The sequence below is a fragment of the Ascidiella aspersa genome, chromosome 3, assembly GCF_963924565.1.
Source record: "Ascidiella aspersa chromosome 3, kaAscAspe10.2, whole genome shotgun sequence".
Lineage (NCBI taxonomy): Eukaryota > Metazoa > Chordata > Ascidiacea > Phlebobranchia > Ascidiidae > Ascidiella > Ascidiella aspersa.
In genome coordinates this window covers 34,069,121-34,170,587 of record NC_139449.1, presented here as the reverse complement: position 1 = coordinate 34,170,587, position 101,467 = coordinate 34,069,121, and the positions used below count along the sequence as shown (strand labels likewise).

Below are 101,467 nucleotides of genomic sequence, written 5' to 3'. Positions count from 1 at the left end.
GAATGTTAAGCAATATATTTCGGTAACGTTGTATGACGTAATTAGCAAAAGAAGGCCGCATGAAAACAAAAGGTTATCTTTTGAAGTTATTTTACCCTTTCGTTTCTAAAAAATATTTAAAAATAAAAAGGTTGTCATAGTAATTATTGTATGTCAGGCCTACATAACAAACAATGCGCATATTTCAATTTAAAAGGCAGAGTTGTAAATAAGATTAGTAAGTTGAAATATATGTAGAATTTAACAACAAGTATTTATTCAGCTTTTCTAAATTAAAGTTGTAATAGTATAAGAAGTCTTCAGTTTTCCCCAAATTAGGTTAGAACTATCGACTTTGCGAAAACTAGAAATGAAAATAAAACGTTTCCGAGTTGTAACGTTATAGATTTAAGCAAACGGCAAAACATGGCATTATCATGTATTTTGGCAAAAAATGCATTTCTAGACTAAAGAGTTTAGGTCTACATAGCGCTAGCTATGGACACATATCGAACGTTAAAACATAACGCAGCGTCTTAAATATTTAGTATTGTAACCTTTTTGTTTTCTTGTTTACTGTTCGTTATTAGGCATTTATAAAATACTTCTCAGACAGAAAAGGGTAAAATACCTTCAAAAGATTACCTTTTGTTTTCCTGCGCGGCCTCGTTTTGCTAATTACGTCACACAACGTTACCGAAATACACTGTTTAGCACAGGGGTTCTCAACCTTTTTGTACCAGTGGCCCCTTTTTGACGCTTTCAACTAGTCGCGGACCCCTTACATTTTTCTGGTGTAATATTTGCGTTTAGTTCTTTATAATTATTCAGTATATCTGTGTAGTGCACCTTATGTTGAGCAAAGTAACAGACAACACCAAATTACTTTATGACAAGAAGCGAGTCTTGAAAATACGTGGTTGTGTTTTCGATAATGTTAGAGCACGTCATCTTTGCGAATGATAGCATCAACCAATTCCAGTACATGAACTGTGGTAATGCTGACTTTCATTTTACAATATATTTGTGTTACATCACAATGGAAATGTTACGTCACACTCAATGCGATTTACAACACGGTACAATGTGATTTTATCACTTACCAAGATTGTGTTTAAGCATGTATCCCAGCGTTAGTTAATTTAATGTAGGTATATTTAGAAGTTATTGTTGATCCCCTGAAAAAGTTTTGCGGACCCCCGGTTAAGAACCACTGGTTTAGCGTTTCGAGCTGAATTGTTGCTCAATTGATTCTGCATTGTATAATCGAGCGTTGCATAAAATCGTTGAGCAAGCCAGTATTTTTTCGCTTGCATATCACAGACTGTGGTGAAACACATGAAGCCGCCTCAGGTCAAATTTGCGCCACTGGACCTCAATAATTCAGCCAATAAAGCGATGGTGCAAACTACTACCTGACATGGCACGCATTCGGACGCTCTTTAACCTTATACGGGCGAAATGTTTCACGAACGAGTTTAGATAAAATCGCAGTCTTTGATATCCAACAGAATCAGGTGGCCACTATACATTTGTTTCAACTTGCAAAGGAAAAATGAAAGAAAAAATTAATCTAAAATCTTTAAACGTCCTAATAAAAACGTTAAAATACCATGTTTGGATCGTTAATCACAGCTGACATTCAGTTTATGATGTTGGTATCTTTCTAAATAAAAAAAATCTGTAATTTAAAAATAATAAAATAAGGAAACCTTAAACTAATTAAAGAACAAAAAAACATGCTTGTATAGCAACATACCAAAAGTTACAGATTGTTTCTTAGCAATGACAGATTTATTGTTGTCACGTAGTGGCCCATAACAGATATTATTCATGACCCACCTGGTTTCCTATACGCAAAATAACTCAATAAATGTTTCAACACAACTAGTTTAGAACGTCATACGTGATGCACAATGAATGCTTTTCGATCAAGTCTTTGGAACACTGACGTCATCCCAGCCCGTCGGTATATATGTTGACGTCATCCGTCATATCAGCGAGTCCAATCCTTTGTTGAGCAACTGTTTTTATAAAACCTCGCCATATCATGTTTTCTAACTTCTTTTAACCACTTTGGACGTCATTTTGAACGTTTTACAATGGTGTTCCTCAAAGTTTCGTCCGACCACAATGCAACCTGATTAAAACGCCAAATGTGACGTACAAAAACTGACTTCGAAGCTGACTTGTTCTAGGCCGTTTTGTTCGTCATTTCGAACGTTTTGTTAACGTTATTTTTTAATTGCTACCAATTTACAACGTCATGCGTGACGTACAAACAACGTGGAATTCTGACGTCAAAACTAAGTTCTTATATAGACTTAAAGCAATTTGGACGTAACTTCAGGCGTTTTAATGTTCGCTTATTACACAAAAGTAATGTTTCAAATAACCTAATTTAACTATAATGCAATTAGTTAAGGCACCTTAAAGCAGTCAATCGTATTTTTGACAGAAAGAGTTAAGTTAAGGTAACTCAAGTGCAAGTCATTTAAAACATTGATTTAAGAGCACTTAACATAAGTTAGTGACCTAAGTCATTGCATCACAGATGTTCTGTACTTTAAATATACAATTACCTTTCGAATTAAACACCAAATTGCTCATTTTCTCTGTCGCCCACTAACTGTCCTTTACAATGTCGAGTTAAATGGACAACCTGTAAGTACTGTATGGTTTTTCTCTCTCAGTGTTTGCTTTTTTGTTTTGTTTTTATATTCCAAAACCACGTCGTTCCGGTCCTTCCAAAGATGGTCATCCACTTAAAGTTACATCTCTTCCAGCATTACATTATCCACCACCATTATGTGTAGAACAATAGCTACACCTCTTGCGCCAAAAATACTGGATCCTTTAAGTTAAGGGTTCTTAAACTGGGGTCCGTTGACCCCTTGGAGTTACGTGAACTAGTTTAAGTGGGTCCATGAAGTCTTCATTGAAATGTTAGTGTATAATTAAAGAAAATAGTTTGATCAAAATTAAAACGTTGTTGCACTTCATTTCACTTTCACATTTTTGAACCGGAAACAGCAGAATTTTGAAGTCTATTCGTATTATGACGTAAATTTATGACGTCATCGCTTAAAATTCCTTGCCTACACTGGTCCATGCAAAGCACTTTCTTAAAGGGGTTCACGGTAAAAAAGTTTAAGAACTCCTGCTCTACGTATAACGGCTTGTCGGACACTACCTAAACACTACATGAGGCGTCGTATAATTGTATTAGATCAGGGGTCGGCAACCTTTTTCAAGTCGCGGGCCAAAACCAAACCCAGAAAGGTCTTTGCGGGCCACACAAAATGATAACTAAGAATTGTGTTATTGAAATGTTAGAACAACTGTGAATCAGACGGGGATCGGATGTTTTTTGCACTTAAAAACGTGTTTAATAACATTTACAGCCAGGTAAAATGTTGACGCAAAGCGCGAAAAAAGTTTGTTTGTTTTAAAATTCGAGTTCACACGTTCGCCATCCATACTACTAGGGAAAAGTGTAACAAAACTACTTTAAGGGAACGCGATAACATTTAAAGTTAATCTAGCTCAGTGTTTGTTAATCGATTTAAGGCGCACCTGGCGAGCGAAGCGAGCGCGAGTTTTTTGGGGTATACTGGTATTTCTTTTAATTTCTTGCAAGTTTTTATTACATTGCCGAAATAAAAAATAAAAAAATATTAAAAAATTTATGTCCAACATTTTTTTATATGTTTTACGTTTTTGCGCGACGCACTTGACAGCCTTCCACGGCGCAACGGTAAAGAATCGCTAATCTAGTTGAAAAGGCAGCATCAAAACGTGAACAAACCGGGCGTAGAATAAACATTCGCGCGTAATATTTCGCAATTACGTAGTTAAAATGGACAAAAAGTTTGTGCAACGGACTCGTGTCTAATTTGTCAAAGAGGCGGCGGGCCGGATGAATTACATCGGCGGGCCGGATCCGGCCCGCGGGCCGTAGGTTGCCGACCCCTGTATTAGATAAAGTCAGTATGCATACGTCAAAAATAAAGGCGTATAATGATATGCGGGTAGCGACACAAAGGTGGCTCGAACGTTTAGTTGTAAGTTAGAATGTTTTTCCCAGCCTTACCAAACCTCGCTGTCTTAGGTCTAAGCGATGAGAAAAAGGTGCGAGTGCAGAAGGGAACTAGTGATAAAAAGGTGTCAATGCAAAACGTGGAATAAATCAGTTGAAATATAAGTTGCCGCAAGAGTAAAGACAGATGAGAAAGTAAATGGAAACACAATGGTGGAAACAACACATGTAAAACGAATAAAATAAATAATCTGTGCACCACAACTAGAGATTTTGTTATTTTATGATTTTGGATCCCTAGCGGTTTAACTTGTATGTTGAACCGTAAGGGTTATAATCATTAACCGCTGGATAACATAGAGACATTACTAAACGTTTTACTAAATTCATAGAGAGATAACGAAGAGGAAAATTCATATCGTAGACAACACATAAAAACAACAGTAAAACATCATTTGAAGTTAATCGAGATGACAAGCCATGATAACCAATACGCTGGTGTCTAAGTATATCTTCACATCAGAATCGGGTTGCTCGTCAGCGATGTTCCAGCTTTTCCTCAGCTCCGATCTAAATTGCTTCACTAGATCAACGGACTCTATGAGCTCTTCAGTTACACTGACGTTGTTTTTCTTGAATTCCTTCAGTTTCGCTTCCAGGTGATTCTGGACGCTGTCAAAGGACGACAACATTCCAACGGTTTGCTCCAGATTTAAATCTTTGTGGATTTTGATCGAGTCATTACGTTCTTTATCTTGAGTGGGAATCGTTTGAAAAATTTACCGATAGCCTTCGAACACATGGCCGTATGCTTTCTCGTCATATAGACAGCGTGGATGTAGTTTGCCAGCAAATCAGGATCGTGATAATTTGGAACGCCTGCATTCGGTTCCTTGAGGTTGCCGGGCGATATACGAATACTATGGTAACAAAACATAGCCAGGCAGCCGTTCGCCTTAAGGACCCGTTTAACTTCTTTAAAAAAAGGCAGGCAGGTCAAACCAATGCGCAGCTTCTGCGCTGATAACTAGGTCAACACTTTTGACAGCAACCTGCAATTTTTCAGCCTTCCCAACGCAGTAAGTCACATTCTCCAACTGGTTTGCCTTGTTTGCCTCAAGTATCTGATTGGCACTGACGTCAAGACCCAGGACCTTGTTAAAATACAGTGCCAGTAACTTGGTGGCTTGTCCGCTTCCGCAGCCAACGTCGACCATGAAGTCAAACTTTTCTTGAGCCGTGTTATTTTTCTTCTGGAGGTAGCTTATAACGGTTTCAACAACTTCGTCGCTGTAGCTTATTCGATATTTCGCGTACAAATTGGCAATCTTTTTCGACTCAAAGAAACGTAACATGACGGCGCTGTATACTCTTACAGTAATCGTGGGACTGTTGTAAACTGCAAACTACACAATAATAAGAACAATATTGTTAAATTCTACAGGCGGGCTACTATATTCCAATTCTGAAATGGTTACAATTTCATCAAGTCATCGCATTATCTAAGTAAGACATAGAATATGAAAATGTGGGGGTAAAATTTTAAGGGATGATATCACAAAGTTACGTCATTAAAATATGTCATATTACAACTAATCTTAACAACATCTGTTTTTTATGTGGCTAATCGACAAAATGAGTTTATTTCATATAAATTGACAACACTGTCAATTTAAAATAATAGGTGACTATATAGTTTGGCACATAAAAGAGCCTCGTATATTGGGAGAAATATAGGCATTTTTAGTCTATTTTAACTGACATTGCACTTTTTGAACTTAAGAATTTAGTTTCATGCCCAACGCTAAAATTTCGAAATTATATAGTAAAAATCCTATAGGCTGGTTATAGCCTCGTATGGCACTCAAACAAAATTGGTATTTTACTATGCCTACAGCACGCTAACTATTCAAACTTAAACCATGAACTATCAACTAAAACGACAGTTCAATCATCCGGGGAATTTCATCGCAGTCTTGATTTAAAGAAACCACAATTCATTGCCTAGAATCACGTTCACTATAAGGGAAATGGAGCGTTCGCTCTAGGAAGTACCGAGGTGTTTACAAAACAGGTTTTGTGCTGTGAAGTTTAAACGCTTCTGTATGAAAAATCGTTGTTGCAGCTACAAAATAGTTAATGCAACACTTGATACAACAAGACAAAATCTGAGGCAGCCTATTCAAAGGCGCCAGTTATTATTTACTGTGATTTAAAACTAACCAACCATTGCAGGTGTGAAAAAACTGGGGAAAGCTCTGCGATAAGTATTAGTTGCTTCTCGCTTAAATCACGAGCGCAAAACAATAAAACTGCAGTAGTTGGTATGATGGCGACCCCATAAAAGGTTTAAGCGACCCCACTTAGGGTAGGTTGGAGCCCACTGACATAGACAACTACACTTGGGCCGTCCCAGTTTGTCGTCTTGAATCATCAAACGAACATCACTAATTTAATCAAAGCCCAGCTCGACCAACAAATTTCAAAATAAAACCGCTTTAGTGGGTGTATTAGTTATGTTTCGTCACATATATGGTAATATCCCATATTCGTTTAATAAGTAACGAAACTTAAAGTCGCTGGTGAGTCCTATTCGGGTAATTATAAATCTTATTCTGTCCTTGAGAGAACTAAACACCACAATTGCACCTCTTTAGTGTATATTGTGTTATGTGTAAAAGATGAGCGCTAATAACTACGACAAAAAAAGGGTTAGTATTAATATCTGCATTATACAAATCTACTTACAATATTATTATCAAATCATTAAATGTTACTGCAATAACCACGAATCAAAACTGACATATATAGCAGAAAAATGCACTCAATTTATAGAATAAAAGCAGCATGATTTCGCAAAAGTCCTAGCATTGCAAAATTCTATTTCAAACTCTGTTTTAACAGCACCGCCATTTGCTGACCAGTATTTCAGGCAAACTCTGTTTTAACAGCATCGCCATTTGCTGACCAGTATTTCAGGCAAACTCTGTTTTAACAGCACCGCGATTTGCTGACCAGTATTTCAGGCATACTCTGTTTTAACAGCATCGCCATTTGCTGACCAGTATTTCAGGCATACTCTGTTTTAACAGCACCGCCATTTGCTGACCAGTATTTCAGGCATACTCTGTTTTAACAGCATCGCCATTTGCTGACCAGTATTTCAGGCAAACTCTGTTTTAACAGCACCGCCATTTGCTGACCAGTATTTCAGGCAAACTCTGTTTTAACAGCACCGCCATTTGCTGACCAGTATTTCAGGCATACTCTGTTTTAACAGCACCGCCATTTGCTGACCAGTATTTCAGGCATACTCTGTTTTAACAGCATCGCCATTTGCTGACCAGTATTTCAGGCAAACTCTGTTTTAACAGCACCGCCATTTGCTGACCAGTATTTCAGGCAAACTCTGTTTTAACAGCATCGCCATTTGCTGACCAGTATTTCAGGCATACTCTGTTTTAACAGCATCGCCATTTGCTGACCAGTATTTCAGGCAAACTCTGTTTTAACAGCACCGCCATTTGCTGACCAGTATTTCAGGCAAACTCTGTTTTAACAGCACCGCCATTTGCTGACCAGTATTTCAGGCAAACTCTGTTTTAACAGCATCGCCATTTGCTGACCAGTATTTCAGGCATACTCTGTTTTAACAGCATCGCCATTTGCTGACCAGTATTTCAGGCAAACTCTGTTTTAACAGCATCGCCATTTGCTGACCAGTATTTCAGGCAAACTCTGTTTTAACAGCATCGCCATTTGCTGACCAGTATTTCAGGCATACTCTGTTTTAACAGCACCGCCATTTGCTGACCAGTATTTCAGGCAAACTCTGTTTTAACAGCATCGCCATTTGCTGACCAGTATTTCAGGCAAACTCTGTTTTAACAGCATCGCCATTTGCTGACCAGTATTTCAGGCATACTCTGTTTTAACAGCACCGCCATTTGCTGACCAGTATTTCAGGCAAACTCTGTTTTAACAGCACCGCCATTTGCTGACCAGTATTTCAGGCAAACTCTGTTTTAACAGCATCGCCATTTGCTGACCAGTATTTCAGGCATACTCTGTTTTAACAGCACCGCCATTTGCTGACCAGTATTTCAGGCAAACTCTGTTTTAACAGCACCGCCATTTGCTGACCAGTATTTCAGGCATACTCTGTTTTAACAGCACCGCCATTTGCTGACCAGTATTTCAGGCAAACTCTGTTTTAACAGCATCGCCATTTGCTGACCAGTATTTCAGGCATACTCTGTTTTAACAGCATCGCCATTTGCTGACCAGCAGGCGCTATGCAAACGAAACAGGAGAATAAAATTACTTCTAAATTGACACGCCCGACTTATCGGCGCTCACTAAAATGGCGCACAACTGGTCGGCACTAAAACAACAATTTTCTCTCGCACGCTATATGGGGCGCCGTTTGGAAAAAAACAAATACGCTTCTACGGACAACTTTTTTGTCCGATTTAAATTAAATCAGACAAAATTTAAATCGGACAAATTTTCTGTCCGATTTTAATTTAGAAAATTTAAATCGGAAAGGAATTTTGTCCGATTTAGCTTAAATCGGAATATAATTTGTCCCAAAATTTGTCCGATTTAAATTTTGTCTGATTTAAATTAAATCGGACAAAATTTCATTGCGATATAACTTTTACGCGAGTTGTTTATAGGGCGTATCAAAATTAATAAAGTTTCTGTTCTGCCTTAAGTTAGAATCAGCTGTTTTTTCTTTCGAAGCGTGTTCGTTGTTGTTGCTTAGTAGCCCTTCCCCTCAGAATCTTTTAGTATAGGCTTGTTAAATCTATTTAAAATACACTTTTTTTTTTAAATGTTTTTTTTATTTGTAGTCCCTAACATTCCTATATGCAGGCTGCAGGGAGTCAAAATGTTTAACTTTATGTTTACCACTGTTAAATGTACACAAAAACTGATGGTCCATACCGGTAATAACATATATCAAATTATAGAACGCCATGTTAAATATAACGCGTAAAAAATAAATATTGAAGGGGGCAAAAATAAAACAATTATGAAAGTGTCCCATGAAAAATAAACAAGAACAAGAATTGGCAATGTTTTAATCTTTCGCCCTTTTGCTGTTGCCTTTTACACATTTTTTGTCTAATCCAAGTTTTTATAACATAGGTAGAAAGCATATTTATCGCATCATACACTTTAAATGAAAAGCATAATAAAAATAGGTAATATTTTATAGCTTATGTTATCGACAGTCCACACCATTTTACATTAATATACTTCTGGGGGCAAAAGAAAACTTAAAATAATTATGTGTTTTGACATCATGTTGGAGTAAACCGTTTTTCAAACCCGTTCGGGTTCTGGAAAGGTTTGAGTGATCCCAAAACACTCGTTTCAGGTTTGGTTACGCCTGAATTCAGTTCATAAAACTCCGATGTGGGTCCGTTAGACTCCCTGCATTCCTACCTGACCATCAACATTAACATAATTTGTTGTTATTTTTATCGTAAAACTTAGATTAAATACGATTTAAATTTATCAAGTAGTTAACCATTTTGTGAATGAATCTAATTATCTGGAGGAGCAGTTGTTGCTTGATCCAACAAACAGCATAGATCTTTTTTGTCTTCGCATAGTATAAACAATTATCTATGGTCCACTGAACGTACCACACACCACTGGAACTGTATTGCATGAAGGTACCAGCTACTACAACTGCAGAGCCTGGGCCCTTCATTTAATATTGATAACAATGACACCATTTTGCCAACTCAAGGAATATTGATGATTTAACTCTTTGAATGTCCAATATTTGATCGCACAATTCAAGCCTTAATGAAATCCTTGCGGAAAACATATTATATAAGTTAAGTCTTCAATTCGTAGCAACAAATAATATTTTATACTTAACGAAAAATTTATTTTGGCATTCAATAATGCTATAGATGTGTAACTTGAGTAAAAGTAGCATTTTTTTGGCTTGCCCTTCTCTAGAGTAGACTATAAAATAAAAAAATCTGTATAAATCTATGATTGGTGTTTATTTAATGAAAAACAACGCAGATTTATGTAACACCAAATCCAGGGGAGTTTAAAATCTCTATTTCCCAAAGCAATTGTCAACACATTGCAGCATGTGTTGACCAAAGGGTATTTTGTATCATTAGGAAATGAGGGTCAAACCCCAGTGGCAGTACCTGGACAGCACCAGTAGCAAATATTAGAATTGCCTCCAAACAAACTTCCGATTCTCCATCTATAAAAAACATTTATATATTGTTAGAAATGAACTACACAGAAGCCCAGAATGCTAAGTTAACGCTAGTGTCACCCTTCTATGCGGGCTGCATGCGTTTTGCAATGTAATAACATTTACGGTTTATTTTTAGTAAATCAATGTGGACTTGCTTGCATAATTGCTTTAATGTTTGGCAAAAACAGCAAGCACATGATTTTGGTATGAATATAATAGTTTGGGTAAACCAATTCAGTTGGCAAACTTTTTAGCTTGCAAGCCGCATTTTAAAATCAGTAGTTTAATAAAGAGCTGCATATAATAGTGAATTGACATGGTCACAAATAGTGGCGGGTTCTTATCTATTATCCTGTAACTATATTTTTTTGTTTTTACTAGGCTTTATCCTTCTAATACGGGCCACCTTGTTGCACATGAAGTTGCATGAACAACAATTTTTTAGAGTTAGTGTTTTATCCGGTCCTCCAACTTTAGGATGCAGCCCTTACAAGGATTTAAACAGCACATTCAAGTATACAATGTCTTGTTACATTGATCAGGTTTACTTCATCTTGATTAATTACCTTTTTCAACTCTTCAATAGACTCTAAACAAATCACCTACAGATTTAAAGTCATCATCCCCATCCCAGTTTAACCAAGCTGGAGTTTTTCGGACAATGGTCTGTAGATCAAATACATTGTATATTTTGATAGTTCAATATTTTTCAAATAGCATTAACACTAATATCTATAAAACATTTATTTTACATATGAACAAACTAATTTGGGGGTTTTAAAGTTCGAGTTTTGCCAGAAAAGTGATTTTGCTTTGTCTGTTGCGCAGCAAGTGTTGATTCAAGCTCTTAAAGGTTTTGTCGCAGACGAAGACAAGGTGTTTTTAAGGCCAAACTGGCCGTACAGTTAATTATATTTGACCAGGGTCAGCATGACAAACACAATATGTTGTGCGGGGCCAGACCATTATGTGAACATGCATTGTTTTGACAAGCTGATGTGATGGTAGGTTAGGTCGGGTTGCCTTACAAGTGTAATTTATTCATTAAAATCAAGGTGTAAAGCGTAAATGGGTAATTTTGACTGACCTTAAACGGTAGAGCTACGGTCCAGGTATAACCGGAGGTTATGAGTTCGAACCTCACTACAGGCTAGTTGTTTATCTTAAGTGGGTCTAGATATCAAAAAAGTTACCCCACGGCAATTATTTGAAACTCGGCTAATTAGGTGGTGTTATCAGGCATTTCCCTACACTTTGATGAGAACTATGACATACGGGTTTATAACAACTTCGATTTAAATACAAAAATCTGATAGGCATTATACAATATACGACGGCGCTAAAACGAATCGACAACAACGGTAACAAAGGTTAAAATCGTAATTGAACACTTTTTGCTTGTTTTGTAATGCGTTAAATGCAATATAGGCTCGTATTTTCGGTTGAAATCAATGCTAAAAGTAACCGTGCGATGTTGCCGTAAATTAGGTCACCAAGCGATATTACTTCACCATTTCTTTTATTTGTAAGATAATCGGATTTCAACAATTGTTCAAAATTCTGCTCAATTGACATTTACCTTACTTATGTAATCCAAAATTTCGCAAAATCAGGAGAAAAAAGCAGGTTTTCGGTCATAAAACTTCCAGCGACAGTTTCGGTTTTGTTTTGTTTGGTTGAGCAGAGTGTGCGCAGCTTAAGATATGACTAAGCTAGAAATTCCTGTAGGCCATTTTCAATTAGTTCAAACGCGACTGCATGATGAGTAATAGGCCACGTAATGTTATGTTCCATTGTAAATTGCTGCTGCGTAATTTTGCTCTTTTGTGGTCTTAACACAAGTTGTTCTTAACCTATTTTTTGTATAACGATTCCATTTTCCTGTACCTTATGCCCTTTTACATCAACAGGAAACATATCAAACGCGTTTCCGCGACCCTAAGCGTTGTTGTAGCGTAAATGTTACTTAAATCCAGATGCGAAATGTTCTTTTCAATACCAGCTTGTTTTTAAGCATGTATATAGCTCAGTTGGTAAAGCGACGGCCTCCGGTGTGACAGAAGTCATGAGTTCGAACCTTACCGAAGGTTGGTTGTTTGTCTGGCCTTGCTTTGATTTCATTAAAATCCTGATTAGGCCAACATATTTGGTAAGAGTCTTTTCCGCAAGCATCCTGTACATATTATACCTTTAACTGGTGTCTCGTGGATTTTACACTGTTCACGATGGACAATGTTATTGTCCAGTATGACGGAAGTTTTTATCGTCAGAAAGAGGGTATTATAACAGGCGACAATCATTCCGTCTCAATAGCCCACATTGCCATGCACTTCATCGTTGAATCGATCGCAGACACGTTAGGCACGGCTCAAATCTTCAAGCGTTTTATTGATGACATCATTTTCATATCCATCGGGGTCAATACCACGCAAAGAATTAGATCTGCGCTTTTGTCGGCATTCTCCAACGAGGGACTGCAATTAACATTTCGGGTTTTTTGTTCGGATTACCCTAAATACGACGTTGAATTTCTCGATGTGCTTCACGCTCACTCTAAGACGGCTTCACTAGGATTCACAACTCGGGACAAACGTTAAGATCACAGCAAAAAATAGATGTTTTTTGCATGGCTCCTCTTACCATCCATTGCATATTTACAAATCTATTGTGTTGGGTGAAGCAAGCCGCCTTAGGAGGCTTAATGAATCCGATGAGGACTACCACCGAAGTCTGGAGCAACTGAAGATAAAATGCAGGAAGTCCTGTTTTCCTGCTGGCCTCACGGATTACAACCTTAATGAGGCTAAATCGTGGACCGAGAGACTCCGACACACTAAAGAAAAGACGAAAGACCGTGTTGTCGCATGGGCTACTCCATTCGCTCATCTACTCAGGCTCTCAAACAAAGAAATGCGCTTCAACCACGAGTTAAAACAGTATACAAAAGGCCTCATACACTCGGTATAACCTTCTTACTCACTACCGACAACTTGCGCACACCTTTGGCAATGCAGTCGGTTTATCAACGCCGTGCGGCAAATGCGCACTCTGCGGACACCAAGGGGGACACAAAGGGATGGTTGGTGAATCGAGTAAACTTAAGGCTGCAGGTAAGACCATAGCGCTCCGGCAAAGCCTTAATTGTAGAAACCACGGAATTTACGTGGCAACGTGCAACATCTGCTCTGACCAGTACGTCGGTCAAACCAAGAACAGGTTTTCTGTTAGGTGGAACGCACACCGAGCGACCTGGAATACATTTAACTCAGCAACAACAAACGACAACGCAGCGCTGCTTCACCACTACGCAACCTACCATGGCGAGAAGTTAAAGAAGCACCCGCATATTGCCGAATGTTTTACGGTCATTTTCGTTGAAGAGCCAGAACAGACACCAGCAAGCTCGATGAATGTGAGGCCAAATGGCTCAAACTCACCAGAGCCTCAATTAACATTCAAAAAATGATATTACCCCAAATTCGGTAGCCTTTTTTATATATAATTTTTATATATATCTTTGCGGATTTGTGTTATCGTTTTGCGTTGTGCCGTTCCATTTTCGGAATGTGAGCCATATCCGTTTTCTTGACTAACTGTGGTTTTAGGTTTACTTTTGCCTCTCCACCTTTTCTTATCTACCGTGTTTTGCAACGTCACTGATTCTCATACCGCTTCCCTCTGGGCCGTGTTTTTATCAGTGGCTTTCTGCGGCCGCTTCACGTATCGCATGCTCCTTTTGCTTTTGGTTTTACAGTAGTGGTTGGGGTTTATACGCAGACTGTCTTTGTCTTTGTTCATCTTGGATGTATTTTATAAATTTATTTTACATTGACATTTTAATTTTTTAATTTTTTACTATTTATTTGTACAGACAAACTGATGATGCCATTTATATGGCGAAATGCATATTTGTATTAAAGTTTTAGACCTTGCTGACTGATTTTTGTTCGGAGCGGTGCGCTTCTCAAGCTTTTACCTTTAACTGGCTGTTTTATTTTTGTTTTTTGCCGGTTAAACATGATTAGGCGCAGAAATGTTAAAACGCTTGCTACCGGTACATAAAGTGACGAAATATTTTATTTAAGCGAAAAAAACGAAGCGGTTCTGTCGATTTATTAGTTGGACTCAACAAAGCTAACGTATTACAATATTCTATTTTAAGCGAGTGACTACCTATTTTTCCAACGCTGGTTGCAAAAACTGAAATTGCTTCAGGTAAAACAGAAACAACAAAACCTGAAAAATGCGAAAACGTGAAATCTTTTGACGGGAAAACGTGAATCATATGTTTTGACTTGACACAAACTTAAACGAGTCATTCCGAAATACGTCAAAATATATCAGAAAACAAGTCGTTCTGAATGCTATAAAAGCACGGAAAAACACAGAACCGTCACACAACCTTCAACAAGAAAGATGAGAAACTACAACAACAGAAGAATGCTTCAACTTGGAGTTTTAATTCTTATTTTGCTGCAAGCTTGCAATTCGCTCGCATACGGACAAGTTCAGTCCAACAACTTCGTGTGCAAACCAATTGGCAGCTTGTTGGAGATGCAACAATCCAACACCGGAGGGAACTCAACACCACTGAAAGGAGCTCAAGGACTTCCAGGCCGGAGAGGCCCGAGGGGTTTATCAGGCCCTAAGGGTATAGCTGGGCCAAAGGGTATAGCTGGCCCTAAGGGTTTAGCTGGACCGAGGGGCTTAGCTGGCCCTAAGGGTTTAGCTGGACCGAGGGGCTTAGCTGGCCCTAGGGGTTTAGCTGGCCCCAGGGGCTTAGCTGGCCCCAGGGGTTTAGCTGGCCCGAAGGGCTTTGCTGGCCCTAAGGGTATAGCTGGCCCCAGAGGTTTAGCTGGGCCGAAGGGTATAGCTGGCCCGAAGGGTTTACCTGGACCGAGGGGCTTAGCTGGCCCTAAGGGCTTAGTTGGACCGAGGGGCTTAGCTGGCCCTAGGGGTTTAGCTGGCCCCAGGGGCTTAGCTGGCCCCAGGGGTTTAGCTGGACCGAGGGGCTTAGCTGGTCCTAAGGGTTTAGCTGGACCGATTGGCGCCACAGGACCACAACCAACTGTTGATTGGAACAGAATTGAACAAAAAATCGACCAGAAAATTAAAGGTAGATTCCTGCGTCAAATTTGTTTGAGTAATCGTTAAGATCAAGTTTAAGTAAGCATGTAGTTCTTTTCGCGTGTTAGTAGTATCTTATGTTTTTAGTGAATTACTAGCTTTACTAGAATATTCTGCTGTTACTGATCAGGTCGAAATTTATCTTGCAAGGTTCAATGTGATTTTTAATATCGCATATTCAGTGCAACATGTTTTTTAATGTTTAGAATTGTCGCAATGCCCTGGTGTTGTATTCAATGGATCTTGCTTCTGGCTTCCACAAACTGTTGCATCTTATAAGGACGGAAAAGGCAAAGCTGCAGCAGAAAGTCTTTGTCAGTTTTATAGCGGAACTCTGGTTGATATTGAAAGTGAGAAAATGTACGAGGCACTGTATTCGTACATTCAGCGTGCCTGGAATATGTACGTGGACGTGCCAACTGCCAACTACGTGATAGTTTGGTTGGCGTCATTATATGAGGTGGGTGGCTTTTACTTTGTCATCGGCAATACATAAATTATCCGTAATACATGTTTGCATTTCATTTTATTTTAAAGCTAACAGCAGTTTTACCCTAAACTACACTGAATGTGCAAGACATTAGCTATCAAAATCGGGATTCTACATTTTATCTGCACAGAATGGAGAGCTGCGAAGTTCAACTGGTGGAAGTGTTTACGCGCGTTGGCTTCCACGACATCCATCGCCATCGAATAAAGCAATGCTTTGGAGAATTACAACAAAGCCATGGATAGGATCGATCTTTGGCATGTATAATCAATATTTCGACAACAAATGGGCGGTCCCACTTTGTCGTACCAAAACATCAAACTAACTACGACGATCAAAGAATATTTTGCTTTGTAATATATGACATCACAAATATGTGGCGGTTATTAGCAACTTGCTTTGAACGTTTATAGTGTTTCCGTTGTTATGTAAATTATACAATGTGAATAAACGATTAATTACTTCCGATTATAGTAATACCACCCGATTCGATATGTTTTCAACGATTGTAGCGTTCGTATTAGAATAATTCCGGCTTTGAAGCGTCTGTGTTAGAACATGTGTTAAAAATTTTACGCTTCAAGCGGACTTTATTAGAACAGAATACAGACAAACAGCGAATGTGCAGACTAATCATGCATAACGAAACGTTGCCAAGTGATGCAGACTACGAATTTTTTATCTTGTACAGTTTTAGATATTATATATGCGAAAATGTTTATACCTAGAAAAATTTAATGCGATGTTTGTAATTTCAACCAGTTAATAGCAGATTAAAGACTTTTATTGTTGCTGAAACCTACCACAGCGAACATTATTTGGGTTAGGGTGCGGGTTAGCGTTTCGGTTTTGGTACAGGTTAAGCAATATTATTAAATAGTAATACTTGGTCTTGAACCACCCTAACGCCAGTCTGAAAAGTATATCAGATCACGCGGGTGCACGGGCGAAAAAATTCGGGTGACCGGGTGCAACAAAGGTAAAAAAAGTGCAGCCCTCTCGTCTGCTTTCAAATTTCCGGACTTCCACGTTATGATTTTCTCATGCACCCTGTATTGCATACATTGCACTGTAAACGTATAAATAGGGGTGCAGTGGTGCACGAACGTTTTACACGTGTAGGGTGCAGTTCAGATTTTTTTTTTCAGTGTGCACTTTTGAAAGGTTGAAAAAAACCTGCAGGTGCACTTGCCATATTTTCCACAGTGGCTCTCACCCAAACAGTAACCAACACCCTAATCGAAAAATATTGTGGGTTGCTTTAATAATTGTTTCAACACTGTGGTAGGATTATAGACCAGCGCCAAGACTTTAATTTATTGTTGCTAAAGCAGTGGTTCTTAACCTTTATTCAGCCGCGCCCCATTTTGGTAATTTTCTCATGCCTTGCGCCCCACTATGAAAATATTTCGGCACTTTCAAATTAAATATTACTGAGAAAACAGGAAAATAGTGAAGGGTGTTGTTGGTCGCGCGAAGCGCGAAACATTTTGAGTTTTATTTGGTCGAATTGGCTAAACTGCAACCGAAGAGGCGTTTCGCATTGGACACACAAGAAATTGCGCGAGCTCGACACATTGATTTTATCGAGCTTATTTTGACAAACGTGTTGCGAGGGCATTTACTCCACAGTTGTAAGAGTTGAATGATGTCGAGCGCAAAAAATGTCAAGCCCAAATATTAAACATTGCGTTATCGTGTTTCAAAAGATGTAACGACACACAATACAACGGCAATATTTCAAAAACAATATAGGTTTGCGCAAAAAAAGTTCGACTCTCCCTGTTGCTATATAGCCTATTATCATATATAAAATATGGATGAAAAATAGTCCGAAAGGGCGATAGCTTTTATCGTTTATCTATAAGTTAATTTAATAGGGCGGTGATACCGTGGATTTTCTAAAAGGGAAATTTTTTTTTTCAGTTTTAACGTTAAAGTTGGCAAAAAACAGAGTTTGTATGTAGGAATTATGCCTAACCCAAACGAAACCATTAAAATCACTGCAAAAAAGTAAAATATTGAAGTCGAGCTCGCGCCCCCCTTAGAATTCCTTGGCGCCCCCCCGGTTGAGAACCGCTGTGCTAAAGGTAATATTGCTGTTTATGGCAATTGACTTTCATTCCAAAGCTTTGTTAGGTAAAAGACAATATTATTTATATTTGCAATGCCGTTGAAGGAGCGTTTTGATGCTCGGCACAGGTGTTACATTTCCTGCACAGGTCGACTATATCGCTATATCCATGCTGGGTCAATAGACGGATGTTCGGGCTAACTGCTTCATACGCTGCATGCCGAAATGACCTTTTTGTAGTTGGGCCAGGACGTTTGTGCGTAGACTTGTTGGCACCACTATTCGTGAGCCATACAGTAGGCATCCGTGTGAGGTGGTTAGGGAGGCTTCAACTTTCTGAAACTTTTCGACTGGATCATCGATGTCGACTCTATTTTTAGCTGGCCAGCCACTTTGGCTAGAACTGGATCATGCTCCGTTTCTTTTTGCATTGTTGCCGATGCATACGGCTGTATTTGTAAACTGAGTGTCTCAATTGCAAATACGGTATCTATGTCCCATCAAAAATTGGATCGTAACGAACTGGTAACCGGCTCAAAGCATCTGCATTCTGATGTTTAGCAGGCTTGCGGTATTGTATCTCGTACCTGAATTGACTTACAAATAGCGCCCATCGCGCCAGGCGATTTGCCGCGGGCGCCGGTGTAGGTTTGTCCGGTCCAAACAATGACAGCAATGGATTGTGGTCGGTCACCAGAATGAACTTTCTGCCAAAAAGAAACTTCTTTAGCGCATAGATAAGAAGCAATGCCTCTTTCTGGATCTGGCTGTAGTTGCGTTGACTATTTGTTAACGTCTTTGATGCGTTGGCGATCGGACGCTCGCTACCATCGGGATAGCGGGTGAAACAAGACAGCTCCGATGCCAACACTAGACGCATCACATGCGATGCCAATTGGAAGGTTTGAGTTAAAATGGGTGAGAACGTTGTTGGACGACAAAATAAGCTTCAGTTCATCGAAAGCATCCTGCTCTTTCTTACCCCATTCTCAAGCAATACCTTTCCTAGTGAGCCGATGCAGAGGCTCGGATGTAGTCGCGAAAGTAGACGGTAAAAACTTTCCGTAAAACTGTACGGAGCCAAGAAACGAACATAGCGAGGACACGTCTTGCGGAGAAGGCATCTCAATAACGTCGTTGACTTTACGCCCTTTTTGAATTCCTTCTTTGGAGAGGACGTGGCCTTAATATTCCACTTTTGTTTGGACAAATTGACACTTCTCAAAACGACAACGAAGTCCTTTTTCGTTCAATCGCTGCAGCAAGCGTTCAAGATTTTGCAAATGATCTTCCTTTGAACTTCCGCTCACAAGGATATTATCGAGATACACGGCAACCCCTGGAAGGTCGCTAGTAACGCTTTCCATGATTTCTTGGAAATAACCTGGCGCAGAAGAGATTTCGAGAGGGAGAACATTCTGCAGCAATACACCACGCGGTGTGTACTAAGTGCCAGTCTCCTGCGACTTTCGGGGCACAGCTTGATCTGGTTGTACGCGTCGGCCAGATCAATTTTTGTAAATCCATAACCTCCTCCTAGTTTGCGCATCAAATCTTCTGGGACACTTGGATACGTGCAATAGCTTGTTCAGGAAGTGGCGATTTACGGACTGGTACTACGGGGGTTCCTCAGTTGTTGAACTGAGTTGGCGTCCAGATGCCTTTTGCAATTCCCGTGTCGTACGCTCCGTTAAGACTGTCCTGCAATGCAAAAGGGACAGCTTTTGGTTTGCAGTACACCGGTCTTGTATACTTTAATGCCAGTTCAAAACCTTTAAGACAACCAAGTTCGGCTTTAAATATATCCGGATACTTCCCGCAAATTTTCCTTGCAGCTTCCTGGAGATGAAGATCCGGTTTTAACCATACGTCGGTAGAAACTGGGTTGACGAGAGTATCTACTTTTTCCTTGTAGAGAACCTCGTCTAGAGATATTTGATAGCGTCTCAACCAAGGAGATTCAAGTTCGGAACTTTAGTAATCAGAAATGTTACATAAGATTCCTTTCCGCTGCTCCGATATTTCGCTGTTACAATGAAGGAACCAAGGATTGGCAAAGGGTGCTTTGTCGCGGATTGGTAAAGGGAATCAGGCTTCTGTAGCTGTTGTTTTCCCAAACTTTTCCAAACTTTGGCAGACAGGAAGCTCCATAAATTGTAGACGGTTGTATACGATAAAAACGCCAAAAAATTGCTGATTTAGGTTAGCAAAACCAAACTAAGTTCGCATGACATTATTTTGAAAGCCAAAGTATAAATTCTTGCCTGCTTCGGATGAAACCAAAAATGGCTCCAGGTGAAATGAAAACCACAAAACCTGGAAATTTCGCTCACATTGAGACAGATGCGAAAATGTGAATCATGTGTTTTGAGGCGCACTTAATGGATATAAAAGCTCGACTTTAAACAGCACCGACATAGAGTTCATGTTTGTAAGATAAGAGACAACAATTGAAGAATGTTTAAACTTTGTGTTTTATTACTGTTTTTGCTGCAAGCTTGCAATTTGCTCGCCTTTGAAAAGTTTATTCGAAGGACTCATTGGTGTGCAAACCAATTGGTAGCTTGTTAGAGATGCAACAATCCAACATAGATACAAATGGATCGACCTATCCAACGTCTTGTAACAACTGTTACAAACTTGAGAAAAAAACTTAAGGGTAAGTTTAATGTTAAAAACCGCCCGATGTACAGCAATATTCATGTTATTTTGTTTTGTGTAATATTGTTTAGAATTGATCTTGCTTCTGGCTCCCACAAACTGTTGCATCTAAAAAGGATGGAAAAGGCAAAATTGCAGCAGAAAGACTTTGCAGGTTTTACAACGGAACTCTGGTTGATATTGAAAGTGAGCAAATGTACGCGGCGCTGTATTCGTACATTCAGCGTGCATGGAATATGTACGTGGTTTGGTTGGCGTCAACTACGAAGTGGGTGGCTTTTACATCATAAGTTACAAATTATTACGATTTATGCTAATGGTGTAATACAATTTATTTAGAGTTTTAAAGCGGTACTTTATTTTGTAACTTCATTTGCTTGAAAATATCATACTAGTTATAAGAACTAACATAAACTATGTTGGCTTTACCTTTCAGTTTAATTAAAACACCTTTCAGTTTATCTAAAACAAATGCAGTTAACAAGCAAAATGTTTTTAAATTTCGCTCTCGCCCAATATAAAACACTTAATATTTTCACAGAACGGAGAGCTACCAAGTTCAACTGGTGGAAGTGTTTACGTGCGTTGGCATCAGGGATATCCGGGAATTGGTCGTGAAATGGCTTGGGCCATTTCTACAAATCCCACAAGAGATTCGGGCATTGGCATGTTTAATGAGGCGAATCACAACTACGTTTGGGCAGTTCCATTATGTCGCAATGGTACATCAATACATCATTAAATCAATCAAAATCAAGCGCCGAGAAATTTTAAGTTTAAAATCGCTGTCGGAATTATACAAAATCATGAAAAAAAGTCAAAATTTTAGTTGGATTCAATGTTTTGTTTTAAACACAACTGTAATAATGTTTTAATGGTCATTATCAATGAATTTGTTTTTCAAGTATATACAATACATGTTACTTTGGGATGTTAGTGAACTATAGTTTTTAACGACGCCTTATAAAGTTTATTTATTGAATTGGAAAATTTAAGTATAAATAGAATGTGTTTACTGTTATTTGATAAGGTTTGTCCCTAAATATATCATTTAATTATGTGTAAATATTCACTGTTTCAGAATCAAATTGTGATATTTTCCCGTTTTAATGTAATGTCATTGAAAGGTACGATTTTATTTAAGCAAACCACCCAAGTGAAAAGATTAATTATGGCTGCAATTTGACTGTAAAATTGTGGTTTTAAATTTCTTGTATATGGTTAATCAATTAGAGTTGTGATAAAAATGTTTTAAATTTGGCTTATTTAGTTATTGGATGAACATATCGCTTATGAAATTGATTTGCTTATTTCTATATCAACCATAAACGATGTATAAATAAACAGTGATGACTTACAATTGACAGTATTGCAATAGAACTACCTAAGTTAGGTTAGTACATAATAAACAACATGAAAGTTACAAAGTAAGAGGCGTGACGCCATACTAAATTAACCTAGAATACCAATGGAACAGTGTTAGCTTACGCAATCTTAGAGCAGTTTTCATATCACTCTAAACACGGCCATCAGCTGCGAGCCACACAAGTTTCACTATAAGAGTATTTATTATACAATGTAGAATCACAACAAAATAAATAAAACTCACATTCATGCAATTGACACCACAAAATACCTGGAAGGGATTATACTCCTATAGATGGTCCCCTATACAAACTATTCCATTTTATTTTTCTCCAATTGTTTAGTGTAACCATTTACCCAGCTGATCCCAGTCGCAAAAGTGTGAACTATAATCAGGGTTACCATCTGCTCAAACCAAAAAATAAGCACGCTACTCAAAAAAAAGCGCACTAGGCTACTGAAGACCAGGATTGCGGGGGTGAAATCCAAGCTTTTAGGAATAATGTCATGATAAAAACTTAAAAACACTTATTTTTTTATGCGCAAAACATAGCTTAATCGCGCGAAGCACGAAAAATGCGTTTATTTGCTCGAAATTGGCAAGTTTACCACCCTTATTTAATGCAAGTTTTGTTAACTTTTTTGTGTTAGATGGCAACCCTGACCTTAATATATTTATATAAGAGATGAAAAAATATATACCCGCTGTAAAACGAACATAAATTCCAATTTAAGGTACAAATAGAGGACCTGACTAGATTAATATCCACACTGTTTATAGATGGTTTGCTTTTCATTTTCATTTCGCAGCGATGGTCGATATTTGTTCACTGTTTACATAAATGCTGAACACCATACTACAGATTTAAAAGGTTGCCTCTTACATGACCAGGGCTGCGGAATCGGTAAAGCTCAGTGTTTCTTGATCAGGTGAATGGTTCACCCGGGTGAATAAAATTTTCGCAGGGGTGAACTAACCAAAATGGGTGAATAAGGGTTAACCGTCAGAAATGCATGATGACTTGCGAAATAACTCAAGTTATTTTGTGCTGTTATATATAAACGAGATAGTTTTATCAAATCGCGAGACAAGGGTGAATGAAATCTGGAGATAGATGCTAGGGGTGAAAAACAAAAAAGATAAAGAAGCACTGGTTTAGCTCAAGCAAGCAGTACAAGACACAGGTAAGGTTGCACACACAGCGGCTAAAGTAGGCTCTCTACTTACCCGTAGCAGCTACACATCTCCTAATCGCAAAAGCCTTTTTCAAACTAGAAAGGTTTTTGTATCAAGCATACAAAAATGATCTAACAAAACCTCAAAAAACACATTTCATTGAGCACAGACAATAAAATTCACTAGTTACAGTTTCAAATACCGTTCAGTTGATAATACGCGCATTTTGAAGTAATAGGTAAATAGACACATAATTTTGCGTCTAGGATAAAAAGTGAAAATTATACAATCGCTTTATATAAAAATAAAAATAATTTAAAAAAAGAAAATCACGCAGAAATTAATAAGACGCGATTGTACAATAACCATACCCAGCTTGACTTTTAAAATGTACTTGATTAAAGAGAAATGAGAGAAAATATATTGTTTTTTTAAATTCAAATATTGAAAGTGCTGCGAAGGCATGTTGGTATTGAGGGAAATTTGTTCTACAGAAGAACGTTGTTGTATACGTTATGAGCATGACGACGAAAAACATAAGCGACGAAAACATAAAAACATCAATGTTATTTACAATCTTTGAAATTTAACTTGCCCCAAAATAATATTCGGCAATTCAAATCGCAGCACGCCACCTCCTCTCCTATCCTCCCGATCCCTCTTGCAGAGGTGGGCGATCAGAGGATGCAAGGAGATCGTGCTCTTCCTGGAGGAAGACGAGGATGTACCAGGGAGGAGCCAATCAACAAAGGAAGAGGTTTGGAGGACAAGAGTGCTTCCGCTATAGCTGTGTCCTAGCAACTCCGTTCTTTCTGCCTGGTTCGTTGATCAAAAATTTATGTGGTAATTGCTGCTCTCTTTAAATCGCTCTTTTTACTACAGTCTCTGATAGTAATATATTTTTTTTGTTAACTGCTGAAATAATTTTTTCGCACTGCTGGAATGAAATTCTGCGAAACGTTTGTACAGTTTTGCTGCGAAACGTTTGTACAGTTTTGCAGAAATTAAGGTAAGATTTTTTACTTAAAGTAATTTGGATAAAACTAAAATACATATTAATACAAATTTGCCTTATTAAGTATTCTTTTTATGTTTCAGAATTGTCGCAGTGTCCTGGCGTTCTTTTTAACGGATCTTGCTTCTGGCTTCCACAAACTGCTGCATTCGCCAGGGACGGCAAAGGCAAGGCTGCGGCAGAAAATCTTTGCCAGTTTCACAACGGAACTCTGGTTGATATTGAAAGTGAGGAAATGTACGAGGCGCTGTATTCGTACATACAGCGTGCATGGAACTTGTATGTGGACTACCCAAATAGTAACTCGGTGCAAGTTTGGTTGGCGTCAAGATACGAGGTAGGTGGCTTTTACTTTGTTCGGCAATACATAAATTTACATTTTAACTAGCACAAAAATACATATCCGTAATGTATTTGCTTTTCATTTCATTTTAAAGCAAACAGCAGTTTTAAATACCCTACAGCAGGGATCTCCAACCTTTTTTAATAAATGAATTTGTATTTAACACATGAAAAATTTGTATCCACAATATATCACATCCAGTGTGATGGTAGCGCCTGCACAGTATCCACTATTGTTTTCAAACGCGGCTTTACTTTGTATAAGCATAACCGCATGTCATGCTCTACTTCCAAGCGATTACGATGTTTCGTTTTTTAACATGCTTATTGCATTGAATCCCACTTCGCAAACCATGTGGTTAAAAACAGACGGATCAGTATCATTTAATCATTTTAATTAGACAGAGTCTGAAGTCGGGAATTTGATTGCGTCGAAGTCTAAAAGTAAATATTCGCTGAAACCGTTGAATATTTTACCTTAAACGAGTTATACGAAATGCGTTTTGCTGCATACATTTTCATAATTAGGAATAAAAAGCCTAATTCTTATATATGTAAAATTCCTTATACACGTTGCCTGATGTTAATAACAAGATTTGACGTTTTGAAAATCCAGTCCTTTTAAAACTCAATAAAAGAATTTCGCAATAAAACAATTTGCGAAAGTGCGACACTCGCTGCGCTAAATCTTAGAAACTAAGCTGATTGAGCAGCTCTTGAGAGCCTAAAATCTTTTTTATGTAGAAGATGCACTCAGTCACGTTTATCAGTGTGACGTCATTGTAAAGAAATACGTAAATAGTAAAACAGCAGGAATATGGTGAGTTATGGCGACCCCACAAAAAATTTAGGCGACCCCAACAGGTTGGAGACCACTGCCCTACAATACACTGAATGTAAAAGACACAAGCTATCAAAATCGGAATTCTACATTTTATCTGCACAGAATGGAGAGCTACGAAGTTCAACTGGTGGAAGTGTTTACGCGCGTTGGTTTCCGGGAGAGCCATCTGGTTCGGGTCAAGCGGTCTATTGGGTCATTGCAACAAATCCATCATATGCATCTTATATTGGCATGTTAAATAGGAAAGACCACCAATTGCCCGTCCCACTTTGTCGTATTAAAACATCAAACTAACACCGACGATCAAAGAACATTATGCTTTGTAACACCACCAAAAATGTGTCATTTACTACCCACTCGCTCATCGCATGTTGAGCATTGAAGTGTGTTGATCATTTTAAGCGTTTGCGTTATTACATGGATTATCAAATGCAAATAAAAAATTAAAGACATTTGTTTGGGTTGTAGTATTACTAAAGTTCCATCCGCCTAAACATGCTCAGAGCAGTTTGATCTTACCCCAAGCACAGCCATTGGTTGCGTGGAGCCGCATCTCCTCTTAAAATGCTGATTCAAGCTCTTGAAGGTTTGTATACTCTCCGTTCCCTTGCGGAACTTTATCCTATACGAATTTTAATAAGAGAAAATTTGTACAATCAAACTTGACGAAATCGTTATGACCTTTACACAATATATGGCGAATCACTTTAGGTACTTCGGTAAATGTTACAACATATTAAAAAATATTAGTAATTGTGCAGGAAAAATACTAGCACATTAATAACAATGAGTTATACTTCAACAATAAAACTCAAAGTTCAAAAACCAGAGTAAAACCAGGATCAGACTTTTGTTAAAGGAATGTATATTTTAACTCTTTCTGGCATCGTCAGTTCCTATAAGTAAAATACATGGGCTATACAAAAAAATTAGTAGTATGATTATTAAAAAAATCTTTAAAACAAAGTTAATCTAAACAGAGTTATATAAAAAGTCTTATAATAAAGTTATACTTGTCACATGTTTGAGTATAATTCAGTTACTGATACGGGCATTTAAAAAAACAACAATAAATAAGATTAGAATTGAGACAAATATGAAATATTTTGCTGTCGTGAAATTAGCAGCCGTTTTCAGGGGGAATGTCAAAATCGTACCTAGACAAGTTACAACTGAAGTGAAATTTATTTACAAATCTAAAGAAAATTTTTGCGAATAGTAACCTCATAGAAATGTTTTTTAAGAAATCACATAATCGGCTGTAAAATAACCTTAAATAAATACTAACTATACATGTATAAATGTTTATAAAATTATAATATTAAAAAAAATCAAACTTTAACATGGAATATGTTACTTATAGTTAAAAATGACTTTAAAAAAATTCAGTTTGCAATTTTAATATTTTATTTTCAGTAAATAATACTAGTGTAGAAAGAATATTATTAAATGCAAATGTTTGAACGAAAGTTGATTTGTTATTGCCAGTGGTAAATATGGTTATTTTTGCTGCTTTTGGAAATAACATTACCCAGCATTTTGATTTTCCTTACAAAGTCGTATTTGTTAAAAGGGTGAATGAAGTTCAACTGAGGAAAGTAATTTGATAAAATTGTGATCTTCAACATCCATCAGAATCAGGTAATGAAAATTTGTATAAACTGCAAAACAGAAAACATCTTAAAACAACAAAAAAATAACTAAAATCTATAGTTTTACCAAAAAATAAAGTTTTTTAAATAAAAAAAGCATCTATGAAATGTGTTTTTTAACCCAACTAAACCAACTTCTAAATTTTATTTGGGTGTAAACCAGGGCTTTGGAGCAGGCGTAAATGTTAAATGGCTTCGGCTCCAGCTCCAGAGCTTATTGCTACCACTGCTCCGGCTCCATTAGGTCAACAACTGAGGTTTAAGGATGAACGCTTAATTTGCAATATCTAGCATTTCAAAATATTCACAAACAAAACACCTAAATAAATAAAAAAACTCCACTAAACTAGTTAGAAAAAAGAAGCAACAATTCTCAAATTTTTAAAGGATTGCTGTTAAATAATGTAAATTCAGGCATTAGTAGTAGCATAACATCTTAAAAAATAGATTAAAGCCGGAGCAACTTTTTAAACTAACTGCTTCAACTCTGGTCAAAATGCACAGCTCCGGGGTTCAGGCTCCAAAGCCCTTGTGCAAACCATAGATTGGTGTTGGTCTAGAATCCTACCACTCTTTCGCTCGGGGATTTATATTGCTAACAATATTTGTATTGGTTAGGGTGCAAGTTAGCGTTTGGGCGGGTCAAGTGTTATGATAAAATTTATTCTTCCGTATTTATTTATTCCTTGGAATTTTAATTTTGACAACTCATTTTATTACTGTAAAAAAGTGATAGCATTCCAGACCAGCACTAATAGATTAAAGCAAACTATTTAACTTGGTATAGAAAGTATTGAATATATTTGTTTGTACTTAATACGATAAAATTTAGACAATGTGTAAATCATTTGCGTACTTATTAATTCATTAAAAATATTTTAAACAAACATAGCTAAAATTCTTAATCTGTTTAAAACTGAAACGTACATATACACAATGTGTATTATGTGAAGTCCATCTGAAGAAGTATCTGTCAAGAAAACAGCACCCATATATGTAGTACACAAGTTGCCTTTGGAAATGCTCAATGAAATCAGTTATCCTGATCGGGATTGGCAATCTTTCTAAATGAAAAATATGTTTACCTTTAATTTGTAAAATAATAAAAATATTAAAAGTACAATAATAACCTGATTTGTATTTATAGTTAGTTAATTGTTATAGTAGAGGCATGGCAACATTTCTGTTTCTTATCAATCTATTATTTATCTAATTTTATTGAAAAAACAAAATGATCATATTTAAGTGTAAAACAACCTTATTATTATTTTTTAAAATATTATTTATGAAGCTGATCCTAAAACAGTGTTTCTAAATTTGTATAATACTTACCGTTTGGATGTATTTTATTACACAAATGACATATGGCGCTGGTGTAGAACAGTATTTTTCAATATGGTACATTGTACACCTCAGGGTGCCAATCTATATTCTGTGGAAGGTGCACACCCGGTATTTTTCTAAAGGAATTTGTGTGCACGTTTGTTGGGTACGGAGGTCAAGTGTTGTATTTATTCTCCCAGTTTACAATTTAGTAGTTTGTCATGCGATCACTATTACTTTGCCGAGTGTGTTTTTGTTTATCTTTTACTTAGGTTTTCCTTTCCACAATTTATAAAAGATTCACCAAAACATTTTGAAAACAGAAATTCCACAAAGTTATAGATCGGTGACTCAGCATTCTTTTCTGAAGCAATTGTCAATTTTATGGGGATTTCCCATAAACTTTGCTGTGTAATTTATTTGTCGCTATCTTTGCAAGATCTAGTTACGGGAGTTATAATTAAAAGACAAATCACAAACGAAAGAGATTCTCTTTGGACAAATGCAGCAATTTTATTAATGTTACACCCAATAGGCTACACTGAACGACAAGTTTAAGTAGGCTTAAGCTTTGATACTGAACAAACAACAGTAGGTAAACAAATTCGTTCGAAATTTGAGCTTTTAAAAATAGAGCGACCTCGAAACGCAACAAATTGAAGTCAGGTCAGCTCTTCGTGACCTTTCTGTGAAATGCTAGAGCAAGTCAAGGTCATCTTTATTCGAAATCGCTGTTTTCTATTTATGTCCATGTATACTCCAGGGACGCTGTGCTGCTTGAAGGAGGAACTCCAATTTCTGACACTTGACAGTTGCCACTGCCGACTGCCAGGTACCAACTAATCAGAGGCCCGCCACTGTCACCCTGTGCACAACCAAGGAGTTTACGAAGAACACAAATTTAAGTCTGAACATACCCAAAGCAAGTGATGTACGATGTTATCGGATCGAAGTTGATACCTGATGTAAAATGATATGTTCACTATTCTTTTCATTCTAAGGCGGTAGTAATGCCAAATTAACTTGTGTATGTTACCCACGGTTTGCGATGAAATGCAGCCCTCGCAGCGATCTACTTACCCACACCATCTACACATCTCCTAATCGCTAAAGAATTTTTCAATCTAGGAAGGTTTTTGTATCAATTATAGCTAAATGATCGAACAAAACTTCAAAAAACACATGTCATTGAGCAAGTTTGGTTGGCGTCAAGATACGAGGTGGGTGAGTTTTATGTTCGTTTCGATAGTAGATCAAGTTGCGCTTCGATCAGAAGAAGAATACATATCCGTAGTGCATTTGCTTTTCATTTTATTTTAAAGCAAACAGCAGTTGAAAACCCTAAAACACAGTGAATTAACAAGACACTATAGCTATTAAAATCGGAATTTTACTTTTTATCTGCATAGAATGGAGAGCTACGAAGTTCAACTGGTGGAAGTGTTTACGAGCGTTGGTATCCGGGACATCCATCAGGTTCGGGTCAAGCAGTGGTTTGGTTGATTGCAACAAAAATATCAGTAGGAACTAGCATTGGGATTTTTATTTATGGAAATGTCAACTACAAATGGCCCGTCCCACTTTGTCGCATTGATAAAGCTAACTAACACGGACGATCAAAGAACAGTTTGCACAATATGGTAGCCCCATTTCAAAGTTGCTGTGCTAAGTCGGCACGTTTTACCGATTCTTAGGTTTTTAAAAAAACCAAAGCGTATTTTTACCTGGTATCATTGCCTTGTAGGCTACAGTAAATCGTAATGGCGATTATTTTACTAATGTGAAATCAGATGTTATGCATTTATGATTTCAGACCTGCGTTGTGTGTTTATAACAATCTTAAGTAACTCTACTTGATAAGAAGGCCCTATGAACGAGCACAGTAAATGTCGTTGTGTGCTAAATGCCGCGCTATTATGACTTTGGTGATTTTTAGACTCTGTCGTGCTGTCGTTGCACGGAATAATTTATTCTTTGTGTGTGCGTTATTGTTTCTATATTTTATCGTTTGTACGTCTGTTACTTTTCAACTCTCTTTTTCTTACTCACGTGTTATATCTCTCTGCTACGTTTGCACATCAAGAAATTCAACTGGTGGAAGTGTTTACGCGCGTTGGTATCCGGGATGGCCATCAGGCTCGGGTCAATTGGTCTATTGCAACAATTCCATCAAGAGGATCTAAAATTGGCATGTATAATTATAATGATCCAAACTACAAATGGCCCGTCCCACTTTGTCGTATTGAAACATCATAACACCGACGATCAAAGGACATTTTGCTTTGTAATATATAACATCACAAAAAATATGGCATTTACCACTTGCTTATCGCATGTTGAGCAGTAAAGTGCTTTGATCGTTTTAAGTGCTTGCGCTGTTGTGTTGATTATATATAAACAAACAATTAACGACGTTCGTTTGGGTTTTAGTAATACCAAAGTTCCATCAGCCTAAACATGCTCGGAGCAGTCTCACGCTTTGCATCAGTTGTGTGGAGTAGGGTGGGGTGTTATAGTTCTGTGGGTCGGGCCGCATCTCCTCTTAAAGTGCTGATTTAAGTTCTTGAAGGTTTGCTGGATGAGTGAGAGGCGGCACCTCTCCACGTGCAGCTGAAGGTCGACGGTCTGCGACGTGCGTATACGCTCCGTACCCTTGCGGAACTTCGCCTCAGTAACGCACTCTGTGGCGAATTTCGATTGTATATGTTATAATTATTAATAAAAAATATTTAGCAATACTGCTGGTCAAACATAGAATAAGTACTATGCAGAGTAGTGAAGAGTTTTATATTTCACTTGTGCACGTTATGGTGCACAAATGTTATTCAAGGATAAAATTATACAGTCAAACTGTTTTCCCAATGACTGTTACAATACAATAAAAATATTATGCAATTAAGAAGAAAAAAAATTCGTGTACATTAATAATAATGAGTTATACTTGCTACATGTCTGAGTATTACTCAGTTACGAGCATTTAAAAATCAACAATAAATCGATCAGAACTGAGATAAATATGGAATATTTTTCTGTCGTGAAAAGGGCAATGTGAAAATCGTACCTAGACAGGTTTACAACTGAAGTGAAAATGATTTACTAAACGAAAGAAAAAAAGTTGAGTAATAACCTCATACAGATTTTTTTAAGAAATCACATATTCAACTGTAAAATAACCTTGGTTAAATACTAAGTATGCAAGTATAAACATTCATAAAATACAAATAATGAAAAAATCGATCTTTAGCATGAAATATGTTACTTATAGTTAAAAATGACTTGAATAATATAGTTTGCAATTTTAATATTTTATTTTGTTTTCAATTATACCAGTGTAGAAAGAAAATTATTAAATGCAAATATTTGATAGAAATTTAATATGTTATTGACAGGGGTAAATATGGTTATTATTGTTGCTTTTGTAACTAACCTAACAAAGCATTTTGATTTCCCGTACAAAGTAGCATTTGTTAGAAGGGGGTGAAGCCCAACTGAAGAAAGTAGTTAAACAAGATTGTGATCTTCAATGTCCATCAGAATCAGGTAGTGAAAATTTGTATAAACTGCAAAACAGAAAACATCTTGAAATAATTAAAAAAACTATAGTGTACCAGAAAATAAAGCTTTTTAATTAAAACAAGCATCTATGAAATGTTTAAATCTAAATAAAAGATTTGCCAAATTTCACTTGTGGTGTAAAACATAGATTGGTGCTGGTCTAGAATCCTAACACTCTTTCGTCCAGGGGTTTGAATTGCTAACAATATTTGTATTGTACACGTCTGGACAAGTCTGGATATACACAAAGCAAGTGATGTATGATATTATTGGATTGAAGTTGATATCTGATGTAAAATTATATGTTCACTATTCTTTTCATACTAGGGCTGTAGCCTGTAGTAATGCCAAATTAACTTGTGTATGTTACCCACGGTTTGCGATCCACTACTTACTCACACCAACTAGACATCTCTTAGTCGCTAAAGCCTTTTTCAATCTAGGAAGGTTTTTGTATCAAGCATAGAAAAATGATCGAACAAAACTACAAAAAACACATTTCGTTGAGCCCAAAAATAAAATTCACTAGTTACAATTTTAAATATTGTTCAGTTGATACGCGCATTTTGAAGTAACAGATAAATAGACACATATTTTGAGTCCGGAAATTGGGATGAAAAAGTAAAAATTATACAATCGCTTTAAATAAAATTAAAAATAATTTTAAGACAGAAAATCACCCAGAAATTAATAAGACGCAATTGTACAATAACCATACGCTGCTTTACTTAAAAATGTACTTAATTAAATAGAAATGGGAGAAAACATATTGTTTTATTAAATGCAAATAATGAAAGTGCTGAGAAAGGCATGTTGGTTCGGGGGAAATTTGATCTCCAAAAAAATTTGTTGTATCAGTTATGGCAAAGAAAAACATAAAAATCAATTTGGTTTGCAATCTTCGAAATGCAACATGCCCCAAAATACACTAACATTCCGCAATTCAAATTGCACCACCCCACCTCCTCTACTTGTCTGCTCCTTGAACAGTTAAGTGCTTTGAGTCTAGTGTTAGCGTTTTTATGCGGTTCATACAATGTAAATATACAATTAACGACGTTTGTTTGATTTGTAGTAAAACTAAAGTTCCATCCGCCTAGACATGCTCAGAGCACTTTGATCTCACCCTGAGCACAGCCATTGGTTGCGTGGAGCCGCATCTCCTCTTAAAATGCTGATTCAAGCTCTTGAAGGTTTGCATACGCTCCGTTCCCTCGCGGAACTTCACCCCATGGACATTCGCGCACGTTATCCTACACGAATTTTAATAAGAGAAAATTTGTACAATCAAACTTGACGGAATCGTGATGACCTTTACACAATATATTGCGAATTACTTTAGGCATTTAAGTAAATGTTACAACACATTAAAAAATATTAGCAATTGTGCAGAAAAAATACTTTTAATAACAATGAGTTATACTTCAACAATAAAACTCAAAGTTTAAAAACCTGAGTAAAACCAGGATCAGACTTTTGTAAAAGAAATGTATATTTCATCCTTTTCTGGCATTGTCAGTTGCTATAAGTAAAATACATGGGCTATACAAAAAAATTAGTAGTATAATTATTAAAAAAATCTTAAAAACAAAGTTAATCTAAACAGAGTTATATAAAAAGTCTTAAAATAAAGTTATACTTGTCACATGTTCGAGTATAATCCAGTTACTGATACGGGCATTTAAAAAAACAACAATAAATAAGATTAGAACTGAGACAAATATGAAATATTTTGCTGTTGTGAAATTAGCAGCTGTTTTCAGGGGGAATGTCAAAATCGTACCTAGACAAGTTACAACTTAAGTGAAATTTATTTACAAATCTAAAGAAAACTTTTGCAAGTAATAACCTCATACAAATGATTTTTAAGAAATCACATAATCGGCTGTAAAATAACCTTAAATAAATACTAATTATTCATGTATAAATGTTTATAAAATTCTAATATTAAAAAAAATCGAACTTTAACATGGAATATGTTACTTATAGTTAAAAATGACTTTTAAAAAATTCAGTTTGCAATTTTAATATTTTATTTTCAGTAAATAATACTAGTGTAGAAAGAATATTATTAAATGCAAATGTTTGAACGAAAGTTGATTTGTTATTGCCAGTGGTAAATATGGTTACTTTTGGAAATAACATTACCAAGAATTTTGATTTCCCTTACAAAGTCGCGTTCGTTAAAAGGGATGAATGAAGTTCAACTGAGGAAAGTAATTAGATAAAATTGTGATCTTCAACATCCACCAGAATCAGGTAATGAAAATTTGTATAAACTGCACAACAGAAAACATCTTAAAACAACAAAAAAATAACTAAAATCTATAGTTTTACCAAAAAATAAAGTTTTTTAAATAAAAAAAGCATCTATGAAATGTTTTTTTTAACCCAACTAAACCAACTTTTAAATTTTATTTGGGTGTAAACCAGGGCTTTGGAGAAGACGTAAATGTTAAATGGCTTCGGCTCCAGCTCCAGAGCTTATTGCTACCACTGCTCCAGCTCCATTAGGTCAACAACTGAGGTTTAAGGATGAACACTTAATTTGCAATATCTAGCATTTCAAAATATTCCCAAACAAAACACCTAAATAAAAAAAACTCCACTAAACTAGTTAGAAAAAAGAAGCAACAATTCTCAAATTTGTAAAGGATTGCTGTTAAATAATGTAAATTCAGGCATTAGTAGTAGCATAACATCTTAAAAAATAGATCAAAGCCGGAGAAATTTTTTAAACTAACTGCTTCAACTCTGGTAAAAATGCACAGCTCCGGGGCTCAGGCTCCAAAGCCCTTGTGTAAACCATAGATTGGAGCTGGTCTAGAATCCTACCACTCTTTTGCTCGGGGATTTATATTGCTAACAATATTTGTATTGGTTAGGGTGCAAGTTAGCGTTTGGGTGGGTCAAGTGTTATGATAAAATTTATTCTTCCGTATTCATTTATTTCTTGGAATTTTAATTTTGACAACTCATTTTATTACTGTAAAAAAGTGATAGCATTCCAGACCAGCACTAATAGATTAAAGTAAACTATTTAACTTGGTATAGAAAGTATTGAAAATATTTGTTTGTACTTAATACGATAAAATTCAGACAATGTGTAAATCATTTGCGTACCAATTAATACGTTAAAAATATGTTAAACAAACACAGCTGAAATATTTAATCCATTTAAAACTGAAACGTACATATACACAATGTGTATTATGTGAAGTCCATTTGAAGAAGTATTGGCCAACGATAACAGCACCCATTTATGTAGTTCACAAGTTGCCTTTGGAAAAGCTCAATAAATTCAGTTATCCTGATCAGGATTGGCAATCTTTCTAAATGAAAAATATGCTTACCTTTAATTTAGAAAATAATAAAATAGTAAAATATTAAAAGTACAATAATACCCTGATATGTAATATAGTTAATTATATATATGTGTTATAGTAGAGGTATGGCAACATTTTTTCTGTTTCTTACCCATTTATTGTTTTTCTTATTCGATTGAAAAAAACAGCACGATCATATTTAAGTGTAAAACAACCTTATCTTTTAAATGTTATTTATGAAGCTGATCCTAAAACAGTGTTTCTAAATTTGTGTAATACTTACCGCTTGGATGTATTTTTAATACACAAATGACATACGACGCTGGTGGAGAACAGTGCTTTTCAATATGGTGCATTGTACACCTCAGGGTGCCAATCTACATTCTGTGGAAGGTGCACACCGGATATTTTTCCAAAGGAATTTGTGTGAACGTCTGTTGGGTACGGGAAGCACTGAAGCAGGTCTAGGGTTCAATACGGATGCCAAGTAGTACTGTAGGCTATTCATTTTCTCAGTTTACAATTTTAATTTTCACAAAGTAGTTTGTCATGCAATCGCTATCACTTCACTTCACTGAGTTGTGTTTTTGTTCATATTTTACTTAGGTTTTTCCTTTTCACAATTTTTAAAAGATTCACGAAAACATTTTCAAAACAGAAACTCCAATAAGCTATACATCGGTGACTCAGCATTTTGTTTCAGCAGCAATTGTTAACTTTGTGGGGATTTCCCATAAACTTTGCTGTGTTATTTATTTGTCAAGAATTTTGCAAGATCTAGTTACGTTAGTTATAATGTAAGACAAATCACAAATCAAATAGATTTTTTCAGGACAAATGCAGCAATAATAATAATATTATACCCAATAGTCAACACTGAATGACAAATTAAAGTAGGCTTAAGCTTTTGATACTGAACAAAGAACAGTAAGCTATTTGTCCGGATCGCTGTTTTAACTACAACCTCAAGCCATTATCTTTTTTATTCGAAACGTTTACAAAATGCTTTCTACTTCTGTATGGGCTTTTCTATTCATTCTACATATAACTACAACCTCAAGCAATTATCTCAAGATTTATAACAAATACAAATTCGTTCGGATATTTGAGCTTCTAAAAATTGAGCGACAATAAACCTTCAAAAATTGAACTCCGCGCAGCTCTTTGTGACCTTTTTGTGAAATGCGAGAGCAAGTCATTTTTGTTCGAAATCCCTGTTTTCCTTATTATGTCCGTGAATACGCCAGGGGCGCTGTGAGGTTTACCAGAAGAATCCCAACTTGTGACACCTGCCAGTTGCCTCTGTCGCCTGCCACGCTGCAAGCACATCAGAGGCCCACCACTGTCGCCCTGTGCACAACAAGGAGTTTACTGATTGCTATTCGGACAAATTCAAGTCTAGTTATAGACAAAGCCAGTGACAGGGACGCCGGAGCGATTTCAGGGCATTGGGGGCGACTTTTTTGGTAAAGGCAACATAGACCGCAGGATAAACAAACCCATAATTTTGAGGTAGAAAATGATCTGCAAAATACAGCGGTAAAATATTACTTTGAAATTTATAATACTCTGTCCATATATATTCAAAATGGTCGTCGGTCAAATCTGGACATAACATTAAAAGTTTAACGGAGCTATTTTTTCAAATTACACCACAAACTAGATTAAGGATTTCGTTTATTGCGTTTCCCGAAACTATTGTTTTTTTTTACACCTTTTTATTGTGTTTTTGACGACGCTATGTGGACTTAAACTTTACACCAAACAAACGCAACTTTGCGCGAACGCTTTTTTCAATATAATTAAAAATAATGTTTCTTACTTAGGTTTGTTTTTGCTTAAATAGTTTTTTAGCTCAATGTTACCTTTTTGTTTTTGCTAATCAAAATATCTCTAAGGATCAGACAAGTTTATCGATTTCAATAATTTAAAGTTATATATTTTTCGCAAATGGCTAGATGTGAATTTAATTTTTTTCCTAATGACTTGTTTATAACACCGTAAAATTGTGAAAAGTTTGCTGCTAGTCCAAGTATTTCAGTTGTAGATTGTTTATTGGCTTTTCAGGATCGCGATCGCCGAACCGAACACCTTTTGTGTTATTATGTGTGACGTTACGAGGTGTTAGACCTCCTTGTCAAGGCAGGGTGCAGGTTGTTGCATATCTATACCTTTGTATATATGATAGTGCAAGTAATTGACTTAAAGCCATTATTACAGCACTGATATAAAAGGCTGCTACCAGGCGTGATATTTTTCCAATAGCCCCTCTGGTAATTTTTAAGGTTCTTTAAAATTTGGTTATTTGTTTTCAATTTTTGTACTATATTGAGAAAAAAAAAATAATGTTTTTTTGATTAAATTTTTCTGTTTTAAACAGTCGCCACTTGCGCCGCTCCGGCGAGGCTGAACCCTGACCGTGATTGAATTCGAGTTAATGAAGCAAAATACATTACAGAAAAAGGCTCACCGTTTTGAGATAAAACAGTCTCAGTTTCAACAGCTTTGCCAGAGGTATTAATGCTCCTGGAAAAAACATACAAAAACAATTTAGATTCATTGCAAATATGAGCAACATACTTACTGACTGTTACTGATGGTTAATGACGATTGAAACACTTTTACAACTTTTCTTACTAATTCCAATCGGTATTCAACTTTTAACCTTATATTTATGACAGGTCTGCAATTTAAAATCCCTTTCAAACAAAGCTATTCTTCAAATATCAGATCTCTTTTGACCCACAAACAAATGCTCACCGGGTGATCCGAGTCGAGTTCTGACCCGTAGGATAAAATCTGGTTTGCAAATCGATCCAAATCTTCGATTCTTTGTGGAAACCAAGGAGCAATGTGGTATTGTGACGTCAGCTGCCAAGAACCATGAACAAACGTATGGTTGAAAGGGGGTTCAAACAACCTTTTTTTAAATAACCAATCAAAAACACGCCTTGTGCGGCCAAACTTTATTTTTATTCATCCGCTACATGGCAGCAAAGGTACAAGTCACAAGTTGTTCCAACATCGGATGTCTACAGCAAAACCCTGCTGCCGCAAACTTCAGTCAACCGCGGAAAAGTTTCACCCAGAACCACAGTAATTTATGAAGGATCGGGTGGTAGTTTAGTAACTGCAAAATTTGGTGAATTTTTTGTGATTGGCAAGATTTGGAGCTACTAATTTTGATAAGTTCATGGTGTCTCATATTCGCATTTTTACGGCGAGCCGGAATATAATACAATTATTACTTATAATATTGAACACAACTTTTCACATTTAAGTTTAACAATTTACGTAAAACATAACGACATTTAGCGTTTACAGCCGAAAAGCCTTCAACAGGTGATAAATAATAAGGTGGCGTTTGCCAAAACTATAAACCAACATTTTTCCAACAAAGAGCTTCCCGACGCGCTAACGACGCTCGACGAAGTAGTATTGAATCCTATTTGATCGGGCCGTCGTAGCAAGCACTTAACGCGTCGGGAGAGCCGCAAAAATTCGCTTCTCTTCGTATGCTCTGACGCGGTGTGCAATGTGCATTGGCATACGTGAGCGCTCGTCGGCGTCGCGTCGGAAGGCGCTGACGACATGATAACGACGGTGGTGTGCATTGGGCTTAATTGACTTAAAATGTTAAGTTATGCCATAGGCGTTGTCGGGATGTCTGTCTGAGGAGCCTGGCAAAAAACGAAAATACCCATAAACAGTAACATTTTAATTCTTTCTGAAAGTTTGGATTAGGGATCTAGGCCCCCAATTGGCTACGCGCATTTTTTTTCATAAGAAACCCTCTATAAGAAACTGAGTACTCGGATTTCATAGATTCTTTTTTCTATTGTTCTCTAAAATAATAGAAAACAATTGAAAATTTTAGAAACTTTAAGTACTCGTCTTAAGCCAAGTTTCTTATAAAAAATGCGTGTACAACGCTGCTTTATGATTTCCGTCGCATAATATGTAACGTTGTGAAATTTTCATGAAAGGGGCACTTTTGCCCTTTTGCGCGCTTTGAAAAAAATGCAAAATTGCCTCAGGTTATATTAAAGCCACAACCTTTGGAATTCGTCAAATACGGCATTATCAATGCAAGAATACGTTTCGACTTACGCAAGTGAACATTCCGAAACCTTATAAGAGAAAGCCGGGTCACACCAGGCGCAATGACCGAGTAGATGGAAGAACCATACAAGGAGAGTTCGTCAAATATGGCTACACTTACCAACGGAACGAGTCGTTTCAAATGCTATATAAGAACGACAATTCACAGCATCTACACACAAATTCAAAGGTATCTCAAGGAAGATGATAAACTACAACTACAGAAGAATGCTTCAACTCGGCGTTTCAATTCTAGTTTTGCTGCAAGTTTGCAATTCCCTCGCCTACGGACAAGTTCATTCCAACGACTTATTGGTGTGCAAACCAATTGGAAGCTTGTTCGAGATGCAACAATTCAACACCGGAGGGAGCTCAACACCACTGAGGGGAAGTCCAGGACCTCCAGGGCGGAGAGGCCCGAGGGGCTTAGCTGGCCGATTGGCCCCACAGGACCACAACCAACTGTTGATTGGAACAGAATTGAACAAAAAATTGACGAGAAAATTAAAGGTTAGATTCTTGCGTAAAAATTGTTTGAACAGTAACATCTAAACGTAACCCCTCTTGTAAAGATTGGAAGTAAATATATTACAAAATACTGTGTATGATATAGCAACTTAAACGATAAATGTATTTCCATTTGTTAATCGCTTTAATAATTTTTATGATGGTTTAGAACTGACACAATGCCCTGGGGTTGTTTTTAACGGATCTTGCTTCTGGCTTCCACAAACTGTTGCATCTAAGGAGGACGGACAAGGCAAAACTGCGGCAGAAAGACTTTGTCGGTTTTACAACGGAACTCTGGTTGATATTGAGAGCCAGAAAATGTACGAGGCGCTGTATTCTTACATTCAGCATGCCTGGAATATATACTTGGACCAACGAACCTACAATGCCGCGAATGTTTGGTTGGCGTCAACTTACGAGGTGGGTGATTCTAACTTAAAACTTAATAAATGTTGCGGTTCATCCTAATACATAAGTTCGTTGTATAGTTACCAATGCGACTTCAAACGGTTACGCAACTGTATTTGTGTAAAATTCCACCGAAGCTTCCACTGAATTTTAAAGGACAGTCAGGAATACTTCGGTTTAAACCACGCATTGTTGTATAAAGAACTGTATTTGTGTTTTGGCGTCGTTATTCACCCGTTCTAGGCGTTTCTGTGCTCTGTGGTTGTAGGCTACATTTTTATCTGTACTCAAATGCGTCACGCAATCCTATATCTGTGCTCAATGCGTCACAACCATTTTAGTTGTTTCAATTAGTTCATAAAAATACCAAAGAGCTATCATTTCATCAAAATAACCAACGCGATAATTGCAAATAACCACCAAATACACGCATCAAATACTGGTTAATAAATGATTAATAACACATTTGTCCAAATCAGAAATTTACAGCTGAAAACTAAAGCAAAATCGAAGTTAGACCAATCTAAGACGTTAAACATGTTTCATAAAGATTATTGCAGTATTTATTATTACAATTTTTCGGCATTTTTGCATTTTGTAAACGAATTTGATTTTAAATAAGTTTGACAAATTTTGACCCTTTAAATTTTAACAAAATTTTGACTTAGTTTTAACAAAAGTTTTGACTTCGCTTAAGTTAATCGCCCTAATTATTACACTGTGGTGGGCAAAATAAATTCCCGCTTATTTGCACAGAATGGAGAAATACGAAGTTCAACTGGTGGGAGTGTTTACGTGCGTTGGTATCCGACATATCCAAAAAGTTCGGGCCAAGCAATGATTTGGACTATTGCTTCAAATCCATCAAGAGGAACTAAAATAGGCATTTTTAACTATGCAAATCACAACCACCAATGGCCTGTTGCGTTTTGTCGTATTTAAACATCAAACTAGTATTTTTGGTCAACGACCAAACGAAACGCAAAGTAGATTTCAAATTCAACGAAATGCAAGCAGATTTATAATAAATTGGCCTTCAACAAATAAATTTCTACTTCGATTTCGAATTATATTAAACCCCAACGTATACCGTCTTTTCAAATAGATTCAATATTTCTTTTAAAGGAACAAATCAGCTCCTATATTGAATGAATAAACCAACTTTATTCGATTTTCGTACTCTATTAGTTAGGTTTTAATTGCTTTCTGCATAATTGAACTTTACAGATGATTGACAGGAGGCATGATGTCGCGCGACAATAATATGGCGTTTATTAACCACTTGCTTATCGCATGTTGAGCAGTAAAATACTTTCTTCATTTTAAGTGTTTGCGTTGTTATGGTTATTATACAATGAAAATAAACGATTAATTACTTCTGATTGACGTTATAGCAACACCAAAGTTCTATCCGCTCAAGCATGCTCAGAATAGTTTGATCTCACCCTGAGCACAGCCATTGGTTGCGTGGAGCCGCATCTCCTCTTCAAGTGCTGATTCAAGCTCTTGAATGTCTGCTGGATGAGCGAGAGGCGTCAACTCTCCACGTGCAGCTGAAGGTCGACGGTCTGCGACGTGCGTATACACGCTCCGTGCCCTTGCGGAACTTCGCCTCAGTAACGTATTCTGTGGCGAATTTCGATTGTAAATGTTATGATTCTTAATAACAAACATTTAGCTATAATTCTGGTCGAACACAGAGTAATTACTATACATAGTAATGACGACGAGTTTTATATTTGTTCGAGAATGTATTATATAATTACTTATTCGCACATTTCATAAACCCTATACCTAGTCGGTCTTGCAACTGAATTTAATACATCTACGAGAAAGGAAAACCTTTTTAGTAACAACCTAGCTATTTAGTGTCCCCACATATGGCAAGCTTTAAATACCCTAACAGCTAAGACTGATGGAAGCAAAATCAATAAAAAGATTTCACTTTGAGTCGGATCTGAACACGACCCAAAATTTAGCGCTAATTTTAACGGAAGACAAATAATGCAGCATAGACCCCGGGCTAACAAAAATTATGTATTCAAACAGTGAAGAACCTACCTTCGAGGTTAGTTTGCTAGATCGATACGTTTAGCGATTATTCCGATTTTTGAAAACCAAATCGCATTTTTACCTGGTATCATTGGCCTGCATAATACAAACCCTGACGTGGCTTTTTTACGAAGGCGAAATCAGATCTCATACATTTTTGATTGTTAGGCCTGCGTTATATGTTGATAACAATTTACAGTTCTTGATAAGAAGAGCCTATTAACAAACAGAATCAATATCGCTCTTTACCTGGATGCCGCGCCATTACGACTTAAGTGTGAGTAGGCCAGGGCTGCGGAGTCGAACTAGACGGAGTCAGTTTGTTTTGCTGTAGTCGAATTCGGGACTCGAGTAAGACAACGTAAAACTACCCGAGTCCAAAGTCCGAAGGCGGCAAAATGTAAGTTGTAAAAGTGTAATCGAAAATCGTGAAATATGCTTAAACGTTGTATTGTCTGTGGATCAATTATGACACCCATATGAGTTGATTGCAGAATACCCACCCTAATTTAGTTGCGTAAATGGGTAAAATACAAGCAGTAGAGTCGGACTCGGGTTATTTTTAAGACTCCGCAGCCCTGGTGTATAGGCCTATAGGAGGTTTGTGCCAACAGACCGGAAATATTTTACGTCAACAAGCCGTTTTTAATAACGACGCTGAGAAAAACGTACCAAAAAACGTTTACGACTGAATTGGCTTACAAAATTTTATACAATATAGTTCTTCCTCGGTAGTAGTGTAGCGCACGGCTATTTACCGACTAAGAGATTTTGTGTTTATTGTGCAATTTACGCTGTAACGGCTTATGCCCCAGATTTTTTGTCTACTCGCACCAAAGTGTAAATGCTAAATGTGCTGTTCCGCGATTATCTCGGCGGTCAGCAGTTCGATTGTGTGTGGCTACTTAAGGCCGCTATCCGCTTGTAAACGGGACCTCTTCTCAGTTAACGTGTTGTGCGGTTGACAGCGCTGTGCGGTTCTGTGTTGTTAGCAGTGCTGTGTTGTTAACAGTGTTGATTGTTCGCCTTCTATAGTTTCAACTGGGTGTTTCGCTTATCAGATAATACAATTAATAATCACCAGAGGTATTGTGGTTGGCTAACGAGTTACACGCACGCAACCTTCAAGCAACCTTGAAACGAGAGTCGGAGGCTTCAACTAAACCAATCTCGTGCCCCACAGCAGCCTATGTGTGGTTTGCAGAACCGGGCCATGCTCATCCAGGCGAAACTTTGTTTAGGATTCTGCGATCAACTACAACATATAACCACGTTAAGTGAATAGAATCACAAATAACAATATGTAGTAGTGAGTTAAGCCACAGCTTGCAAAGTAGGCTATCGATATTATATTTAGGCCTACTCAGCAATCGTTACAAAGCTTGGTTGCAAACTATAAAAGTATAAATACCGTTGTTATGATTTTTTTTGTCTACAAAATGTTATTCACGATATTACCGGAATAACATCGTGGATGGATAATGACATTGATTATGTTGGTTTGACAAATACATTGTGACAAGAGACAACAATTAATCGATTGGATTTATATGGCGGAAGAGGTATGGCGTTATTTATCGCAAAATGTATATCCATGCCATTTTATTAACAGTGGCGACCAAAGTAGGCCTACGTGACGCGATTGCATAAATGGAGTTTCTGTAGAAGAACTACCGATGCACTGACACTATAAAGTTCGGTAATTTTAATGGCACCTGTACAAAACGCTCAACTGTACATTACTTGCGAAATGCCAATGTGTGTGCTCATATGTTTTCATGAAACTGTAGAAACCCGCCTCAGGTGAAATTGACCCAACAGAACCTTGGGAATTCGACAAATAAGGCTCCATGTGTCAAACGACGTTCTGACGTAAGCAAATGAACATTGCGTAACCTTATAAGAGTGCAGACTGTTTCACAACGCGAGCAAAACAACTTTCAAATGCGAGCAAAACAACTTCAGCTGGCATGAACCATAAATAGAGTGTTCGCCATATAAGGTTGAGTATACGAACGAAACCTGTCTTTCCAAAGTCTATAAAAGTACGGCGAATCACAGCACCGACACACAACCTCGAAGGCAATCTCAAGGAGAAACTACAACAACAAAAGAATGCTTCAATTTTGCGCTGCATTTCTAGTTTTGCTGCAAGCCTGCAGTTCAGTCGCCTACGGCCAAGTTCAGTCCAACGACTACTTGGTGTGCAAACCAATTGGCAGCTTGTTCGAGATGCAACAATTCAGCACCGGAGGGAACTCAACGCCCCTGAGGGGAAGTCCAGGACCTCCAGGCCGAAGAGGCCCGAGAGGCCTAGCTGGCCCGATTGGCCCAACAGGACCACAACCAACTGTTGATTGGAAAAGAATTGAACGAAAAATCGACGAGAAAATTAAAGGTTAGAATGTTAGTCAAAGTTATTTGAATAAACTAAAATACATATTCACATAATTTTTCTGTATTAAGTATACATTTTATGTTTCAGAATGGTCGCAGTGTCCTGGCGTTGTATTCAACGGATCTTGTTTCTGGCTTCCACAAACCGTTGCATCTTATAAGGACGGAAAGGGCAAAGTTGCAGCAGAAAGTCTTTGTCGATTTCACAACGGAACTCTGGTAGACATTGAAAGTGAGGAAATGTACGAGGCGCTGTATTCGTACATACAGCGTGCGTGGAACTTGTATGTGGACTACCCAAATAATAACTTCGTGGAAGTTTGGTTGGCGTCAAGATACGAGGTGGGTGGATTTTTGCTTTGTTCGGCAATACATAAATTTACATTTAACTAGCACAAAAATACATATCCTTAATGCATTTACTTTTCATTTTGTTCTAAAGCAAACAGCAGTTTAAAATACCCTACAGCAGGGGTCTCCAACCTTTTTAATTAGCGATCCAAGTTTAACAAAAATGAAATCGGAATTTACATTGCGACCCCATATTGTTTTCAGATATCAATGTAAAAATATTTTAAATAGTTCCAACAAAGTAACACGAGCGAATATGCGTGAATTATTCAATTCCAGAGAACTGTGGGTACACATTTGCAAAAAAAAGATTACTTTGGGGAAGTTATATTTAACAAATGAATTTGTATTTAACACAAGAAAAAATTGGTTCAACAATATATCCACTGATGTTTTGCAAACGCGGCTTCGCTTTGTATAAGCTTAACCGCATGTCATGCTCTACTTCCAAGCGATTACGATGTTTCTTTTTTTAATACGCTTATTGCGTTGAATCCCACTTCACAAACCATGTGGTTAAAAACAGACGGATCGGTATCATTTAATAATCTAATTCAAGGGATGTCCAACGGAAACATGCCGACGTGCCAATTTTTAACTTATTACTTTTTCCAGTGCCAAAGTTTAGCAACTAATTTTTTTCTAATACCAAAAGCGCTTTTATACAAAAAAACAAAACAGTATAATGTTACAATATCAGAAGTAATTGTTTGTATCGTAATTGCTGGAATTGTTTTATATTTGTGAATAAACAATGACAATTGGCTGTTTAACAAATTTAGCTTTTTTGACAATTTGCCATTTTTTATTAGGTCGCGTGCCTTATGATGGACACCCTTGATCTAATTAGACAGAGTCTGAAGTCGGGACGTTGATTGTATCGAAGTCCAAAAGTAAATATTCGCTGAAACCGTTGAATATTTTACTTTAAACGAGTTATACGAAATGCGTTTTGCTGCATCCACTTTCATAATTAGGAATCTAAAGGCTAATTCTTATATATGCAAACCACCATGCCTAATGTTAATAACAAGATTTGACGTTTTGAAAATCCAGTCCTTTTAAAACTCAATAAAAGAATTTCGCAATAAAACAATTTGCGAAAGTGCGACACTCGCTGCGCTTAATCTTAGAAACTAATTTTTCTTAAATGTCAAGTTAGCTGATTGAGCAGCTCTTAAGAGCCTAAAATCATTTTTATGTAGAAGATGCACTCAGTCACGTTTATTAGTGTGACGTCATTGTAAAGAAATGCGTAAATAGTAAAAGAGCACGAATATGGTGAGTTATGGCGATCCCACGAAAATTTTAGGCGACCCCAACAGGTTGCAGACCACTGCCCTACAATACACTGAATGTAAAAGACACAAGTTATCAAAATCGGAATTCTACATTTTATCTGCACAGAATGGAGAGCTACGAAGTTCAACTGGTGGAAGTGTTTACGTGCGTTGGTTTCCGGGTCGTCCATCAGGTTCGGGTCAAGCGGTCTATTGGAATATTGCAACAAATCCATCAAGAGGATCTAGTATTGGCATGTCTAATATCAGAGACCTCAACTACCAATTGCCCGTCCCACTTTGTCGCATTAAAACATCAAACTAACATCGACGATTAAAGAACATTTTGCTTTGTAATACTATTAAAAATGTGTCATTTATTAGCCACTTGCTCATCGCATGTTGAGCATTGAAGTGTATTGATCATTTTAAGCGTTTGCGTTATTATATGAATTATACAATGTAAATAAACAATTAACGACGCTCGTTTGAGTTGTAGTAATACTAAAGTTCCATCCGCCTAAACATGCTCAGAGCAGTTTAGAATATTACCCTAAGCACAGCTATTGGTTGCGTGGAACCGCATCTTCTCTTAAAATGCTGATTCAAGCTCTTGAAGGTTTGTATACGTTCCTTTCCCTTACGGAACTTCACCCCATGGACATTCGCGCACGTTATTCTATACGAATATTAATAAGAGAAAATTTAAACTTGACGAAATCGTTATGACCTTTACACAATATATGGCGAATCACTTTAGGTACTTCGGTAAATGTTAAAACACATTAAAAAATATTAGCAATTGTGCAGAAAAAATACTTGCACATTAATAACAATGAGTTATACTTCAACAATAAAACTCTAAGTTCAAAAACCAGAGTAAAACCAGGATCAGACTTTTGTGAAAGAAATGTATATTTCATCCTTTTCTGGCATTGTCAGTTCCTATAAGTAAAATACATAGGCTATACAAAAAAATTAGTAGTACAATTATTAAAAAAATCTTAAAAACAAAGTTAATCTAAACAGAGTTATATAAAAAGTCTTAAAATAAAGTTATACTTGTCACATGTTCGAGTATAATCCATTTACTACACAATTGACAACTTAAGTAGACAAGTTACAACTTAAGTAGACAAGTTACAACTTAAGTGAAATTTATTTACAAATCTAAAGAAAATTTTTGCAAGTAATAACCTCATACAAATGATTTTTTAGAAATCACATAATCGGCTGTAAAATAACCTTGAATAAATACTAATTATGCATGTATAAATGTTTATAAAATCGTAATATTAAAAAAAATCGAACTTTAACATGGAATATGTTACTTATAGTTAGAAATGACTTGTAAATAATTCAGTTTGCAATTTTAATATTTTATTTTTTGTAAATTATACTACTGTAGAAAGAATAATATTAAATGCAAATATTTGATAGAAAGTTGATTTGTTATTGCCAGTGGTAAATATGGTTACTTTTGGAAATAACATTAACAAGCATTTTGATGTCCCTTACAAAGTCGCATTTGTTAAAAGGGATGAATGAAGTTCAACTGAGGAAAGTAATTAGATAAAATTGTGATCTTCAACATCCATCAGAATCAGGTAATGAAAAGTTGTATAAACTGCAAAACAGAAAACATCTTAAAACAACAAAAAAATAACTAAAATCTATAGTTTTACCAAAAAATAAAGTTTTTAAAATAAAAAAAGCATCTATGAAATGTTTTTTTTAACCCAACTAAACCAACTTCTAAATTTTATTTGGGTGTAAACCAGAGCTTTGGAGCAGGCGTAAATGTTAAATGGCTTCGGCTCTAGCTCCAGAGCTTATTGCTACCACTGCTCCGGCTCCATTAGGTCAACAACTGAGGTTTAAGGATGAACACTTAATTTGCAATATCTATCATTTCAAAATATTCCCAAACAAAACACCTAAATAAAAAAAACTCCACTAAACTAGTTAGAAAAAAGAAGCAACAATTCTCAAATTTGTAAAGGATTGCTGTTAAATAATGTAAATTCAGGCATTAGTAGTAGCATAACATCTTAAAAAATAGATCAAAGCCGGAGAAATTTTTTAAACTAACTGCTTCAACTCTGGTAAAAATGCACAGCTCCGGGGCTCAGGCTCCAAAGCCCTTGTGTAAACCATAGATCGGAGCTGGTCTAGAATCCTACCACTCTTTTGCTCGGGGATTTATATTGCTAACAATATTTGTATTGGTTAGGGTGCAAGTTAGCGTTTGGGTGGGTCAAGTGTTATGATAAAATTTATTCTTCCGTATTCATTTATTTCTTGGAATTTTAATTTTGACAACTGATTTTATTACTGTAAAAAAGTGATAGCATTCCAGACCAGCACTAATAGATTAAAGTAAACTATTTAACTTGGTATAGAAAGTATTGAAAATATTTGTTTGTACTTAATACGATAAAATTCAGACAATGTGTAAATCATTTGCGTACCAATTAATACGTTAAAAATATGTTAAACAAACACAGCTGAAATATTTAATCCATTTAAAACTGAAACGTACATATACACAATGTGTATTATGTGAAGTCCATTTGAAGAAGTATTGGCCAACGATAACAGCACCCATTTATGTAGTTCACAAGTTGCCTTTGGAAAAGCTCAATAAATTCAGTTATCCTGATCAGGATTGGCAATCTTTCTAAATGAAAAATATGCTTACCTTTAATTTAGAAAATAATAAAATAGTAAAATATTAAAAGTACAATAATACCCTGATATGTAATATAGTTAATTATATATATGTGTTATAGTAGAGGTATGGCAACATTTTTTCTGTTTCTTACCCATTTATTGTTTTTCTTATTCGATTGAAAAAAACAGCACGATCATATTTAAGTGTAAAACAACCTTATTTTTTAAATGTTATTTATGAAGCTGATCCTAAAACAGTGTTTCTAAATTTGTGTAATACTTACCGCTTGGATGTATTTTTAATACACAAATGACATACGACGCTGGTGGAGAACAGTGCTTTTCAATATGGTGCATTGTACACCTCAGGGTGCCAATCTACATTCTGTGGAAGGTGCACACCGGATATTTTTCCAAAGGAATTTGTGTGAACGTCTGTTGGGTACGGGAAGCACTGAAGCAGGTCTAGGGTTGCCAGATTGGAAACTTTGGATATTGCGCGGGGGAGATGTTTTGCAGCTGAAAAAATGCGCGGCTGAAAATAAAATTTCGACTTGAACTTGCGCGGCTGAAAATAAACCATCAGGCTACCGAAAGTTGTAAATTGCGAATTTATATTAAACTTACAGCGTTCATAGAATACTTGAATCACTGCGCAATTTTTGGTTGGTGTGCGGGCGCAGTGCGCAGGTAAATATTTAAAAAGTTGGATAGTATAGCATTTAATATGCAATATTACTCGAAATTGCCTAATTGACGTCACTAAACACGTGACCGTTGTCCACTGATGCGTGACCAAATCGCCGAACTGTGCGTTTTCAGCGTTTCGCAAGCGGTACATCTAAAGTATACAGGATCGCAAGGATCGCTAGGATCGCTCGCAAGGATCGCAAGGATCGCTAGGATCGCTCGCAAGGATCGCAAGGATTGCAAGGATCGCAAGGATCGCTAGGATCGCTCGCAAGGATCGCTAGGATCGCTCGCAAGGATCGCAAGGATCGCTAGGATCGCACGCAAGGATCGCAAGGATCGCTAGGATCGCTCGCAAGGATCGCTCGCTAGGATCGCAAGGATCGCTGGGATCGCTCGCTAGGATCGCTAGGATCGCTAGGATCGCTCGCAAGGATCGCAAGGATCGCAAGGATCGCTAGGATCGCTCGCAAGGATCGCAAGGATCGCTAGGATCGCTAGGATCGCTCGCAAGAATCGCAAGGATCGCTAGGATCGCTCGCAAGGATCGCAAGGATCGCAAGGATCGCAAGGATCGCAAGGATCGCAAGGATCGCTAGGATCGCTCGCAAGGATCGCTAGGATCGCTCGCAAGGATCGCAAGGATCGCTAGGATCGCTCGCAAGGATCGCTAGAATCACAAGGATCGCAAGGATCGCAAGGATCGCTAGGATCGCTCGCAAGGATCTACAGAAAACATTGGCAATAATCCAGATGTAAATTTATGAACTTTCCTTCATAGTTAAAACTTTTTTAAAACCTATGTTACGTCCAATCGCCGGAGAGCGAACTTCAAAACATTTTTTTAACTAACATCCCGACGGGTTTAGGACTTATTCTGATTTAGACGTTATTACGATAGGTATTATAGTTCCGAAATTTGTTTTATTCTGACGTTGGTGTTGTTCTAATTTCAGTTCTATGGCTGGTGTTCCTTTGGCCGTATTAGGACATTTTAGAATGAGCGTAAAACCACAAAACTTGCAAATAATAGGACGTAAAAAGCCAAATTATAGGCGCCTTCGGTGCGTTTATTCAGAAATCGCTTATTTTTTTCGGGTAGCCCAGCATATTTGGTTTTGTTGTCTATTGTCGTTTGTCATATATTTCGTAGGTGTGACCAATGATACTATAATACCATTTATAAAACAGGTGATAAAGAATAAGGTGGCGTTTGCCAAAACTATAAACCAACAATTTTCCAACAAAGAGCTTCCCGACGCGCTAACGACGCCCGACGAAGTAGTATTGAATCCTATTTGATCGGGCCGTCGTAGCAAGCACTTAACGCGTCGGGAGAGCCGCAAAAATTCGCTTCTCTCCGTATGCTCTGACGCGTTGTGCAATGTGCATTGGCATACGTGAGCGCTCGTCGGCGTCGCGTCGGAAGGCGCTGACGACACGATAACGACGGCGGTGTGCATTGGGCTTAATTGACTTAAAAATGTTAATTTATGCCATAGGCGTTGTCAGGTAGTTTGTCTGAAGAGCCTGGCAAAAAACGAAAATACCCATAAACAGTAACATTTTAATTCTTTCTGAAAGTTTGGATTAGGGATCTAGGCCCCCAATTGACTACGCGCATTTTTTTCATAAGAAACCCTCTATAAGAAACTGAGTACTCGGATTTCATAGATTCTTTTGTTCTATTGTTCTCTAAAATAATAGAAAACAATTGAAAATTTTAGAAACTTTAAGTACTCGTCTTAAGCCAAGTTTCTTATAAAAAATGCGTGTACAACGCTGCTTTATGATTTCCGTCGCATAATATGTAACGTTGTGAAATTTTCATGAAAAGGGCACTTTTGCCCTTTTGCGCGCTTTAAAAAAAATGTAAAATTGCCTCAGGTTATATTAAAGCCACAACCTTTGGAATTCGTCAAATACGGCATTATCAATGCAAGAATACGTTTCGACTTACGCAACTGAACATTCCGAAACCTTATAAGAGAAAGCCGGGTCACACCAGGCGCAATGACCGAGTAGATGGAAGAACCATACAAGGAGAGTTCGTCAAATATGGCTACACTTACCAACGGAACGAGTCGTTTCAAATGCTATATAAGAACGACAATTCACAGCAACGTCACTCAAATTCAAAGGTATCTCAAGAAAGATGATAAACTACAACTACAGAAGAATGCTTCAACTTGGCGTTTCAATTCTAGTTTTGCTGCAAGCCTGCAATTCGCTCGCCTACGGACAAGTTCATTCCAACGACTTCTTGGTGTGCAAACCAATTGGAAGCTTGTTCGAGATGCAACAATTCAACACCGGAGGAAGCTCAACAACCAGTAGGGGAAGTCGAGCACCTCCAGGGCGGAGAGGCCCGAGGGGCTTAGCTGGCCGATTGGCCCCACAGGACCACAACCAACTGTTGATTGGAACAGAATTGAACAAAAAATTGACGAGAAAATTAAAGGTTAGATTCTTGCGTAAAAATTGTTTGAACAGTAACATCTAAACGTAACCCCTCTTGTAAAGCTTGGAAGTAAACATAATACAAAATACTGTGTATGATATAGCAATTTGAACGATAAATGTATTTCCATTTGTTAATCGCTTTAACAATTTTTATGATGGTTTAGAACTGACGCAATGCCCTGGGGTTCTTTTTAACGGATCTTGCTTCTGGCTTCCACAAACTGTTGCATCTAAGGAGGACGGACAAGGCAAAGCTGCGGCAGAAAGACTTTGTCGGTTTTACAACGGAACTCTGGTTGATATTGAGAGCCAGAAAATGTACGAGGCGCTGTATTCTTACATTCAGCGTGCCTGGAATACATACTTGGACCAACGAACCTACAATGCCGCGAATGTTTGGTTGGCGTCAACTTACGAGGTGGGTGATTCTAACTTAAAACTTAATAAATGTTGCGGTTCATCCTAATACATAAGTTCGTTGTATAGTTACCAATGCGACTTCAGACGGTTACGCAACTGTATTTGTGTAAAATTCCACCGAAGCTTCCACTGAATTTTAAAGGACAGTCAGGAATACTTCGGTTTAAACCACGCATTGTTGTATGAAGAACTGTATTTGTGTTTTGGCGTCGTTATTCACCCGTTCTAGGCGTTTCTGTGCTCTGTGGTTGTAGGCTACATTTTTATCTGTGCTCAAATGCGTCACGCAATCCTATATCTGTGCTCAATGCGTCACAACTCACAACCATTTTAGTTGTTTAAATTAGTTCATAAAAATACCAAAGAGCTATCATTTCGTCAAAATAACCAACGCGATAATTGCAAATAACCACCAAATACACGCATCAAATACTGATTAATAAATGATTAATAACACATTTGTCCAAATCAGAGATTTACAGCTGAAAACTAAAATCGAAGTTAGACCAACCTAAGACGTTAAACATGTTTAATAAAGATTATTGCAGTATTTATTATTTTGTTACAATTTTTCGGCATTTTTGCATTCTGTAAACGAATTTGACTTTAAATAAGTTTGACAAATTTTAACCGTGTAAATTTTATCTTAATTTTAACAAAAGTTTGGACTTCGGTCAAGTTAAATAATCGCCATAATTATTACATTGTGGTGGGCAAAATAAATTCCCGCTTATTTGCACAGAACGGAGAAATACGAAGTTCAACTGGTGGGAGTGTTTACGTGCGTTGGTATCCGACATATCCAAAAAGTTCGGGCCAAGCAATGATTTGGACTATTGCTACAAATCCATCAAGAGGAACTAAAATAGGCATTTTTAACTATGCAAATCACAACTACCAATGGCCTGTTGCGTTTTGTCGTATTTAAACATCAAACTAGTATTTTTGGTCAACGACCAAACGAAACGCAAAGTAGATTTCAAATTCAACGAAATGCAAGCAGATTTATAATAAATTGGCCGGCACCAAAGCAATTTCTACTTCGATTTCGAATTATATTAAACCCCAACGTATACCGTCTTTTCGAATAGATTCAATATTTCTTTTAAAGGAACAAATCAGCTCCTATATTGAATGAATAAACCAACTTTATTCGATTTTCGTACTCTATTAGTTAGGTTTTAATTGCTTTCTGCATAATTGAACTTTACAGATGATTGACAGGAGTCATGATGTCGCGCGATAACAATATGGCGTTTGTTAACCACTTGCTTATCGCATGTTGAGCAGTAAAATACTTTCTTCATTTTAAGTGTTTGCGTTGTTATGGTTATTATACAATGAAAATAAACGATTAATTACTTCTGATTGACGTTATAGCAACACCAAAGTTCCATCCGCTCAAGCATGCTCAGAGTAGTTTGATCTCACCCTGAGCACAGCCATTGGTTGCGTGGAGCCGCATCTTTTATTGAAGGGCTGATGTAAGCTCTTTAAGGTTTGCTGGACGAGCGAGAGGCGGCAACTCTCCACGTGCAGCTGAAGGTCGACGGTCTGCGACGTGCGTATATACGCTCCGTCGCTCCGTACCCTTGCGGAACTTCGCCTTAGAAACGTATTCTGTGGCAAATTTCGATTGTAAATGTTATAATTCTTAATAACAAACAGTTGGAAATAATGCGGGACAAACACAGAGTAATTACTATGCAGAGTAATGACGACGAGTTATACTTGTTACTTTTCCGAGTAGGCCCTATATATTATATAATTACTTCAATTATAACGAGTAAATCCAGCAGAACCGAAATAGTAGATGGGGAATGACTTTGAAATGAATTTAGCAACAGTTTTCAATAATGAAATAAAACCGTACCTAGTCAGTCTTGTGAATATTCAAATAATTTACAAATAAGTGACAGTTTTTTCAGCAGCAACCTAATTCTTTAATATCCTCACTTTTACGATATTCGGGGACCAATTTTACGATCTCGGTTACACCAATTTTATGACCTTATATATCGTAAATAATAATTTAGCGTGAGTTCTGATTATTTGTATCTTAGCGCTAATGTTCTGCCGCAGTAAGACTATCTGCCTGATTCTCAAAAATACCAAGAAACGTAAATACCATTATTAATTATTGACAACAAAAACGAGCTTAAGCATTACAGTAACTTACATACATTATCGACCAAACAATAAACAACTATAATCAAAGACTTTTACATAACATTTTCCCTTATCATAGAATATATCTTCAAAACGGCAACAATACATAGCGACAAATACACTATACCAATTCCTATATCTGATTACTATCCTAATTATCATCCTAAATGATCCAACATTATCTACACAATAAAAAGTGATATCACATGCTAGTCATACACAGATTCGCGAGGTAAATTGCGTGGTAACCGGCGCCTATGAAATGCACGAATGTTTAAAACCCACTGGGTTACTGAGTGTGTTAATTTAGTATTCCTTAAGTAATTACTAACGGCTAAAGATGTTGCAAGACCGCAACACTCACATACCTTTTAAATGCCCTAACAGTTAAGACTGATGGAAGCAAAATATAAAAAAAAAGAAGATTCACTTTGAGTCGGATCTGAACACGACCCAAAATTTAGCGCTAATTTTAACGGAAGACAATTAATGCAGCATAGACCCCGGGCTAACAAAAATTATGTATTCAAACAGTGAAGAATTTACTTTTAGAGCAGGGGTGGGCAATTATTTTTGACCGCGGGCCGCATGAGAAACTTGAAATGTTGTGGCGGGCCGGGTCAAAAATAGGATCTGAAATACACGCAATATGACGTCAGAAACTCTGATGGTATAAAACGAATAAGGTAACGATTTGTTATTAGTTATTACGTTTGAAGTAATGTGAAACTGTGCAATCTAAAGAAGGTCACAAAACGTCGCGCAATGCGTGAAAAAATTTTGACTATGTTTGTTTTGAACTGCAAAGTTTAATTTAGATTTAGAGGAGGACGTGAAGCATTGAGAACAGACAAAAACGGTACATTGCTTGATATATTGGCGTTTATAAAGTTGTGGAGCGCGTTGACCCAAAAGTTAAGATTAAAATACGAAAAAATTTAATACAAAAAAACTTACAATGTTTTTTTGGCTTTTTAAAGCTTTAAGTTACAGATGTGTTACTTGCGGTACAATATAAATCGGATATGGCATTAACTAAAACACAACATGGCATTAACCTAAATTAGGTTAATAAAATGAGAATCGGTATATTTCAGAGTTTAGAAAACGGTCGATTTTTCGCTCATACTTTAAAGACGGAATACTTTTGATGGGCTTAAAACATATAATAGTATTTATGCTAAGGTTGTTTAACATTTTGGAGAGAGTGTCACAGTGCAGAGGACGCTATTTTGTCTGTAAAGTTGCCGAAAATATACGAGAAAGAGATTCGTGTTTCGTGCAAAAGCGCGAAAACAATTTCCGTTTTAGTATTTCAAACAGGCTAAAAATCAAATTTGGCGGGGTCATGAGTCATGACTACATCCGTCCTTGGAAAGAGTGTTTACGACACAACCCAACATGTAGAAACCCGTCCTTATTTTCGCCTAGCCTATGTATTTTAAGGAAAATAGGCCGCGGGCCGGATTAAACTGCTTGGCGGGCCGGATCCGGCCCGCGGGCCGTATGTTTCCCAGGTCTGCTTTAGAGGTTACTTTGCTAGATCAATACGTATTTTTGAAAACTAAATCGCATTTTTACCTGGTATCATTGCCCTGCATAATACAAACCCTGATGTGGCTTTTTTACGAATGCGAAATCAGATCTTATGCATTTTTGATTGTTAGGCCTGCGTTATGTGTTGTTAACAATTGACAGCTCTTGATAAGAAAGAGTCTATTAACAAGCAGAGAAAATGTCGCTTTTTAGCTAGATGCCGCGCCATTGCGACTTTGGTAATTTTTAGATTCTGTCATACTATAACGATACCAAAATTCGAGGGGCGCGCTTACAACGTTATAGGTGTGAGTAGGCGACGGCTGCGAAAAATGTAAGTTGTAAAAGTGTAATAGAAAATCGTGAAACATGTTTAAACCTTGTATTGTTTGTGGATCAATTATGAGACCCATAAGAGTGGATTGCAGAATATCTACCCTAATTTAGTTGGGTAAATGGGTCAAATACAAGCAGTAGAGTCGAACTTTGGGTTAATTGTGAGTCAGATGTTCGTTATTTAAAAGACTCCGGAGCCCTGGTGTAGGCCTATAGGAGGTTTGTGCCAACCGACCGGAAATATTTTACGTCAACAATCCGTATTTGATAACGACGCTGAGAAAAACGTACCAAGAAAAGTTTACGACTGAATTGGCTCACAAAATTTAATACTGTATTGTTCATCCTCGGTACTAGCCTAAGTGTGGTTTGCAGAACCGCGCCATGCTCATCCAAGCGCAACTTTGGTTAAGAGACTGCGATCAACTACAGATGTGAATCAACCTTAACCGCCAAAGTACAAAACCTTAAACTTTTGACGTAACAGCACCAAACATTTTAAAAATTAGCCAACTTTTAAGTGAATAGAATCACAAATAAAAATATGTAGTAGTGAGTTAAGCCACAGCTTGCAAAGTAGGCTATCGATATTATATTTAGGCCTACTCAGCAATCGTTACAAAGCTTGATTGCAAACTATAAAAGTATAAATACCGTTGTTATGATTTTTTTGTCTACAAAATGTTATTCACGATATTACCGGAATACTATCGTGGATTGACAATGACATTGATTTTGTTGGTTTGACAAATACATTGTGACAATGAAGAGACAACAATTGATCTATTGGATTTATATAGCGGAAGGGGTATGGCGTTATTTACGCAAAATGTATATCCATGCCATTTTATAAACAATGGCGACCAAAGTAGGCCTTCGTGACGCGATTGAATTAATGGAGTTTCAGTAGAAGAACTACCGATGCACTGACACTATAAAGTTCGGTAATTTTAATGGCACCTGTACAAAACGCTCAACTATACATTATTTGCGGAACCGATTGGTTGCTAATTTTCTACGTTTTTTTCAACGTCTTTGCTGTGAATGCGAATGTATGTGCTCATATGTTTTCATGAAACTGCAGAAACTTGCTAGGTGAAATTGACCCAACAGAACCTTGGGAATTCGACAAATAAGGCCCAATGTGTAACACGACGTTCTGACGTATGCAAATGCACATTCCGTAACCTTATAAGAGTGCAAACTGTTTCACAACGCGAGCAAAACAACTTTCAAATGCGAGCAAAACAACTTCAGCTGGCATGAACCATACATAGAGTGTTCGCCATATAAGGCTGCGTATATCAACGAAACCTGTCTTTCCAAAGTCTATAAAAGTACGGCGAATCACAGCACCGACACACAACCTCGAAGGCAATCTCAAGGAGAAACTACAACAACAGAAGAATGCTTCAATTTTGCGCTGCATTTCTAGTTTTGCTGCAAGCCTGCAGTTCAGTCGCCTACGGACAAGTTCAGTCCAACGACTTCTTGGTGTGCAAACCAATTGGCAGCTTGTTCGAGATGCAACAATTCAGCACCGGAGGGAACTCAACGCCCCTGAGAGGAATCCAGGACCTCCAGGCCGAAGAGGCCCGAGGGGTTTAGCTGGCCCGATTGGCCCCACAGGACCACAACCAACTGTTCATTGGAACAGAATCGAACAAAAAATTGCCAAAAAAATTAAAGGTTAGATTTTTAGTCAAAGTTATTTGGATAATCTGAAATGTATATTAATATAATTTTGCCTTATTAAGTATACCTTTCATGGTTTAGAAATATCGCTGTGTCCTGGCGTCGTATTCAACGGATCTTGCTTCTGGCTTCCACTGACTGTTGCATCCGGAAAGGACGGAAGAGGCAAAGTTGCAGCAGAAAATCTTTGTCAGTTTCACAACGGAACTCTGGTTGATATTGAAAGCGAGCAAATGTACGAGGCGCTGTATTCGTACATCCAGCGTGCATGGAACTTGTATGTGGACTACCCAAATCAAAACGTAGTGGTAGTTTGGTTGGCGTCAACATACGAGGTGGGTGGCTTTTACTTTGTTCGGCAATACATAAATTTACATTTAACTAACTAGCACAAAAATACATATCCTTAATGCATTTGCTTTTCATTTTGTTCTAAAGCAAACAGCAGTTTAAGATACCCTACAGCAGGGGTCTCCAACCTTTTTAATTAGCGATCCAAGTTTAACAAAAATGAAATCGGAATTTACATTGCGACCCCATATTGTTTTCAGATATCAATGTAAAAATATTTTAAATAGTTCCAACAAAGTAACACGAGCGAATATGGTTGAATTATTCAATTCCAGAGAACTGTGGGTACACATGTGCAAAAAAAAGATTACTTTGGGGAAGTTATATTTAACAAATGAATTTGTATTTAACACAAGAAAAAATTGTTTCAACAATATATCCACTGATGTTTTGCAAACGCGGCTTCACTTTGTATAAGCTTAACCGCATGTCATGCTCTACTTCCAAGCGATTACGATGTTTCTTTTTTTAATACGCTTATTGCGTTGAATCCCACCTCACAAACCATGTGGTTAAAAACAGACGGATCGGTATCATTTAATAATCTAATTCAAGGGATGTCCAACGGAAACATGCCGACGTGCCAATTTTTAACTTATTACTTTTTCCAGTGCCAAAGTTTAGCAACTAATTTTTTTCTAATACCAAAAGCGCTTTTATACAAAAAAACAAAACAGTATAATGTTACAATATCAGAAGTAATTGTTTGTTATCGTAATTGCTGGAATTGTTTTATATTTGTGAATAAACAATGACAATTGGCTGTTTAACAAATTTAGCTTTTTTGACAATTTGCCATTTTTTATTAGGTCGCGTGCCTTATGATGGACACCCTTGATCTAATTAGACAGAGTCTGAAGTCGGGACGTTGATTGTATCGAAGTCCAAAAGTAAATATTCGCTGAAACCGTTGAATATTTTACTTTAAACGAGTTATACGAAATGCGTTTTGCTGCATCCACTTTCATAATTAGGAATCTAAAGGCTAATTCTTATATATGCAAACCACCATGCCTAATGTTAATAACAAGATTTGACGTTTTGAAAATCCAGTCCTTTTAAAACTCAATAAAAGAATTTCGCAATAAAACAATTTGCGAAAGTGCGACACTCGCTGCGCTTAATCTTAGAAACTAATTTTTCTTAAATGTCAAGTTAGCTGATTGAGCAGCTCTTAAGAGCCTAAAATCATTTTTATGTAGAAGATGCACTCAGTCACGTTTATTAGTGTGACGTCATTGTAAAGAAATGCGTAAATAGTGAAAGAGCACGAATATGGTGAGTTATGGCGACCCCACAAAAATTTTAGGCGACCCCAACAGGTTGGAGACCACTGCCCTACAATACACTGAATGTAAAAGACACAAGCTATCAAAATCGGAATTCTACATTTTATCTGCACAGAATGGAGAGCTACGAAGTTCAACTGGTGGAAGTGTTTACGTGCGTTGGTATCCGAGTCGTCCATCAGGTTCGGGTCAAGCGGTCTATTGGAATATTGCAACAAATCCATCAAGGGGATCTGATATTGGCATGTCTAATATCAGAGAGCTCAACTACCAATTGCCCGTCCCACTTTGTCGCATTAAAACATCAAACTAACATCGACGATTAAAGAACATTTTGCTTTGTAATACTATTAAAAATGTGTCATTTATTAGCCACTTGCTCATCGCATGTTGAGCATTGAAGTGTATTGATCATTTTAAGCGTTTGCGTTATTATATGAATTATACAATGTAAATAAACAATTAACGACGCTCGTTTGAGTTGTAGTAATACTAAAGTTCCATCCGCCTAAACATGCTCAGAGCAGTTTAGAATATCACCCTAAGCACAGCTATTGGTTGCGTGGAACCGCATCTTCGCTTAAAATGCTGATTCAAGCTCTTGAAGGTTTGCATACGTTCCTTTCCCTTACGGAACTTCACCCCATGGACATTCGCGCACGTTATTCTATACGAATATTAATAAGAGAAAATTTAAACTTGACGAAATCGTTATGACCTTTACACAATATATGGCGAATCACTTTAGGTACTTCGGTAAATGTTAAAACACATTAAAAAATATTAGCAATTGTGCAGAAAAAATACTTGCACATTAATAACAATGAGTTATACTTCAACAATAAAACTCTAAGTTCAAAAACCAGAGTAAAACCAGGATCAGACTTTTGTGAAAGAAATGTATATTTCATCCTTTTCTGGCATTGTCAGTTCCTATAAGTAAAATACATAGGCTATACAAAAAAATTAGTAGTACAATTATTAAAAAAATCTTAAAAACAAAGTTAATCTAAACAGAGTTATATAAAAAGTCTTAAAATAAAGTTATACTTGTCACATGTTCGAGTATAATCCATTTACTACACAATTTACAACTTAAGTAGACAAGTTACAACTTAAGTAGACAAGTTACAACTTAAGTGAAATTTATTTACAAATCTAAAGAAAATTTTTGCAAGTAATAACCTCATACAAATGATTTTTTAGAAATCACATAATCGGCTGTAAAATAACCTTGAATAAATGGTAATTATTCATGTATAAATGTTTATAAAATCGTAATATTAAAAAAAATCGAACTTTAACATGGAATATGTTACTTATAGTTAGAAATGACTTTTAAATAATTCAGTTTGCAATTTTAATATTTTATTTTTTGTAAATTATACTACTGTAGAAAGAATAATATTAAATGCAAATATTTGATAGAAAGTTGATTTGTTATTGCCAGTGGTAAATATGGTTACTTTTGGAAATAACATTAACAAGCATTTTGATGTCCCTTACAAAGTCGCATTTGTTAAAAGGGATGAATGAAGTTCAACTGAGGAAAGTAATTAGATAAAATTGTGATCTTCAACATCCATCAGAATCAGGTAATGAAAAGTTGTATAAACTGCAAAACAGAAAACATCTTAAAACAACAAAAAAATAACTAAAATCTATAGTTTTACCAAAAAATAAAGTTTTTAAAATAAAAAAAGCATCTATGAAATGTTTTTTTTAACCCAACTAAACCAACTTCTAAATTTTATTTGGGTGTAAACCAGGGCTTTGGAGCAGGCGTAAATGTTAAATGGCTTCGGCTCTAGCTCCAGAGCTTATTGCTACCACTGCTCCGGCTCCATTAGGTCAACAACTGAGGTTTAAGGATGAACACTTAATTTGCAATATCTAGCATTTCAAAATATTCCCAAACAAAACACCTAAATAAAAAAAACTCCACTAAACTAGTTAGAAAAAAGAAGCAACAATTCTCAAATTTGTAAAGGATTGCTGTTAAATAATGTAAATTCAGGCATTAGTAGTAGCATAACATCTTAAAAAATAGATCAAAGCCGGAGCAATTTTTTAAACTAACTGACTTCAACTGTGGTTAAAATGCACAGCTCCGGGGCTCAGGCTCCAAAGCCCTTGTGTAAACCATAGATTGGAGCTGGTCTAGAATCCTACCACTCTTTTGCTCGGGGATTTATATTGCTAACAATATTTGTATTGGTTAGGGTGCAAGTTAGCGTTTGGGTGGGTCAAGTGTTATGATAAAATTTATTCTTCCGTATTCATTTATTTCTTGGAATTTTAATTTTGACAACTCATTTTATTACTGTAAAAAAGTGATAGCATTCCAGACCAGCACTAATAGATTAAAGTAAACTATTTAACTTGGTATAGAAAGTATTGAAAATATTTGTTTGTACTTAATACGATAAAATTCAGACAATGTGTAAATCATTTGCGTACCAATTAATACGTTAAAAATATGTTAAACAAACACAGCTGAAATATTTAATCCATTTAAAACTGAAACGTACATATACACAATGTGTACTATGTGAAGTCCATCTGAAGAAGTATCTGCCAAGAAAACAGCACCCATTTATGTAGTTCACAAGTTGCCTTTGGAAAAGCTCAATAAATTCAGTTATCCTGATCAGGATTGGCAATCTTTCTAAATGAAAAATATGCTTACCTTTAATTTAGAAAATAATAAAATAGTAAAATATTAAAAGTACAATAATACCCTGATATGTAATATAGTTAATTATATATATGTGTTATGTGTTATAGTAGAGGTATGGCAACATTTTTTCTGTTTCTTACCCATTTATTGTTTTTCTTATTCGATTGAAAAAAACAGCACGATCATATTTAAGTGTAAAACAACCTTATTTTTTAAATGTTATTTATGAAGCTGATCCTAAAACAGTGTTTCTAAATTTGTGTAATACTTACCGCTTGGATGTATTTTTAATACACAAATGACATACGACGCTGGTAGAGAACAGTGCTTTTCAATATGGTGCATTGTACACCTCAGGGTGCCAATCTACATTCTGTGGAAGGTGCACACCGGATATTTTTCCAAAGGAATTTGTGTGAACGTCTGTTGGGTACGGGAAGCACTGAAGCAGGTCTAGGGTTGCCAGATTGGAAACTTTGGATATTGCGCGGGGGAGATGTTTTGCAGCTGAAAAAATGCGCGGCTGAAAATAAAATTTCGACTTGAACTTGCGCGGCTGAAAATAAACCATCAGGCTACCGAAAGTTGTAAATTGCGAATTTATATTAAACTTACAGCGTTCATAGAATACTTGAATCACTGCGCAATTTTTGGTTGGTGTGCGGGCGCAGTGCGCAGGTAAATATTTAAAAAGTTGGATAGTATAGCATTTAATATGCAATATTACTCGAAATTGCCTAATTGACGTCACTAAACACGTGACCGTTGTCCACTGATGCGTGACCAAATCGCCGAACTGTGCGTTTTCAGCGTTTCGCAAGTGATTCTATTTGATGCATTATATTATATACGTCTTATCAACTAGCGTTAAAAAATGTTATGCAACTTCAGTACGCGGCCCGCCAATTTTTTTTGTGCTTGTTTCATACAGAAGTTTGCGCGGCTGAAGTTTTGCGCGTTTGCTCGAGTCAGATTTGCGCGGCTGAACACATTTTCTATAAAATGCGCGGCTGTGACCGCGGCTGAAAGTGTTACTGCGCGGGGGATAAATCCCCTGCGCAGGCCAAACTTTCCAACCTGGCGTATACGGATGCCAAGTAGTACTGTAGGCTATTCATTTTCTCAGTTTACAATTTTAATTTTCACAAAGTAGTTTGTCATGCAATCGCTATCACTTCACTTCACTGAGTTGTGTTTTTGTTCATATTTTATTTAGGTTTTTCCTTTTCACAATTTTTAAAAGATTCACGAAAACATTTTCAAAACAGAAACTCCAATAAGCTATACATCGGTGACTCAGCATTTTGTGTCAGCAGCAATTGTTAACTTTGTGGGGATTTCCCATAAACTTTGCTGTGTTATTTATTTGTCAAGAATTTTGCAAGATCTAGTTACGTTAGTTATAATGTAAGACAAATCACAAATCAAATAGATTTTTTCAGGACAAATGCAGCAATAATAATAATATTATACCCAATAGTCAACACTGAATGACAAATTAAAGTAGGCTTAAGCTTTTGATACTGAACAAAGAACAGTAAGCTATTTGTCCGGATCGCTGTTTTAACTACAACCTCAAGCCATTATCTTTTTTATTCGAAACGTTTACAAAATGCTTTCTACTTCTGTATGGGCTTTTCTATTCATTCTACATATAACTACAACCTCAAGCCATTATCTTAAGATTTATAACAAATACAAATTCGTTCGTATATTTGAGCTTCTAAAAATTGAGCGACAATAAACCTTCAAAAATTGAACTCCGCGCAGCTCTTTGTGACCTTTTTGTGAAATGCGAGAGCAAGTCATTTTTGTTCGAAATCCCTGTTTTCCTTATTATGTCCGTGAATACGCCAGGGGCGCTGTGAGGTTCACCAGAAGAATCCCAACTTGTGACACCTGCCAGTTGCCTCTGTCGCCTGCCACGCTGCAAGCACATCAGAGGCCCACCACTGTCGCCCTGTGCACAACAAGGAGTTTACTGATTGCTATTCGGACAAATTCAAGTCTAGTTATAGACAAAGCCAGTGACAGGGACGCCGGAGCGATTTCAGGGCAATGGGGGCGACTTTTTTGGTAAAGGCAACATAGACCGCAGGCGAGCGTAGCGAGCCGGAATATAATACAATTATTACTTATAATATTGAACACAACTTTTCACATTTAAGTTTAACAATTTACGTAAAACATAACGACATTTAGCGTTTACAGCCGAAAAGCCTTCAACGGGTGATAAATAGTAAGGTGGCGTTTGCCAAAACTATAAACCAACATTTTTCCAACAAAGAGCTTCCCGACGCCCGACGAAGTAGTATTGAATCCTGTTTGATCGGGCCGTCGTAGCAAGCACTTAACGCGTCGGGAGAGCCGCAAAAATTCGCTTCTCTCCGTATGCTCTGACGCGGTGTGCAATGTGCATTGGCATACGTGAGCGCTCGTCGGCGTCGCGTCGGAAGGCGCTGACGACATGATAACGACGGTGGTGTGCATTGGGCTTAATTGACTTAAAAATGTTAAGTTATGCCATAGGCGTTGTCAGGATGTCTGTCTGAAGAGCCTGGCAAAAAACGAAAATACCCATAAACAGTAACATTTTAATTCTTTCTGAAAGTTTGGATTAGGGATCTAGGCCCCCAATTGGCTACGCGCATTTTCAAATGCTACATAAGAACGGCAATTCACAGCATCTACACACAAGGGGTTCTTTTTAACGGATCTTGTTTCTGGCTTCCACAAACTGTTGCATCTTATAAGGACGGAAAGGGCAAAGTTGCGGCAGAAAGACTTTGTCGGTTTTACAACAGAACTCTGGTTGATATTGAGAGCCAGAAAATGTACGAGGCGCTGTATTCTTACATTCAGCGTGCCTGGAATACATACTTGGACCAACGAACTTACAATGCTGCGAATGTTTGGTTGGCGTCAACTTACGAGGTGGGTGATTCTAACTTAAAACTTAATAAATGTTGCGGTTCATCCTAATACATAAATTCGTTGTATAGTTATACCAATGCGACTTCCAACGGTTACGCAACTGTATTTGTGTAAAATTCCACCGAAGCTTCCATTGAATTTTAAAGGACAGTCAGGAATACTTCGGTTTAAACCACGCATTGTTGTATGAAGAACTGTATTTGTGTTTTGGCGTCGTTATTCACCCGTTCTAGGCGTTTCTGTGCTCTGTGGTTGTAGGCTACATTTTTATCTGTGCTCAAATGCGTCACACCCTCCTATATCTGTGCTCAATGCGTCACAACCATTTTAGTTGTTTAAATTAGTTCATAAAAATACCAAAGAACTATCATTTCATCAAAATAACCAACGCGATAATTGCAAATAACCACCAAATACACGCATCAAATACTGGTTAATAAATGATTAATAACACATTTGTCCAAATCAGAAATTTACAGCTGAAAACTAAAGCAAAATCGAAGTTAGACCAACCTAAGACGTTAAACATGTTTAATAAAGATTATTGCAGTATTTATTATTACAATTTTTCGGCATTTTTGCATTTTGTAAACGAATTTGATTTTAAATAATTTTGACAAATTTTGACCGTTTAAATTTTAACTAAATTTTGACTTAGTTTTAACAAAAGTTTTGACTTCGCTCAAGTTAATCGCCATAATTATTACACTGTGGTGGGCAAAATAAATTCCCGCTTATTTGCACAGAATGGAGAAATACGAAGTTCAACTGGTGGGAGTGTTTACGTGCGTTGGTATCCGACATATCCAAAAAGTTCGGGCCAAGCAATGATTTGGACTATTGCTACGAATCCATCAAGAGGAACTAAAATAGGCATTTTTAACTATGCAAATCACAACTACCAATGGCCTGTTGCGTTTTGTCGTATTTAAACATCAAACTAGTATTTTTGGTCAACGACCAAACGAAACGCAAAGTAGATTTCAAATTCAACGAAATGCAAGCAGATTTATAATAAATTGGCCGGCACCAAAGCAATTTCTACTTCGATTTCGAATTATATTAAACCCCAACGTATACCGTCTTTTCAAATAGATTCAATATTTCTTTTAAAGGAACAAATCAGCTCCTATATTGAATGAATAAACCAACTTTATTCGATTTTCGTACTCTATTAGTTAGGTTTAAATTGCTGTAACATAGTTGAACTTTACAGATGATTGACAGGAGGCATGATGTCGCGCGACAATAATATGGCGTTTATTAACCACTTGCTTATAGCATGTTGAGCAGTAAAGTGCTTTCTTCGTTTTAAGTGTTTGCGTTGTTATGGTTATTATACAATGAAAATAAACGATTAATTAATTCTGATTGGCGTTATAGCAACACCAAAGTTCCATCCGCTCAAGCATGCTCAGAGTAGTTTGATCTCACCCTGAGCACAGCCATTGGTTGCGTGGAGCCGCATCTCCTCTTAAAGTGCTGATGTAAGCTCTTTAAGGTTTGCTGGATGAGCGAGAAGCGTCAACTCTCCACGTGCAGCTGAAGTCGACGGTGTGCGACGTGCGTATACGCTCCGTACCCTTGCGGAACTTTGCCTTAGTAACGTATTCTGTGGCGAATTTCGATTGTAAATGTTATAATTTTTAATAACAAACATTTGGAAATAATGCGGGACAAACACAGAGTAATTACTATGCAGAGTAATGACGACGAGTTAGACTTGTTACTTTCCGAGTATATGTTATATAATTACTTAAAATATAGCGAGTAAATCCAGCAGAACCGAAATAGTAGATGGGGAATGACTTTGAAATGAATTTAGCAACAGTTTTCAATAATGAAATAAAACCGTACCTAGTCAGTCTTGTAAATATTCAAATAATTTACAAATAAGTGACAGTTTTTTCAGTAGCAACCTAATTCTTTAATATCCTCACATACCTTTTAAATGCCCTAACAGTTAAGACTGATGGAAGCAAAATATAAAAAAAAAGAAGATTCACTTTGAGTAGGATCTGAACACGACCCAAAATTTAGCGCTAATTTTAACGGAAGACAATTAATGCAACATAGACCCCGGGCTAACAAAAATTATGTATTCAAACAGTGAAGAATCTACTTTTAGAGCAGGGGTGGGCAATTATTTTTGACCGCGGGCCGCATGAGAAACTTAAAATGTTGTGGCGGGCCGGGTCAAAAATAGGATCTGAAATACACGCAATATGACGTCAGAAACTCTGATGGTATAAAACGAATAAGGTAACGATTTGTTATTAGTTATTACGTTTGAAGTAATGTGAAATTGTGCAATCTAAAGAAGGTCACAAAACGTCGCGCGATGCGTGAAAAATTGTTGACTATGTTTGTTTTGAACTGCAAAGTTTAATTTAGATTTAGAGGAGGACGTGAAGCATTGAGAACAGACAAAAACGGTACATTGCTTGATATATTGGCGTTTATAAAGTTGTGGAGCGCGTTGACCCAAAAGTTAAGATTAAAATACGAAAAAATTTAATACAAAAAAACTTACAATGCTTTTTTGGCTTTTCAAAGCTTTAAGTTACAGATGTGTTACTTGCGGTACAATATAAATCGGATATGGCATTAACTAAAACACAACATGGCATTAACCTAAATTAGGTTAATAAAATGAGAATCGGTATATTTCAGAGTTTAGAAAACGGTCGATTTTTCGCTCATACTTTAAAGACGGAATACTTTTGATGGGCTTAAAACATATAATAGTATTTATGCTAAGGTTGTTTAACGTTTTGGAGAGAGTGTCACAGTGCAGAGGACGCTATTTTGTCTGTAAAGTTGCCGAAAATATACGAGAAAGAGATTCGTGTTTCGTGCAAAAGCGCGAAAACAATTTCCGTTTTAGTATTTCAAACAGGCTAAAAATCAAATTTGGCGGGGTCATGAGTCATGACTACATCCGTCCTTGGAAAGAGTGTTTACGACACAACCCAACATGTAGAAACCCGTCCTTATTTTCGCTTAGCCTATGTATTTTAAGGAAAATAGGCCGCGGGCCGGATTAAACTGCTTGGCGGGCCGTATGTTTCCCAGGTCTGCTTTAGAGGTTACTTTGCTAGATCAATACGTATTTTTGAAAACCAAATCGCATTTTTACCTGGTATCATTGCCCTGCATAATACAAACCCTGATGTGGCTTTTTTACGAATGCGAAATCAGATCTTATGCATTTTAGATTGTTAGGCCTGCGTTATGTGTTGATAACAATTTACAGTTCTTGATAAGAAGGGCCTATTAACAAGCAGAATCAATGTCGCTTTTTAGCTGGATGCCGCGCCATTATGACTTTGTTGAGTTTTAGACTCTGTCATTCTATATGACGATAACAAAATTCGAGGGGCGCGCTTACAACGTTATAAGTGCGAGTTAACCAGGGCTGCGGTTTAAACTAGACGGAGTCAGTTTGTTTTGCTGTAGTCGAATTCGGGACTCGAGTAAGACAACTTAAAACTACCCGAGTCCAAAGTCCGAAAGCGACCCAATGTAAGTTGTAAAAGTGTAATTCAAAATGGTGAAATATTTGGAAACCTTGTATTGTCTGTGGATCAATTATGACACCCATATGAGTGAGTTGCAGAATATCCTCCCTAATTTAGTTGCGTAAATGGGTAAAATACAAGCTGTAGAGTCGGACTCGGGTTAATTTTGCGGACCGGAGTCGGACTCGGGTTATTTTTAAGACTCCGCAGCCCTGTTGTAGGCCTATAGGAGGTTTGTGCCAACCGACCGGAAATATTTTACGTCAACAAGCCGTATTTAATAACGACGCTGAGAAAAACGTATGAAAAGTTTACGACTGAACAGAGGCGCAGCTAGGGGGCTGCGGGGTACATATGTCCCCGGGCGCCAAGGTAGAGGGGCGCCAAAATGAGGCTTACAAATTTTGCACAACAGGGCAAAAAAAACGACCACAAGCAAGATAGCACCAGCGGCTGTGACAGACGTCATATGATACGCCACCCACGCCCAGACTGTTGCTGCCAAGATACTGATTCTGCGTGCAGCTGGATTCATGTAGCTTAGTGCTTCCAGCAATTCGGTATTTTAGATTTACATATTAGTTGGACAACATAAAAAAGAGTAAATGTGTATCGTTGGTCGCACGTAGCGAGAAAAGTTCTGTTAAAACATGCAATGGTATTCACAGAGACTTTGTGCTAAATACAACTGTCAACAAAACACGAACAAAAAAAAATTAGCGAGAACTTTTTGAAGTTTTAATCGTTAAGTTGGGCAAAAAAACAGAGTTTATACAGGCGTAATAGTGGTGCCCAACCCAATTGCAATGCCGTATAATTGTTCCGACTAAACATAGCCCTAATCGGTCGTAAAAGTAGCAATTATAATCCAGCAACTGAAAAAGTATTAAAAATTAGTAGCAAAGATCGCAAATCCATGAACTATGCCTTCAGTCACCTATACACGTGTAGTTTTATGTAAAGTATAGGACAGGGTTTCTCAACCGTGGCCCTCGGCCCCCCTGGGGGGCCACGGAGCGGTCATTGGGGGGCCACGGAGCGGTCATTGGGGGGCCACGGGCATAACTCTCTAGCTAGATATTGCGAAAACCAAAGCGTCACTATTTTCAAAATTTATCAGTTTAACTTTTTTTTTTTTTTTTTTTTTATTCGTATAAAGTTACGCCCCGAATGCTGCTCAGTAACTGAACTGAAGCGCTACCAAAAACTCCTTTGGAGTTTCTTGGTTTTATTGTGTTTTATAGAGATGACGTATTTTCGAATCTGCGAATTTCGCTACAAATTTTGTTAACAATAGCAGTTTCAATTGCAAGCTGTGAGCGGTCGTTCAGCAAATTGAAACTTATTTTGTCTTATCTGCGTGTATCAAAGGGATGGATCAGTAATCTTGCTATTCTTAGCGTTGAACGAGAAACATTGGAAACAACAGATTTCGATGACGTAATTAATCAGTTTGAGACAGTGAAATGAAGAAAAATAATCTATAGTTGTAAATCATTCATGTTTGACAGCGACTTAGTGAGTCATACGTGTAGTTTGTATAACCAAAACGCTTATTCTTTAAATACATTGTTCTACTAAAATTTGAACTATTTTCCGTATAATTAAGTAAGGTATATTATGTTAATTCAATTCAAATGGTGATTAAACACGTCATGCTCATCCAAGCGTAACTTGGGTTAAGAGACTGCGATCAACTACAAAAGTGAAAAAACGTGAACCGCCAAACTACAAAAACCTTAAACTTTTGACGTAACAGCACTAAACCTCTTAAAAACTAGCCAACTTTAAAGTAAATACACGACAAATGTAGATATGTAATAGTGATTTAGGCCACTGCTTGCAAAGTATTGATATTATATTTACTCAATAAGTACAAAGCTCTGCCAGGCAGCTTAATTGTAAACTAAATAACGTTACAATAATTTAAGCTTTACTTGTCTACGAAATGTGATTTCACCGAATTATCTAAATACTATCGTGGATTAAGATTGATTATGCTGGTTTGACGAATACATCGCGACGAGCAAGAGACAACAATTAATCTATTGGATTTATATGGCGGAAGAGGTATGGCGTTATTTATCGCAAAATGTATATCCATGCCATTTTATTAACAGTGGCGACCAAAGAACGAGACGTGATTGAATAAATGGAATTCTTTAGAATTGCGAATGCTTTGACACTATAAAGTTTAGTAATTTTAATGGAATTTGTACAACAAGGCCTGATGTGAATGCCAATGCATGTGCTCATATGTTTGTCAGCATTTCATGCAACTGCAGCAACTTGCCTCAGGCGAAATTGACTCAACAGAACCTTGTGAAATCAACAATGAGGCTCCATGTGTCTAACGACGTTCTGACGTACGCAAATGCATATTCCGTAACCTTATAAGAGCAAACCGCTTCACAACAAAATGCGAGCAAAACAACTTCAGCTGACATGAACCATAAATAGAGTGTTCGCCTAATAAGGCTGCGTATACCAACGAAACCTTTCTTTCCAAAGTCTATAAAAGTTCGGCGAATCACAGCACCGACACACAACCTCGAAGGCAATCTCAAGGAAGATGACAAACTACAACAACGGAAGAATGATTCAATTTCGCGCTGCATTTCTAGTTTTGCTGCAAGCTTGCAGTTCGCTCGCCTACGGACAAGTTCAGTCCAACGATTTCTTGGTGTGCAAACCAATTGGAAGCTTGTTCGAGATGCAACAATCCAGCACGGGAGGAAACTCAACAACCCTGAGGGGAAGTCCAGGACCTCCAGGCCGAAGAGGCCCGAGGGGCTTAGCTGGCCCGATTGGCCCCACAGGGCCACAACCAACTGTTCATTGGAACAGAATCGAACAAAAAATTGCCAAAAAAATTAAAGGTTAGATTTTTAGTCAAAGTTATTTGGATAAACTGAAATACATATTCACATAATTTTTCCTTATTAAGTATACCTTTCATGGTTTAGAAATATCGCTGTGTCCTGGCGTTGTTTTCAACGGATCTTGCTTCTGGCTTCCACAAACTGTTGCATCTCAAAAGGACGGAAGAGGCAAAGCTGCAGCAGAAAGTCTTTGTCAGTTTCACAACGGAACTCTGGCTGATATTGAAAGCGAGCAAATGTACGAGGCGCTGTATTCGTACATCCAGCGTGCATGGAACTTGTATGTGGACCACCCAAATCACAACTCCGTGGAAGTTTGGTTGGCTTCAAGATACGAGGTGGGTGGCTTTTACTTTGTTCGGCAATACATAAATTTACATTTAACTAGCACAAAAATACATATCCTTAATGCATTTGCTTTTCATTTTGTTCTAAAGCAAACAGCAGTTTAAAATACCCTACAGCAGGGGTCTCCAACCTTTTTAATTAGCGATCCAAGTTTAACAAAAATAAAATCGGAATTTACATTGCGACCCCATATTGTTTTCAGATATCAATGTAAAAATATTTTAAATAGTTCCAACAAAGTAACACGAGCGAATATGGGTGAATTATTCAATTCCAGAGAACTGTGGGTACACATGTGCAAAAAAAAGATTACTTTGGGGAAGTTATATTTAACAAATGAATTTGTATTTAACACAAGAAAAAATTGTTTCAACAATATATCCACTGATGTTTTGCAAACGCGGCTTCACTTTGTATAAGCTTAACCGCATGTCATGCTCTAATTCCAAGCGATTACGATGTTTCGTTTTTTAACATGCTTATTGCGTTGAATCCCACTTCACAAACCATGTGGTTAAAAACAGACGGATCGGTATCATTTAATAATCTAATTCAAGGGATGTCCAACGGAAAGATGCCGACGTGCCAATTTTTAACTTATTACTTCTTCCCGTGCCAAAGTTTAGCAACTATTTTTTTTCTAATATCAAAAGCGCTTTTATACAAAAAAACAAAACAGTATAATGTTACAATATCAGAAGTAATTGTTTGTTGTCGTAATTGCTGGAATTGTTTTATATTTGTGAATAAACAATGACAATTGGCTGTTTAACAAATTTAGCTTTTTTGACAATTGGCTGTATTTTGGGGGGCTTGCGTCTGCGTGCCATTTTTTATTAGGTCGCGTGCCTTATGATGGACACTCTTGATCTAATCAGACAGAGTCTGAAGTCGGGACGTTGATTGTATCGAAGTCCAAAAGTAAATATTCGCTGAAACCGTTGAATATTTTGCTTTAAACGAGTTAACCGAAATGCGTTTTGCTGCATCCACTTTCATAATTGGGAATATCAGCCTAATTATTATATATGCAAACCACCATGCCTAATGTTAATAACAAGATTTGACTTTTTGAAAATCCAGTCCTTTTAAAACTCAATACAAGAATGTCGCAATAAAACAATTTGCGAAAGTGCGACACTCGCTGCGCTAAATCTTAGAAACTAATTTTTCTTAAATGTCAAGTTAGCCGATTGAGCAGCTCTTGAGAGCCTAAAATCATTTTTATGTAGAAGATGCACTCAGTCACGTTTATTAGTGTGGCGTCATTGTAAAAAAAAATAGTAAAAGAGCAGGAATATGGTGAGTTATGGCGACCCCAACAGGTTTGGGACCACTGCCCTACAATACACTGAATGTAAAAGACACAAGCTATCAAAATCGGAATTCTACATTTTATCTGCACAGAATGGCGAGCTACGAAGTTCAACTGGTGGAAGTGTTTACGTGCGTTGGTATCCGGGATGGCCATCAGGTTCGGGTCAAGCAATGATTTGGTACGTTGCAACAAATCCATCAAGAGGATCTGATATTGGCATGTATAATTCTGATCTGAACGAAAAATGGCCCGTCCCACTTTGTCGTATTAAAACATCAAACTAACATCGATATTCAAAGAACATTTTGCTTTGTAATATATGACATTACCAAAAATGTTGGATTTATTAGCCACTAGTTCATCGCATGTTGAACAGTGAAGTGCTTTGAACGTGTTAGCGTTGTCATGTTGATTATACAATGTAAATAAATGATCAATGGCTTCCGAATGAGGTTATATTAATACCAAAATTTCATCCGCCTAAACATGCTCAGAGTAGTTAGAATCGTGGAGCCGCACCGCCTCTTTGCGACGAGCGTATACTCTCCGTACCCTTGCAGAACTTCACCCCTTGGACATTCGAGCACGTTATCCTATACGAATTTTAATAAGAGAAAATTTGTACAATCAAACTTGACAAAATCGTAATGACCTTTAGAAATATATGGCGAATTATTTTACGTACTTTGGTAAATGTTACAACACATTAAAAAATATTAGGCAATTGTGCAGAAAAAATACTTGCACATTAATGACAATAAAATACAATAAAAGTACAAAAACCAAAGTAAAACCAGGACAAAATATTTGTTAAAGGAATGTATATTTAACCCTTTTCTGGCATTGTCAGTTGCTATAAGTAAAATACATATATAAAAAAAATTAGTAATAGCCAATAATTATTGAAAAAGTCTTGAAAACATATGAAATCAGTAGAGATTAAAAAAAAAAAGCTTAAAAACAGAGTTATACTTGTTACATGTTTGAGTATTACCCAGTTGTGAAGTGATACAGGCATTTCAAAATCAACAATAAATCGATCAGAATTGAGACAAATAAGGAATATTTTTCTGTCGTGAAGTTAGCAGCCGTTTTCTGGGGCAATGTGAAAAGCGTACCTAGACAGGTTTACAACTGAAGTGAAATTTATTCACAAATAAAAAAAAACTTTTTTTAAGTAATAACCTCACACAGAATGTTTTTAATAAATCACAGAATCTGCTGTAAAAAAACCTTATTAATGTTTATAAAATACAATATTCAAAAGTTCGAACTTCAAAATGGAATGAGTTACTAATAGCTAAAAATGACTTTTAAATAATTCAGTTTGCAATTTTAATATTTTATTTTTTGTAAATTATACTACTGTAGAAAGAATAATATTAAATGCAATTATTTGATGGAAAGTTGATTTGTTATTGCCAGTGGTAAATATGGTTATTTTTGGAAATAACATTACCAAGCATTTTGATTTCCCTTACAAAGTCGCATTTGTTAAAAGGGATGAATGAAGTTCAACTGAGGAAAGTAATTAGATAAAATTGTGATCTTCAACATCCACCAGAATCAGGTAGTGAAAATTTGTATAAACTGCAAAACAGAAAACATCTTAAAACAACCAAAAAAAATAACAAAAAGCTATAGTTTTACCAAAAAAAAAGTGTTTTAATTAAAAAAAAGCATCTATGAAATGTTTTTTTTAACCCAAATAAAACTTCATTTGTGGTGTAAACCATAGATTGGTGCTGGTCTAGAATCCTACAACCCTTTTGTCCAGGGGTTTATATTGCTAAAATATTTGAATTGGTTGTGGTGTGAGTTAGGGTTGGTTGGGTGGGTCAGGTATTATTATTATTTTTATTCTTCCGTATTTATTTCTTTCATGAAATTTTAATATTGACAACTGATTTTTTTTATTTTTTTTTATAACTATTTAAATTGCTATAGAAAATATTAAGAATAATTGTTTGTACTTAATATGATAAAATTTAGACAATGTGTAAATTATTTGCATACTTATTACTACATTAAAAATATATTAAACAAACACAGCTGAAATATTTAATCCGTTTAAAACTGAAACGTACATAATATACACAGTGTGTATTATTGGAAGTCCATCTAGAGTAGTATTGGCCAACGATAACAGCACCCATGTATGTAGAACACAAGATGCCTTCGGAAAAGCTCAATAAATTCAGTTATCCTGATCAGGATTGGCAATCTTTCTAAATGTAAAATATGTTTACCTTTAATTTGTAAAATAATAAAAGGCGCTGATCTAGAATCCTACCACAACGCAAATTATTTGGGTTACGGTGCGGGGTTAGCGTTTGGGTTAGGGTGGGTCAAGTGTTATTATTAAATAATGAATACAATATTACTTGACCCACCCACACCCAAATATTGTGCGTTAATTTAATAATGTGGTAGGATAAGGATAATATTTTATTTGGAACGTCAAAAAACAAAAAACGAGAATCGCCGAAATCACAATGTTTTGAAATATTTGACGTTCCCAGGAGACAGCGAAAGACCGTAAGGTAGGATTCTAGTCTTTAGACCAGCGCCTATTAAAATAATAAAAGTACAATAATAACCTGATTTGTATTTATAGTTAATTGTTATTGTAGAGGCATGGCAACATTTATTTTTCTTATCAATGTATTATTTATCTTATTTTATTGAAAAAACAACATGATCATATTAAAGTGTAAAACAGCCTTATTTTTTAAATATTATTGATGAAGCTGATCCTTACCGCTTGGATGTGTTTGTATTGCACAAATGACGACGCTAAATAGCTATAGATCGGTGACTCAGCATTTTGTTTCAGCAGCAATTGTCAATTTTATGGGGATTTCCCATAAACTTTGCTGTGTAATTTATTTGTCGACAACTTTGCGAAATCTAGTTACGGGAGTTATACGTAAGACAAATCACAAATCAAAGAGATTCTCCTTGGACAAATGCAGCAATTTTGTTAAAGTTATACCCAATAGGCAACACTGAACGACACATTCAGGGAGACTTAAGCTTTTGATACTGAACAAACCACACTAGATAAACAAATTTGTTCGGATACTTCTAAAATTAGAACGAACAGAAAACGCGACAAATTAATGTTAGCGCAGCTCTTCGTGACCTTTCGTTGAAATGCTAGAGCAAGTCAAGTCATTTTTATTCGAAATCCCTGTTTTCCTTACATGTCTGTGTATATAGTGCAGGGGCGCCGCGCGGCTTGAAAGCCGAACTTCAGTTTGTGACACCTGCCAATTGCCACTGCCGACTGCCAGGCATCAACTATTCAAAGGCCCGCCGTAGTTACCCTGTGCAGAACCAAGGAGTATACTAATAACACAAATTCAAGTCTGGATATTCACAAAGAAGTAATGTACGATATTATTATTTTCATACTAAGGTGGTAGAAATGCCAAATTAACTTGTGTATGTTACCCACGGTTTGTGATCCAATGCAGCCCTTGTAGCGATCTACTTACCCGTAGCAGCTACACATCTCCTAATCGCTAAAGCCTTTTTCAATCTAGGAAGGTTTTTGTATCAAGCATAGAAAAATGATCCAACAAAACTACAAAAAACACATTTCATTGAGCACAGACAATTGAATTCACTAGTTACAGTTTCAAATATCGTCCAGTTGTTGATACGCGCATTTTGAAGTAATTGATAAATAGACACATATTTTGAGTCAGGAAGTTAGGATAAAATAGTGAAAATTATACAATCGCTTTAAATAAAAATAATTTAAAAAAAAAATCACCCAGAATTAATAAGCCGCAATGGGCAACAACCATACGCAGCTTGACTTTTAAAACGTACTTAATTAAAGAGAAATGAGAGAAAACATATTGTTTATTAAATGCAAATAATGAAAGTGAAAGGCATATGTTGGTATTGGTGGAAATTTGTGTTACAGAAGAAAGTTGTTGTCTCCGTTATGAGCATGATGACGAAAAACATAATTGACGAAAACATAAAAGCATCAATTTTTAGGAGGAGCCCGTTAAGCGAAGGAGAAGGCTCGTATACAGAAGTGCATCCGCTATAGCTTTGTAGGTGCTCCTAGCAGGTTTTTTTTTTGCCTGGCGCGTTTCAGATCGAAACTTTATCTAAAATCTCGCTGCTCACTTTAAACTGCAAAAACTTTTTTGTGATTCTTTCCTAGCGAAAACATAAAGCTACTGATATAAACGAGGATTTTAGTCCGGGAAAATTGCTTACACAAAATTCGGGATAAATATTGCTTTCTTAAGAGATAACACGAGCAAACAGTTTATCGTTATACAGTAGATAAAGAGAGGCCAAAGCACTACACGCGATTGAGTAAATAGAATTGCTATATAGGCGAAGTAAACAAACATGCACAGACATTTGGTAACTTCAGAGGGTGGCATCAGGACAGAAATAAAGGTGTATTTTAAAAGCAAATGATGCGCGAACACCTTTGCTGTGTAGCCCAAACATGTTATATATGCATACCGATGCTTGTGCAATGTGCAAAAATATTTGCGCGCTTTAAAAAAATTGCAAAATTGCCTCAGGTTATATTAAAGCCACAACCTATAGAAAAGCCATCCTGGATGCAAGAATGCGTTTCGACTTACGCAACTGAACATTCCGAAACCTTGTAAGAGAAAGCCGAGTTACATCAGGCGCAATGATCGAGTAGATGGAAGAACCATACAAGGAGAGTTCGCCAAATATGGCTGAGCATACCAACAGAACGAGTCGTCCCAAATGCTATATAAGAACGACAATTTACAGCAACGTCACTCAAATTCAAAGGTATCACAAGAAAGATGATAAACTACAAAAACAGGAAAATGCTTCAACTTGGCGTTTCAATTCTAGTTTTGCTGCAAGTTTGCAATTCATTCGCCTACGGACAAGTTCAGTCCAACGACTTCTTGGTGTGTAAACCAATTGGACAATCAAACTTGACAAAATCGTAATGACCTTTAGAAATATATGGCGAATTATTTTACGTACTTTGGTAAATGTTACAATACATTAAAAAATATTCGGCAATTGTGCAGAAAAAATACTTGCACATTAATAACAATAAAATACTTCAACAATAAAAGTACAAAAACCAAAGTAAAACCAGCACAAAATATTTGTTAAAGGAATGTATATTTAATCCTTTTCTGGCATTGTCAGTTGCTATAAGTAAAATACATATACAAAAAAAATTAGTAATAGCCTATAATTATTAAAAAAGTTTTGAAAACATATGAAATCAGTAGAGATTAAAAAAAAAAGCTTAAAAACAGAGAAAAAACAGAAAAAAAAGCTTAAACTTTAACATGGAATATGTTACTTATAGTTAAAAATGACTTTTAAATAATTCAGTTTGCAATTTTAATATTTTATTTTCAGTAAATAATACTAGTGTAGAAAGAATATTATTAAATGCAAATATTTGATGGAAAGTTGATTTGTTATTGCCAGTGGTAAACATGGTTATTTTTGCTGCTTTTGTAAATAACATTACCAAGCATTTTGATTTTCCTTACAAAGTCGCATTTGTTAAAAGGGTGAATGAAGTTCAACTGAGGAAAGTAATTAGATAAGATTGTGATCTTCAACATCCATCAGAATCAGGTAGTGGAATTTTTTATGAACTGCAAAACAGAAAACATAAAAAGCTATAGTTTTACCAGAAAAAAAAGTTTTTTAATTAAAACTATTTTTACCCCAAATAAAAGAACTGCCAAATTTGATTTGTGGTGGAAAACATAGATTGGTGCTGGTCTAGAATCCTAACACTCTTTTGTCCAGGGGTTTATATTGCTAACAATATTTGTATTGGTTAGGGTGTGAGTTAGCATTTGGGTTTGGGTGGGTCAGGTATTATTATTCTATTTATTTTTACGTATTTATTGCTTTCTTGAAATTTCACTTTTCAACAACTCATTTTATTACTGTAAAAAAGTTATGGGATTCTAGACCAGCGCCAATAGATTAAAGTAAACTATTAACTTGCCAAAGAAAGTATTGAGATTGAAAATATTTATTTGTACTTAAGATGATAAAATTTAGACAATGTGTAAATTATTTGCATACTAATTAATAAATTAAAAATGTGTTAAACAAACAGAGCTAAAATTCTTAATCTGTTTAAAACTGAAACGTACATATACACAATGTGTATTATGTGAAGTCCATCTAGAGTAGTATCGGCCAATGATAACGGCACCCATATACGTAGTACACAAGATGCCTTCGGAAATGCTCAACGAAATCAGTTATCCTGATCAGGATTGGCAATCTTTCTAAATGAAAAATATCTTTACCTTTAATTTGGAAAATAATAAAAGGCGCTGGGCTAGAATCCTACCACAACGCACAATATTTGGTTTAGGGTGCGGGGTTCGCGTTTGGGTGGGTCATGTGTTATTATTAAATAATGATTACAAGATTACTTTACCCACCTACACCCAAACGCTAACTCAAATATTGTGCGTTGATTTAATAATGTGGTAGGATTCTAGACCAGCGCCTAATAAAATATTAAAAGTACAATAATAACCTGATTTGTAATATAGTTAATTGTTATAGTAGAGGCATGGCAACATTTCTGTTTCTTATCAATCTATTATTTTTTTTATTTGATTGAAAAAACAGCATAATCATATTTAAGTGTAAAACAGCCTTATTTTTTAAATATTATTGATGAAGCTGATCCTAACACAGTGTTTCTAAATTTGTGTAATACTTATACTTACTGTCTTGATGCTATTACACAAATGACATATGGCGCTGGTGTAGAACAATGCTTTTCAATAGGATGCATTGTACACCTCAGGATGCCAATCACATTGTGTGGAAGCTGCACACCCTATATTTTTCTAATAGAATTTGTGTTATTGGGTGTGGGAAGGCCAGATTGGAAACTTTGGATATTGCGCGGGGGAGATGTTTTGCAGCTGAAAAAATGCGCGGCTGAAAATAAAATTTCGACTTGAACTTGCGCGGCTGAAAATAAACCATCAGGCTACCGAAAGTTGTAAATTGCGAATTTATATTAAACTTACAGCGTTCATAGAATACTTGAATCACTGCGCAATTTTTGGTTGGTGTGCGGGCGCAGTGCGCAGGTAAATATTTAAAAAGTTGGATAGTATAGCATTTAATATGCAATATTACTCGAAATTGCCTAATTGACGTCACTAAACACGTGACCGTTGTCCACTGATGCGTGACCAAATCGCCGAACTGTGCGTTTTCAGCGTTTCGCAAGTGATTCTATTTGATGCATTATATTATATACGTCTTATCAACTAGCGTTAAAAAATGTTATGCAACTTCAGTACGCGGCCCGCCAATTTTTTTTGTGCTTGTTTCATACAGAAGTTTGCGCGGCTGAAGTTTTGCGCGTTTGCTCGAGTCAGATTTGCGCGGCTGAACACATTTTCTATAAAATGCGCGGCTGTGACCGCGGCTGAAAGTGTTACTGCGCGGGGGATAAATCCCCTGCGCAGGCCAAACTTTCCAACCTGGTGGGAAGGTCAAGTGTTGTATTTATTCTCTTTACAATTTTAATTTTGATAAGTAGTTTGTCATGCAATCACTATTACTTTGCTGTTGTGTTTTTGTTTATCTTTTACTTAGTTTTCCTTAAGACAATTTATAAAAGATTCACGAAAAGATTTTCAAAACAGAAATTCCACGAAGCTATAGATCGGTGACTCAGCATTTTGTGTCGGCAGCAATTGTCAGTTTTATGGGGATTTCCCATAAACTTTGCTGTGTAATTTATTTGTCGCTAACTTTGCAAGATCTAGTTACGTTAGTTATAATTATAAGACAAATCACAAATTAAAGCAATTCTCTTTGGACAAATGCAGTAATTTTATTAATATTACACCCAATAGGCAACACTGAACGACAAATTAAAGTAGGCTTAAGCTTTTGATACTGAACAAACAACAGTAGGTAAACAAATTCGTTCGAAATTTGAGCTTTTAAAAATAGAGCGACCTCAAAACGCAACAAATTGAAGTCAGGTCAGCTCTTCGTGACCTTTCTGTGAAATGCTAAAGCAAGTCAAGGTCATCTTTATTTGAAATCGCTGTTTTCTATTTATGTCCATGTATACTCCAGGGACGCTGTGCTGCTTGAAGGAGGAACTCCAATCTATGACACTTGTCAGTTGCCACTGCCGACTACCAGGTACCAACTAATCAGAGGTCCGTCACTGTCACCCTGTGCACAACCAAGGAGTTTACGAATAACACAAATTTAAGTCTGGATATACCTAAAGCAAGTGATGTACGATATTATCGGATCGAATTTGACATCCGGAGTAAAGTGATATGTTCACTATTCTTTTCATACTAGAGCGGTAGTAATACCAAATTAACTTGTGTATGTTACCCACGGTTTGCGATGAAATGCAGCCCTTGTAGCGATCTACTTACCCGTAGCAACTACACATCTCCTAATCGCTAAAGACTTTTTCAATCTAGGAAGGTTTTTGTATAAAGCATGGAAAAACGATCGAACAAAACTTCAAAAAACACATGTCATTGAGCAAGTTTGGTTGGCGTCAAGATACGAGGTGGGTGAGTTTTACGTTCGTTTCGATAGTAGATCAAGTTGCGCTTCGATCAGAAGAAGAATACATATCCGTAGTGCATTTGGTTTTCATTTTATTTTAAAGCAAACAGCAGTTGAAAACCCTAAAACACAGTGAATTAACAAGACACTATAGCTATTAAAATCGGAATTTTACTTTTTATCTGCATAGAATGGCGAGAAGTTCAACTGGTGGAAGTGTTTACGCGCGTTGGTATCCGGGACATCCATCAGGTTCGGGTCAAGCAGTGGTTTGGTTGATTGCAACAAAAATATCAGTAGGAACTAGCATTGGGATTTTTATTTATGGAAATGTCAACTACAAATGGCCCGTCCCACTTTGTCGCATTGATAAAGCTAACTAACACGGACGATCAAAGAACAGTTTGCACAATATGGTAGCGCCATTTCAAAGTTGCTGTGCTAAGTCGGCACGTTTTACCGATTCTTAGGTTTTTAAAAAAACCAAAGCGTATTTTTACCTGGTATCATTGCCTTGTAGGCTACAGTAAATCGTAATGGCGATTATTTTACTAATGTGAAATCAGATGTTATGCATTTATGATTTCAGACCTGCGTTGTGTGTTTATAACAATCTTAAGTAACTCTACTTGATAAGAAGGCCCTATGAACGAGCACAGTAAATGTCGTTGTGTGCTAAATGCCGCGCTATTATGACTTTGGTGATTTTTAGACTCTGTCGTGCTGTCGTTGCACGGAATAATTTATTCTTTGTGTGTGCGTTATTGTTTCTATATTTTATCGTTTGTACGTCTGTTACTTTTCAACTCTTTTTTTCTTACTCACGTGTTATATCTCTCTGCTACGTTTGCACATCAAGAAGTTCAACTGGTGGAAGTGTTTACGCGCGTTGGTATCCGGGATGGCCATCAGGCTCGGGTCAATTGGTCTATTGCAACAATTCCATCAAGAGGATCTAAAATTGGCATGTATAATTATAATGATCCAAACTACAAATGGCCCGTCCCACTTTGTCGTATTGAAACATCATAACACCGACGATCAAAGGACATTTTGCTTTGTAATATATAACATCACAAAAAATATGGCATTTACCACTTGCTTATCGCATGTTGAGCAGTAAAGTGCTTTGATCGTTTTAAGTTCTTCCGCTGTTGTGTTGATTATATATAAACAAACAATTAACGACGTTCGTTTGGGTTTTAGTAATACCAAAGTTCCATCAGCCTAAACATGCTCGGAGCAGTCTCACGCTTTGCATCAGTTGTGTGGAGTAGGGTGGGGTGTTATAGTTCTGTGGGTCGGGCCGCATCTCCTCTTAAAGTGCTGATTTAAGTTCTTGAAGGTTTGCTGGATGAGTGAGAGGCGGCACCTCTCCACGTGCAGCTGAAGGTCGACGGTCTGCGACGTGCGTATACGCTCCGTACCCTTGCGGAACTTCGCCTCAGTAACGCACTCTGTGGCGAATTTCGATTGTATATGTTATAATTATTAATAAAAAATATTTAGCAATACTGCTGGTCAAACATAGAATAAGTACTATGAAGAGTAGTGAAGAGTTTTATATTTCACTTGTGCACGTTATGGTGCACAAATGTTATTCAAGGATAAAATTATACATTCTAACTGTTTTCCCAATGACTGTTACAATACAATAAAAATATTATGCAATTAAGCAGAAAAAAAATTCGTGTACATTAATAATAATGAGTTATACTTGCTACATGTCTGAGTATTACTCAGTTACGAGCATTTAAAAATCAACAATAAATCGATCAGAACTGAGATAAATATGGAATATTTTTCTGTCGTGAAAAGGGCAATGTGAAAACCGTACCTAGACAGGTTTACAACTGAAGTGAAAATTATTTACTAAACGAAAGAAAAAAAGTTGAGTAATAACCTCATACAGATTTTTTTAAGAAATCACATAATCAACTGTAAAATAACCTTGGTTAAATACTAAGTATGCAAGTATAAATATTCATAAAATACAAATAATGAAAAAATCGATCTTTAGCATGAAATATGTTACTTATAGTTAAAAATGACTTAAATAATATAGTTTGCAATTTTAATATTTTATTTTGTTTTAAATTATACCAGTGTAGAAAGAAAATTATTAAATGCAATTTTACGTGTAAACAGTTTTAGTGCATTGTACATAGAACTTTCAGCAGATAACACACTTAACGTGCGCACAGAATTAAAACATCTATCTTAAAAAAAAATAAAAAAAATTACAAAAGTTTTGCATTATTTTTAGAAATAGTGACTGAAAGTGGATTTCAGCAATATTACAAAACTAGAATAATATCAAAGTCGGAATAAAGTAAAGTTTGGAATAAATGCAAAATTTAATTGTTGTTTTGGCCGCTTAGATATCAAACTGAAAACGTATTGGATTTTATTATGGCGTTCGTCTTATGAATATTGTATGATTTAAACTTATTTTTTAATCTGAAATTCTGGCATTCAAAATAGGAATATTTACATAAAGTATTCCAATACGCGAAAATTATAAAAAATCAAATGCAAAACAAACATGAAAACATTTATTCATCCACAGATAAAATTAAAGAGTTTTGTATAAAAACAGAAGGTAAAGGAAAATTGAGTTTTACCTAAAAAGTTTTTGCCCAAACGTCGACAGCAAAACGACAGATGCCAAAAAGATGCCCCCAACCGCCTTTACCCTGTCCCTAAAGATTTGGGCGTTATTTTGACCATTCACATCTTATCAGTCAATTTTAGGATTTATTTGGACAGATGTATGTCTTATATAAACGATTTTGGATGTTATTCCCTCTTGGTTATTACTGCGTATTTGTCTTTACTATGTGTTGGTCTTAACAGCCTATAGCATTATAGAATATTGTGATTTAGATGTTATTTATGGGAAAATCATTAAAGGCCTATATACTTTTTTTGGTAAAAAAGGTTATGAAACACCGTACTACGTCCTATTGCTGCAGCCAGAATACTGGCCTTCAGTTGTATGTTTTTATATTTAGTGTTGCAAAGCTATCATTTGTATTTAGAACACCAAATTAATTAAAAGTTATTGAAAGAATTTACCTTTGGTTAATTAACCTGTTAAAGAGTTAGCCACTTGCTCATCGCATGTTGAACAGTAAAGTGCTTTTATCGTTTACTACGCTGAGTAATGACGACGAGTTTTATATTTGTTACTTTTCCGAGTATGTATTATTTAATTACTTCAAAAAAATAACAAGTATTCCATCAGAACCGAAATAGCAGATCGAGATTGATTTTGTCATTAATTAAACAACAGTTTCAATAGCGAGATTGAAACCGTACCTATAGTCAGCCTTGCAACTGATTTTAAATAGATCTACAAATATGGGTCAGCGTTATTAGTAGCAACTAATTCTTTAATGTCGACGCAAATGCCGAGTTTTATAAATCAACGAACAGTGAAGACTGATGGAAGCAAAATCAATAAGAAAAATTCACTTTGAGTAGAATCTGAGCACGACCCAAAATTTAGCTCTAATTTAAACGTAAGACAATGCCCAGCAACATGGACACCGGGTTAAAAAAAAGTTATACATTCAAACAGTGAACAATTTATTTTTTGAGGTTGCTGTGCTAGATCTATGCGTTTACTGATTCTTCCGTTTTTGAAAACCAAAAAGTATTTTTACCTGGCATCATTGCCTTAGGCTATAATAAAGTAGGGCTATAATAAAGCGTAATGGCGATTATTTTACTAATGCTAAATCAGATGTTAAGCATTTATGATTTTAGGCCTGCGTTATGTGTTTAGAACAATTTTCAGTAACGGTACTTGATAAGAAGGCCCTATGAATGAGCATAGTAAATGTCGTTGTTAGCTTAATGCCGCGCTTATATGACTGTGGTGATTTGGCAATACGGTAGTAACAATCGCTTATTATCCACGTCGTGAGCACGTGAGTACGACAACCAATCACAGCGCAGTGTGCGGTCAAGCGGAACGAATCACGTAACTTCGGTACTAACGGCACTTTATGACGAAACAACATTATCGGACGCAAATACGTGTGAAAATGGCGTATATACCTTTTTAAATTACTTGCTGTGACGTCATTTATACCACTTTATTTATTATGACGTCACCGATTTGACAAGCGTTTTCAATAGATTTCAAGCCTCACGCTATTTGTTGTACTATTGTTGCAGGGAATAATTTATCGTTTGTGTGTGCGTTATTGTTTCTATATTTTTATCGTCTATTGTTCTTTTTACTCTTTTGTTTCTCACGAAAATGATATCGCTTTTCCACTTGTGCACCTCACCGTTCACGTTTTATCTTAATCGCACCACGTTTTATGTTGGCACCTAAGTTAGTTACCGGCGCTTACACCATTTTCCCCTCGTTGTGGTGGTCGGGTTTTGGTTAGGCTAATGTACGTTTCGAAATTATTGCAATTGACGTTTGGTTTTATTAGACGTTGGCCTTTTATTTTTCATGCCTGCTGTTATTTTATTTAGGTTTTCTCTATTGAATACACTTTGAAGGCACTTTGTGTATCGCTTGGCATCCGACAGGCCGTTAAGTAGGGCTCCTGAAATTGAAAATATTTCGAAGGGCGTGGTAAGAGACTATCAGTGTGTTCAGGAGGCTTGTGCTAACCTTTCATGATATATAGTTTGCTGTCGGATCGCTAGCCTTACAACTGACACTGACCGGGAATATTTTACGTCTCAACAAGCCGTGTTTAATAGCGAGGCTGAGAAAAACGTGTCGAGAAAATCTTACAATTGAATTGGCTCACAAAATTTTATACAGTATTGTTCTTCCTCGGTATTCGTACGGCTTTGCTCGTGTTGGTTTTGCAGAACCGCGCCATGATCATCCAGGCGTAACTGCGGTTAAGGAACTGCGATCAAACACAGATGTGAAAAACCTTTAGCGCCAAACTACAAAACCTAAAACTTTTGACGTGAACACAAAACCTTATCAAACTTAAAAGTCAATAGAACAACAAATGAAAATATGTAGTAGTGAGTTAAGCCACAGCTTGCAAAGTAGGCTATCGATATTATATTTACTCAGCAATCGTTACAAAGCTTGATTGCAAACTATAAAAGTATAAATACCGTTGCAATGATTTATTTGTCTACAAAATGTTATTCACGATATTACCGGAATACCATCGTGGATTGGCATTATGGTTTGACAAATACATTGTGACGATCAAGAGACAACAATTGACCTATTGGTTTTATATGGTGGAAGGTGTATGCCGTTATTTATCGCAAACATTATATCCATGCCATTTTATTAACAGTGGCGACCAAAGTAGGCCTACGTGACGCGATTGAATTAATGGAATTTCTGTTGAAGGATTACCAATGCACTGACAATAAAACTAAAACTCATAGTTAGAAACATGAGTAAAAACAGGATTAGACTTTTGTTTAGAAGGAAAAAATATTTCGCTAATTGGCATCGTCAGTTCCTTATTTGAATAGATTCAATTCTGTTTCTCATGTTTTTAACTAGGAGTTTTATGGCGTCAGTGGAGCAGTGATCGACTGGATAAAACCTGCCGCCGATGGTATGGAAATCTATAAAGATACACCCTAATGCTGACAATACAAAGTTCGGTTAGTTTTAATGGCATTTGTACGGTACAACGAAGCCAACGATATACGCTATTTGCGGAACCGATTGATTGTTAAATGGTTCTGCGTGTTAAAAGCAAACAATGCGCAAACGTTTTTGCTGTGAATGTGATCAAATGTTTGTCAGCATTTCATGAAACTGCAGAACATGCCTCCGGTAAAATTGACCCAACAGAACCTTGGGAATTCGACAAATAAGGCCCCACATGTAAAACGACGATCTGACGTATGCAAATGCACATTTCGTAACCTTATAAGGGCAAACACAACGCGAGAAAAACAACTTTCAAATGCGAGCAAAACAACTTCAGCTGGCATGAACCATAAATAGAGATTTCGCCTAATAAGGCTGCGTATATCAACGAAACCCGTCTTTTCAAAGTCTATAAAAGTTCGGCGAATCACAGCACCGACACACAACCTCGAAGGCAATCTCAAGGAGAAACTGCAACAACAAAATAATGCTTCAATTTTGCGCTGCATTTCTAGTTTTGCTGCAAGCTTGCAGTTCGCTCGCCTACGGACAAGTTCAGTCCAACGACTTCTTGGTGTGCAAACCAATTGGAAGCTTGTTCGAGATGCAACAATCCAGCACCGGAGGGAACTCAACACCCATGAGGGGAGCTCAAGGACCTCCAGGCCGGAGAGGCCCGAGGGGCTTAGGTGGCCCGATTGGCCCTACAGGACCACAACCAGCTATTGACTGGAAAAGAATTGAAAAAAAAATTGACGAGAAAATTAAAGGTTAGATTCTTGAGTAAAAATTATTTGAACAGTAAGATCAAAACGTAACCCCTCTTGTAAAGCTTGGAATTAAATATATTACAAAATACTGTGTATGATATAGTAATTTGAACGATAAATGTATTTTCATTTGTTAATCGCTTTAATAATTTTTATAGAACTGTCGCAATGCCCTGGGGTTGTTTTTAACGGATCTTGCTTCTGGCTTCCACAAACTGTTGCATCTAAGGAGTACGGACAAGGCAAAGCTGCGGCAGAAAACCTTTGTCGGTTTCACAACGGAACTCTGGTTGATATTGAAAATGAGGAAATGTACGAGGCGCTGTATTCGTACATTCAGCGTGCCTGGCATATGTACGTGGACGAGCCCACAGACAACGTCGCACGAGTTTGGTTGGCATCAAGATATGAGGTGGGTGGCTTTCAGGGACGTGTAGTCAGTGCATTTATGAGCAGCAACAGTTGATCACAGGCATGCCACACCTTGAATTGTCGTGCATTGTTACGTCATAAACGATGTAGTTATTTTTTACGTTTGCTATACTTAGTAATGTTGTTTCACTACTTTTTAATCATTTTGTTTTTGCTCTTTGAGTGTTTTTTGCGTATTGCGGTAAAACTCAAGTCAATTGCTGCTTGCTAGCATATTTATTTGTATTTGATACGCAGTCCATCCAATGGCAGAAGCTAAACGAAAAAGTTCAAACTTTTTTTGCCGTTTTTGTGGTTGTTAAAGAAAACATTACTTTAAAAAATTAATGCCTTACCATCTAGGAACCTCACCGCACGTCACTGGTGGCTTTTACTTTATTTTTGGCAATACACAAATTTACTTTTTTTTAGAAGAAAACACTTACCTGTAATGAATTTGCTTTTCATTTTATTTTAAAGCAAACAGCAGTTGTAAATACCTTACAAGTTACAATACACTGAATGTAAAAGACACAAGTTATCAAAATCGGAATTCTACATTTTATCTGCACAGAATGGAGAGCTACGAAGTTCAACTGGTGGAAGTGTTTACGTGCGTTGGTTTCCGGGTCGTCCATCAGGTTCGGGTCAATTGGTCTTTTGGGTTATTGCAACAAATCCATCAAGGGGGTCTAGTATTGGCATGTATAATTTTAATAATCCAAACTACAAATCGCCGGTCGCACTTTGTCGCATTGATAAAGCTAACTAACACCGACGATGAAAGGAGATTTTGCTTTGTAATATATGACATCACCAAAAATGTGGCGTTTATTAACCACTTGCTCATCGCATGTTGAACAGTAAAGTGCTTTGAACGTGTTGGCGTTTTTATGTTGATCATACAATGTAAATAAATGATTAATAGCTTCCGAGTGAGGTTATTGTATTACCAAAGTTCCAACCGCCTAAACATGCTTAGAGCAGTTACGAATTTCACCCTGAGTACAGCCATTGGTTTCGTGGAGCCGCATCTCCTCTTAAAGTGCTGATTTAAGTTCTTAAAGGTTTGCTGGATGAGCGAGAGGCGGCACCTCTCCACGTGCAGCTGAAGGTCGACGGTCTGCGTATATGCTCCGTACCCTTGCGGAACTTCGCCTTAGTAACGTATTCTGTGGCGAATTTCGATTGTAAATGTTATAATTCTAAATAAAAAATATTTGGAAATAAAGCAAGACAAACACAGAGTAATTACTATGTAAAGTAATGACGACGAGTTATACTTGTTACTTTTCCGAGTAATATTATATAATTACTTAAAATATAGCGAATAAATCCAGCAGAACCGAAATAGTAGATGGGGAATTAGTTGACATGAATTTAGCAACAGTTTTCAATAATGAAATAAAACCGTTCCTTGTCAGTCTTATAAAAATTCAAATAATTTACAAATAAGAGACAAAATGTTATAATTTAGCTATATACTGCAGGACAAACACAGAGTATAATTACTAGTAATAACGACGAGTTCTACACTTGTTACTTGTCCAAGTATGAATTATATCGTTAGGCCTACTTATTCGCACATTTCAATAACAAGTAAATCTTTTAGAACCAAAATAATAGACCGGGATTGATTATGACATTAATTTAGCAGCCAATTTTAATAGTAAGATTTAAACCGTACCTATAGTCAGTCTTGCACCTGAAATAATTACATCTACAAATATGAGGCACCTTTTTAGAAGCAACCTAGTTATTTAGTGTCCTCACATATGCCGAGATTTTAAATACCCTAACAGCTAGGACTGATGGAAATAAAATCAATAAGAAGATTCATTTTGTGTCGGACCTGAACACGACCCAAAATTTAGCGCTAATTTTAACGGAAGACAATTAATGCAGCATAGACCCCGGCTTAACAAAAATTATGTATTCAAACAGTGAAGAACCTACCTTTCGAGGTTACTTTGCTAGATCAATACGTTTAGCGATTATTCCAATTTTTGAAAACCAAATCGCATGTTTACCTGGTATCATTGCCCTGCATAATATAAAACCTGATGTGGCTTCTTTTACGAAGGCGAAACCAGATCTTATACATTTTTGATTGTTAGGCCTGCGTTATGTGTTGATAACAATCTACAGTTCTTGATTAGAAGAGCCTATTAACAAGCAGAATCAATGTCGCTTTTTAGCTGGATGCCGCGCCTTTATGATTTTGTTGATTTTTAGACTCTGTCATTCTATGACGATAACAAAATTCGAGGGGCGCGCTTACAACGTTATAAGTGTGAGTAGGCCACGGCTGTGGAGTCGAACTCGACGGAGTCAATTTGTGTTGCTGTAGTCGAATTCGGGACTCGAGTAAGACAACGTAAAACTACCCGAGTCCAAAGGCGGCAAAATGTAAGTTGTAAAAGTGTAAAACAAAATCGTGAAATATTTGTAAACCTTGTATTGTCTGTGGATCAATTATGACACCCATATGAGTGGTTAACAGAATATAGACCCTAATTTAGTTGCGTAAATGGGTAAAATACAAGCTGTAGAGTCGGACTCGGGTTATTTTTAACAGACTCCACAGCACTGTTATAAGCCTATAGGAGGCTTGTGCCAACAGAAGGGAAATATTTTACCTCAACAAGCCGTAGTTAATAACGACGCTGAGAAAAACGTATCAAGAAAAGTTTACGACTAAAATAGCTCACAAATGTTTATACAATAATGTTCTTCCTCGGTAGTAGCCTAAGTGTGGTTTGCAGAACCGCGTCATGCTCATCCAGGCGTAACTTAGGTTAAGAGGCTTCGATGAACTACAGATGTGAATCAACCTTAACCGCCAAATTACAAAAACCTTAAACTTTTGACGTAACAGCACTAAACCTTTTAAAAATTAGCCAACTTTAAAGTGAATAGAATAAAAATGTAGATATACAATAGTGATTTATGCAACTGCTTGCAAAGTATCGCTATTATATTTACTCAATTAGTAGGGGAAGGTTGCCCATGATGGGACACGTTTTTTCAAATGATTGCAGTTCTCAATTATAACAATAATTTTGAATAATATCATGCCTATTTGATACCTCTGCCCTTTACGCTTAAAAAACGCTTATGACTTTGCCTATAGCGTTCTAACTTTGTTATGAAATCGCCCTAGAAAAAACGTTGTTGTGTCCCGTCTTTAGAAACCAGAGTTTCATATGATGGGACAGTGTGATTCGCAAGATGGGACAGGAAGAATCCATTGTTTTAAATTGATCAATTTGTATCACAAGCATTAAAAACAACTTAAACTCCACCTGCTACACTTACATAAGTTTAAAATTAGCCTGTTTAGAACAATTCACAGAATCTTAGAACGAATTTGCTGTGGTAAGCGAAAATTAATATTTTTAAATTAACAGGACAAGTGCGTGGCAAAGAGTGACTGTCTTGAAACTTTAGTTTTGTTGTGTCTATATTTTTACATTGAATACATTTCTGCAAATATACTGCCTGTGTTGATAGCTCTCTGCACACACGACTTAGGCCAAATCTTGTCTGTTTGCTCATTTGTTTATTAGTGGACTTTTAAACAATAATTTTGTTTTAATTCGAATAGGTATGGTTTTTGTTAAGTGAAGTTTTACCTGTATTTGTAATATTTCTTACAAACATGTTGATACGATAATCCATTTTGACCAGGTGCATTTCTTAAATTATTTTATGGATAGGGAAACCGTATAAAATGTTTTACGTCATACATAAAAAATTTAAAACTAACCATATTCAAATTTGTTAGTTGAAAACTTTTGAACTATAACAAAATGTAAGCCTCTTCAAAAGAGGTAATGGCAAGTCCGTTTTTTTGTCACAATAACCCAAAATGTAGGTTGTAACAAATAGTTCCTCACTTGGGAACGTCCTGTCCCATCTTACGCACCCAACATCACCATATACAGAAGATATACTGGGTGCTTATAGGTACAAGATAATATGAAAAACTTACCTGTATAAGTAAGCCTGGTAAATTACCCATATATTAGTAAAAAATGAATTTTATACAACTTCAACAAATATAAAATAACTCAAATATAAAAATAATAAAACCAGCAAGAAAACACCCCATTATCTTTAGATTGATATGTTGTAAAAACGCCGTCAGCCTACCGAAATGTTTTTGTGTTAAAATGATGGCTACCATTTGGTGCTTCAAAAAATTAATAAGAATTGGGGCTACCTAATGACACGTTGATATAATCCCCAAGTCCCGACTCAGGCAACGTCCCATCTAGGGCAACCTTCCCCTACAAAGCTTGGCCACGCAGCTTAATGGTAAAATAAAAAGGTATTTTGAAAATCCGAAATATATATTTATATAATTTGGGTTTAGGAAGTAGGCTACTTTTATGGTTTAGAAATATCGCTGTGTCCTGGCGTCCTATTCAACGGATCTTGCTTCTGGCTTCCACAAATTGTTGCATCTAAAAAGGACGGAAAAGGTAAAGTTGCAGCAGAAAGTCTTTGTCGATTTTACAACGGAACTTTGGTTGATATTGAAAGTGAGGAAATGTACGAGGCGCTGTATTTGTACATTCAGCGTGCATGGAATATGTTCGTGGACGACGCCACATCAAACGCCATACGAGTTTGGTTGGCGTCAACTTACGAGGTGGATGGCTTTTACTTTGTTATCGGCTTTACAAAAACTTACATTTCAAATAGAGGAAAAATATAAATCCGTATTGCATTTGCTTATCATTTAATTTTAAAGCAAACAGCAGTTTTAAAAACCCTAAAATACACTGAATGTACAAGACAAAAGTTATCAAAATAGGAATTCTACATTTTATCTGCACAGAATGGAGAGCTACGAAGTTCAACTGGTGGAAGTGTTTACGTGCGTTGGTACCCGGGATATCCATCAGGATCGGGTCAAGCAATGATTTGGCTCATTGCAACAAATCCATCAAGAGGATCTAGTATTGGCATGTATAATGATGGAGATCTCAACAACAAATGGCCCGTCCCACTTTGTCGTAATAAAACATCAAACTAACACCGACGATCAAAGAACATTATGCTTTGTAATATATGACATCACAAAAAATATTGGATTTATTAGCCACTAGTTCATCGCATGTTGAACAGTAAAGTGCTTTGAACGTGTTAGCGTTTTTATGTCGATTTTAAATTGTAAATAAATGACCAATGGCTTCCGAGTGAGGTTATAGTAATACCAAAGTTCCAACCGCCTAAACATGCTCAGAGCAGTTAGAATCTTACCCTGGACACAGCCATTGGTTGCGTGGAGCCGCATCTCCTCTTAAAGTGCTGATTGATCTTAAAGGTTTGCTGGATGAGCGAGAGGCGGCACCTCTCCACGTGCAGCTGAAGGTCGACGGTCTGCGACGAGTGTATACTCTCCGTACCCTTGCAGAACTTCACCGCATGGACATTCGAGCACGTTATCCTATACGAATTTTAACAAGAGAAAATTTGTACAATCAAACTTGACAAAATCGTAATGACAAAAATCGTAATCTTTGGTACATGTTACAACACATTAAAAAATAATAGGCAATTGTGCAGAAAAAATACTTGCACATTAATAACAATGAGTTATACTTCAACAATAAAAGTACAAAAACCAGAGTAAAATCAGGACAAAATATTTGTTAAAGGAATGTATATTTAATCCTTTTCTGGCATTGTCAGTTGCTATAAGTAAAATACATATACAAAAAAATTAGTAATAGCCTATAATTATTAAAAAAGTCTTGAAAACATATGAAATCAGTAGAGATTAAAAAAAAGCTTAAAAACAGAGTTATACTTGTTACATGTTTGAGTATTACCCAGTTGTGAAGTGATACAGGCATTTCAAATTCAACAATAAATTGATCAGAATTGAGACAAATAAGGAATATTTTTCTGTCGTGAAGTTAGCAGCCGTTTTCTGGGGCAATGTGAAAAGCGTACCTAGACAGGTTTACAACTGAAGTAAAATTTATTCACAAATAAAAAAAAACTTTTTTTAAGTAATAACCTCACACAGAATGTTTTTAATAAATCACAGAATCTGCTGTAAAAAAAACTTATTAATGTTTATAAAATACAATATTAAAAAGTTCAAACTTCAAAATGGAATGAGTTACTAATAGCTAAACATGACTTTTAAATAATTCAGTTTGCAATATTAATATTTTATTTTTTGTAAATTATACTACTGTAGAAAGAATAATATTAAATGCAATTATTTGATGGAAAGTTGATTTGTTATTGCCAGTGGGAAACATGGTTACTTTTGGAAATAACATTACCAAGAATTTTGATGTCCCTTACAAAGTCGCATTTGTTAAAAGGGTGAAAGAAGTTCAACTGAGGAAAGTAATTAGATAAAATTGTGATCTTCAACATCCACCAGAATCAGGTAGTGAAAATTTGTATAAACTGCAAAACAGAAAACATCTTAAAACAACCAAAAAAAATAATAAAAAGCTATAGTTTTACCAAAAAAAAGTGTTTTAATTAAAAAAAAGCATCTATGAAATGTTTTTTTTAACCCAAATAAAACTTCATTTGTTGTGTAAACTAAAATTGGTGCTGGTCTAGAATCCTACAACCCTTTTGTCCAGGGGTTTATATTGCTAAAAATATTTGAATTGGTTGTGGTGTGAGTTAGGGTTGGTTGGGTCAAGTATTATTATTATTTTTATTCTTCCGTATTTATTTCTTTCATGAAATTTCAATATTGACAACTGATTTTTTTTATTTTTTTTTATAACTATTTAAATTGCTATAGAAAATATTAAGAATAATTGTTTGTACTTAATATGATAAAATTTAGACAATGTGTAAATTATTTGCATACTTATTACTACATTAAAAATATGTTAAACAAACACAGCTAAAATTCTTAATCTGTTTAGAACTGAAACATACATAATATACACAATGTGTATTAAGTGAAGTCCATCTAGAGTAGTATTGGCCAACGATAACAGCACCCATGTATGTAGAACACAAGATGCCTTCGGAAAAGCTCAATAAATTCAGTTATCCTGATCAGGATTGGCAATCTTTCTAAATGTAAAATATGTTTACCTTTAATTTGTAAAATAATAAAAGGCGCTGATCTAGAATCCTACCACAACGCAAATTATTTGGGTTACGGTGCGGGGTTAGCGTTTGGGTTAGGGTGGGTCAAGTGTTATTATTAAATAATGAATACAATATTACTTGACCCACCCACACCCAAATATTGTGCGTTAATTTAATAATGTGGTAGGGTTCTAGTCTTTAGGCCAGCGCCTAATAAAATAATAAAAGTACAATAATAACCTGATTTGTATTTATAGTTAGTTAATTGTTATTGTAGAGGCATGGCAACATTTATTTTTCTTATCAATATATTATTTATCTTATTTTATTGAAAAAACAACATGATCATATTTAAGTGTAAAACAGCCTTATTTTTTCAATATTATTGATGAAGCTGATCCTTACCGCTTGGATGTGTTTGTATTGCACAAATGACATATATATATATATATATATATATATATATTTTACTTAGTTTTCCTTTCCACAATTTATAAAAGATTTACGAAAAACATTTTCAAAACAGAAACTCTAAATAGCTATAGATCGGTGACTCAGCATTTTGTTTCAGCAGCAATTTTCAATTTTATGGGGATTCCCCATATACTTTGCTGTGAAATTTATTTGTCGACAACGTTGCGAAATCTAGTTACGGGAGTTATACGTAAGACAAATCACAAATCAAAGAGATTCTCCTTGGACAAATGCAGCAATTTTGTTAAAGTTATACCCAATAGGCAACACTGAACGACACATTCAGGGAGACTTAAGCTTTTGATACTGAACAAAAGACACTAGATAAACAAATTTGTTCGGATACTTCTAAAATTAGAACGAACAGAATCGCGACAAATTAATGTTAGCGCAGCTCTTCGTGACCTTTCGTTGAAATGCTAGAGCAAGTCAAGTCATTTTTATTCGAAATCCCTGTTTTCCTTACATGTCTGTGTATATAGTGCAGGGGCGCCGCGCGGCTTGAAAGCCGAACTTCAGTTTGTGACACCTGCCAATTGCCACTGCCGACTGCCAGGTATCAACTATTCAAAGGCCCGCCGTAGTTACCCTGTGCAGAACCAAGGAGTATTCTAATAACACAAATTCAAGTCTGGATATTCACAAAGAAGTGATGTACGATATTATTCTTTTCATACTAAGGCGGTAGTAATACCAAATTAACTTGTGTATGTTACCCACGGTTTGCGATCCAATGCAGTCCTTGTAGTGATCTACTTACCCGTAGCAGCTACACATCTCCTAATCGCTAAAGCCTTTTTCAATCTAGGAAGGTTTTCGTATCAAGCATAGAAAAATGATCCAACAAAACTACAAAAAACACATTTCATTGAGCACAGGCAATTGAATTCACTAGTTACAGTTTCAAATATCGTCCAGTTGTTGATACGCGCATTTTGAAGTAATTGATAAATAGACACATATTTTGAGTCAGGAAGTTAGGATAAAAAAGTGAAAATTATACAATCGCTTTAAATGAAAATAATTTAAAAAAAAATCACCCAGAATTAATAAGCCGCAATGGGCAACAACCATATACGCAGCTTGACTTTTAAAATGTACTTAATTAAAGAGAAATGAGAGAAAACATATTGTTTATTAAATGCAAATAATGAAAGTACTGAGAAAGGCATATGTTGGTATTGGGGGAAATTTGTGTTACAGAAGAAAGTTGTTGTCTCTGTTATGAGCATGATGACGAAAAACATAATTGACGAAAACATGAAAGCATCAATTTTTAGGAGGAGCCCGTCAAGCGAAGGAGAAGGCTCGTATACAGAAGTGCATCCGCTATAGCTTTGTAGGTGCTCCTAGCAGGTTTTTTTTTGCCTGGCGCGTTTCAGATCGAAACTTTATCTAAAATCTCGCTGCTCACTTTAAACCGTAATGTTTTATATTATTTTTATTAATTTGCACTGCTGGAATGAAATTCTGCGGAACGTTTGAACATTTTGTGATTCTTTCCTAGCGAAAACATTAAAGCTGCTGATATAAAAGTGGATTTTAATCCGGGAAAATTGCTTACACAAAATTCGGGATAAATATTGCTTTCTGATGAGATAACACGAGCAAACATTTATTATACAGTAGATAAAGAGAGGCCAAAGTACTACACGCGTTTGAGTAAATGGAATTGGTATATAGGCGAAGTAGACAAACATTCACAGACATTTGGTAACTTCAGAGGGTGGCATCAGAACAGGAATAAAGGTCAACTCTATTTGCAAAGAAGAATTAATTCTTGATTTGTTTTTTTATTTTAAAAGCAAATGATGCGCGAACACCTTTTCTGTGCAGCCCAAACATGTTCTATATGCATACCGATGCTCGTGCAATGTGCAAAAATATTTGCGCCGTTTAAAAAAAAAATGCAAGATTGCCTCAGGTTATATTAAAGCCACAACCTATAGAATTGCAAACAAGCCATCCTGGATGCAAGAATGCGTTTCGACTTACGCAACTGAACATTCCGAAACCTTGTAAGATAAAACCGAGTCACAGAAGGCGCAATGACCGAGTAGATGGAAGAACCATACAAGGGGAGTTCGCCAAATATGGCTGCGCTTACCAACAGAACGAGTCGTCCCAAATGCTATTTAAGAACGACAATTCACAGCAACGTCACTCAAATTCAAAGGTATCACAAGAAAGATCTACAAAAACAGGAAAATGCTTCAACTTGGCGTTTCAATTCTAGTTTTGCTGCAAGTTTGCAATTCATTCGCCTACGGACAAGTTCAGTCCAACGACTTCTTGGTGTGCAAACCAATTGGAAGCTTGTTCGAGATGCAACAATCCAGCACCGGAGGGAGCTCAACACCCATGAGGGGAAGTCCAGGACCTCCAGGCCGGAGAGGCCCGATTGGCCCAACAGGACCACAACCATCTGTTGATTGGAACAGAATTGAACGAAAAATCGACGAGAAAATTAAAGGTTTCAATTTTCAGTCAAAGTTATTTGAATAAACTGAAATATATATTCATATAATTTTTGCTTTAGCAATTTTTCTTTTTATGTTTAAGGATTGTCGCAATGCCCTGGCTTTGTATTTAACGGATCTTGCTTCTGGCTTCCACAAACTGTTGCTTCTCGAAAAAACGGAAAAGGCAAAGTTGCAGCAGAAAATCTTTGTCAGTTTCACAACGGAACCCTGGTTGACATTGAAAGAGAGGAAATGTACGAAGCGCTGTATTTGTACATCCAGCGTGCATGGAAGTTGTACGTGGACCGCCCAGATACAAACTACGTTGAAGTGTGGTTGGCGTCAAGATACGAGGTGGGTGGCTTTTAACTCGTTGGTTGTAAAATGCTTCATTCATACTAAAAAAATATTTGTTTTTAAAATGGATACAAGGATTGTTGTTTTGTTAAATCAATTCAATATATGTCTTGTTGTTTCAGTTATTTTAAAGAAATAGCTATTTTAGCATAGGTTAAAATCTAATATGCCTAGGCCTAACTGTTTAAAATTTTACAAAAAAATTTCTCACTTGAGAAAAAAAAATGTGCTACTATTGTTCCTGGTATTTTCGTTGGACGCAGCTTAAATTAATAGTTTGTACAGAATGGAGAACTAAGAAGTTCAACTGGTGGAAGTCTTTATGTGCGTTGGTATCCGAGATTTCCATCAGGTTCGGGTCAAGCAGTCTTTTGGTTCGTTGCAACAAATCCATCAAGAGGATCTAGTATTGGCATGTATAATTATGACAATTTCGACTACAAGGGCCCAATACCGATTTGCCGTATCAAAAGATCAAGTTAACATTGTTAAGCCAACTATGCATGACAAACAAATGCAAGCCACCTTTGCCCCAATATTTTCACGGCATTTTTTGTTAACTTTAGTATATTAATTCTAAAAGAAAAGCGTTTTCCAAATAGATAGTTTTTCAGCTTTACTGCCGTCATGTTTTAATGGCTGTAAAACACTATTTGTATTGTTTGTTTATTTTTAACCAACTCACTTAGAGGTTTTGTTAATACTGGTTTTCTATGAAGCCAATTGCATATTCTAAACCAGTGTTTCCCAACCTTTTTTACACTAGTGCCCCCTTGGGCTCAGTATTATTTCATATCGCTCCCCTGATCTTTGCTTTTTTTTTAAGTATTGTATTAATCGTTGTCTAACATTATATTGTCTTCACTTTCGTTTCGATAAGCTGTCAGTGATATTTTAGGTTGCCTAACATACACTTACTATTGGAATTTATACATACATTATTTCACCAGGTTATGTCATTACCAGGAAAAATTCCTATCTTTCTGCACGAAGACTTTAAATCCTTTTCTAGTCGCGGGCCGCAACCAAACTGATAAATGTCTGTGTGGGCCGCGCAAAATGTTAGAAGAACTGTGAATGAGGCGGGCCTCGGATTTTTTTTATCCGTACTAATAATGAAAAGTGTAATAGTGTTTGTTAATGTTTTGAAGTCCGGGCGCAGCTGGCGAGCGAAGCGAGCGCGATTTTTTTGGGGTATAACGGCATTTTCTTTTAAATTTCCTGCTAGTTTTTATTGCATTGGCAAAAAAATAAAAAATGTTAAAAAATATATGTCTAATATTTTTTAATACGTTTTCCGTGTGTCCGCGACACACTTTGCTGCCTTCCACGTCCCAACGGTAAAGAAGCGCTGATCTAGTGCAAAGACAGCATCAAAACGTAAACAAACTGTACGTAGAAAGATCATTCGCGCAGCGCGAAAAATTTTCGCCCGTACTAAGTTGAAATAGTCTAAAAGTATTTAAAATGGACTCGTGTCTAGTTGTCAAAGAGTCGGCGGGTAGAGGGCCGTAGATTGGCGACCCCTGCTTTAAATATACAAACATTTTGCCGCGTATAAAACGGTGAAACGCAACAACAACCAACAGCTTTACATAAGAAAGCCAATTATTACGTAACAATGGTCGGGAAACTACTACAAGTTCGCAGTACGGAAGTTGCCAAGGTTAAAAGTTACCTACGTCCTACAGTGCTGTTTGTTACTATTTGTATGTGAACTTTTTATAAAATTTTGATATAAGTACTTTCATGTAACGCCCCCTTATGTGCGTTTAGCGCCCCCTAAATCATGAACAGACTCAAAACGCCCCCTTGGAACTCGCCAACGCCCACAGGGGGGCGGTACCGCCCGCGTTGGGAACCTCTGTTCTAAACGTTCGACCGACTGGGAAAATTAAAATAATATTATTACGTGTAAACAGTTTTAGTGCATTGTACATAGAACTTTCAGCAGATAACACACTTAACGTGCGCACAGAATTAAAACATCTATCTTAAAAAAAAAAAAAATTACAAAAGTTTTGCATTATTTTTAGAAATAGTGACTGAAAGTGGATTTCAGCAATATGACAAAACTAGAATAATATCAAAGTCGGAAT

The 101,467-nt window shown here is 36.5% G+C and overlaps 3 protein-coding genes, 1 long non-coding RNA gene and 1 pseudogene across 6 annotated transcripts; 3 read left to right on the top strand and 2 right to left on the bottom strand.

The window, feature by feature from the left end:
• The first annotated feature begins 12,324 nt into the window (after positions 1 to 12,324).
• On the top strand, positions 12,325 to 13,745 carry LOC146162640 (uncharacterized; annotated as a pseudogene).
• Positions 13,746 to 30,427: 16,682 nt separating this feature from the next.
• Positions 30,428 to 79,817, bottom strand: LOC146162637 (E3 ubiquitin-protein ligase UBR5-like). Of its 3 annotated transcripts, XM_083385720.1 has the most exons (5): positions 79,773 to 79,817; positions 75,074 to 75,204; positions 31,757 to 31,889; positions 30,649 to 31,010; positions 30,428 to 30,508 (listed from the first exon to the last, which is right to left on the bottom strand). In XM_083385720.1, exons 3-4 carry the CDS (start codon positions 31,791 to 31,793, stop codon positions 30,814 to 30,816), a joined length of 234 nt encoding a protein of 77 aa, XP_083241846.1. In that variant the 5' UTR covers positions 31,794 to 31,889; positions 75,074 to 75,204; positions 79,773 to 79,817; the 3' UTR covers positions 30,428 to 30,508; positions 30,649 to 30,813. The 3 variants fall into 3 exon arrangements, with proteins under 3 accessions (XP_083241846.1, XP_083241849.1, XP_083241847.1); XM_083385723.1 differs by lacking the exons at positions 75,074 to 75,204; positions 79,773 to 79,817 and adding an exon at positions 33,337 to 33,499; XM_083385721.1 differs by lacking the exons at positions 75,074 to 75,204; positions 79,773 to 79,817 and having other exon boundaries at positions 31,757 to 32,200.
• Positions 47,722 to 49,714, bottom strand: LOC146162639 (uncharacterized). Its single transcript, XR_014494718.1, has 3 exons — positions 49,267 to 49,714; positions 48,852 to 48,989; positions 47,722 to 47,936 (listed from the first exon to the last, which is right to left on the bottom strand). It is a non-coding gene; the product is annotated as an uncharacterized LOC146162639 (long non-coding RNA).
• Positions 51,828 to 53,651, top strand: LOC146162638 (uncharacterized). Its single transcript, XM_083385259.1, has 4 exons — positions 51,828 to 51,938; positions 52,010 to 52,133; positions 52,300 to 52,553; positions 53,298 to 53,651. Exons 1-4 carry the CDS (start codon positions 51,828 to 51,830, stop codon positions 53,481 to 53,483), a joined length of 675 nt encoding a protein of 224 aa, XP_083241385.1. The 3' UTR covers positions 53,484 to 53,651.
• Positions 79,818 to 88,278: 8,461 nt separating the features above from the next.
• LOC146162636 (uncharacterized) lies at positions 88,279 to 89,041 on the top strand. The gene is made up of 2 exons (XM_083385258.1): positions 88,279 to 88,575; positions 88,734 to 89,041. Exons 1-2 carry the CDS (start codon positions 88,293 to 88,295, stop codon positions 89,039 to 89,041), a joined length of 591 nt encoding a protein of 196 aa, XP_083241384.1. The 5' UTR covers positions 88,279 to 88,292.
• The last annotated feature ends 12,426 nt before the right edge of the window (positions 89,042 to 101,467 follow it).

Excerpts from the sequence above, each read along its gene's own strand:
- LOC146162637 (XM_083385720.1), bottom strand. The coding sequence starts at position 31,793 with ATGCTACTTTGTACGGGAAATCAAAATGCTTTGTTAG. Across the intron at positions 31,011-31,756 it reads AAATCAAAATGCTTTGTTAG|AGTGCGTTACTGAGGCGAAG; the intron begins GTTAGTTACAAA and ends AATTCGCCACAG.
- LOC146162636 (XM_083385258.1), top strand. The coding sequence starts at position 88,293 with ATGCTTCAATTTTGCGCTGCATTTCTAGTTTTGCTGCAAGCTTGCAGT. Across the intron at positions 88,576-88,733 it reads AATTGACGAGAAAATTAAAG|AACTGTCGCAATGCCCTGGG; the intron begins GTTAGATTCTTG and ends TAATTTTTATAG.
- LOC146162638 (XM_083385259.1), top strand. The coding sequence starts at position 51,828 with ATGATAAACTACAACTACAGAAGAATGCTTCAACTTGGCGTTTCAATT. Across the intron at positions 51,939-52,009 it reads TTCATTCCAACGACTTCTTG|GGGAAGTCGAGCACCTCCAG; the intron begins GTGTGCAAACCA and ends AACAACCAGTAG. Across the intron at positions 52,134-52,299 it reads AATTGACGAGAAAATTAAAG|AACTGACGCAATGCCCTGGG; the intron begins GTTAGATTCTTG and ends ATGATGGTTTAG.